The sequence below is a fragment of the Pteronotus mesoamericanus genome, unplaced genomic scaffold, assembly GCF_021234165.1.
Source record: "Pteronotus mesoamericanus isolate MK-2021 breed Mesoamerican mustached bat unplaced genomic scaffold, CSHL_Meso_final contig_29, whole genome shotgun sequence".
Taxonomy (NCBI): domain Eukaryota; kingdom Metazoa; phylum Chordata; class Mammalia; order Chiroptera; family Mormoopidae; genus Pteronotus; species Pteronotus mesoamericanus.
The window spans coordinates 5,798,432-5,936,774 of NW_026555123.1; the positions used below are offsets into that span (position 1 = coordinate 5,798,432).

Here is a 138,343-nt window from a genome sequence, read left to right on the forward strand (position 1 = left end):
ATAAACGTGAGTGTAGATTGGGGGGGGGGGGATGGTGAATGTTCACGTCGTTTTACTGAGACCCCATCACAAGCTCAGAGACGCCAGCGCCGCTGGAGTCCACGTGTCCCCACTACAGAGGGGAGAGCAGTTTATAACCCACAGTACACGCATTGCGGCGTGACCTCCAGCCCCGGGAACACGCCGTGCAGACCGGTGACCGCGCGCCGTTCGCCAGCTCTGACCCTGGCTGCATCCAAGCAGGCAGAAGTGGGGGTGTGACCACAGGCCCCTGGAGCCCCGGACGCGGGCGGCCAGCCCTCGCGCCTCCGACGAGCCCGGGCGCGGGGAAGCCGCCTCGGGGGCTCTGGCCTGTGCCGTGCAGCCGCAGCCCAGCGGCGACGGGCGCAGCGCGGGGGAGGGGCGCTGGCAGGACAGCCACACACCCCGCGGGCTGACGCCGGCTCCCGTGGGACGGTTAATGAATGATCTTTTCTGGTGTTTACATCTCTGAAACTTCAGGGGTTCTACAAGATGCATGTACAGAAACATTTACTGGGGAGAGCAGTCTGGTCCTCCTCTCTACTGACTCACTCTCAGATTTTCTTGTTGAAAGAAGCGGAAGGTGCCACCAAAACAACAGCTGCTTCGCTCTGAGCTGCCGAGATGAGCTTCCCCTGCAAGGTTACCATGTGGATGGAAGGGCCTTGTGTAAAGCAATTCACACATTCGTGCAGGCTCTTTCTTCACACATTCGCACTTGACAGAGTTTTTGAAGCCATTTGGGGAAGGGCCATGGGATCGCGCGGGATTCCTCTGGCTGGGAATTTGCAGGCTGATTTATGTAAACCCGAAAGGAAACGCGTGTTTGCTAGAAACTCCTTTGGCACCTGCTCGGGGAGAAGCAAGGCGTGACAGCTGCTTCCTCACTGACTAGCAAGGTGACCCAGCGGGGGGCGGGGGGGGTGATGGCAGGACCCCGGTGGCAGGCAAGGCTTTCGCTCATGTTCTCAGCTCAAAACAATACCCGTTCCTTTGACCCAAGCCTGTTGTCCTAAATGCAGCTATTTGCTCCTTTGCCTTTGTTTTGAATTTCTTGATGTTTTAGGGACAAAAATCCATCGGTGCTGACCGACGCCCACCTGGGGCACGTCACTCCCTCCCCTTCCTCGGCTTCCCCACCCACAAAACGGGGGGACCACGCCCGCCCCACCAGCCTGCCGCGGGCCGGTGTGGGCGCCGCCATCCTAAAGCTGGCGTGCTCTGACTAGCACTGCTTTTGACACACTCAGTTGTATAATTTGGGACACACTCAGAATTTTTTAATGAGAAGTAAACAACCTCCGGTTTCTCTTCTCTCGACTGTGTGTGTCCACCGATCCATCTTCCCAGGAAAGCACATACGGAAAACTGCTGGGTCATTTGCCAGGGACGTGTGCCCACCCTTGGATGTGTCATGACAGATGACGCCTGTGGTGTTCGTAGTGACCCGGCAGCGTTGGGAACCAGGAAGGGGACAGAGGGGCTCCGGATATCTTTGTGCTTGTTGAATTTTTGAAGATCCAGAACTTTCTTCTCCTTGGACAAAACAAAAGAATGTTGGAAACAGGAATCCCCCTTGCTGGCTACTTTTCTTACGCGGATTCTTTGATAATTTCCAGAGTGAGGGAATTGCCTCCTTTTCACCCAGAACGGTGGTTGTTGCTGCTGCTGCTGCTGTCCGTTTAAGAATTCCAGAGCCGGAAGACACGCAGACTGGGCTCACCGTCAGCGCGCCGAGGACAAGACGCAGTGCGCGGCTCCTGTCTCCTGGTCCTGGCGCAGGGGCTGTGCGGTTGTCTGAGGCCCCCGAGCTTGTTAGAAAGGCAGCCCTCGGGCCACACCCAGGGCCTCTGAATCAGGACCTCTGCGCACAGGGCCCAGCCCAGGACGTCCCCAGCCCTGCCGGCGAGCCTGCCGCTGCTGACGTCGCGGAAGCCCTCCTCCAGAGGGGCCGACGTGGGGTTACAGTGTCTGAAGCTCCTGAAGTGTCCACATCCGTCTGCGTTGCCGGCATGTGGCGTGGCAACGGCCACTGTGCACGCCTTGTACACGGGTGCACCTATTGGCTAATTATCACCTGTGCCTCGGGTTTGGAGTTGAACCCCTTCTGGATGGAGCACCCCTTCTTGCCCCTCCACTCCACAGGCAGCAGCCTGGCTGGAAGCCGTCCTGGGGCTCCTTCAGCGCGGCAGGCGCACCCCGCTCAGGGCCGCTGACACAGCGCCCCGGCCCTGCACTCTGCGGGGCGTCGCTGGCCCGGCCACGGGCCTCGGTGCTGAGCTCAGGGCTGCCCGCGGGAGGGGACCGCAGTCTCTGTGGAGGAGACGCCCCGTGGAGGCCGTCCACTGCGCTGCCCCCCAGCTCAGCTCCAGTCCAGACACAAAATCATCCATTCACTTAAAACATTAATGAGCTTTTGCTGTGGTTACGTGTCGCAATGTATTTAATATGTGGTCCAAGACAATTCTTCTTCTTCCAGGGTGGCCCAGAGATGCCAAAAGCTTGGACACCCCTGTAAGGGAGGGTCTGGGTGCTGCCTCCCTCGTGGCAGACGGGCCACCCTCCTGCCATGTGGATGTGCCCCGTGTCCCTTCTCTACTATGCCCTCGGTCAACAGTTATACCCTCTCCCAGACAGCCGGTTGTGCATTAAAGTCTATTTATACCAGACGGCGGACAACTGCTTGATTATGGGGAATCGCGGCAATTTTTGCTCCCAAAGACAATGGGGGCATTTCTTCCGTGGCGGAGCGGGGCGGCTGCCCAGCTCTGCAAACATTGCCCCTCTGTCTCCTCGCAGAGCAGCCTGAGGTTACCCCGGTGCTGAGGCTGAGCTCCACCAGCACAGAGGACTGGTTTGTCGGTCAAGGTCCTTGGAGGCTGGACAATGGGAAACAGGAAACCGCCATATTTTGTGAGGAGCGAGGACCCGCCGCAGTGCTCGTGGCCCCGAGGAAGCGCCGCCCACACCCAAACTCCGCAGCGACTTCACGCAGCTCTGGTAACTGGTCGGCATTCGGCATCTTCTTATTCTGGTGCCTCTTGAAGTGCTCCTTTTAAATATGAGAATCTCTTTAAACGCTAGAACACAGCTGCTGACCAAGCTAAAATCGACTGGCCACGAATGGGCAGTGGAATCAATAGCTAACAGGAACAGTCTGTCTGGGTTCCCAGAGAATCTCACACAACATTGTTCTGCCAGCTCTGACCCTAAAGGGTGGCTTCCCTCCTTCCTCAGTTTTCTGAATAATATTTAATTTTTAAATATAATAACTAGGTTTTTTTAATACTAGGAAGAACATAGGAAAAAATTAAAACAGGCCATATCCTCACGGCTTGAGTAGCACTTTCTATATTTAAAAAAACAAAAACGACTGTCCCTAGTAAGTGGTAGAAGGTGCAGCTGAACAGCTTTAAACTGACCACAAACGAAAGCGAAACCATTGTTCCTGAGCGTCAGCGCAGAGCACAGGCGGGTCCGTGCGCCTGCACACGGTGGGGACACGCCGCCTCCACGGCGTGGAGCCTGACCCAGCGCGCTGAGCGACCGCTGCAGCGCTCCGGCCCACGGACTCGGGGTTCCATTTGTTCCACGGCATCCGTGAAACGGCGTACGTCTCTTTTGTTGTATTGTGTCTTCCCCAGAAGATGCTAATGATTAAATAAACATACGATTTTTATACGACTTTTAACAGTTAATAACCTAATTTGTAAATTAGGGTTTCAAAGTTCTCACTGTTTTCCCAACCAGTTCAGTTGAGTAACTTTTTGCAGCCTGGCCTGGCTCTGTTTTCCTATGTACAGGGCGGGGCAGAAGCAGGCTTACAACTGTGCGTGTGGAAAACAAGGACAGCGGTCGCGGCCTCCTTGAATATGGTTTTGTGGGGAACAAACCCGTGTGCTGCCCCCTCTGAGACGCCGGCGGGGCCGCGGTTCTGGGGACCCCTCACTTTGTGCCCGGAGCTCCGCCTGAGGCACCTTCCCCAGGCAGTGTCCACAGCGCGACTGGCAGAGAGCAGAGGCCACAGGCGCATGGGGTCGGCCAGCCCCCAGGGACGGGCGCCCTCCACCCCGATGAACCCACCCGGAGGCACCAGCAGAAGCCCCGCAGGGACTGGTGGGGGCCCGAGGGTCCGACAGTCTCCATTTCTTCCCTGGGAGGGCGCCAGGAGGCGGGACCCTAGGAACGGCAGTGGTTTTGAGCATCCTCTTCCTTTTCCCCGACTTACGGTTGAAACCGCGGGAAGAGCGGCTTCCCAAGCCCCCTCGAGCAAAGGAACGGAGCGTGCCTTCCCCGCAGCTTCCTAGGAAGCATGGAAGGGGGCGGGCGGATCTTCCAGGAAGCCACTGAGGCGCTGGGCGTCAGAGCGCAGGGCCAGCCAGAGTGAGAGGGAGAGCCGAGGGCGGCCCTGGCGGCATGGCCAGGGGCTGGGCATCTGCGGACAAAGCAAAGGGTCACCGGCTGGGTCCCCATTGGGGCTTGCGCCTGGGTTGGGGGTTTGGTCCCCGGTCAGCAGTGTGAACGAGAGGCAACAGATCGATGTTTCTCTCCCTCTCTTTCTCTTGCCTCTCCCCTCTCTCTAAAAAATTAGTTAACTTTAAAAATAAACAAAAATCAATTTAAAAATTCAAAAGAAAAAGCCCTGGGTGGTCCTGGATGGATCTGGGGTCCCGGGGGACCCCAGGGGGTGGGTGAATTCCGAGCCTCGACGGAGAGCAGCGCGGCGGGACCCCGCGGGACCCTTCCGCCCGGGTCCGTGGGCGCACGCCGGGCCGGCGCGGACGTAGCTGCCCCGTGGCCTCCTTGCGAGGGTTTCTCTGGGCGACGTCTGTCCAGGCAGTTCTCGCGCGCAGCCTGAAGTCAGCTCCCGAGCGCACGCTCAGCCTACACAGGTATGAGGCGGTGGCCACCGCGACAAGGCCTTGCAGAGTCCCGCACCGAGACCCTCGGAGTGTGACCCCAGGGAGCGCCCCACCACCCCGTCCCCACCGCCCCGCCCCGTTAACGCCCGTCACGTGATACTAGCTGGCAGACGGAGGGACACGCGTCATCGCTGTATCCTTGTCCGTGGTGTGCGACGCCTCCTGCCTGATGTTGCTCCTGAGTAAAACCCTTTCGACAGAACGTGGGCAGCACAGGCCTGGGTGGGTACAAGTCCAGTCGAACGTGTCAACACTTTCTAGAAGGAGTGAGGACACCACCCACCACCCAGCCGCTGACTGGCCGTGCGGAGCCCCGCGCGCACGGGGGGCTTCGTCCTGCGGCGGCTCCTGCGTCTGGAGAGGCGGCACGGCGGCGCCCCCTGCCGGGCGCCCGGGGCCCGGAGCGCATCCCTCGCGCGCGGGGCTTCTCCGACCTGTGTGTGGCGCCGGCCCCGGCCACGCGCCCTCGCAGACGTTGGCAATCATTTTAACCCTGCGTCACTGTATTTCAATTGTTTGGAGTTTTAGACATATTTGAGCCGTTCTAAACCTTGATTTTTACAGCAGTTTTACGTCCACAGCCGATTGAGCAGGAGGTAGAGTTCCATCGACGCCCTGCCCCCAGATCTGCCCAGCCTCGCCCTCTCTCGCCCCTCGCTCCCCACAGGGGATACTTTCTTACAACCAGTGAACCTACAATGGACCCATCGTTACCACCCAGAGTCCAGGGCCCACGCCAGGCGCGGGTGTCGGCGAGCAGGGACCGTACGGCGCCAGGCCGCGGAGGGTGCTGTGTGGGAAGCCTGCTTGCCTCCCGTCACTTTGAGGCGCAGCCAGCCCGAAGGCAGGCCTTGAAGACGGCTCTCAGGTGCGCTTCGTTTCCTGCGACAAAGTCGCTGAAGCTGCGTTCTCGTCCCCGGCGTCCAGGCCTCCCCGAGCCAGGCACAGCCCCCGGGGCCGCGGGGGGTCAGCGGACTCCAGCTTCCACGAGGCTTCTCTCCTTAAATACACTTCTGTATCTTCCACATCTCCCTCTATGAGCACGTTATCTTTATAGTCGGAAAGCAACCCCAGCAGGAGGGAGTCCGTGGCCTGTTCTAAGACCCCGGGCTTGTTCTCTGCTCCGCAGGCCTTCCTGCACTCAGGTGCTCGGCCCTGGCTCACCTGCGGCCGGAGCACCCCATTTTTACCTGCGGCGGGGGGAGCCCTGGGTTCTGGCCATGATCACTGGGCCGCAGCTCTGGGCACAGACCCTGGAGCAGATGTCTGGGCCCCGATCTGGGTTCAGCCCTTCGCGGCCGCGGGCACTCGGGCGAGCTGCTACCCTGTGCCGCTTCTCCTCGTCTGTGAAAGGGGTGTGATGAGGGTCACGTGCTCGTTCAGAGGGGGAGGGGGGGCGGTTCACCGTGGGAAGCGTTTAGACAGCGGTAGCCACACTGCACCGGCTCCTAAGTGTCAGCTCCGTGCTGGCCACGGCCCAGAGCTTGCCAGGGCCCCCAGGGTCAGCCCAGAGAAGGTCCTGCCCCACAAAGGACGGGGGAGGGTCTGTGTGCCCTGCCTTTCTCGCCGCCCCGCCCGACACTGGCCTAAGGCAGGACGACTCTAACAAAACCCACGGCCATCTCAGCGTTCGTACAAATCTAACGAGAGGCTTCGGCCACCTTTTGACCTGAGGCTCTCTTGTAATGTAATAGGCGCATCAAGAAAAGGGAGACTGGAAGACAAGCTGAGGTGTAAAGAAGGAATCTGCTCGTTCCCTGGCTCCTCCCCTCGCCCGTGAAGGACAGTAGCAGATGTTGCAAGCAAGCCCAGAACGTGAGCTGGGCCGCCGCGAGGGCATCAGGCTGGAGGCGGCCCGGGGAGGTCTCGGCCCAGCGCCACAGCGCACCGTGGTGCGAGGGACGGGCGTGTGTGTGGTTGGCCGGCTGTCCCCTGCCAGACAGGACACCGATCCCTGGATTCCTCGTTATTACAAAAATGGCCAACGTGGCGACTTCTTCCAATCAACGACAAACTAACATCCAAAATAACCTCTCGTGTTATCGTGATGCTTCTGCTGGCCTGAGGTTTCCTCCAAGCTCCCACCTCAAGCAAAGTTTGACTTGGTCAGCATAAGAGCATCGAAGGAAAGCCGTCCTGGATGCCAGAAATGGCTGGTGTGTTCCCGCACAAAGCAGACTTGGTTCATTCTGCAAACATCCTGGGCAGGCGCTGGGCTCTGGGTGCTGAGTTAGACACAGGGGACGCAGAGGCGAACGGGCAAGGGGGGTCCTCGGCCCGCGGAGCGTCTCATCTGGCTGAGAGTCAGGCACGGCCGCAGGAGCAGCAACGTCCAGTAGCTCGGCCCCGGGAGCCTGACGAGGACCCTGCGCCCTGGTCTGTGTCGAGCGCCCCGGGCTGCCCCGTGGGATCCCAGGTCCCACGCCAACGAGGCCCGTCTGGTCTGCGCTCCCGCCCTCTGTTCCAGGCCCTCTCTTGCCAGCTCATTTCTTGCCACGCTGGCTTCTTTTTCAAAATCTGGGGGATGGTGTTTTTTTTGGATGGATGTCTTCGTCTGGATTCTTTGGAGGACCAGGACCACGAGGATGATTTATTGGGACGTGTTACCAGGGACTGTGTGATAAGGAAGGAGAGCTATTCAGGTCTGACGGCAAAGGACAGGCTCGCGTGGTCGGGGGGGCTGGGGAGCCGCGGGGTCTGCGGGGGGCCGGCCTGGAGACACATGGGCCCGCCACGGAAGGCCACCTGCTTCTCCCAGCCAATGGCGCAAACAGTCTTCTCGTCCGGAGACACCCTCCCAGACGCCCTCTCAGACACGCCCCGGATACTGTTGAACCAAGCATCTTGGCGCCCTGTGGCCCAGAAAATTGACACATCAAACCAGTCATCGCAGTGGCCCTCGAGCCAAGTGCCCAAATCCTAGCTGCAAGGGAGGCTGGGAAAGTAGGTCTCTGGTCTTTTCAGCTGAGACAGCGAAAGATGGGTTCTGTCTTAGGATGAGAGATTCTGCCGCCTGTAAAGAAAGGGTCAGACACTGGGTGGCTGACAAGAACGGCAAAGGTTTTCTGTGGAGCAGAACCCAATTTTCCAGAGTCCAAGCGCAGGACACTCTTTGCTGCTTGGTGGGGGCCACGCTTCTTTCCTTCCCTCTCGGGAAGCAGGCTGCTGGGGTGAGAGAGCGCTGAGAATTCCATTCCCCAGTGTGTATTTAATTATTTCTACACTGGAGCAAATGCCATGGGCTGATTTTTTTTTTTTTTCATGGGAATTCAAGCCCCACTCTCTTTGGCAGAAAGTCCTAACTATTTTTGGAAGTTGGAAAGAAATGCAGAGAATCTGGCTCACTTTTGGTCATGTACAGTAATGTTATTTTTATGTATCTAGGACAGTGACTGGTCAATGCTTATTTGTAATTGGCTCTGGGGACGCAGGGGTGGGCTCAGAGGTCAGGAAGGAGGCAGGAGTGTCCCTCTCAACTGGCTGGAGTCCGGTCCCCTGGCCGGAGCTTGCCAGCAGAGCCCCCCCTCCTGGCCAGCCTGAGGCGGCCCCCTCCTGCCTGGGATTTCAGCGCGAAGGTTCTCCAAGGACTGGCAGAAACCATCAGGACGCCAGCATCTGAGCTGCAGGCCTGCCCCCGAGTCACTGTGGGTGTCCAGCCGCTTGCCACCCGGAGTCCCACCTTCCTTACCTGGGAAACAAAGCCACCGAACGTGCGCGTCCTGACTGCACGCCAGGATGCCCAGGAGAAAGCGGCTCTCAGCACAGGGCTTCGTGCTCTGTGACAATCCAAGTCCCGGGCTGCGGTTGCTGCACAGGCGGGTCCCACAGCCCAAGCAGCAGACGGAGGCCACAGCTCTTCAGCCATCCTGGCTGTCGGCCTGCGCCCGGGGTGCCCCCAGGGCCGCAGGTGGCTGCTGTGCTTCTGGGCGTCAACTGCGAGCAGATCAGATCAAGAGGAGGAGGAGGGACTGCTTCCTCAAGGAGCGCACATCTCTGTCCGCTCTCGTCGGGCCCCAAGCGCGGCGGGGAAGTGACCGCCAGCCCCCGCGACCCCGCAGCCGCAGCCAGGCCGTGCCCGTGAGAACAGAGACCCGCGAAACCCTGTCCGTTCCCGACACCCGGCGACCCCTCGGGTCCTGCATCGGGGAGCACACGCGCTGGGCTTCGGGGTGGGGGCCCGCGTGTCGGCGCTGCCGTGACTTTGGAAAGATAACAAGCCGTGGCCCCCACAAAAGGCTGGCGGGCGGGTCTCGGCCGCACCCTCAAGAGCCTCTTCCCCCGGGGAAGCAACGGTGGCCTGTTTGTGGGGCGACGTCCCTCCTTTAAATGCAGGAGCACCGTGGACATGCACCAGCTCCATGCTTCCCAGGAAGTGCATATTTTTGCCTAATTTCTCTTTCCTTGTACACTGCAGCCTGTTCGTGTGGCTGCGCCAGCGGTATCGCACCTCCTGGGCCGTAGGCCGGGCCCTCGGGAACCAGGCAGTGATGCTGTAGCTCTCCGTGTGAGTGATTCTCCGAAGAGACTTCCCACCAGTTCCCCGGGGCCCCTTTCCCTGCCACAGGCACGCCTTGGACACATTGCAGGCTTGGGCCCAGGCCGCCGCAGCAGAGCGAGCAGTGCCTTGCTGCTGGTGGAGGATCCTGCCTTCGGTTTGTGAAAATTGCAACCCTGGCGAAGCACCAGAAAGCAACATGGCATAAAATGAGGTGCACCTGAGTTTGCAAATTTCTGGGATTATATCGGTTGCCACTGGAGCTTTCCATATTGGGGTCAGCCCAACATTTAATTTAGGGACAGAGTTTGATTAGCGTTCCTTCACTTACGAGGCCTTTATAAATCCAAGTGTTTTCGTGCCCCCTTTGTTGGATTTTTTTCTTCCTCATCCATGTGAATAGCTCTAGAGAAAGACGAGAAAGCGCTGAACTTCGAAGTAGACTTACTAAGAAGGTGAGTGAAGTGCCCCGTTTGCAAAGCTGAGGAAACCCAAGCCTGGGAGGATTGTATCAATATTTGAGTGTCCTGAGTGCCCACGGTCACGCTGGACAACTCGAGTGAAAGGCGTTAGAATCTGGTAGGAAACCCGGCCGTGCTTCGGGGGGGGCTGGCTCTCCGGACTTAGGGTGCAATGCAACGAGGCGCTGTGGCCGGGGGGTACTCAGCGCCACTCAGAGGAATTCTGCTGCTGTCACCTGGGACCCAACTGTCACCCTCCTGACGGGGGTGGCGGAGGCTGAAGGTTGTGCTGCTGCCCCCAGCAGGACTGGGGGCGCCGAGGGCCACCCACCGCCACACACACACCCGCGAGTGCACGGCGCCCGCCGGGCACTGGGTGTTTCGTGAACATCAGGCGATGCCTCCCTGTGCTCGGAGGGCACCTTTGTGTCCTGGAAGCGCAGCGAGCAGGGAAGGGGGCTGGGTTTAGAGTGAGCGCCGACCCTGCCCGTCTGCCAGCACGGTGTTTCGGGGCAAGGCTGGAAATTCTGCCTGCGGCCCCGCGTCCTCGGGGCGGGGGGGGGGGCGGCCGTCGGGGGGGGAGTCGGGGCAGGGGGTAGGGGCGCACGGGCCTCGGCGATGCTGGCGGAATCAGCTCCGAAGTCAGCCATTCGCACGAGGGAGGTGGTGCCTAAGGTCTGTCTTCCACCAAAATGTACAGTTCTCTGGGTTGCCGAGTATCCTCCCTCCCTTCAAAATGATCAACTCATTCACCCCGGAGCAGCAGGATGGACGTTCTTTTCCATCGACTGCACGTGGGACGTTTTCGAGGCCAGACCCCACCCGAACAGTGTCACCCCATCTGTTGGAACACCCAGGCGTGCGCCCCGGGACGCAGCTGCCGGTGACATTTTGTCATGTCAGTTATTTAAAAACTGGAACTTTACACCGAGCATTCAGTTCTCTCTTTATAAGGATACACTTACCAAGGGAAGAGCCTAGAGCATATTTTTGTTTTACCGATGGCTGACATTTTACCTCTTAAATAATTAAAAATGTTGTCTAGGGCCCCGTCAGCCGTCACCCTGGCCCTGCAGGGGCGTTAGGAACAGGCCTGGCCCTGGGCAGGGGTCCGGGGCAGGGGGCAGGTTACGGAGGTGCTTTCGGGAGAAGGTAACAGGCCTGACCCGGGAGCCGGCGCCCACGGCGGGGCCGGGCCTAGGGACGGGGCCGGCACGGGGACAGCCGCGCAGCCAATGCTGGGACGCTGGGGGCGGTGCTGGGCGGCGAGCCACCCCGGCCTCCGTGGGGTCCCGGGGCCTCCCGCGGGCCCTGCCCAGAGCGGTTAGCACAGGTAGTATTTGCCAAACGAAAGAAAGAAGGGACGTGGGGCCTGTGCTCCCTGTAACGAGGAGAGTTTGGGCCGAGGAGGCAGAGCCAGACCCACAGTTGAGAATGAGAACGCAGGCAACAGGACCTAAACTTCCTGCAAGGATTAGCTACTCCAAGTTCAGACTCACTCCCTCAGCTGCAGTTTACTCATAGGTATCTGCTACGGCGCTTTATTCCCGGAGCATAGTCGTTAGGCACTAATCGGGCCTAACCAGGCATGTTCATTAAACTCATGAACCGCGGGGCGGTGGCTGTGGTCTTGGGGGCCGAGCCGACTCAGGCAGCAGCCACCAGCCATGTGAGTCTTCGGAGCACTTGACGTGTGGCTAGTCCAAAACGCTCCTCGAGGTGTCTGAGGCGTAACACACACCCCAGATGTCAAAGGTCTAGTGCAAAATAAATGGTAAAAAATATCATTAGGAATATCTTATCAATTGCTTACACATGGAAATAGTCATATTTTGGATATGGTATGGAAAACAAAATCTATTATTGAAATGAACCACCTCTTTCTTTCTGGTTGTTTTTTTTTTTTAACGTGGCTACTAGGAAAATAAATTACACGTGGGCCCTGCATTGTAGTTTAGGAGACAGCAGTGCAGCAGCGGCTCTCGCTCTGTAGACCCCATTAGCATCTGCGACCCTCAAACAACGCACATCAGTTGCAAAGTGAAGGGGCAGATGTTGCAAACGCTGCCTGCGCAGAGACTGGGGCTCTGAATGTGGCACTGAGCTTCGGGTGGCCGCCTCGGGCCACCGGATCGTGGGGGGCAGGGGGAGGGGACCAACGAGGACTCCAGTTCAAAGAAAGTCAATTAGAGGACCTTGGAAAAATGTAGGAAGTTTTTCATACTTTTTGCAAAAATGATAGCCATGATTAAGCCACAAAAGTCAAACAGAAAAAGAATCTCTCCTCACACACCGCGCACGGCCCGCCCAGAGAACGCAGAGGCGCGTGCGGAGCAGCGCCGGCGAGCGGGTCGAGCCAGTGTCCGATACACCCACAGTTCCTGTCGCAGCTTCATCTTAAATGTGAACCCCAATTCAACTGTTTTTTGTGATGTATTATGAAATTTACTTTCCGATTTTAAGTACATGCAGAAACGTGCAAAATGTTCAGCTGGCGAGTTAATAAAAGGGAATAATGTATACACTTATATATACAGGGGTAGGCAAACATAGGGGTACAGTTGTTCACAGGGAAAACAATACAACAACTAATGAATAACAATAAAAGAACGAACCCTGTCCTTCATGTTCTCACTCCCTAAATGCACTTTTTCCCCATGCTGTCTGCCTGACATGTTTTCCGCCCGCTTACAACATAAAGAACGAGGCTTTGTTCTGGAGTTCGGGGGTTTTACCCAGAATCTGGCCACGGGGCCTGGTCTTCGGAGTGTGAGGTCGCTATGCAGAGACCCAGAATCTGTCTCACAAATCTTGTCGCCTGCAATTTCCACATCTAGTTTTATTTTTAAAGTGAAAAGTGGTAAGATCCTTGCAAAGTAAAGTTCTTACACATTTTAATGCTTTTTTCCTCAACTTTCTGCAATCACCACTCCACAGCTAACTCGACAGAAACCTTTTGCAGGGCCTTGTGTTCATTCTTTCACCGCGTGTAACTCAGTTCTCATTGGAACCGCTTTCTTTTTGCACCACATACTAATATTTCCCTAATGTAATAATTATTTTACTAGAACTTAATTGAATTCCCTTGGGACAGTATAATAGCTATAACCAGGTTTGGGAACCAGTGTGTCGCCGCCTCCTGGGGCCCGTAGCCGCCTGGCGGGAGGATGGGTGTGCGGGGGCCCTGAGCGTCGACCGCCCCCGCCGGCCGAGCCGCCCCGGGAGTGGCGGGCGTCTGTCCCGGGGGTGGGGGGTGGGGAGGGCAGCTAAGCGGAAGCTGCTTAAGAAACTTTCTGCTGTGAGGTCACCGACAGCGCCCCGGTCAGGGCCAGTTACCCAACAAACGACAAGACTTCCCAGCTCTGGGGAATGAACGTCCGGGCACCTGGGGAGGTGGGGCCTGGGAGGCGCGTGGGGACCAGGCTCCAGCCCCAGCGGCCCCGCACGCGTACGCCTGCGCGAGCGCCCGCTTTCGAGGACTGCGGCTCACTCTTGGGGTTTCCCTGCCACCCGGCCCCACCGCGCAGAGGCACGGACGCCCGCGCGCAGATGGACCTCGATAAACACTCACGGGTACCAATACATGTGTGTGTGTGGGGGGGGTGTGTGCTTTATTCAATTTTGTGCGGAAGGAAAACAACAAACAACACCACCCCCCCTCCCAGAAGAAGCAAACTCCTTGCGTGTGCTTGGTGGGTGTGTAACACGTATCTGAAGACACGCCGGCTACAGTGTCCGCGGGTGCCCACTCACCCGTCGATGCCAGTGTGGGCGGCATTGTGCACAACGAGGAAGCGCACCCCGGTCCGGCTGGGCCCTCCGGGCGAGCTGCGTGGGAACTGGGCCGCGCAGCTCCCAGGAGCAGCGGGTAGAAATGGGATGAGCAAAGCCCTTGGCGCGATGGCTCCCGACCAGTGTCCGCGCGGATCGATCAGCGCAACGCGCATATCAGAGAGGCTGGAAGCGAAGGGCGTGGAAGAAACACCTGGAGTTCTCAGTGGACAAGCAGCCTGGGAAGGGACACCAGCTCCCTTCCTGTCACTGAGGAAATCAAGCCAAGGTCGTTGGACACATGCCCTTCTGAAGGCACAGGAAGCAGGAGCCAGCGGCTCCCAGTGCAGAGCTGGACTCTCACCTGCTAAGGACAAACTGGCAGCAGCAAATCGCGGGCGCAGCCCGCTAAGGTGCTAACACGCGGCAAAGGAAGGACACCCTCCAGCCAAGCGTATCCTTTGGTTATGTTCCTCCCTTTTAAAAAAAATCAGTGTGTCAGTGTATATGGGTGCATAATGACAACCCAAATATTTACCCGGAAGATTAAGGAAAAGATGACTCAAAGCACTCAAAACTAGGCGGCAGCCCAGCCCTGAGGTTTGTCCACACGGAGCTGGTGGGCGGAGAGGTCACAGAACCAGGCTCGGCCTTGGGAACTCCTGGCCGTTGGTCCCATTTTCGTCGCTGGGGGCAAAGAAAGAAGCGGAAGGAAATGTCTTGGGGGGCGCGGGGGGGGGGGGGGGGGAATCCCTTCTGCTTTGCGGCCCTGGCCCGGCTTCAGAATGTTGAGAGGCTGGAGGCACCCGCTCCCTTTCTCCGTTCCGGGCGCCTGAGTGTGGGCGCGAGTGCGCGAGTGCACGGGGCTTTCCACCTAACCAGGGAGGAGGGAAGTCTCACTTTCAGCCCGGGGGCTGCCGGGCGCGGCCGTCAGGGAAGGCCCGGGACAGCGCCCGTCTTCGTCTTCGGTCCGCACGACCCGCTGGCGACCGTCAGACAAGCGCGTGCTTACAGCCTACATGTGCGCTGGAAATGTTAACAGATTCACCTACACTTTCAAAACCTGCCCCTTTGGATGTAACTCCCTGAAAGTATTCCCTGGCAGATGTTACAGGATCCTCAAAACAGGAAGCCGGCACGAAATCGGGAGAGTCCTGGACGCCCCTCGGCGCCCGGTCCTCCCCGGGTAACACTGGCCCCGGGGAGGCGCTGTCGTTTGACCGGTTCCAGGGAGGCGGGGGTGGCTCTGCGGGCAGCTAGGACTCTCGTCTGAATGCGGGGGCATAGGCAGCGCGGCCATCCCTGCGCCGCAGGGACCCCGCCTCCACGCCTCCCTGTTTCCGGAGTCGCCGCTCCGCTGGCGGCTCCACGCGCCCAGAGAAGTTGGAAAACCGAGAACCACACAGTAACGTCCGCTTTCACTGCGAAGCACCTCGTGGCCCCGCCCCGGTGACGGGCGGGCCCGCCCGCGCGGTGGGGGCGGGGCGCAGGGACGTGCGGGTCCGGGCGTCGGCTGGGGGGTGAGGCCCAGACCTGGCCGTGGGGCCCGGGCACCTGCTGGCCCGTCGTGGTCCCGCGCCCGGCGCCCCCGGGGCCGTGCGCACGCGGCGCAGGTGTCTCTCCAGTCGGGGGCGGGGTCCCAGGTCCGTGACTGCGGGTTGGGAACAGCAGTTGGGGACACTGTGCGGCTTAAGTGCAGCACGAGGCGGGGAAGAGCGCAGCACTTAAGAAAGTTTTGGGGAAAAAACACTATTTCTTTGGTCCGCGGCAGCGCCTCTGCAGGACGTTGGGTCGCTTCCGGCGGGGCGGGTGCGGGGCTGGTCCACGCCGGTTCCCCAACGCCCAGGGCAGATGACAACTGTGAACACTGTCGCCAGCGTCCCGTCCACGCCGCAAGCACTGGAATCCGAGCGGCAGTCCCGCTGGGGAGCGCGGCAGCAGCGGCCCGTCCTGTCGCCGGGGCGGCGGGACTACCTGGCGGCGGCGCGCGCGGCGGACCTCCACCTGCGGCCCGTGCCCCGGTGGCCCAGTCGCCCGCGCGCCCCCTGTACCTGCGGCCCCTCCCCCAGACCCCGGCGTCCCCGTGCCCCGGGCGCCCCGTCTTCCCGCCCCCGGCGTCCCGGACCCCCGTCCCCGCGACCCCGGCGTCCGCCGCAGCGCGCGCGCGCCCGGGCCGGCGGCCGCGCTCCCGCACTTGCGCAGCGGCCTACGCGCCCCGCCCCCCGCGCGTCCCGCCCCCCGCCCCGCCCTCCGCCCGGCGGACGCGGCCGCGACAGAAAATGGCGGCGGCGGCGGGGAGTCGCGCGTCGTCGTCGGGACTCGCGGGCGCGGAGGCGGGCGGAGGGTCCCTGCAGGCGGGCGGGGGCCGCGAGCGGGCGGACTGGCGGCGGCGGCAGCTGCGCAAAGTGCGGAGCGTGGAGCTGGACCCGCCGCCCGCGCCGCCGTCCCCGTCCCGGTCCCCGTCTCCGTCGCCCGAGCCCGCGGGCGGCAGCGCCGCGCAGCCCGTGCCGGAGCCGCCGCCCCCCGGAGCCGCGAGCCGCTCCGGCGCCCACGCCGCCGAGCCGGGGGACCGCGACGACCCGAGTCGCGCGGGGACCGAGCCCGCGGAGCCGCCTCCTGCAGCCGCCGGGTGAGCAGCGGGCGGGACGGGGGACGCGGGCGCGGTGAGCGGGGCGGTCCGGCCGCGGGCTGCGCGCCCGCAGGGACCCGGGGTCGCGATTGTTCGCAGCCGAGTGACAGGCGTGCGCGGAGCCGCGGGGGCCGCCGCGGGGTCCCCCCCCGGGGCGCCGCCCTCGGGGCGCAGGGCGGGCGCGAGGCCCCGGGCAGGTACGGCCCGGGCCTCGGGGGCGGCTTGGGGACGCCTGTCAAGGCGGCGCGGGGCTGGCTTCGCTCGGGGCGCGGGGCGCGGGTGTCCTGGGGACGGGTCCGCAGCACGCGGACCCCGGAGACTCCTGCGCGCAGCTGGCGTTGGGCGCGGAGCCGCCTGAGCCGGCCCTGCCGTGTCCTGGCGTCGGCGACCGACCCCGCAGCCTCGCCGGCGACCTGGGGACCGCTCTCCGAGCGCCGGCGCCTGCACCTGCGGGTCTTGCCGGGCGCTCCGGAGGCGGCCGCACGTCCTCTGTGGGAGGAAATGTTCGCCGCGGCGGCGGGGGATCCGCGGTTAAGGAACCGGACGGGCGTGCGCGCCGCCCGGCCGTCCGCTGCCCGGTCTGGTCCCTGCCCGGGATTCCGAGCGCCTCAAGGACTGGCCGCCGACGAGCCTTTGGTTTCGGTTAATTTTCTAAAGTGACTTGGCACTTTTTTGGAACTTGATTAGTTATGTGTTTAAAACCACAGCGTGTTACTTGGAGGTGCCCCCCCCTAAATACCCTAAAGCACAGGGTTCCCTTCGCGCCGTGGCCGCAGGGACGGGAGGGACCGTGGTGACCGACGGTCGCGTGCGCTCGTCCGGTGACTCGGCCTCCCGGGCGCGCTCCTCGCCGCTGCCCTGCCGCGGGGAGCGGCGCCTCGGAAGCGGTTGCTCCCGCGGATCAGCTCCGGATGGAAATCCGCGGCCCAGACTTGAGAGGTTAACTTTACCTGCTCCCAGGGGGCCGCCGCCTTGGCCACAGGTCAGTAACTCGCAAGTGTCAGCACCTGGTCGCCTGAATGGGCTGCGACCAGAGGAGGACAACCAGCGGCCGCGGCCGCCAAACGTGCAGAGGCGCTTTGCTGCCGCTGCGACACGGGCAGGTCGCCCGGGCGGCACTGGCCACCCGCGGCCGCTCCTCGCCGGAGGCGACCTCGGCCGTCCTCCTCTCGGTCTCCCGGGGCGCGTCCCCACTGCGCAGCGTGCGCACTAGTGGGCTGGTCCGCCCAGCCGTTTTCAAAAAGGCACTTCGCCGGCCGGGATGCTGGTTCGTTCACCCCGAATGTCACACCTAAAGGTTTTACCTACCTTCAAGGACATGTTCTCCGTCTTTTGGAATATAGGGGTCCCCCCACCCCAAATTTCTTGTCGGTAGAGTTGAAATTTATTTGAGTCTGTGGGTAGAAACACTTTTATTGTAAACTGTTCCATAAAATCCCAGTTGAACTCTACATTTTAGTGTTTTGAGAATAGTTACTTCATATTTTCAGGAGGAAAATGTAACAGACTTTGGACTATTTTTATTTCAGTAGTAGTAGGGGTCTGGGGACCCCTTCTGTCCAAAGAGAATTCTGTGATATTTTATTTCAGACTCTCCTTCCATTTTTAATCTTTAGATGTAGAAATTGAAAGTGTAGGACATGCATTTTTGAAGCACAAGTTATATAAATAATACTTCTTAAAAATAGAGGTTGCGCCTGTCCCCTGCCTCGGGGTCACACTGAGACCAGCGTCAGCCTGGGCCTGTGAGGGGCGCCCAAGGGTTTGGAGTTTTTCCTTATGTTACAGAATTAGGGGCTTTTTCTTCCTATTTACTGTGTTTGAAGAAAAATTACAGTGTTGCTCTCCATTGGACAGGCTCTTGTGAGTTTGGTAGATATAATTACTCCATCCTATTTTTGTAACTTAAAAAAAACCTAACTATCAATTTGCTGGCCCCATGGAAGAACAAGGTACGCTGTCCTGGCTAACGCTGGTTTTTGTTTAAAACGGACACTGTTCCGCAGGCTGCCTTCGTACCCCAGGCGGCACTCGGCTTTCACTTCCTGTTAGAAGCGGCTGGGCTAAAAATATAATGTAGTGATTTTTTTTTTTTTTTTAACTAGAGGAGATATAGGGACATCATTACCTAAAAATACATTTCTAAAAAATTAAGTTGGTGATTTTATAAAGCAATTAGAGATAGTTACATAAGTTTGTCTTACATGAATTTGTCAGGTTTGTAGCTCTGAGTTGTGTCCAAGTTCTATTTTAAATCAGGTAAGAGAATTAATGCATTCTTCAAAGATTAACCTTATTAAATATAATTCTGAAAGAGAAACATGAGAGCTAGAATCGTTGCCAGCTTTTGTTTTCTTTTCATATCTGATTTTGGCAAGGGTGGCTGGTTACCCAGCATTCCAGAATATATGATTTCCAATACACCATAATAGCTCCATTTTGTGATACAGAAAGCAGGAAGTGGTCCCGTTCGTCGTCTTTTGCGTCTTCTGTAACACCTCAAACATATGTCGCATGTTTTAGAAATGGTCAGTGGCTTGCTGACTTAAAGATTGCAAAATATGAAAAGAAAGGAGTGTTCTTTGCTTTCCACAAGAGCGAAGGAGCCAGCTGCAGCTTGCCTGGCTGTGTGTGATCAGCCGCGGGCCGGCGGGAGCATTCCAGAGCCAGGGACCGGGTGGCCAGGCGGCTCACAGGTCACGGGACGGATTCCCCGGGGGAAAGCGGGGCGTTCACCGCGCTCCGGGTTAGAAAGCACGGCCTTTGCGTTTTGTAACCCATTTTCCTGGGTGAAAAGGCACTACTCTGCAGAGGAGGCAGCAGGGAAGCGTGGCGCGTGGGGAAGTCCCGAGCCGCAGGGCCGCGCCGCTCGCCCGGAACGCACTGTCAGTGTCCGCGGCCCAGGTCTGCCCTGAGGCCCCGTTGTCTCCTCGGGGGTGACCTCTGTTATCCCCTGAGTCAGAGGTGAGAGCTGCTTTGCAGTAAAAAACAGGCGGAGGACGCACGGGAGGAGCGGACACGTGAGGGATAAGCCCAGGCTGCCCTCAGCAAATACCTGAAGGCCATTTTTAAATGTGGAAGAAATAATCAGGAACACACCAAAAGCGAGCGGGTTGTTGTGAGGCAGCGAGATTCGCCTGCGCAGCCCTTCCTGCAGGAAGGGGATCTCGGCTGTGGCGGCAGGGTGTTAGAGGCCCTTCAGATGGTCACCCTTCCTGCTGTCCACGTGTGTCATCAGCCCCGCCACCCCCCACCCCCTGCACGGTCATCTCTGTTTTTGAGCGGTGGAAACTCGTTTGCCACGCTAAAGCGCCTGCCCCACGACCCGAAGACGGCCAGGATTCGGGTCCCGTCCTGCCGACCGCGGGCCCGTCCCGTGCTGACGGACGGTTTTTAAGGAGGAAGTAGTTCTGGGCCAGGCTGTCGGTTTCTGGGCGGCGCCTTGCCCGTGGGTCCCTGCCCTGACGGGCGGGTGAGCGCGGCTTCCGCGACCCGGCCGCCTGCACAGAGCACTGGTGGACGGGGGAGACCGTCCCGTCCGCGTGTCAGGCACGGAGAGTGGTCCACTCGTGTGGGCGGGGGGGGGGGGGGGTAGGTTTCTTGATTTGTGCTGTATTACGTCATAAGTGGGAGAAAATAAAGAAGCTGCAATTAACATCCGTCGCTGCACTTGATCATCACACAGGGACAGAAGCGGCTCCGGCCGCTGGCCCTGCCCTCCGTCCCTGTTTCAGATTTCACTCTCCCCGCGCGGCGCCTCTGCCAGGCAGCCTCATGCGCCGCCCGCCCCTGGGGGTGCACTGCAGAGCGTCGCCCGGAGGGCGCGACACGGAGGGGCGCCCGGTGCTCCAGACGTCGCTCGCCCGCCGCCGCACACGCGGTCGTGCCAGGAGGTGGGCAGCGCTCTCGCTGCCGAAGGGGGCGCGGCGCCCGCCGTGAGGGCCGGGGGGCAGCCTGGTGCCTCTGCGCGTCGTCCCTCCGTCTGCCCCTGTCTGCACTCTGCCTCTGGCCCCTTTCCTTGTCCTTTGGACGGTTACATGTTACAGGTTCTCCGTCGCCAGAGAATAAAACACGGACTCTCAGTAGAGGTTATTATCCAACTCTTGCTGCTCAGCCCCTTAAATTAGCAGGAATACATATGGCACTGCAAGGTCAGATGTGAACTTTTTCTTTCTTGGAAGAGAAAATAAACGTGGGGACGCGGAGCGAGAAGCGCAGTCTCCCCGGCAGGGGCTGCACAATGCGGCCTCTCCTGTTGCAGCAGCCGCCGCCCGCTGGTGAGGAAGGCAGCGCAGGGAAGCCCCAGGTGTGCCGCGCGGACAGCGGGGGGGAGGGGGGGCTGTGCTCACGTGCCCCGGGGCCTCTCTCCGGGGCCGGTGTGTTTGGCGTGGGGTGGGCCCTGCGCTGCTCCTCACCGAGGCCTGTGCGGCACCGGCCTGATCAGTTTGGGTGACAGCACCAAATGCTGTCACGTGTCAAGGACTGTTAAGTTCTTAATACCCAGCAAATACACTTTCCTGAAAGTGCAGTCTGTCGCCTGGGAATTGTTGGAGAGACCGGCCGCCCCGCCCCCGCCCCCCACCAAGAGCCCACGCGGGGCTGGTCTGCGCCGTGCGCGTGGGTGCGGTGGGTGCAGCGCGCGGCCGCCGGTGCAGGGCGGAGGCCTTCCCCTCACGCCACTCTCGTCCTTTCGTGCCTAAGCGATCGTGTAGGTGATGCGCTATCAGATGAGCTGCGAGCTGGTCGGGCCGCATTCTGAGCACTGGCGGTCGGTTGCTCGCAGACCAGGAAGTCGGCCTTGTTCCGGCCTCGTCCCGTCGGTCACCGCCCAGGCGAGCGTCTGGACCCATGAATATCAGGTGCCCACGAACGTGAGGGCGAACCTTTTCTCAAAGGGGTGATTTTAAAATCGGTGCATCGGGACATGGCAGGGACTTCCTGAGGTGGGACCTTCACTGTGGTCGGGCTTACGGCGAGGCTGGAAGGCAAGGACCGTTTCTCAGGAGGTTTTGTACCTTGTGTGGTGTTTAGGGGCAGTAGGTGGCATTTACCAAACAGGGGCTGATAATTTAGACTCATTTTACATAATATAAAACTTGATTAGTTTAGTGACTAAGTGTATTACAAAGTCATTGGAGCCATGATCAAACGGTCAGATACTGAGAAGACCGCGTTGCTGGGGTTTGAGAGCGTCTGGTTATTGGGGCTGCAGGTGAGCCCCCCGCCTTTGGTAACCGACAGCTCTTCCTGCACGGACGGCCCTGCTGAACATTGATGTTAGAAGCCCTTCGGGGTCCCAGGGCTCCTTCCTGTCTCCCCACCCCCACCGGTGCCGTTAGGTCAACTATGGGCCGTTCCCAAGTGACCGTGGAGGTTCTTTTTCTAGCCACGGGCTTTCCTGGCCTCCACGCCCCCTCCCCCAACGTGGTGCATAGGCGCTCAGGGACCTGAAACCAGCGGGGGCTTTCCCTCCTCCGCGTCCCACGGAGCTGCTCCTGGCTCCCAGAACTGCAGGGCAGGGACCCAGGCATGACCCCGGGGCCTCCGCGGGTCCGGCACCTCCTCGGAGGCGGGTGGCCGGACCTGCCGCCGGTCCCCGCGCCAGCCGCCGCGGCCTCTCGCGTGGGCGGGTGCGTGGCCTGCTGACTCCCTCCCTCCTTGTCCTCCTCTGTCTCTTTTCCAGTCTGTCCTTCAAATTATGCGGCCAGAGTGACGATTTAAAAAAGTAAACCCGATTACAACTGTTTTCCTCTGGAAAAAAAGATTTTTTAATTAATACATTTTAAATCATTTAATTTAATTTAGAAACCCCCGGCTGCTTTCCATGTAAAGACGGGAGCATCAGCGCCGAGCCCCGGGGAGTCCCCACACGGTCCGCCCGCCTGCCCCGGGCAGCCCTCCTGACCCACCGGCCGGGCCCTGCAGGACCCCGCGGTCGGGCCTGAGCCCCAGCGCAGCGCCGCCTGCCGTGGGGCCCGCGCCTTCTGCCGGGAGCTCCCCCGGCCCCGGTCCGCGGGGCCTTGTTCAGATCTTAGCTCACGGATGTGATTTTATTACGCGATTTGTTATCTCACTCAGGCCTCCCCCGGGAGACTGCAGCCTGGGCAGCGTCTGCGGCTGGGGGCGGGGGGACCCGTGTCCACCGGAGCGTCGGGCACAGAGCAGCACTCAGGAAGCGCTGGCCGAATACACGGGTGAGGGTGCTGCTAACGGGGTGCATCCAGCCTGGGGGGTTGCCCGTTCCCCTGCTCCGGCCAGACGCGGGCGAGGCCCTGGCTGAGACAAGGTCAAGCAGCAAAAGTCTAGGCAGCCGGTGTTTCCAGTTGCTGCGCGTGGGAGATCCGCGGGGAGGCGTCTGCCAGACACGCCGGGCGTTCCAGAGAGGGGCCGCCCCACGCCCGTGGCCAGGAGGAGGCGGCCCTCTGCGTGCACATCCGCACTTCCCAGGGATCTGGAAACGTGTGTGCGCGCACGTGTGGACAAGGGGGCACAAGAAACTGTGCTGCGTTAATGCACCAGAACGATTCCTTTTCAGGTTGTCAGAACGCTGTGTAAACTTCAGGCACCGCTTTCAGAGTTCTGGTCCTAATAACTGTCCTTCATCTAACGTTTACGAGCTTGTTACTGACAGTAATCCAACTTGGGAGAAGTAGACGTTCGCATTTGTATCAAAGAAAAGATTTGCTAGGCAAGTACTATATGAGGTTTCAAGAGCCTCGAAGAGCCAAAACCCAGGTAACGGGACCCGTTTCCAGGTCTCCTGGTGGTAACCGAACCCCGCGGCCCCCCTTGTCTGGAACACACTTCGCCCTGAGAAGTAAGGGAAGAAGGCACGGAGCCGCCAGAGGGCCTGGAATGAAATCTGTGCTTTGAAGTTCTTTGGCTTTACACAGAGAAGACTTCCAAGGGCGGGCGCTCGCTCGGGACTCGCTGGCTCTTGCTGCAGATGTTGTTCTCCCCGTCCTACCCAGGCGGCGGTCAGAAGCGGCCATGCGGCGGCCGGCCGTGTGCGCAGGAGGCCAGCCCCTGAGAGATGGGGGAGGGGGGCAGGGGGGACGGGGGCGGGGGTTGAGCCCTCGCTCATAGCCCTGCACGGCCTCCTGCATCATCATCCAGCGTTGCCTCCTGGGCGCCCGTCCCTTACATGGGAAGTGAGTGTGATCAAAGTGACACGTGACGACTTTACAGCGGACCGCAAAGGCGTCCCGTGTCTCACTCCGTGAACGGCCGTGGGAAAGCTTGCGTTCACGCCCTTCCCCCGCGAGAGCGGGGAATGCGCTTTTTCGTCCTCAGTGGCGTGAACTTCCAAACTGCCTGCGAGAGTCTGTCCCGTCGTCTCGACACACTGAATAAACGAGTTTCCTGTAGAATCACGTGAAGCTACTGCTTGTCGGAAACGTGTGGATTGTGGATGTGGGAGAACATCTTCGCTTTATTTATTGGCCATTTTATGCTCTGCAGTTTCTTTAAAATTCTTCATCGTTAATCGTCACCCACCACTGACTCTTCTCCCAGTTAGACGGTAGATGTCAGCTTCGTAAGCTGGCCAGGATGTTAATTACCGCAGCGTTTCTGGTTTAATGAGATGCCACCTGTGAAAGTAGTGTAATGTTTTCATGTTCTAAGGTGATACGTGTTTTGAAGGGCATTTCACTTTTTTTCCTCCTTCAAAGTAATTGGCTGCACCTGTTACTTATTTCCTGCATTTCTATTGGTGTTCTTAACTTGTTCTTAGACAATAAGTCATTTTCATTGACCTTAGACTTTGACAGACGTGACAGATGAACGCAGGTATTCATATTTCTGAACAAGCTTTAGTGTTTTAATCTGAATTCATTTCGAATTTTGAAAATAGTTTCAACGCTTCGGGCCCGGCGGCCCCTCCGCGCAGCCGCCCCAGGCCCCTGGGTGCCGTGTCGGGCTCCGGGCTTACCCGGCCCGTGAGGCCTCCCGGCAAAGCGCTCGGTCGGGGCTGCGAGGGCAGCAGAACAGTCGTCTTCACAGCTGGTGCCCTCCCCGCCCGGCAGGAAGGGCGGGGCTGCGCCACGGCCGCCCACCGGTGTGGCAGCGCTCCGCCCGGGGCGTCCCCGGGGCCGGCAGCCATCCGTCCGTCCGCCCTCGCGCTCCGGCACACAGGCAGCTCCTGGCCCCGGAGCCTGTTTTTAGGCATTTCCATTGTTTGCTTCTTGGTGGTTATGTTCCGTGTCAGGGACGGCGGTTGCTCGGACGCTTCCATGCATCTGTGCGTTTAGGGCTGTGACACAAATACCCGGAGGTAGCATTGCCGAGTCAGAGGACACGCACTTGCAGAAGCCTGATCCTGGAGCGGGTGGCCCTGCGGGGCCCTGGGCCGGGTCCCAGCGCCCCCACCCCCGACAAGACCCGTCCTGCACCGGCCGGCCCGGGGGTGAAGGGCGGGTTCGCCCTCATGCCTCTCAGCTTCTCAGCATCGTCGTCCAGCTTGTTGAGCGGCACCTCCAGCCCTGCTCTGTGCATTCCCTTCACACGTGGGAGAGAATGGAGCGCGTTTTCTGGCTGACGGGCGAGGGCCCTGTGTCTGTGGCCCAGGAGAACCTTGGCGCTGCCTTGCGCTGCAGCTGGTTGTCCCCGCTTTCGCGGTACGACTTGGCGGGGTCCGGGTGTGTCTTCCCCTTTCCCTTCCTCATGTTCAGCCTTTAGGGAGTTGGGGAGCGCGGAGGCCGAGCTCCCGCCTGTGGCCCGCAGTCGGTAGAGCAGCGGGAGGCGCCGCCGCCTCGGGGTGTGAGGAGGGAGGCCAGCGCCGCGAGTCGGCGCTGGGGGAGCGGGGCCGGGAGGCACCATGAGTAGCTGCTGTTCCTGCCTCTTACTGCAGAATTATAACAAGCTCAACGGTGTTCCCTGTGGTGTTTCTGGTTTAAAAAAAACAAGTTAATCTTCGAGCCATCGGAAGTTCCGGGGTGACACGGGGCTCCAACCTTGTTTTCTCCGAACGACCTGCTAGGGGCCCTAGTGCTGTTTATTGCTGAAAGGTTTGCTGCATATAAAGTTTCCAGATACATGGAGGTTTCCAAATGCATTTCTTTCTGATTTGTTTGTTTTGCGCCGTGGGCCTCACTTCTAAGCAGGTCGTGGGCCGGAGAGGAGGGGCGAGGCCGTGTGAGGCGGTCGTGGCTGTGTCTCCGCGGCTCGCCCGGAGGGGCTGTCGGGGCCCCGGGCGTCCGGGCTGCGGGGACAGCCCTGGCGCAGCGGCCGATCCCCCGGAGCAGCCCGGTGCCCCTCGGTCCTTCCCGCCCCGCCCCCGGCGCCCCGCCCGCCCTCTTGGCTTCGGTACCCGCCTCTGCTCTTGCGTCGTCTGCCGGCCTTGGAACCTGCCGCACGGCTGCCAGCCCGGGGTCAGGCCGCCGGCCCTCGTCCCTGCAAGGCCTCCTGCTTCGGGACGTGACTCCTGTCTTCTCCCCGCGCTGCCGCCAGCGAGGCCTGTGCGGGCGGGTCTGACCGCATGTCAGCGAGACGCCCTGGGGCTCACTGCGCCCCCGCCAGGGCGCCCAGCCCCACCGTTCGGGCCGCCGCCGCGGCCGCGCCCCTCCGTTCGCCCTCCCTTGGCTCAGGGCCCCGCGCCGTCGCCTGCCTCTGGAACCCCCGTTTTGCCGCCGCCGTGAGATGCGTTGTCCGGTGGTCTCGCTCCCTCTGCAGTGGGGGTTGCTGCTCTTCTGCCGACACAGGTGTGGCCGTTCGCGGAGGCCAGCCTGTGGGGGGACGCGGCTGAAGCCCGGGCAAGCGCCGCCGCGGCGGCCTGGACGCGCCCCTCCCCCCCAGTCGCCGCCCTGCCGGCCGGTCTCTCGGGCCAGCCGTGTGCGCCCGCAGCGTTTTGTGGAGCGCGCGGCGCTGTGAGCCGGAGCCGGTTTTCCTTTCGTCTGCACCGACATGTCAGAGGTGCGGCCTCAGGGAAATACGTGGGTGCCAGGTGGTGTGTGGCCGTCATTGACAGTGACCAAGGCCGTCTCCACTCAGAGAACACACGTGCCCTGTGCCACAAGCACCACGCTGGGCTGTGGCCTGGGCACGCCCACCCCGCGTTTGTGCCCGCCGCCCGGTCCCCACGGGCGAGGTCCCAGGGAGCTGGCTGGTCCAGGCACGCAAGGCCCTCGCCCACCTTGTCTGTCTGGTGCCCGGGCGGAGTGGTGACAGGACCAGCCCTGGGGACCCGGCCGGGAGGGCGAGGAGGCAGTGGTCCCCCAGATGACAGGGCGGTGCCGCCTCAGCTGGCTGGGCCGCGCGGGGTTTCCTGGGCAGCACCGGCCGCCCTGTCCCGCGGAGGCGGCGGCAGGTGAAAGGCACCTGCAGGCAGGTTTCAGGGCCTCAGGGCAAGGGCTGTGCAGGGGCTCACGGGCGGGTAGGGCGGGCTGGCAGGTGGGTGGTGGCGGTGCGGCCTCGGGGTGCCGCCGCGGCTCTAGGAGCCCCCCCCCGGGGAGACACAGGGTGCAGGTGGGGGGCGAGACTCCTGGCTCAGGTCAGAGAACCGCGGCGCCTCGGCCTCCCCAGCGTGCCCACTGCAGCCCCTAGACCTCTGGCTGAGGACGGAAGAAACGCCTTCGTCGCGGCCAGGGGGCCCGGGGGACGGGCTGCGTCAGAGCCGGTGCCGGCAGCGGGGCCGCAGGGTCCGGCCAGGCTCCTCGACTTGCAGCGGCCCCGCACGGGCAGGGTCGCGGCCTGGGAGAGGCCCTGGCGCGGGGCAACGTCTGCCTCCCTGGTCCCGCGCGCGGCCCGGTGCCGCAGAGCTGCGTCCGGACCCGCCGCCGCCCACCGCTGCTCGCCAGCGGGGCCCTGGGCCCCTCAGACCCTCCCGTTTCCCATTAGAAAATGGGGCGAGTGCGGGTGGTGAGTCGAGACGATGAAGCGCCGTTCTTGGCCGGAACGTGCTCCGTGGACAGTCGCCCGCCCTGGCGCGGCTGCCCGCTCCTCGGAAGACGGCGGCTCCCGCCTGTCACGGCCTCAGCCACCGTCCCCGGTCCTGCTAGGTCGGCAGAGGCGGTTTGTGCAGAGTGGGCGTCGTCGGGAGAGCAGCTCATTTCCCGTTACTTTGAAGTTTCCGCCAGAACAGGGGGACGCCGCGCCTGTTGGGACTGTGCGCCCTGGGATGACGCAGGGTCGGCCCTGCGCAGGCCTGGGTCCCCGTTGCCCTGGGAGGGCCGCACCCCCCCACCCCGGACCCCATGTCCCCGCCCGTGAGAGGCAGAGGCTGGTGTCGGGCTCCAGAGACTCCAAAAACCTCATTGGGAAGTTATTGCGTAGTTGTAATTATTGAAACAGTTTGTTTGTTTGTTTTTTGAACGCACAAACTCCTGCTGTGTTAAACTGGGTGACAACTATAAGGAAAATACAAACAAAAAGCAATGAAGGCTTAAAGAGGGAAATCGTATTTGTTAACGGACATCAAATAATGAAAAAATAGTTTTTTAAAAACACGTGACTGCTGGGAGAATAGTATTTTGCAAAGTGGAGAAAATAAATTAGGGCAAAGTAGTGAGCATGTTTGTGTTTAGTAAACATACTTAGCAGTTTTGAAAATAATTTTGTCTCATTTTTGGTAACTTTACCATTAAAAACTATCGTTCCCCCTCAGCTCCAACTGTATAAGGAAGGGACAGTCCCCAGGAATAACGTCCAACCAGCAAAGCAGTCCTTCCGCTGTCCCCTCTGTTTATAAAGACCTTTCCATAAGTACAGATGTATACAGACTTGTTTACTTTGTTATACATCCTTATATATTCAGTGCGTGCATGAGGCAGGAGTTGTTTGGTGACTCTCAGTTAGATTGTTTCCTCCCTGGGACACTTTGTTGTCCATTGTTATATATACAAAGTGTGCATAAAGTGGATGTTGTTTAGTGACAGTCAGTTATATTGTTTCCTAATTGTGAAACTTCAGACTTAATGATACTTGGGGGTTCTTTTCACATAATTTAGACCGAGTTAGCAAATACTGGAATGTATGAATTTCACTATGAGTCCTTTTTACCCATTTTAATATAGTAACTTGGGGCTGAAGTGCCAGAAAGTTTTGACGTTCAAATAGATTTGGAATAGGGCTTTTTAACTGATTACTCATGCGGTTGCACACCCTGAAGCGTTTTCACACAAAACTTCCTAGCCCACCCGCCCTCCCACCCGGAGCCACCGCTGCGCCGGTCCCTCACTGTGCCCCGGGACTCCTGGCCCCGCCGACTGCCTGCCTGAGGTCCCTGGCAGTGACGAGACCTGTCCCCTCCCGCCGCCCTCGGCACCAGGCACGGCCCTCGCCCCGATTGCCGGGACCTGTTATTCAGCTACTTGGGAGCACTTCTGACATTCTTGACTTCCCGACGAGGCTGATAAGAAACAGCCAAGCCCCTTTGCCTGTCACCACTCTGGCCTGCGGTGGCCGCCGCCTGGATGTCCACTCCAGTGAATGGACGGACAGCAGCCGGCCCGTCGTCTGCACCAAGCAGGTCGTTGTGGTTTCCCGAGGGGCCCGTGGGACGTTCTCTTCCACAGGGGGGTCTGCCAGGAACAGTTTAAATGAAGCTGTTCCTGGCAGGAACACAGGAGAGCAAAGCCGTCCCTTTGGGGGCTCGGGCCCAGAAAGGCCATTTGGCATCAGAGAGAAGAGGTTACTGCGTGGGGACTTCGTGCTTTCTCTTCTCCCTCTGCTTCCTGGGCCAGGTTCGATGATAAGGTAAAGACCGTTAGTGTCCAGGGTCAGCTCGCGTCTGACCGCGGCCGCTGGCTGAGGAAGTGCGCCCTGCAGCGCGCGGGATGCAGCGGAGCCCTCTCCTTGGGGAAGGTTCCCCCGATGCTGAGGGTCCCTGATTTTAATAACTAAAACCCATGAGTAGCACTTCCTTATCTAAGTAGAGCCTGTGGTTGGCCCTCCGCTGAGCCAAGCGAAGTTGGTTTTCTCTCCCCCCCCCAGCGCACGCACTCGCATGCATGCACACAGTCTCACGCTCGCACACTGTCGCACACACTCCCAGGCACACACTCGCCCGCGCACACGGTCGCATACTCACGGCCGCACGCGCACACTCACACCTTGCTCGCCTGCTGCCTTCTCACGCCGGCCGCCAGGCTGTCGGGGGCTGGGCCATGCAGTGCAGGGCACCCACGAGCCGCCCACACGGGAATCTGTGCCGCGTGGAGCCAGGACCCCCGGGGCCAGCGCACCCACGGGTGTGCTGTGCGTCTCGGTCCTCCGTCAGGGGCGAAGCTCACTTCGCCGGCCCTCCGAGCACCGACGGGGTTTGCGCTGGGCTGGGTGGGGGTCTTCCCCTTGCTTTCCCTCCAGGCTGCGGAGGAGCCTGGGCCCGCAGGACCCCATGCCCTGTGTGTGTGGGTCCAGGGCCCCCCTTCCACGGGCCAAAACCAGAGGGTTTTCACGTCAGAGCGGTCAGTGCGCTCGCCGGGCCAGAGGCAGATGGGTTCCAGGCCGGAGCCCGGGGTCTCTCCTGGGTGTGGGTCCCCCTCCGCTCGCCCCCACCCCACCCCTGCCCACGGGTGGGAGGTGTGTGCCAACGGCTGCGTGTGTGAACCTGCCCGGGACACGCGGTGCCTCCCCGCAGACCCTCGCCCGTCCCCGCCGCCCGTGGCTCTCAGCGGCACTCGGCTCAGAGGGAGCCGCCTTCGTGGGCACGCCAGCCGCGTGGCCCGTGGCCGCGGGAGGGCGCTGACGTCCAAGGGCGACACACGCGTCACGGCCTTCGCACGCCCACTGGTGTGTGCTCTCTGCGGCCCCGCACGGTAACGGGCCGGCTACCAAGTGTGCTCCGTGGGCACCTCCCCGGACAGCTGGGAGCTGGGGGCCCCGGGGGCCCCGCCGTCCCCGACCCTGGGCCTCCCCAGCTCACACAGGCAGTTACGGGGGAGGGGGCGGGTACCTAGAGGGAGGTCACGGGGTAAAACGGAAGCTGCAGTCCAGGCCGGAGGGCGTCGTTGCCCCGACGGTGTCTCCCGCAGTCGGCCCGTTTTCCTTAGACTGGGGCAGGAGCGTGTGCTGCCCCGCTGGCCTGCGCCGCGTGTGCGCGGGTCACGGGGACACTCACCGGGGCTGCGGGGCATGCGCCGCCAGGCGTTCAGCGCTGGGCCTCCCGCGGCCCATGGACTGCGGGCGGCTGCAGGAAACGGGGGGCATCGCAGGGTCTGCTGGGGGCTGCCTGTCCCCGCTGCGCTCCGGCTGTGGAAACGGGGTCTGCGTGCCCCGCTGACGGGCCCCTGGTCACCAACGGTGTGGGCAGCAGGGAAGGAAGGTGGACAGAGAAATACTCGCTAAACCTGTGACTTCACACCCCTCCACCACCCCCCAAATCAAGACTAACTCAGAGCCAGACTCCTGTACACGGCTTTGTTGTGAGTGTTTTACTCATGAACAGCTTTTAAGAAAATAACCAGCAGAAAGTGCCGCAGGCTCAGCATTAGGTTTTACAGCATCGACAGGGAGCCGGCCTTCGCGGTGGAAGCCGGGGTCACTCAGAGTTGCCACAGTCGCCGGGACTGAGCAGTGGACGTGTGGACGGTCCCGTGGGCATTTCACTCCTCGGCCCGCGGGCCCAGCTTTGTCTCCGCACCCCTGCGAGGCTGGTGGGGAAACCCCAGCCCGCCCCGCCCTCTGAGGGTGCAGGGTGTCCTGGGGGAGCCGGGGGCCGCCCAGGAGGCCGGGCCCGCAGGACGGTGGCCCGAGGGGCCGAGGAGGGGCCTTTGTCCCGAGGACGGCACAGGGCTGCAGTGCCAGGTGTCAGCGGGAGCGCCCCAACGGGTGGCAGGCGCCCCTTGAAGCTGGAGGACGGAGCGGGGCGAGGGAGCCAGGGCCGTGAAGCGAGCACGCGCAGGGGCCGGCTCGGTGGGTTGTGCTTAAGGCAGGAAGGGGGCGAACGCTCCAGGCCGAAAGCCGGAGGAAGGGGAGGGTTCGCCGTTGGAGGGGCGGCGGCTGCTCTGAAAACGCCACCGTCCCCCGGGGGGGGCCGCACGGAGGCTGCGCGGGAAGCCGGTCGGAGGGCGAGTGTCCGCGGCCGCTCACGGGGCGACAGCAGTTTTCCCTGCGTCCCGGCGGCCGTAGCCCACGCTGTCACGGGCCACTCAGTCACCCAGCACACGGATGCGGGGCGGGCGTGGGCCTGGGCGCCCTGGGCTCCGCCCGCGCGGCGCTCACGTCCCGTGGGCTGGTCTCGGACGACAGGAGCCTTTCCCAGGCGGCCTCCCGGCCCAGCGGTGGCCAGGGGACGGTGTCCTGCCCACGCCCCCGGCGGATCTGACTCCGCTCCCCCTTTCTGAGTGTCCCGGTGGGAGCGCTGCCCTCCTGGCCGTGCCGCCCCGGCTCCGCTGCCCCGCGGCAGCGCATGTGCCCGGCTGCCGGCCGGCCGGGCTCTGGTGCCGTGGCCCAGGCGTGTGGCACAGCTGCCGGGGGTCCGTGAGCGCTCTCTTCAGACTAAGAGAACAGCGGTGTGTTAAAATGATCTGTTCCTAGAACGCGGTTCGGGGCCCACCTACAGATGCCCCTGCGCGTGGCACGCGGGGCCTGGCACAGCCGACAGGCTTGTTCGCGAGCGGGCGCGGGCGGCCCCGCGGTCTGTCCTTTTCTCTGCCGCCAGAGCAGGGGCCGGGTGTGCCGTTGGTAGAGTAGGTCCGCTGCGCGGTTTTTGGAGTTCGCGCCTGTCCTTTGTGTGTGGACGTCTGACTGTGGGGAGAGTCGTCGAGAGCCTTGGTGGCACTTGGGCCCCCCGCTCCGCATACTCCTGTTGAAGGGGAACGTCTGAGCGTCCTTGGAACAGCGATCGACGTTGACGCGAGCCCCTGGCCTGCCTTAGTCCGTGCGGATTTTGCGTTTCAGTCACATTTGCATTTTCAGCACAGAACTGTCGCTGTGCCCCCTCCCAAACCTCAGAGAAAAAATGCTGCCCTGGGATAGATGCTGTGGTTCCAGAGACGCCTGCCGCCGCGGCCCCACAGGGCACGTCCAGGTCTGAGGAGCCGGAGCTGGGCCCCAGCCCGTCCCCGGTGTCCCTGTCCCATCGCCGCCGCGGGCGTGGTCCCCGGCTTCTGCCGCTCCCCCTCAGCATTCGCCCAAGGCTCTCGCTGTGGTCTCAGGAGCAGCAGCCAGCGTGAGCAGAGGTAGGGACGGGACATGTGCCGCGGCCTCAGGAAAGGCTGTCTTCTACCGACATGTAGACACCTGGGCTCGATCCCTGACCAGCTGTCACTGGGCCGATTCACTGGAGATGGAACCCCTCTGAGGCTGCCCCCCACCCTTCTCTCCTGCCTCGGTTTCCCTAGAACTAGAGGCGGAGCCTCGGGAGAGCTCATTGACATCCTCGGGGTCTTCCTGGGCGTTGGAGACGGAGAACCGGCCCATTGCCAAGCGCTGGCTGCTCCGGGCGGGAGGCTGGAGGCAGCGGCTTTCCTGCCGCCCCGGGGAGGGGGGGCCGGGCCTGAGCGCGGGGCGGGGGGGCCTCAAGGCCTGAGACCAAGAGATTCGCCCAAGGAAAACGAGACAGCTTTTACCATCTTACGCTTTTACTGCTTTCCCTCTCCTGTGTATTAGATACACGGACACTGGTTTCCGCTTTTCAGCCGAGCAGCGTTCGGGTTAGTAACAGCTGGGGGTAATGAACCGCGTCAGAGTCATTCTAGGTCAAAAGAATATTCGTGTGCATGACTATGAAGAAGAGGGGCTGGCATGTTTTAAAACAGAAATAATGTGATAATAGAATTGATGTATTAAAGTAGTCACTTGCCTCATTTCCAGTCATATTATTCTTTTATAAGTGAATTCACTAAAATTAGAACATGGTTATGAGAATGTCTTTTGAAGCATTTGCCAGGCTAAGTCGTAAGTCAAAACCTGCCAGTTTAAAATAAATGCAGTTTCATCCTACATTGTGGCTGCTGCTACAGTGGAAAGAAACGGGCGCCGTTACAAAGGCCGGCGGGCTCCGCGGAGACGGGGGCGCCGTCCACGAGGGCCAACGGTCGTTCAGGTCGCACTCAGGACAGGACGGGGGGTCGGTTGTCGCGTCTCCGCAAGCAGCGGGCAGGCGCCGCTTCTGCAGCTGTGTCTGCGGCCCCTCCGTTCGGCCGCCCCCGCCGCCCCTCACGGTCGGCTCTGAATTGCTGAGGCGGCAGCGCCGTTGCCGGGGCTGAGTCTGCAGGGCTGAGTCTGCGCGTGTCATGCTTCCCAGCCCAGGCTTTTGGGAGCCTCCAAGCCCGCGTGCCGGGGACGTCCAGAAAGGACGGGCACATCCGAGAGCCCCGCGGGGCCGGTGGAGCTGTATGCGCCCTGACGTTCGGCCTCCCTAGCCGGGCTGACCCCAGCATTGGACGGGGGCTTCAGTGAGAGAATCGTAGCGTTCGCCTGCCTAGAGCGCCGCTCGTGGTCGGATCTGATGTGCTTGGCTCTCAGAGTCGGGGCAGGCAGCGAACCCCGGGGTCCAGGTACCAGGTCAGGGCTCGGCTCGGACCACGCGCCCCAGCCCTGTCGCTTTGCTTTGGCTCCGTGGAGGCGCCCACAGTGCGGAACGTGTGGTTCGGTAGCGTGTGTTTGTTTGCGAGGGAAGACATCAGCCGTGCAGAGGAGCGCGGGGGAAACGTTGGCGAGGCGTGGGAGGAGCCCCGACACCCCCGCCGGCACTTCAGAAGTGGGCGCGCTTCCGCGGGCCTGCCGCCCTGGGCGTGCGGTGCGCGTGTGGCGAGGCAACGCGGGTCAGGGCAGCCGGGCCGGCCTCCCCGCCGCCCGCAGCCGCTGCAGGTGAGGGGTCGCGGGGTCGCCTTGCGTGGAAGTCCTCCCTTTCCCTCTGTCTCTGGTCAACATTGTCCTCTCCTAAAACTGGAAAAACGGTGGTATTTTGCTATTTGCGTCTCTTTCGCTACTAACACATTGTTAGAAGAAATTAGGAAGCAATACTGTGTGGAAGGACGAAGGCTTTGAAGCAGGGGAGACCGGGTCCTGGAGCTCGGGACCCCGCTTGCTGTGGCTTCTTCGGTTGCTCAGCCCCTGCCCACGTCCTCGCCTGCACAGCGAAGAGCCGTGTCTCAGCCTGTGGACTGCACGAGGCTCAGAGCCATCGCATGGGCCGCCCCGGGCGCAGAGGCGGCGCCTGCGTGACCAGCTTGGGCCGTCGTCCTCGTCAACAGCTGTACTGGCAGTGGGGTCGTGCGGCTGCGCCGCCTGCTCCAGGCCGCTCCCTGGGAGCCGCTGGAGGTGAGAGCCGCCTGCCCAGCGGAGGCTCGCGGGATGCTCGGCGGAGCAAGCTGTCACCACCGCTTCCCAGAGAGCTTGGGGCTCAGCTTCCTTTTGAGCACAGCACACGCAAGGCCGGTCCAGAGACGGCCCGGCCGCTGTTCCTGTAACGAGAACGGTTTGCGCGACATCGATGTGACCTGGCAGCCAAGGCGGGTGGCCTGGAAAGCACACACGTGAACAGTGGCGTCTTCACTGTGCTAGTCAGTGGGGGCGGTGGACGCTGTTGAGTGAGCACGTGCACTGTGCGGCCGCCATGTTCCAAACGAGCGAGTAGCGCAGTGGCTCTGCATTGGATTTTGTGTGAAGCTTGAACGTTTCTCTGTGGAAACTATTGGGGTGATTGAGAAGCTGCAGCTCTGGGCCGCTGGTGACGGGCAGCTTCATCACGACACTGTGCCCGCTCATGCGTTGCGTCTCCTGCAGAGTTTTTTGTTTTGCAAAACATCAAATGACCCCGCTGACTCGGCCCCCCTACAGCCCAGACTTGGCGCCCTCTGACTTAATGGCTTTTCCCAAAACTAAAATCACCTTTGAAAGGGAAGAGATCTCAGACTGTCAGTGAGATCCAGGAAAATATGATGAGGCCGCTGATGGTGATGAGAACTGTGTGAGGTCCCGAGGCGCCAGCTCTGAGGGGGACTGAGGTGTCCTTGTCCTTTGTACAACATGTCTTGCATCTTCTTCATAAATATCTCTGTTTTTCATAGTACACAGCTGACTACCTTCTGGACAGGCCACATGAGGATCAGCTGAGCTAAGCCTCCTGCCCGCTCTGTACAGCTGGTGTTGCCCCTGCTCCACAGAGGGGAGCTGGGGTGCAGGAGACGACCGCTGGGGCTGCCGCCACGAGGTGGCGTCAGACCCGGGGCTGGAACCCGGCCGCTGGGTGTGCAGCTCACGCCCGGCTCTGGCCACGCCCCCTGCGTGCCTCCGAGACTTCAGCTTGGCCTGCCTGCCCGAGGACGCGGCCTCCGGCTCCGGCCCTCCCTGTTGAAAAAGCACCCTTCGGTTTGGTGCGTTGGCAGCCAGATTCCACCGGACCCCGGTGCTTCCCAAACCCCCGCCGCGCGGCCTCGCGGCGCCGGCGCCGGGATGTGTCCAGGGGCCCTGCAGCCATCCCCGGGTGCTCTGGGACCTGCTGCACTTCCCCCCCCCACCACCACCCGGCGCTGATGGGGAAGCCGCGTCAGAGCCGCCGGCCGCTCCCTCTGCTCGGGCTCCAGGGCTCTGCCAAGTGGGGGCCGAGCCCCGGGCCAGTGAGCGGACTTGGCCAGAGACAAAGCCGAGGGACAGACCAGGGCCTCTGCTAGCGGTCAGGTTGGGCCGAGTCGGGAGGCCTGACCCCCGCGTCTCTCGGGCTGGGCCTGCGCCAGCGGGTCTGTCCTCTGGCTGGCAGCCGGCCTCCCCGCGCGCAGGGGGCCCTTGGGGCTTAGCGGCGCTGAGGACGTGCTGAGTTCAGCGGGAGCCGGCGGGTCTTACGCTGAGATGTGACAGCCGGCGTCCGCTGCCTCTCTGGGTTCTTCTCCTTATATGTGTTGACTCATTTGAGCCAGAAGGGACTTGAGCGATGACCCGAGGGCCGCTCGCTGAAGGACTTGCGTGCCGAGCAACCGTGGGATGCTGTGGACGGGTTTTCTTCTCGCTTAGAAAAGTAGGAAGCACCTAGGCCCTGAAATATGTAACTGCATTTTATCTAGAGATTCCTAAACAGCAGAATCATAAGCTGTTTAGTATTTCATAGAATATTATTTTCTCCAAAGCTGTTGCTTTTGTCTAGAAAATGTCCTTCCAACCTCCATCAGCTCCGTGCCTGCTGGTCCTGTGCTTTCCTCTAAAATTATTCGGGCGTCACCTCCTCTGTGGGTCTTTCCAGGGCTCCCCCGATACAATTAAGGAGGAAGGCCCACCCCGCCCTCGACACTGTTTACGATGTGTTGAAATGCTTCCATACCCGCCGAGAGGGCTCTGTGTTTTCTCAGCGTGCGACCCAGTGCCCGGAGGGATGGAGATCCTGCCTTGTTTGTCTTTTGTCTCTTCGCCCCACGTCGCAGTTACCGCCGCGGCCTGGGCTGGAGCTTCCACACAGTCGGCGAGCCAGCCCTCCCCGCGCGGAGGGGTTTTCTGGCATTGGCAGCGCAGAAGAGAAAAGCCCGTTGGCCGGGAAGGTGTCCTTCCTCGCTCTGGGCGTCCCGTTAGCACAGACTGCCGCCCGGTTGAAGGAGGCGCCGCAGAAACCGCGCGGGCTGCGCTGCGCGGCCTTGAGAGCCCAGTCCCGCGAAAGCTGTCGGGGGCCCGGGCCCCTCGCCTCCGTTCGTCGGGGGCCTCGGAGACCGTCCGGGCGTGTTTGTCAAGCTAGAGAAGACTCCGGATGTCGCCCTTCCCACTTCGCACGCCTTCCAGGCGCTCCCGGGGCCGTGGCGGCCACAGGCCCCTCTGCCGCGACTTTGCCCGGTTCGCCCCAGCCGTTGGAAGAACACGCACAGGCTGTCACGTGTCTTTGGAGATAATTGACTCAGTAAAAATGTCTTTGCACACCCGCTGGAGGGGGTTCCAGAGAAGAGCATACACCAGGGGAGCCCCCTTCGGGCGCCGCCTTGGGGCTTTTCTGATGAGAACGGCAGAGGTGAAGGAGCAGCCATCGCCACCGATAGCGGCCCCGCGACGCGGCAGTTGTCCTTTAGACACTCCCACCCTGGATCTGTCAAGTAGCCCAGAAGGGGAATTCTTGAAAGGAAATACACATTTAGACAAACACTGGAAAAACAGCATCCCCTTCCTTGCTGACATCCGATCTGTGTCCACAGTTAAGGAAGAGGCTGCTCACGTCCCATCTCTTCCGAAGGTTGAGCATCAAAGACACAACAAAGGAAGGGATAAACAATGGCGTGTTTAGCGCTGAATATCAAAAGATTCCAAGCCCACGGGATCCAAGTACTGGACGCTCGCAGGGGCTCTGGCTGGAAGGAACCAGTGAGACACAGGCCATGTTGGTCTTGCGCCCACGCTAAACACTGGCTCTCAGAGTGAGGCTCCTTACCCCTGGCGGCCCCCAGCTCACGCAGGTGGGCGAGGGGGACACGCGTGAACCTGGCCCTGGATGGGGCAGCGTGGCGGTGTCAGGCTGTGGGCACAGGGGCAGGTGCTTGTGAGAGCGAGGAGAGTGTGTCTGAAAGGACTGAGCGCGAGTCGCCAGCGTTCCCGGGGCGGCCGGTGACTCCGTCTGTTGTCTTTGTTCCTCTCGCCACGATGGTCCTATTTTCGTGACATGATGCATCTTACAAAACCACAGGACTCGTTCCTGTCCAGCTCCGACCTTTCTCACGATTTTCACTCATCTACGCAGATACTACCGTCGAAGTTTCGTTGGTAACTCATGGCCCGGCAGTGAATCTCACCGAAGCGAAGCCCCTGGTCGCCCAGGCCGGACCCCGGCAACAGCGCACCGGCTTCTGGGTCAGTCCGCTTCCCGCTCTTCTGGGCCTGCGGCAGTGGCCTTCTCCGCGCTGTCTCCTTGACCGCTTTTAAAACGTAGTGTTTTCCGATTGCAAATGCCTAATCTCCTAGGATTCTTGTTTCCTTACGAACCTAACTTGATTCATCTGATCTTCTTCAGTTCGTTTGCAAGCTAGTGCCAGGTTTACTGGTCACGGCACGTTCTTGGGCACCTGCATCGCATCCCACCCCCCGTGGGGCCCTGCAGCTGCGCTGTCTCAGGGCGTCCTTGCCTCCTGGGGGCTGTCACGTCTGTGGCAGGTTCACCTTGTCGTGACCAGCCACACACTCGTCAACACCTGTGGGGGTGTCTTCTTTACCTGCCGGCTTGGTCAAGGGTACGTAATTAGTGTCAGTCCTGGGTGAATTGGTTGATTTTTTTTTTTTTTTTTTTATTCATCTGTTAGCACATTTAAAGGAAAAATGGTTCTTTTTCCAGATTTGTCTGGAACCTCTCAGCTCTGTCACTGAGCAATGTCACCATCACACATGTTAGGCTTTGTGGCACGTTGGTAACTTGGATGTGTGGCTTTTGTTGGGACCTGCCGGCTGCCTTCCTGCGAGGCCTGGGAGCACGGGGTGAGCGGGGCAGCTGCGAGGAGGGTCGGACAGCCCTGGGCGCGCGTCTCTTTCTTGGCGCGTCTGGGTCTCGGCCACAGGCAGCGGTGCCTCTGCTGTCACGGTAGCTGTTCCCGTGACGCGTGTGCCCCTTGAGGTCTCGCCTTGCTGCCGCCTCGGTGCCAGCAGCTTTGGAGACTGTTGAAGTCCATCCAAACGTTCCTATGTCGAATTTGCAAAATGTCCTTTTCCTGCAAGGCAGGTTTATCGAATTCATCACCCCAGTGAGTGTGATCCAGAAAGTTGCCTTTTAATTATAAAATTGTCTCGAGTAGAATTAAACAAAAATGCAACTTACAAAAGAAAACCTGGGGTCTTTTTTCTTCGGTTAACACTGTACGCTCTGCTCACCATGTCAGCGCCCTAGTTAGTAGTTACCAACGTTTCACGGGCCTTTTTAAAGTATAACAACGGTGTCTGCGTTTGTGGTGCACTGAGTTATCTTTCCCAGTAGAACCTGAGTGTCTGCAGACCACCCATGGCTCTAATTGCACTGATACAGTCCAGCGCACATAACAGCACGTCGAGGATAGAACTGCCCAACAACATAGGTTCGTTTCTGAGTCATGTATCTAAAGGGAGATTGTGAGGCATGTGGTTTGCTCCACACGCTAGGTCAGAAGTAATGAACTGTAATAAAGTCCACACAGAGCTGACCCTTCAGGATGGCTTGATGCTGTCTGGTAACGGTCTGGTAAAGGTCGGCCTTTCGTGAACTTCCTGCTTTTATATCTGCACAATGATTGTGAAGCCAGTCTTTTACCAACTACTTATTTAGAAGTAGGAAAACCTTTTGAATATTCTTCCTGTTTTCTTTGAAATTCTTTGTATGTCCCAAAGGGACCTGTAAGCTTTAGGTTAAGCGGGCTGTCGTGTCTGTCACGTGCGCCGCGTGGAGCACCAGCCCCGTTGAGTGGAAGTGACGGCCAGCCACCCCGACTCAGAGTCGCGGAGGGGGCGCCCCTGCACACAGTCCCTGGGCTTCTCCTGGTTAATGCCGTGTGTAGACTCTTCATGTTTCTGTGCCATTGTCTGCATTTCCAAATCCTGTAATTTTTGCTGGAGAATAATTTTATTCTTCCAAGTCAAGTGGGACGATATTTTAATAGAAACTAATCCACGGCGTCAGATAAATTGGTTTTCAGCCTGTACGTGACAATTGAGAGCAATCTGTAAATGAATCAGTCAGAACCACCAAGGCGGTGGGGAACGGCCTCGATCGCTGTCGGTTAGACGTCGCACTGCCGCCGTCCTCTGGGCCTCCGTCTGTTTGACTTCCTGTGAGCAGCTGACCAGGGCCCGCGCCTTTCCTGGGGCTGGAGTCCGTGCCCGTTCCCCTCGGGGGCCGCGTCGGGGGTCACACGCCGTGCGCGACACAGAGGCTTCTGACATCCGGCGCCGTGCTGCGAAGACCCTGGGCCGCGCTGAAGACGGGGTGCTGGCGGCCTGGGAAGGGGGCTCCGCCCTCGCGTCCTCAGCCAGCTGCTCTTGGGGTCACAGACTGCTGCCATGCCCGGAGCGCCGCCCCCCATTTCCTCAAAACACACTTCAGAAGTGATGGGGAGCTGGGTCAGCTCCGTCTCCAGCGGGGCAGGGAGCTGGACGGGGCGCAGGAGGGGGCTGGCCCTTCCACCCTCGGGGGCCCAGCCTCGGGCCCCCGCCCTCCCTCAGTTCTGCCTCCTCGCTCCTGCTTTCCGCTCAGCTCCCTCTCCCCTGGGTGCCCCTGCTCCCGAAGGGACAGCCCCGTGCACCTCGCTCAGGCTCCGGCAAACAAGACGCCTGGGCGGCCTGGGACCCCCCGGGACAGAGCGTCTGTGGTTGGGGCACGGTGTGGCCAGGCAGCCTGCGCGGTGGCTCCGCGGTCCAGCCTGCTGCCCCGTGGCGGGAGGGGGCACCCGGGCCGCTGGCTCCGTGTTGGCGCCTTTCTGGCCCGTCCGGGCAAGTTGCGCCGCTGACGGGCACAGCCCCCGTGGGGAGAGGAGACTGCACTGAGAAAACCCGCGTCGTCCGCTGTGTGAGAGTTGCTGTCACCACACAGGATGTGAGACGCCAGCAGGAAAACGGCCCGCGGGGCCGGTCGGACACCCCGGTGTGCTGGCGGCGGCCCCCGTGGGACGCGGGGGCCCAGCAGAGGCCGAAGGGGGAGAAGGCATCTCGCTGTCCCCAGAGGGGAGGCCTCTGGGATGACCGCCCGCAGTGACCGCCTCGGAGGGGCAGGGAGGGGTGGCCACGCGGCTGCCCTGGCGAGGCCTGGGGACGTCCCGTGGTAGCAGGTGGATTCCGTCCTCTGGGAAGAGACGAGAACTGGAAACCTGACCTTGGGAGAGAGGAAGGTCCTTTGAAACTCTGGGTCAGTCACAGATTCATTCTGAGGAACGTGTAGGAACAAAGCCAGCAAGAAACACCATGTTTTCTCAATACACAGGGAAGGAAGATGAAGCTTAATCTGTAACAATGGTTAAATTTCTCATATTTATCTAGCTAAAATTTTGTTAAGTCTTCAAAGTATTCCCAAAATATGTATGTTTATTTTGCCAAAAGGTCAAATACATGAGCTATTATTTTAGTTAAAATAACAGGAATGGTTCTGGGTAATAGTTTGAGGCCCTCAGACAGCCCGAGGATTTTACGACTCTCAGTTTAGGTTAGTTTGTGTTCTTTTTTTTCCTTTTCTTTTTTTTCCTGAAAGATGTTTTCTGCTATAGGTGTTATGCGAATCGGATGAGATGACAGGTCACTGCTGTAGACAGGCGCGCGCACATCTGGTAAAAATAAAAGCCCTTTACGTGTCTGAGCTGTGAGTGTCAGGGTTATTATAAAACAAGAAAAGTATGTCAGAAAAAGGGTTTACTCCTAGTTTAGTTTCTATTTCAGAGACAAAGGAAACTGAGTAGTTATGATTTTTCCCTGGCATGTGGAAGAGGATTTACTGTGTATTTTATTGACTCTGAGGTCCCACTGGTTGTGAATGATACTACTATTTATTCTATACACGATGAAGAAAGGAAAGGAACGCTGCCTGTTAAACAACATTGGTTGTAAGAGGCATTTTGATTTCAGAGGTACAAATGTGAAAAAATACACATTTTTGGATTAATTATATCTCATTATTGCTTATGAAGACATCAGGACACTTTGGTTTATATTTTCATATGAATTAAGGAACAATGAACATTGTTTTACTGAATAACGTCTAAATTGCACCTTTAGTCTTAATTAAAAACGGGACTATGACAAGATTAAGTAATATAAGTAGACATTAAATTTTAAAACTAGGAAGGTCCTCAGGGCTGCCAAACATGTTAATAAATCATCGTCTGTTTACTCCGCATTGTGATGCCTATCACAAGGCAGACGTGTTGGATGGCGGGTCTGTCCCGATGGGTCACTGGGACCCCCGCCCAGGGCGGACGGTGGGGGAGGGCTTGAAGGTGGCAGGGAGCGCTTCACGGCGGGGGCCACAGCCCCCAGCCGCCTGCCCGGGCCGCCCTGGCCTGTTGGGAACCGGGCCACACAGCAGGAGGGGGGCATGAATGGAACTCGCTGAAACCATCCCGAAACCATCCCCTGACCCTGGTCCGTGAATAATTCTTTCCACGAAACCGGTCCTTGGTGCCAAAGAGGCTGGGGGCCGCTGCTTTGAGGTTCAGTACAAGACGGAACGAGGGGTTCCTGATCAAGCTTGGCCTCGCGGAGTTGAAGGAGAGCTAGAGCCTTGGACATCGGGGAGGCAGGCGGCAGGCAGGGGACAAGCGGCCTCCACGAGGGGCCCGCGCAGGAGGGCGTCAGGTAGGGAGCCACGACCAGGCGCGGCTGGCGTCACGGGCTCTGTTCCACGTGTCGGATTTGAGTCTCAGTCCCGGGGAAGCCACCAAGGGTGTCGGTGCGGGGGAGCCTGCTCGCCCTGAGGCCGCGGGCGGGGAAGCAAAGGGAGTGAGGCCCGGGCAGCAGATCCCTTGGGGGTCCGCTGGTTCCGCCCAGCCAAGTTGGCCACTTGTCTTGGGGGTTGTGAATGAATATACGTTTTCCTGAAGGTAAGTTGCCATTAGTATGAAAAGTCTTAGTTAATGTAGCAGAAAGTATACATTTTGACCCAGCAATTCCACTTCAGGGTGTTTATTCTAAAGAAATAACCTTAGATGTGCGCAAAAGTGGAGCTGCTCGTGTGCGGGCATATCCCCTGCTATTTACAGTAAGACGGTGGCCAGCGGACGGTCTCGCTCTCACAAGCGGCGGGGAAGAGTCCGCCGGGCCGCGGGAGGTTTGCGCGGACCAGGAGCTCGCGTTGGCCTGGGTGCCGGGAGGAGAGACCGGGAAGGGCAGGACGGGCCGAGGGCGGGGGGCTCCTGGGAGAGGCGCCCTGCCCCTCTGCCGGGGGCGGGGCTGCTGGCCCGCGGTGAGACCGACCTTTGAGAACTAGTCCAGCGCCGGCCCCACTGGACTCCCCGCCCCCCCGCCCCCGCCACCGACGGTTGCTCTGTAGGGAAAGTGACGGCTGTCCAGCAGAGGCGCGGTGGCGTGCCGGGCGCCGTCAGCCCGTGTGCGGGGCTGCCGGGGACTGTGGGTTTCCTAGGGCGAGTGCTGCCGGAGCCGGACCACGCTGGGCGGACGGCCCTCCCTCCCCCTCCCCGCCCTCCCCCCCAACATTGTATTTATGATAAAATCGGAGCAGGAGAAGCAGCCAAACACTCTGAAGTAAATAAGAATCAGTCTTTTTTCTTCCCTCCCTCCCTCTTTCTTCCCCTTATTCACCTTTTTCCTGCTCATGTGGCCTCGCTCTTTGTGGCAGATTTTGTGCCCATGTGGCGGAAATAGGGCACATGGTCCGCACCCCCCGCCCCCACCACGGGCAGACTTCCCGCGCCCTGTGCTCCACGCTCCCCGGGGACGCTGGTGGGTGGGGGGTGGCCCCCGGCAGAGCTGCTGGCCTGGGTCCCAGGCCCCTCGCAGCCGTCCTGCTCTTGGGGCCGGGGCTGAGTGACGTCGAGCTTCGCTGGTTCCCTGAAGGTTCCGTTGCCCTGTCCCTGTGACTGGCGGGGACATCCCTGGAGGAGCGTGCGTGTGGCTCCGTGGGGCGGCCGCTGTCCTGTGGCGTTACAGGACTTCCAGGGGAGTCACTGACGCTCGCTGCGCTCTCTAAGACAGCAACTTCTCCCGAGGCGCCGCCGTCCTACCTGCCTCCCAGGTCCAGGCTCGAAGCCGTGGGTGCCTCCTGAGCGCCGTGCGTGGGCCCCCAAACGCTCTGTCAGCTCTGAGGACGCAGTTCAATCATCCGGGGCTTGAAAAACTATTGTGGGCTCGTGGAAGACGTACTTAGGTTTCACCTGGCTCTCCAAGTTCTGAAAACGAGCACACGCGCGCGATTCTGTCCGTGTCGCCCTGAGTCCTGGGGTAAGCGTGTGCCTGTCACGCACTCGAGCGTGGCCGAGTGCTGCCCTCAGAAACAACATGCGTGCCGTCGACGACCTGCCAGCGGGTCTGCGTCTGCATTCCTGGTAGCCTACCCTCCGCCCACCTGGGGAGCCTGGCTTTTCAAAGGTGTAAAACCTGCATTCCCAGGGCGCAGCCGGCACGGCCCGCGCCGGGGGAGGGGCACGTGGCCCCAGGGTCCGTCTCCGGGCGGATGGTGGCTTCCTTCCCAGTTACCTGTCCGTTGAAAGTAGGAGATAGGAGCACGTCGTTTGCTTTGTCCTCGCAAACTGTCCCCCCGCTAACGCCCCTGTCCCTGCCCCCCCAGCCGCGAGATGGAGAATAAAGAGACGCTGCGGGGGCTGCACAAGATGGACGACCGCCCCGAGGAGCGGACGATCCGCGAGAAGCTCAAGGCCACCTGCATGCCGGCCTGGCGGCACGAGTGGCTGGAGCGGAGGAGCCGCCGGGGCCCTGTGGTGAGTGCGGGCCGGGGGGCGGGGGCCCCGCCGACCTCACGGGGTGGGCGCGCCACACGGGCCGGGGGCGGGGGCCAGGGGCGCAGGGCCACGCTGCCTCTGCTCTCGGCCTCTCCCCGGAGGGCCGCGCGGGGCTGAAGGCTTTAGACGCAAAGGCCGGTTTCCAAGTCTTACCTTGATGTTTTATCGCGAAGGTCGGCTCCAAGGACCTTACTTCCAGGAGTCCCTCAGGAAGTCAGAAATAATCCAGTAGGCACAGGGGTTTGAGGCGGACTGAGCAGGTGCCGGGCCTGAGGACGGCAGCCTGACCCCAGGGGAGGAGAAGCGGCTCGCTCCACCCGCGGCCCCCGGAGACGTGCGGGTCGGCTGTGCGCCCCCGCGGCCAACCAGCCAGGGTCTCGTGCTGGTGGCGGGCCTGGCCCTCGGTCTGTGGAAAACGCAGCATCTGTGCCGCGCAGCACAGCGAGCGCAGCGGGCCTGCCTGTCAGGCCGCGAAAGGGGCCTCCTCCCGCTCGCAGAGGGAGGGGCGGGGCTGGGGCGCAGGGACCCCGGCCGGCGGGCGCCACGCATGTGTGCTTGGTCCCTCTACACGGAGGCAACCGTTGCGGGTGCATCGGTGTGTGTGTGCACGTGTGGGGGGCAAGGGGACGTGCACACAACCGCAGAAGCCAGCGAGCCCCCGAATGGCACCCTGGCCAAACCGCTGCCCAGCACCCTTCATCCCACACGCCGGCATCAGTGTCAAGATGAATAAAAGTAAAAATTGCGATCCTCAGTCACACCCGTGCATTCCCAATGCTCAGGACCCCGCGTGACAGGTGGCCCCATAGTGGGGCAGTCGGTGCTCCTGCCGTCTCAGGAAGCCCCACGAGACGTCACGCGCTGACCCCCGCAGGCCCAGGCGGCCCTCGCCCTGGGCCGCCCGCCCCGCCCCGGCTGTGACCCGTGCGGCCCATCGGGGCTGCAACTGCTCGTCCTTTCTATCCGGCCCTTCGGCGCCGCCCCTCGCCCACGGCCCTTCCCTTTCCAGCAAAGTCTCCAGCTCCTGCCCCCCCCCCCCGCCCCGGTTAGTCCTCCCCAGTCCAGCTGCCCTGTCAGAGGGTGGAGAGGACACATCCAGGGTGGTTTAGGAAAGAGCAAGTCCCGCCCCGGCTGGTGCGGCTCAGTGGACTGAGCACCGGCCTGCGAGCCAAAGGGGCCGCCCACTCAACGATCCCGTCGGGCGCAGGCCTGGGGTGCGGGCCAGGGCCCAGCAGGGGGCGCGGGAGAGGCAGCCCCACAGGGATGTTTCTCCCCCTCCCTTTCCCTCTCTCTAACAATAAATAAATAAAATATTTTTAAAGAGAGAGAACTCCTATTAAAAACAAGAAAGTTCTGCCAAAACATTTCACAGAAGGTGGCAGCTTCCTACCCACTTAACACGAGAAGGGTTTGGAGCAGGTAGAGCCGTCCTGATGTGTGGGAGCTGCTTATGGCGCCCCGGGAGCCAGTGGGGAGCCCAGTTCTTTCCAGAGCGTCCCAGAGCAGAAATCACAGCTTTTTAAAGAGAAGCCAACCACGTACCCTTTATTACGTACGGACCAGACTCTGTTCTTCCTTGCGGTCCCTTGTCCGGTGAGGAGGGGCGAGGTCCCTCTCCTGCCTCTACCTCCTCAGCTGCAGACTCTTGCCCTTCTTGCCTGGGGATGTCCATCTGCCCTGGGGTCTGTCACACGAGGGGGTGTCAGCAGCTCCATCTGCGGAGAGACGACTTGTGCCTGACAGACAGACATGAAGCGAGGCGTGGCTCCCCCGGCAGGTGCCAGGCGTGTGGGGCTGCAGGAGTTGGGGCTGCAGGAGTTGGGGCTGCCCCGTGGCAGGCCGGCGCTGGACCGAACCTTAGGGGGCAGCGTGTTTTCGCTGGGTGGCGGCAGGCTCTTGGGGGCCGCGGGCTGGGCAGCCACGTGGTCAGAGCCCATCTGGGGGACGGGGAGGTGTGTGGTGGGCGCCGGCCAGGCTGGCAGAACCGCGGGGTTGGAGCATGCGGAGGCCACAGCATGCTCAGCCCTCTGCTCGCAGCTGGACTGGGCCTGAAAGCCCCGGCGTTACGAGCAGCAGGTTTGCCAGCTGCGTCTGCGCCTCAGAGGCGGGTCTCTCAGCTTCTCGTGTCTTTGATGCTTCTGACGTACGTGTCCAAACGGCCTATTGCACTGTAACGTGGCCCCAAAAGAAGCACACGCGGTTCCCATCGCGCAGTCAGACGGTTCGATCCCCCTGGGCCCAGCAGTGCTTACACGGCCTGTGTTGGTTAATGCGAATGAAAAAGAAAACACGCCCTCAGTCTGGTTGAGTAAATCAGCTGTGGACCTTGTAAGTGCTTATCTTTCGCGTTCGTGTACTAAGCTTTGCTGATTTTGAACGCTGAGTAACTCGCGATGCGGAATTGGAGGTAACGCCAAGTTCCCACAGCGCGTGTGGCAGCATTCGAACCAGTGGAGGCAGCTTCGGGAGTGAAATCTGTGCGGGCAAAACAGTGGCATTTATGGCTTAAAAGATGCTAAATACAAGTTGGTGTGTTGTCTGTCAAGTTTGTTTGATGTCATATAACAGCTCCCCGAGTTCCAATGCGGTTCTTTTGTATGTTTTTAAGTAATCCATGTGTTGGTGTTGAATTCAGGTGGTAAAACCGATCCCTGTTAAAGGAGACGGATCTGAGATGAACAGCCTCGCGGCCGAGTCGCAAGGAGAAGGCCAGACGAGCCCCGCGGCCCCGGCCCCCAAAGGCCGCCGCAGCCCGTCCCCCAGTGGCTCGCCGTCGGGGCGCACGGCGAAGTCGGAGTCCCCCGGAGTGAGGAGGAAAAGGGTCTCCCCGGTGCCGGTAAGTTAACGTGCCAACACGTGAGTTACGCTTCTCCGTCCTGTAGACGGTCGGCTGGGCGCCTGTCAGCGGCTGTTCTTGCTGCGCAGCCCGCACCCCGCGAGGGCGGCAGCAGGGCGGTCCCAGGACCCTCTGCTGGGCCCCTCAGGTCAGAGCTCCTTTTGAGATGAAGCCAAGGCGCCCTGTGCTCCGCGCCTGTCGGTGTTGCCGGGGAGGCGGGGCTGGGAGCGCCGCTGCTGGTGCCCGTGCCGGGGTTAAAGCTGCCGGGACGCCCAGCAGGCAGTGTCCTTAAGGTGAAGTCTCGCCAAGGAAACCAGTGGAAGTGCTTTGTCACCCAGGTTAAAATTTGAGATTTTAAGCAAAAACTAGAATTTTGGGAAACTCCTTCCACCACTGTGAGCTTGTCAGCGTCCCGAAACCTAGATTTTTAACATGAGATCGCAGATGTCACTGAACTAGCCTCCGTCCTCGCCCGCTGCACAGTGAGCGCCGGCCCTTGGAAGAGCCGCCTCGCGCCGGGAGCCAGGATCCCCCGCGGCCCGGACAGGGCGGCGGCGCGGCGCCCTGGGGCAGAGGTCCGGCCGGGCGAGTGAGCCCTGCTGGGGCCTGCCCGGGCCGCGGGGGCTGCCGATGGGGCCGCGGGTTCCATTACAGCCCCGCCCCCCCGCCTCAGGAACCGCCTCTTTGGTGTGACGTCAGAAAAGAGCATTCACACAGCGTAGCCGGAGCCTCGTACCCCGCTGGCCGTGTGCAGACGCGGCCATGAGAGCCCTGCTGCGTTCTGCGTGGAGCCAAATGCCTCCGAGGTTTGCGGAAAGACCGGGCCGCTTATGTGAGAGAAGTTGCCCCGTCTGTCCGAGCTGGAAGCGCAAAGGGGACAGAGACCCAGCGGCGACGGGCCCTGCTCGGATGGGAGGCTGTCAAAGCATGTGAACCCTCCCGAAAGCGAGCTGTAAGGGAGAGCCTTTCCAGCAAAGCCAAAGGCAGCCACGGTGCTTATTAGCTGTACGTTGGCACACCTGGGAGGTAGCTACTTTTTAACTCAAATAAGGTCCATCATGTGTGAGCTCTGGAGTTCACATGCCAGGCGGGCTCGGTGGCTACGCCCGCTCCCGTAGCGCCCCCTGCAGCCGCCGCCGTGCGACTCCGGGCACCTGCCCCTCAAAGCAAGTGGGGACAGGTCTGCGCCGGAGGCAGTGGAGCAGGCGAGGGCGGGGCTCCCTCCCAGGCCTCGCGGGAACTGGCCCTGCCGGCCCCTCGACCGTGGACTGGTCGTCTCGGAAACTGTGAGACAAAAAATGTCTGTTAAGCCAAAAAAAACAAACAACAGTAAAAAGGCCGGGTCCCCGCACAGAGGCTCTAACCAGGCCGGCGCGCCCATCCTGCGCGTCGGCGCCCAAAGCCCCAACACGCCCAGAGCTGCGGGCCGTGCAGCGCTCGGGCGCCGCCGTCAGATCTGCGCAGGCGCGCACGGAGGCGCCCGCCCCCGCCCCCGCCCCACCCCCTCCGGGGCGGACACCCCTCACTCTTCGCAGCAGCTGCATAGCATTTTATTATCTGGGAATATCATGGTTTATTTCGTGAACTACACACCAGCGGACAGTTACACTCCATATAGACTTTTCATTACCAAAACAAGGTGCAAAAATACGTACACGTTATTTTGCACGTCTACGAGCATATCCATAGTCTGAATGCTTAGCAGATGAAAGGACAAGTGTATGTATATTTGTTTTGGGGTGTTTTGTTACTTTGAAGTAACTGCCTGTTAAAAACGAACGGCTCTATGGAAATGTAGTTTGCACGCCACACGACTGGCCTGCGTAAGTCGCACTGTCCTTGGGCTGGGGTGTTTCACAGAGTTGTCCCCGTCACCCCAGCAAGCGTTGGCCGCTTTCGTTACCCCAGGACAGCGCCTCCCGCCAGCCGCCGTCTCTTCGCAGCCCCTGGCGCCGCCCGCCTGCCCCGGCCTCCCGTAGTCGCAGAACCGGCCTGGCCTGCGGGTGTTCCCGGCGTGTTTGCCCGTCGGCGGCCGGACGTGCGGCTGTTGCCCCTCCGGCAAAGGCGCCCAGCGCCGCCGTGGACCCTTGTGCAGACGTGTCCCTCCGTTTCTCTCGGGGCCGAACGGAGGAGCTGGGCTTCCGAGTCGCGAGGCCTCCAAGAGCCTCCGCACGTCTCCGTTCCCACCAGCACTTCTCGCCTCTGACTGGCCGGGAGGCCCCAGAGGGAACGGCCGGGAATTTCCCTGTGGCCCCGATAGAACGGCCGAGTCCCGGGGAGCCGTGGAGCGGCGCGGCCACCCAGCCCCGAGAGTGCCCGTCATCCCTGGGGGCGGGGGCGGGGCTCGGGCGGGAAGCGCCGCCCGCCAGGGGCCGCTGGTGAGGCACTGGCCCCGGAAGCCCACGCCTCACGCGCGAGCGGGCACTGGCGTTTCGGTTTGGTAGAAACAAGTGATTTTGCCGGTGTGCGAGGTGACCGTCTTGTGCTTTTTCTTTTGGTTTACATAGTATTTTTCAAAGAACTCAACTATTTATAACGTATAACGTTAGCACGTGGTTGCCTCCCCCGGCCAAAGAGTTGTCACTGGCTGTGGGCAACTGCGGTTTTGGAAGTTCACGCGCGATGAGCACGAGACACGGAGGCATCCGCAGAACACGCCGCGTCCCGTCCCGTCCCGTGGGGGGCATTTTTTGCAGACGCCGAGGCGCCGCGCGCGCTCTGCCGCGGCCTCCCCGGGCGGCGGCCTCTGCTCGAGCCACGAGCGCGCTCCGACCCCGCTGTTGTGCAGTTTCAGGGCGGGAGGACCACGCCCCCGCGGAGAGCGCCCTCTCCCGACGGCTTCTCCCCGTACAGCCCCGAGGAGACGGGCCGCCGGGTCAACAAGGTGATGCGCGCGCGGCTCTACCTGCTGCAGCAGATCGGCCCCAACTCCTTCCTCGTGGGCGGCGACAGCCCCGACAACAAGTACCGGGTGTTCATCGGGCCGCAGGTAGGGGCGCGCGGCGGCTGCGGGCGGTGCGAGCCCAGAGTCCCCCACGTGGCACGCGAGAGTCAGTAAAGTGACTTCAAAGCATATTTTGGAGCTATGTTTAATGTATTTATAAAAGTTTTTACTGAGATCTAATGTACTTTAGAGTACGAATTTGACCCTTTTAATAAATTCACCAAACTAAGGGGTTAATTTGTGGAGATACCTGTAGGCTTTCTTGCATATTGATCACTGGGCACGGTAGCCGAACGAACTTGGAAACGTCTTTAAAGAGCGGTCGATGGGGCGCCGGGGCCGTCGCCCACCGTGCTTGTGTCGTTCGCGCCTCAGAACTGCAGCTGCGGCCGCGGGGCCTTCTGCATCCACCTGCTGTTCGTGATGCTGCGCGTGTTTCAGCTGGAGCCTTCGGACCCGATGCTGTGGAGAAAGACTTTAAAGAATTTTGAGGTAATTTTAAGTAAATCCTTTAGAGTAAAATTGTCAACGCCTTTTTTTTGGCGTATTTCTAAAACTTTTCTATGAGCGCTCAACTTAAATACGCACAGCGGTCCTTTCGAAGGCGGGGGGCGGTCGGGAGCCCGCCGGGGCGTGCTTCTTCTAGACGGAGGACAGGAGGCCCCGGCTGGCTGTGCACGCCGGTCCCCAGGGAGCTGTGCGCGTTTTTAGCTTTGAAGCGCTAACGTCCGCTTCGTGAAAAACTCCTGAAAGCAGAGGCACACGATGTGACCTCTGCGCGCGTGCCACGCCCCTGTCTCTTCCGGCGCCAGGTGGAGAGCCTGTTCCAGAGGTACCACAGCCGGCGCAGCTCCCGGATCAAAGCCCCGTCCCGCAGCACCATCCAGAAGTTCGTGTCCCGCATGTCGAACTCACACGCGTCCTCGTCGCCCAGCACGTCCACCTCCAGCTCGGAAAACAGGTGGGCGTTTTTTTGGGAATTAAAGGCATGAACCCAGGGGCGCTTTTTAATTTCAGGTGTCATTTTTTGTACTTACTTGTTAAGTTGCTCTAAAAAGTCTTGCCTCTTGGCTTTCGAGTTAAACGCAAGGGTAAAAGTTACTAAAGGTCAGATGGGTGCATGTGTGTGGATGTGGATGTGTGTGTGTGGATGTACACGCAGACACACACATGGGTAGGGACATTTTGCCCTGAAAACTACAGTGTTGAAAGTGGCACCTTAAATGGCAGGTGAGAGCCAAAGTCTGTGTCATAGGAAAAGTGGTGCAGGTGGCAAATAGCCAGTGGCCGCGGTGCACCAGTCACTCCTGCATGTCGGGCACCCAGCGTGGGGCACAGCCGCCCCGACAGTGGCCTCTTGGGGAGGCGGCGTCACTGCTCTGCAGGTGAGGAGCAGAGGCCGTGCAGAGAAGGGGTGACGCCACCGCTGCTTCATAGGTGACTCTCGGGCCCTCAGCAGGGCCCGCTTCCCCGAGAGGACACAGGCCTGCTCCTCTGCACAGACAGGCAGTCACGGTCCGAGGGACGCTGCGGGCGCGTGCCATCGGGGGCGCGTCCCCAACCTCCGTCCCCAAGCTGCCGACGGATGGCCCACCGTGCACGACGTGCAGGGGGTCGGCTTCGGCCCCGGGGCCCTGGCCTGTCCTCGGAGCCCTGCGGCCTCGGCGTGGCTGCCCCTGGGGGGTGGGGCCCGCTTCCCTCCTCCCACCCGAGGTGAAAGGCAGCACCTCCCACGCATGGGCGGGTCGCGGTCTGGGGGCATCGCTGGTTCGCTGGGTTCGTATATCGGGGGAACCATGCCATGGTCATCACCTCCACGTGCTGAGGGCAACTGAGGGTGTCGGTGCCTTGTGTTACGTCTCGATTTTTAGAAAAAGACATGCATCTGGGTATCCGATTGCATTGTGTTAGTTTTGATGTATTTTTGTTTTAAGAAACAACGAAAAACCGAATTGGGACAAATTACATACAAAAAATGATGACCAAAAAAATAAACCCTGCAAACAGGGACCTGGGGTGCCAGTACCTACCTGGTAAAGAGCATAGGAAGAATATTAATGGCGGAATTTCAGGGCTAACACATGTGAACGGTGTTTGGTCAGCCTAACAGCTAGGGAAACTGGCATTTTTAAAAAGGTGCCACATTTATTTACAGAAGTAGCGGGGGCTTTTGTAACGAGTTCCGTTCTTGGGAGGCTACGCATGTTTCACTATATGTAAAGTGGCTTTTTAAGATGTTTGTATGCGTTGATCCAGTCAATGTACTTTCTTAAGAGAAAGTCGTACCCTGAGAAGCGCTCAGGCTCACAGAGCGGCAGGGACAACTGAGACGCCCAGCGAGCGGGCACGCGGGCAGAGCGCGCTCGCCTTCTGATGAGCTCGCGCAGCCGCAAGCTGCGCTCAGAAGAACGTCGAGTGCCTGAGGCGTCCCACATGGGCTCGGGAGCTTGGGGGTCCCTGCCAGCCTCGGCCCTGCGGCGGGTGGCGCCTTGTGCTGCTGCCGAGTTGCGTCCTGCAGCAGCCTGTTCCTTCCGAAGGGGCGCGGGCAGGGCTCAGGGCTGCCCCCTCTCTAATCTGGAGTTCAGACGTGGGCTTGTGGTCACGGCAGGGAAGGCCAATGTGTCCCCAGGATGTGCAGAGCCTTGGGACGTGGCCCTGAGGCAGGGCCGCGGTGGAATGACGGGAGACACAGGCGTCGCGTGTCAGATGCTCCCAACAAGAGCGTCTCGCGCTCCCGTCCTTGGAAGCCATGGCGCGTGCGGTGTAGGTGGGCCCGTTGCCCGCCCGCCTGGTGCCAACCGTTGTCCTGTGCGTCACGTGCAGCATGAAGGACGAGGAGGAGCAGCTGTGTCCCATCTGCCTGCTGGGCATGCTGGACGAGGAGAGCCTGACCGTGTGTGAGGACGGCTGCCGGAACAAGCTGCACCACCACTGCATGTCCATCTGTAGGTGCCGGCCCCTCGCCCGGGGCTGTGGGTGGGGGTGTGCGCCTGGGTGTCCCCTGTGCCCGCAGCAGCTCCCTCCCTGGGGGGACGCGGCGGGTCGTGCGCGGGACCTGGAGGACTGGCTGCTGCCCGCCTGCCCAGGAGCCCCGAGCCCCCGTCCGCACGCGAGCCCCGCCCTTGCTGGGGTGGACAGTCACTGCGTGTGACGCGGCCGTCTTCTCTCCCCAGGGGCCGAAGAGTGTAGAAGGAACAGAGAGCCGTTGATATGCCCGCTCTGTCGGTCTAAGTGGAGATCCCATGACTTCTACAGGTAACGGTCTTGCATGAGTGACGCGCAGACGTTGGGTGCAGCGTGGAAGCGTCCTTGCCGTGTTGCTCGGGTCCCTGGGGTGCTCATAGCAGGCCTTGCTGGTTTTTTGTTCAGCCACGAGCTGTCGAGCCCTGCGGACGCCCCGTCGCCCCTGCGGGCTGCCGTGCCGCAGCCCTCGGCGGGCCTGCAACGCAGGACGCAGGAAAGCAGCTTCAGCCTGACACACCACGGGGCTCAGCAGGTCCCGCCCGCGCACAGGGACACGGCAGAGCCGTGGATCCAGGTAAGCGGCCCACGCCCCACGTCTGAGGAGGCAGGTGCCTCCCCGCTGCGTGCGTGTGGGGAGGCGCTCCAGCCCCGCCCGCGCCTGACACTTGCGCCAGGGAAGTTCCCGCACGGTGCACAGGCTGCCCATCGCGGAGCCTGGACCTCCCACAGCCCCAAGTGACTCTCTGGCCGACGGACGGGCGGACGGTGCCCAGACGCAGACACCACAGCAACGTGGGGGCTGGCACAGCTCGCAGGCTTCGTGCCCGTCCCGCGCAGACCGTGCCGTTTCCCTCGCTTGGGGCCGTGTGAACGCGGCCTCTCCCTCCCGCGTCCCCTGGCCCCGAGGCTGCCATGCTGAGTGCGGGTCCGGAGCCAACGCGGACGTGTTGGCCTGGGGCACCTGGTCGTGGGCACTCGCCGTTGTCGGGTGGTTTCCCTTCCTTGACGACCTCTCCTACCGCGCCCTGTCCCCGGCGAACCGGAGCGCCCGGCGCCGGCCTTTCAGCGCCTGGCGTTGTGAGCGGAGCTGAGCCACGCAGTGCCCCAGCCGCGCCGGGGGCCTCGTGCTCCTCACACCCTCAGCCACGCACGGCCCGCGGCTCATCGCTGAGCTTTGCCTCCCGGGGCTGGGTCCCCTTTTCCACTTCGTGTCCTTCGGCTTTGGGTTCTCGTTTCTCACCGTGTTCACAATCTGTTACGAATCGAATGCCATTTGCAAACTTAACGAGTTTGCCCTTTTTTATCAGCTCATCAGTGGCGTTTAGCACAGGCCCCCCCCCCCCGATGGGCCCCCCGCTGCTCCCAGGGCCTCCCCGAGGCATCGGACGCCAGCCCTGCGGGGCTGCGGCCTCTGGGTCCTGCCGGAGCTCCAGGCCGGGCTGGGCTGGCGCTTCGTGAGGACCACGCGGTCAGACAGGGTCGAGGCTCCGAGCCCGGGCGCCGCCTGAGTTCGTGGGGGTCGGGCGGGTTCATCCTCCTTCACTGTCACTTCCTGTGGCAAACGCACCTACGAGTGTCACGGCTGGTTTTCCCCAAGTTGTTTCCTCTGCTCTAACACTCAGAGACGCTCCGTGTACGTTACGTTAGGTGCGCTCCTTCCTTTCAGCCCTGGGGTCCCGCCTGAGTGCCGCCCGTCCTGTCGGGCCCGTGGTCTGCGGCCCTGGGCGTGGCGGCCGTGGGGACGTGCGCCGCCTTAGCTGATGGGAGCACAAGCATTTTTTCTCCCGTCTTGATTGTTCCACTCTGTTAGCTGCAGCCCTACCTGTTCTGTCCAGTTTTTTGCCCTTTTCATACAAGACAAAACCCGAGTCGAAGTCCCCGCTGACGGCTGCTCGCTGGGAGAGCCGCGCCGCGTCCGGGCCCTTCTCGATCGCGCCCCTCTGGGCCTGGCGTCCGCGCGGGCTGACTGGCTTCGAACACAAAGTCGGGGCTCTCTGGGGACCTGCTTTGTTCTGTGGTGAACATCCGCGCATAGAAATACATCTCTGGACGGGTATCCACCTAATCCCTGTGTTCTTTCTTGATTTTGCCTGAATACACAGTAAGGGCTTTTGAGAGTTACCAGCTAAACTTAGAGTGTAAGTTCCTTCTTAATGACGTTGAAGCGGCTGGCACATCTGAAACTGCACAGTGAAGGTTTAAGCAATGCCCGGTGTCCCTTCAGTAACAGAAATCTGATCTCAGGCCAGAAGGCGCCGGGTCCGTCCATCCGCGCGACCCCGCGCATCCCCACGCATCCCCGCGCTGAGCTCACTGTGTGTGTTTGGCTGCAGGTGTTCGGGACGGAGCTGGTCGGCTGCCTCTTCTCCAGGAACTGGAGCATCAGGGAGATGGCGCTCCGGCGCCTCTCCCACGACGTCAGCGGGGCGCTGCTGCTGGCCCACGGGGAGAGCACCGGCCACTCCGGCGGCGGCGGCCCGGGCGCAGGGGCCGCCCCAGGACCAGCCGCGCCCGGCGCCCCGGCGGACGTGGTGGGGGCCTGCTGCAGCGTCCTGTCCATGGTCTGCGCCGACCCCGTGTACAAAGTGTACGTTGCTGCTTTAGTAAGTAGCTTCACTCCATAACCACGGCGTTTCGGGGCGGCTGGTGGGGTCCCATAGCTCACGGGCATCGTCGTTAAGGTCCCGGGAAACGTCGCCTGATTGAATTTCGGAAAGTCCAAATTTTGTTTTCATTTCACACCCCCAGGAAATTACAATTTTCCATTTAATCTCTTCATTTGGATTTTACTTACTGCAGCCTGTTCCTGTTTGTTACGTAAGGCAGCAATGTCTTGCTGTTCACCTCTTCATGTTTCCCTTACACGTGACCAAATTAAAAATACTTCATGAGGTGACAGCAGAGCGGTCAGTTACTCCGATTTCTTAATTTGATATTAGTAAACATGAACGAGCACTGACCCTATTTAATAAACGTTCTCGTATGGGGAGTCAGGAGTGTGCTCAGAGAGCAGGGCCCCGTGACAGGTGGTAGCTTTCCCCGCTGCCCTGTGAGAAGTTGTCTTGCACGAGTGGGACGGAGCGACGAGGAGGCTGTTGGTGATTTTGGAGGCGAGTTTGACTCCTTCCGTTCTGAGTGCAGAGCAGAGCTGAGGCCGGGGCTTCTCCGCCTCAGCCTGGAGGAGCCGGAGGCCGTCCCGTGGGCCGCAGGGCCCCATGACGCCCCCCTCCTCCCCTAGTCACGGCGGCCCCGAGAGTCACAGCGGCCCCAGCTCGGAGCCACTGCTTTAGAGTAATTCTTATCTAGTTTGCGTTTATTTTTTAACGTTTATTTTTAGAATCACCTCTTTGTTAAAATTTTTAAAAAAGACTATTTTTAGAAAGAGGGGAAGGAAGGAAGAGAGGGAGAGAAATGTCATTGTGTGGTTGCCTCTCAAGCGCCCCCTGCTGGGAACCTGGCCTGCAGCCCAGGCCTGTGCCCTGACTGGGAATCGAACCAGCGACCCTGTGGTTCACAGGCCGGAGCTCGACCCACTGAGCCGCCCCAGCCAGGGCCAGGGCTAGTTGGTTATAAAACTCATTATTTTCCCTGCTTCCACTCACAGCCTTTTTCTAATCCATCCTGCAACTACTATGCCTAATGAGTCATTTTTTTGGATCCCACCGTGCTGGTTACAAACCAGAGTTTGGAGTCAGCACTGAGTGACCGTATAGGTTACCATCCAAGCTGGGATGTTGAATAATCTGCTCATTTATTGGCACTAGCCTGGGCGACCTGGACACGCGGTCCAGGGTATGGAGACCTTGACTCAAGTCTGGGCCCCGCGCTGGCTGCCTGCGAGGCTTCCAGACGCTCGGACCTCAGCCTTCCCTCCACAGAGTGAGGACAGCGTTGGCTTCCTGGGTTGGAACGGGAGTCCCCAGCCCTAACGTCCTGTGCAGTGAACGTGCCCCAGCCGCCACCGTCCCGCCACCTCCGTGGGGACCTTGCCTGGCCGTGAGCCCGTGAGCAGCTCTGCGGCTGCAGCAGCACCTCCTGCAGGGCACGGCGGTGCGGGAAGGGCTCTGTGTTCGCTCAGAACCAGCGAACACTGAGCCCATGGGGCGAATTGGGTCCGTTCACTGGCAGAGCTCCCGCAAGCTAATACGCGTCGGGACCCATGGGGTAGACGCGCTGCTTCCCGAACGCACCGCGGGCTCCTCTCCGCGTGGCGCCGTGGGGCCCAGCACGCGCTCACTGCCTCGCTGTCGGGCTCTGTCCGCCGAGGTGCAGGGGTTCCTTAGTCGCGCGTGAGCTCCTGGAGTGTGGGGGTCCGAGCTCTGCCGCCTCCTGCCTCCACACCGTCACGCGTGCCGGCGCAGCCGAGGCAGAGGCGGGCTGGCCTCTGCGCCCTCCCCTCTTCCCCGATCCTCTCCCTCCCGTGCAGTTCCTGCCGAACCACCTGAGAGCCCTCGCAGGCCTCCTGTCGCCTCCCCTCAAGCAGCTTAGGATGCGTCACATAAAAACACAGGCTCCCACGCAGCCGCCATGCAGTCGGCAGAGGGGGACGAGGCGGGGCAGGGGGCGGTCCCGCCCCAGGAGCGGCGCCGGGCGCGGCATCGGGCCCAGGCTCCCGTGGCCGGGCGTCCGGCCGGCGCCCCGGCTCGGGCCCTCGCCGCCTGCTTGGTCGCCCAGTCGTGCCTGCTTCGGCCGTTGGGGGCTCTCTCAGGCTGGCCTGTTCTCATTTTCTTTTTAAAATAAATTTTTAGCTTTTCATTTTAAAATTAATTCAGATTACAAAGCACCGCAGGAGCCCTGGCTGGTGTGGCTCAGTGGATGGCGCACCAGCATGCGAACCAGAGGGTGGCCGGTTTGATTCCCAGTCTAGTTAAGGGCTGCAGGCCAGGTCCCCAGCTGGGGGTGCGCAAGGCACAGCCACACAGTGATGTTTGTCTTCCTCTCTTTCTCTCTCCCTTCTCCTCTAAAAATAAATAAATAAAATCTTTCAAAAAAAAAAAAGGGCCGCAGGCACGGCCCACGGAGCCCTGCCCCACCCGCCTGCTTGTTTCTGTACCTGACCGCGCCTTTGCAGCGTGGAGTCTCGTGCTGGGTATGGGCCGCGGGGTCTCCCCGCCACTCGCTCTGCCTCTCAGACTGTCTTGGGGGGGGGTGGCTCCGCGCCACCGACGCCCTCAGCGCAGCTGACCTGGCCCTCGGTCTCACCCCCAGAAAACGCTGAGGGCCATGCTGGCGTACACGCCGTGCCACAGCCTGGCGGAGCGGCTGAAGCTGCAGCGGCTGCTGCGGCCCGTGGTGGACACCATCCTGGTCAAGTGCGCCGACTCCAACAGGTGAGGCCCGGTGCCGGCCGGGGGCGCGTCGATTCCGCGAGGCCCCGGGACGGGCGGGAGGAGCCTCCCTGAGCTCGCCGTGCGGGCGCCATGGCCGCCGAGTGGCAGGCCCGTCTGGAGCGCGGCCGGCAGCGCCGCTGGCGTGCGGGCCGGTCAGGCGCCGTTGCGCTCCAGGGACTGGGCTGCACAGCACGGGGACCAGTGGGACCTTTACACCCAATTGCCGCCTTACCGGGAACACCCCTCCGCCCCCCGCAAAAAACCTGATTTTCTTATTTCCTGTGTCCTGGAATTGTACTCTAATTAGGGTAGTTCGTGTCAAATAACAGCCGTCCTCTCCCAGTTCCATATACCCCAGCATTGTCCCTAAACACTGACAAGGAACAGCAACGACCCTAATTGGAGGGTAAAGATGGGGGCAGAACGCAGTCTGGGACAGTGGCGGCGAGCACAGCCTGCTTTTGTCGGGCTCCTGGCTCTGGGTCTTCCCTCCCGGTCCCGGGGGAGGGAGGTCCCTTCTCACTGAACAGCCCTGGGAACGGGCACTGGCCGGGTCTCGTCTGCTTGTGGCCGGGCAGGCAGGCCTCCGCGGGGGAAGGTTCCCTGTCCCAGGTCGCCTCTGCTCGCCGCGCGGTCCCCCTCGGTCACGGGCGCGGTCTGGGCAGGGTCTTGGCACACGGGGGCTCAGCTTCGCCTGCCGCGCGGCCTGCGGGGTCGGCCCTCGGCTGCAGGGTCCTTGCGCGCAGCCTGTGGGCTGACAGGCTTAGCGCGGCCTCGTTGGTTGGGGAGACGAGAAACAGGAGGCAGGCGAATCGCTTGTGAAGTGCACACAGAGCTCACGGTCTTTTCAGTTCTAGCGGAAGTGTTTTCCTGAGACCTTCAGTGCTTCTGTAGCATTTACTGTGTTGCCTGCTTTCTAACGTTTTAAACTTCGGTCCTTTACCTGGTCCTTGCCAGCAATACCATAAGAAATGCTGGGAAGAGATTTTGACATTTGGACCTCATTCTGCTATGTAAGAGAGCATAAAGGGTTGGGGTAGGAAGGGTGTGTTTTCACTTCAAGAGATTTCTAGTGCAAATTCAGAAACCAAAATGCCTTGAGTCTTTTTTATTTTAACAAGATATGCTAATGAAAGTAAGCCCTTTTTCTTACCTGACTTGATGTTGAAATCAGCACTCGCTGCCTGAGAGCCAGCAGCGAATGAAGGTTCTGTCCTTACTGTAGGGGACAAGGTGAAAGGTACGAAATTGGACCCGCTAACGAGCGCGACTCTCTCTAGCGACGCGGTTAATGCAGCCGCAGGCGTAGAAAAGCAGCCGGTCTGGGGAACGTCCTCCTCCCACCCCCTCACCGGGCGTCGCTCCCTGCTCCCCTCTCGTGCGGGCTTCGTCCCGCGCCGAGTCTGACGCGCGTCCTTTCGTTCCCAGCCGCACGAGCCAGCTGTCCATCTCGACGCTGCTGGAGCTGTGCAAGGGCCAGGCCGGGGAGCTGGCGGTTGGCAGAGAAATCCTTAAAGCTGGTAATAACTTTTCCTTAAAGTTGACATAGCACGTTTTATCATTTCCATAGCAGACTATCCAGTCTCGTAATCTCTGATGCCGCAGTTACGGGATTTCAAAGTAATTTTCTAAATTGACTCTGTCGGCTCATACTAGAAATAGAACATGCATCTCAGGGAGGAACTCTTAAACGAATGCAGGCCCGAGGACTTAGGCGGCCTTCTGCCATTTGGTCGTGTTTTGGTTTGGGCTTCAGCACCGCTGTGTTTCAGTTCCTTCTTTCTGCCTTCCTTTCCGTAGGGTCCATCGGCATCGGTGGTGTCGACTATGTCTTAAGTTGCATCCTTGGAAACCAAACCGAACCAAACAACTGGCAAGAGCTCCTGGGCCGCCTCTGCCTGATCGACAGGCTGCTGTTGGAATTTCCTGCTGAATTTTACCCCCACATTGTCAGTGCCGATGTCTCCCCGGCTGAGCCCGTGGAAAGCAAGTACGTCTCTCCCACAGCGACTTTCCGCCCGCCCGCCCACCCCGCCACACACCCTGCCCCCACGAACGGAGCGTGTTAGGGTCACGGAAGACGCGGGAGCTGCCGAGTGTACATGCCGCTCCTGGTGTTTGACAGACACACAGACCTGAGGTCTAGGCTCGTTACTCTGATTTTTCTTTTTTGGAATGTACAAGCTGTAAATTATCACCACCTTCCTTTTATTTGTACGTGTTGTGCAGAACCTGTAACGTGTGATAACGGAATGTGCCTTCCTCGCAGGTACAAGAAGCTGCTGTCGCTCCTGGGCTTCGCGTTGCTGTGCATCGACAACCCGCACTCCATGGTGGGCAAGCTCTCCCGGAGGGTCTACCTGAGCTCCGCGAGGATGGTCACCACTGTGCCCCGGGTGTTCTCCAAGCTGCTGGAGATGCTGAGTGTGTCCAGCTCCACGCACTTCGCCAGGATGCGCCGCCGGCTGGCAGCCATCGCGGAGGAGGCGGACATCGCCGAGGCCTTGGCCCTGGGCGGCGAGGACCCTCTGGACGGCCGGCAGGACGGCTTTCCGCCGGCGTCCGGCCCGAACAGCTCCCCGGAGACCGCGGAGGGCAGCCCCGCGGAGCACGCAGACCTTGCGGAGCGAGCTGGGAGGGGGCTGCAGGCTGCGAGGCTGAGCGCCAGCTCGGAGGACGTTTCCGACAGGCTGGCCGGCCTCGCCGTGGGGCTCCCGGGCTCGGTGACGACGGAGCAGCCGAAGCCCGTGGTGCAGACCAAGGGCAGGCCCCACAGCCAGTGCCTGAACTCGTCCCCCCTCCCGCTCCATTCCCAGTTCGCGCCCGCAGCCCAGGCGCCCCCGTCTTCCTCAGCGCCCGCCGCGCCCACCGGCACGGACGGCTCCAGGCACCGGCCTCAGGGATTCGCTCCCTGCAAAGCTCCTGCATCCCCGCAAACGCAGCGCAAGTTTTCCCTGCCGTTCCAGCGACACTGCTCCGAAAGCAGAGAGGCAGACAAGCTCTCCCCGATCTTCACTCAGTGCAGACCCCCGCCCTCCGGCACCGTCCACAGGCCGCGGCCCTCTCGGCCGCCCCCGGGCGGTCCCGGCAGGCAGGGGGCCGCCTCGCAGCACAGCCTGACCCTCGACCTGTGCAGCCCGTGCCGGTGTGAGGACAGCGGCGGCAGCAGCGGCAGCAGCCACGCCCTCATCCCCAGCGACAAGACAGTGTTCACCCCCATCGAGGACAGGAGCAGGCTGGACGCCAACCCAGAGCTCAGCTCCAGCGTCGAGGACCTCCTTGAGGCGTCCATGCCCTCGAGCGACAGCACCGTGACTTTCCAGTCGGAAGTGGCCGTCCTCTCCCCTGAAAAGGATGAAAGCGACGACACCTACCAAGATGACGTGACCCACAATCAGAAGTGCAAAGAAAAGCTGGAGGCAGAGGAGGAGGAGGCGCTGGCGATGGCCATGGCCATGTCCGCGTCCCAGGACGCGCTGCCCACCGTGCCGCAGCTGCAGGTGGCCGGCGGGGAGGACGTCATCATCATCCAGCAGGACGTGAGTACGGGGCCCCGGGGCCCTGCCCCAGCGCACGCCACGCAGGGCCGCGGCCTGCACGCGGGCTCGCCGTGCGGGGTGGGCTTCCACGTGGAACCACACAGCGTGCGGGTCGCTGTTCAGGCAGAAACGCCCCTGCCTGTTTCAGAGGCGGTTCCGGTTGGGACACTTCCGTGCGGGTCCCTTCCGCACTGGACGCCGGTCGCCGGCACTGTCCCTGGGTGGCTTGGGAAGCCAGACTGACCAAGAGTAGCATTTGGCCAGGCTAATTTCACAAACTCGTACTCTCAACGGCGCAACACAAAGATGCTTCCCTCTACCACGCAGACACCGGAGACTTTGCCCGGGCACACCAAAGCGAAACTCCCCTACCGCGAGGACGTGGAGTGGCTGAAGGGCCAGCAGATTGGCCTGGGGGCCTTTTCCTCCTGCTACCAGGCCCAGGACGTGGGGACAGGCACCTTGATGGCTGTCAAACAGGTAAGGGTCGAGTGCGGACACAAGGGACCAAAATCATACGCAGGAGACGCGAGTGTCCCTGCACGTTTATACTTTAGTTCTTTTAAGTTTTCAGAAACCTCGGTTTCGACGTAGGTGTTGCCTCTACCTCGGTCCATCTTTCCCCTCTGTGTCCTCACTTACGCATCATGAGTTCTGTGCATAAGCAACAGTGTGACTGTCACACGCAGCGTCGGACACGGGCTGCCTGGGGCTTCGTTTGTGTTTCTTACGCTCAGAAGAGGGGGGTCTCCCCGCCTCCAGCAGGGGCGCGGCGCACGTCCCCCGGGATCTCCGTGGACGGCCTCTCACAACGAGGGCGTTGGTCGGGGTGGGCTCATCGGCCTTTGGGTCGCGTGGGCTCTTCTCCCCGGACTCAGCCCCTCCCCCTATTCACTTTGCTTCACACCGTTTTGGAGGATGGGCCGGGTCGTGGTGTTTCGTTTTTCTGGGGTTTGGTGGGGAGGGGGTTGGTCATTTTCCTGATACCTCACTGCTTCTAAAGCTAGGTTCTCATTCTCTGAAAGAGTTGGGCCAGGTTTTCTGTGAGGCGTCTGCATCGCACCCGCGCGTGTAAGGCCGTCGGCAGCTGACGCAGGGGCTCGTGCGGGTGTGTCCCGTGTAGATCGGATTGTTAGTGGGGGCTGTGGCCCGACACGCGTCACAGCGCCGGGCTCTGTAAGCATGTCTGTGGGCACAGGTGACGTACGTCAGAAACACGTCGTCGGAGCAGGAGGAGGTGGTGGAAGCGCTGAGGGAAGAGATAAGGATGATGAGCCACCTGAGCCACCCCAACGTCATCAGGATGCTGGGGGCGACGTGCGAGAAGAGCAACTACAACCTCTTCATCGAGTGGATGGCAGGTGGGCCCACCTTTTACGTGACAGAAATAACGCAGGATGTTGATTGAATGTTCCAGTTGATGTTTAGGAAAAACATTTTAATGAGCACCTTTTTTTATTAAATGGTTTTAATTTCTAAAGACAAATCGTCCCAGACATGGTAGGATGGACTGTAAATATTTGGTAAATACATTCACTGAAACACAAGGCATTCATTACTTCTACCTCTTAAACTTTTTCAGTGTTTCTTTTAAAATGATTGTGTAGCACTGTTGGATAGGAATCCTTTTTTTACCTGCTAGGTGTAAGACCCGTATTTTTCCAGGTGACCCTCATTAATTGGACAGGTGTAAGAGATGATTTAAAATTGATTAACGTAGAACCTGAAAATTTACTTCAGGTGAACTAGCGCCGAAGCATGAAGTCGAACCCCATCCTCGAGGTCAGCCCGTGAGGACCGCGCTTTATTTTGTGTTTGAAGAACCGTACATCTGTTTACAAATCAGTCTTTTTGGGGGAAGTGCCGTTGACACACAGCGTGTGCAGGCGCACGGCATAGTGATTCCATATTTACGTGCCTTACGATGGGGCCACCACACAGTCATGAAGATGCCGGTGACGGTGGTCCCTGTACTGGACATCATGCCCCCGTGACGGACCCCTTTCACAGAGGGGGTCCGTCCCTCGCGTCCCTCCCGCTTTCCAAACGTCCCACAGCCTCCCTCTCCCCTGGCAACCGTCTGTATGCGTCTGTTTCTGTTGTTTTGCTGTTGGCTCATTTGGTCTGTTCCTTAGATGCCACATGGGAGGGAAGTTGTCCGGTGCTTGTCTGTCTCCGATGTGCGTTGCTGGGCGTTGATGGCCCTGCAGGTCCATCGGAGCGTCACTGACGGCGAGATTTCGGTTTTCCGGTGACCGAGTGGCCCTCCGTCGCCCTCGCCCGGTCCTCTGCCGCTGGCCGCCCGGGCTGCCTCCCCTGCTGTGCGCTGCGAACGCCGCGCCATGAGCCCGGGGCGCACGCATGTCTTTTCAAACTGTTGTTCTCTTTTTCTTCAGATAAGTACCGGGAGTGGAATTGCTGGATCATAGGTGGTTTTATTTGTTTTTGGGGGTTTTTTTTTTAGAAATCTCCATACTTTTTTACACAGCGGCTGCCCCACCTGCTCTCGCACCCCCGGCGCATGAGGCTCCCCCTTCTCCACGTCCGCGCCAGCACGTGTTTGTTGGCTTACTGACGGCGGCCATTCTGACCCGTGTCAGCTGGCCTCTGGCTGCGGTTTTGGTTTGCACCAGAGGGTTAGTGGTGTTGGGCGCTTTTTCTCATGCCCGTTGGCCTTCTGTGTGTCCTCTTTGGAGAAGTGTCTGTTCAGGTTCTCTGCCCATTTTAAATAGGGTTGTTAGGGGTTTTCTTTTTTTTCGGATTGTTTGTTTTTTTGCTGTTGTGTCGTATGAGTTCCTGGTATGTTTTGGGTCTTAACCCCTGATCAGACCTGTCATTTGTGAATGTCTTCTCCCGTTCAGTAGGTTGACTTCTTCTTTTGTTGATCGTTTCCTTTGCTCAGCAAAAGCTGCTGTTAGATGTCGTCCTGTTCATTTATTTTCTTCTTTTGTCGCCCTTCCCTGAGGAGACACATCCAAAAAAGATATTGCTAAGACTAATGTCGAAGAGTTCATGCCTGTGTTTCCTTCCAGGAGTTTTATGGTTTCAGGTCCTACGTTTCACTCTTTCATACATTTTTAGCTTATTTTTGTATATGGTGTAAAAAGTAGTCCCGGTTTCCTAACACCAGCTGTCATAGAGGCTGTCTCTTCCCTGCTGTATGTTCCTGCCTCCTTTGCTGTAGATTAATTACCAGATTAGTATGGGTTTATTTCTGGCCGTCCCACTCTGTTCCATTGATTTGTGTGTCTGTTTTTTGTGCCGATACCATTCTGTTTTCATTATTACAGCTTTATAGTATAGTCTTTAAATCAGCAACCATCCTTCTCCAGTATGCCTTGTTCATCTTTCTCAAGATTGCTTTGGCTATTCAGGATCTTCTGTGGTTCTGTGTGAACTTTACGATTGTTTGTTCTAGTTCTGAGGAGAACACCATTGGTCTTTCGATAGGGATGGCATCGAATCTGTATATCACTATGGGTAGTCTGGATATTTTAATGATATTAATTCTTCCAGCCCATGAACGTGGTATATCCTTCCATTTATGAATCCTCTTCAGCTTCTTCCATGTCTTAGACTTTTCAGAGGGTGGGTCTTTCACCTCCTTGGTTAAATTTATTTCTTATTCTTTGTGATGCAGTCGTAAATGGGATTGTTTTCATCATGTCTCAAGACTTTTTTTTATTTTCTCTTTGATTTTTTTTCATTATCCTATTGTTTAGTAGAGTGATGTTTAGTCTGTTTTTTCTAGTGTTGTTCTTATCATTGATTTCCAGTTTCACAGCATTGTGGTCAGAGAAGGTGCTTGCTGTGATCCCAGTCTTCTTAAATTTACTGAGACTTGTTTCGTGGCCTTACATGTGGTCTGTCCTGGCAAATCTTCCATGTGCACTTGAAAAGAATGGACCTTCTCCTTCTTTTGGATGAAACGCTTTGAAAACATGTGGGCTAATATGTCATTTAAGGCCACTGCTTCTCTGTCGATCTTCTGTCGAGGTGATTTATCCATTGATGTAAGTGGGTTATTAAAGTCCCCTCCTACTTTTTTATTATTTTTTAAAATTTATTATTAATCCTCACCTGAGGGAATGTTACTGATTTTAGAGAGAAGGGGGTGGAAAGAAATAGTGGTGTGAAAGAGAAACACCCATTGGTTGCCGCGCATGCGCACCTGGACCGGGGACTCGAACCCGTGGCCTTTGGGTGTGCGAGGCGACGCCCCTGCCCGCCGAGCGCTCGGCCAGGCCCGGTCACCGCGTTGCCATTGGCCTCGGCCTTTGTGTCCATTAACAGTCGCGTTCTGTGCGCAGGCGCCCGGGGTGGGGCATGTGGATGTTCACCTCCGCTCAGCCCCCTTCTTCGATTAGGCCTTTCCCGTTAGGCAGTGTCCTTCTTGGCCGCATTACAGTCTTTGTTTTCACACCTGTTCTGTCCGTAGAAATGTTGCTATTCCAGCTTTCGTTTCATCTCCACTTGCAGGAGCTTGTCCACCCTTCCCCTTCCGCCTGTTTGTGTCTTTCCATCCGAAGCAAGTCTCTTGTGGGCAGCATCTGGAGGGGCCTTGCCTTTTTATTTATGTATTTTTAATCCCGCCAGCCAGCCTACGTCTTTGCACTGGACCATTTAATCCATTTGAGTTTAAAGTGGTTATTGATAGGATGTCTCTGCTGCCGTCTTATTTGTTGTTTTCTGGTTGCGCGTCTGGTTTTCTGACCCTTGCTCTCGCCCTCTCTCGCGTCGATGACCCCCGTCAGGGTCAGCGTTGGGCTCCTGTCTCCCTTTCTGCGCGTGTGAGGTTTTGGTTTGTGGGGTTCTGCGCGTGTGAGGTTTGGTTTCTGGTTGCCGCGAGCGTTTATAGCAGCCATTTTGATTTGACCGGCACTGAAGTTGGAACGCGTTCTAAACACATCCCGTGTTGCCTCCCCCGTGTTTTGTGTGGTTGAAATCTTGCTTTGCATTATCCTAATTAGTGAAGGTACCCGTGATTTTGCTGCTTTTGTCTTATAACCGTCATACCAGCCTTATGGTCAGTTCGCCCACGGGCTGTCCTCAGTGCCTTGACCGTGAGCTTTGTCCTCCCTGCGCTTCCTCACTTCCGGTTTCGGCCTCTCCCCTTCTGCCGACAGGAGCCCTTCCCGTGCCTCCTTCGGTCCGGTTCAGCGGCGACGGCCTGCGTTGGCTTCTGCTAGTTTGAGAAAGTTTCTCTTTCCTTCAGGTCTGAGCAAGAACCACACCAGGTCGCGCATTCTTGGGTGCAAGTTTTTCCTTTTCTTCACTTGGAATATATTTGGGGACCCCACCCCCACCCCCGAGTCCTGAAAACTCAGCTGAGAGCCTTACAGGTGCTCCTGTGTGCAAAGCCAGCTGCTTTTGAGATTCCCGCTTTTCCTTTAACCTCTGGCATTTTCATATGCTGTGTCTTGGGGTGGCCTCTTTGGGTCCATCTTGGTTGCGACTCTCTGCGCTCCCTGGACTTAGACGTCTGTTGCCTTTTGTCAGGTGAGGGTAGTTTTTAGCCATTATTTTTTCAAACAGATTTCCAGTCCCTTCCTCCCTTTTCCTTCGGGTACCCCTGCGGCGGGAACGCTGGAATGCTCGATGTCATCCCTGAGGTCCCTCGAACTGCCCTCATTAAAAACCCTCTCCCTCTTGCTGCTCAGGAGCAACGACGTCCACTCCTCTGTCCCCAGGTCAGGGATCGGCTCTCCTGACCTGCCGGTGGGCCCCTGTAGTGCGGCTTCCACCTCAGCTCAGGTCCGGCTGGCGCAGCCACTCCCTCCCGAACCCACTCAGCGCCGTTCTGACCGTCGCTCTGCCTGTGCCGTCTGGCAGATGCTCGTCCCCATTTCGCTGAGCTCTTTCTCCGGCTCCGCTGTCCTTCATTCAGAGGATACTCCTCCGTCTCCAGACGTTGCCTCCCTCTGGCTCCCTCTGTGTGTTCGGCAGACCAGCTACACCCCCCCACCCCCCGCCCCGTCCTGTAGAAGTGGTCCTGGGTGGGGGTGCGCCCTGGGGGCCGCTGGCACCATCCCCTGCTCCCCAGGGGTCGCCCGTGTGGGCGGAGCGCCCCCTCCTGGGGCAGCTGGGCAGGGCTGCTGGGGGCCCGCCAGCTGTTTCCCTTTTTGGGGGGTGGGGGGGGGCGTCCTGTCGGAGCAGCGTCCCTCGGGGGACCACCGGGCGCTGGCGCCTCTCCCACACGGGAGTTGCCACGCTTGGGGCGTGGATCCTGATCAGACCACACACCTGCCCCTCCCACGTGTTTCGTCGACGCGACTTCTCTCTATACCCTTGGGGGGGGGAGTGCTGTTCAGCGCCTCTTCAGGGCCTTCTCAGCCATGGCCGCCCCACACGGGGCGCAGCGGCTCGGTGCCGGGGGGGGGGGGGCGGCCGGGACCCCGCCCCCGCCTCCGCCTCCGCCTCCGCCATCCGTTCTTCAGCGCGCGCTCGGCGTGGGTTGTGTCTGGGTTGATGCTTCTGCTGAGGTGGCGAGTTCAAGTCCTTTCAGCCGAGGCTCGCTGAGTCCGTGGCCTGCCGCCTGGCACGGCCGGGCACCGCCGGGCACCGCTGGGAGCGGCTGGCGAGCGCGCCTCCCCTGCCTCCGCCGGCGCCACCTGCGCTCTCGCCTTCTGCCGCGTGACAGGTCAGCGCCGTCCGCGCTCGTCACGAAGACAGGCGCTTCGTAGGCCTTGGTCAAAAAGACGGGCCAATTGTACATTTAAGAAATAGCTCCATCCGAAACTGTTAACTTTTGAAGCTTTCTGAACTCTTGACCTTCTGAAAAACTAGTTATGAGGGTTCCATGAAAGCCTCCTGCTTGAGAGCTTTGGAGATCACTTAAATGTGTTAGTTTTTAAATCAGTTTCACTTCTGATGCAGAGTATACATGAGCATTTCAGATGCGCATGTGCGCTCATAAAGTGCAGCCTTATGTTATTGAAGCGTAATAAACACCTTTAATTCTGGCATAAGTTTATGATAATTCTTATTGCTGTTTTGTGTCTGTCTTGCAGGGGGGTCTGTGGCCCATTTGCTCAGTAAATACGGAGCCTTCAAGGAATCGGTCGTCATTCACTACACTGAGCAGTTACTCCGTGGCCTCTCGTATCTCCACGAAAACCAGATCATTCACAGAGATGTGAAAGGTAGGGATTTTCTTATTATTTTTTTTTTCCAGCAGTAAGTAGAAAACTAATGTAATTCTAAAACTTGCACCTTTGTGGGCAGTTTCTCACCTGAAATCAGCTAGAGGGTCGTCTGTCCTCGGCGACTCGCCTGACTGGGATTGTTAGGGGTGAAGGCGCATCTGGGGTCACAGGACGCGGCCCCCTCAGGAGGCGGGACCCTCCTGCAGCCTCACTGCCTCGCGCCGGCCGGCCAGGTGTGGGCTCCAGGCCTCCACGTCCCGGCCTCGGTCCAGCCTTGGTCCTGGAGGGCACTCCTCCCTAAAGCCTGTCCCCGGGGTCCGTGAGAGCACTTGCGATATTATAAACTTTTAGGGAAAATCCTTTCAAATCTCCTGCAGTTGATGAATTAATAGCAGCTCTGATTTTCTGACACGAGTGTCTATCTCGTATTTGACCTAATATAGTCAAGTAATTTAATGAAGTTAATTTTTCGCCCAGGGCAGGGTGGCTCAGTGGGTGTGCGTGGCGCCACCGCGCGGAGGGCTGCCGGGTGGCCGACTCCCGGTCGGGCCCAGGCCGGCGCGCGGACGAGAGCGCCGATCGGTGTTTCTCGCTCGCGGTGATGCTTCTCTCCCTCTCTCTCTCCCTCCCTTCTCTTCTTTCTAAAAAATAAATAAAATATTTTAAAAACTGACATTTTTTATTAAGCTGTAATTGTGAAATTATAGTAATTTGACTTGGTCTACATCAGTCTGTTTCAACAGAACTTTATCTTAAAATCTAAACTACACTGAAGTTTGAATTTTGCAGAAAGATCATTTTGGGAAGCACCCTGTTGATGGTGTTTAACATGTATTCAGGGCACCACGGAGCCCTGCCTGGGCTCGGGCCAGAGCCCCCCGAGGCCGTGGGTGCGGAGGCGGCTGAGCGCGTGGGCCCTGGGGCCTCGGCACAGCCGAGGGGCCTGAGGGAGAGGGACACCCCCAACGCCTGGCGCTGGCCCACCGCTTTCTTTGCCATTGTCCCGTGTCATCCCTAGCGTTCTACCAAGTCTGTGATCTGTCCCTTGTGCTCGTGGGCAGGTGCCAACTTGCTGATCGACAGCACCGGCCAGAGGCTGAGGATCGCCGACTTCGGGGCCGCGGCCCGGCTGGCGTCGAAGGGGACGGGCGCGGGGGAGTTCCAGGGCCAGCTGCTGGGGACGATCGCCTTCATGGCGCCCGAGGTGAGGGCGGCTTTGCCTGCGGCGGTGCTCAGTGGCGGAGTCCCTCCCCGCTCATCGGCACGCTGTCCCCTGTACGAGACCCCCAGCCCCTGCCTTTCCCTCTTTGTCTTAACAGAATTCTGAAAGATGGGTTTCAGTAGCATTGCCCAAAGGCTATTGTAACAAAGGGCTGTTGGCTAATTTACAAAGCTGTTTGCAGTAAACCCAAAACATGCACAACAGAAGCGGCCTCAGCCGTCGGGGAAGACGTTCAGGCGCTGCTGGTCTGAGCTCCTCGCGGTCGCGCACAGCGATTCTCAGTTGACGTCCCGCCCCACCGCTGCATGCACGGGGGCAGCGTGGAGACGCTGAGATCTCTGGTGGCTTTTCAGGGCCGCACAGTTTTCCAAAATGCTTTTGTGCCACAGAGGGGGTTCCGCTCCTTTGTGCAGCGGGCAGGACGCCAGGCCGTCGGCAGGAGGCTGCCTACGTCTGCGCTGCAGAGTGGCTTTGGCCTTCCCACGGCCGGCCCGGCTGACCTGCTCTCTCCCAGGTGCTGCGGGGCCAGCAGTACGGCAGGAGCTGCGACGTGTGGAGCGTGGGCTGTGCCATCATCGAGATGGCTTGTGCCAAACCCCCGTGGAACGCAGAGAAGCACTCCAACCACCTCGCGCTGATATTCAAGGTGAGGGCAGGGCGAGAGGCGCTTCCTTCTGGGGCTGGCAGGAGGCGGGTGGGTCCCCCTCGAAGGCCCAGGCTCTTGAAATAAACGAATCGCCACACGGGCATGTGGCCGGGCCGCCTCCTCCCGTCCCCACGGCGTGCCCTGTCTCTGTGCCCTGCCTGGCTGCTCTGAGCACCGAGCTGGTGGCACTGAACCACCGAACCGCTGCCCCCGCCGGGATGCGCGCACACGTCTACCCGGCCGGCTCCCACATTTAAGCGCTGAAGCTCTTCCTGTCCCGTGCACAATGTACGCATTTTTAAAACTCCAACTTACTATGTCCTGTATTCCAACGCGCCCGAGCGAGCTGCCAGGCGCCGTCTGCTCTGGTGTCCAGACGCGCAAGTCCCTCCTCCGGTTCCACCAGAGGCGGGCGCGGCCGGCGGCTCGGGTCGGCTGTGGGGTCAGAGGTGTGCCGGCGGCAGCCTGGATGGCGGGTTTCCAGCCCCAGCCCCCCCCCCCGCCCGCCAATAGCCACGTGACTAGGAAATCACGCCCTCTGTCTGCCCCTGTTGGCCCGTCTGTTTATCAAGGGGGTGCCCTGTGGCGCCCCTTCATGGGCGAGTGCCAGGGACACACCGGAGAGGCCCTCACTCGCCCCGGCCGGGCCCCCGCCGCCCTTCCACTCCCGGGCAATGCCTCCCAGGACAGGAGAGACCGGCCTCGCACCGTCAGCCTGGGTCCCCCGCCAGGCGGCGAGCCCCCAGCCAGCCTGTGCAAAGGCCTGAGCTCCGCTGTCTCCCCCACAGATCGCCAGCGCGACCACGGCGCCCGCCATCCCTCCCCACCTGTCTCCGGGGCTGCGGGACGTGGCCCTTCGCTGTTTAGAACTTCAGCCTCAGGACAGACCTCCGTCGCGGGAGCTGCTGAAGCACCCCGTCTTCCGCACGACCTGGTAGCCTGGTAGACGCCCCAGCTAAGACGGAGACAGGGTGCTCGGCGAGAGGGGAGCTTCGTGGGCGACCACATGGGGCACCCGCTGGCCTCTGCCGCCGGACAGCCAGGAGCGAGCCCAGCGGGGAACCCGGACCCAAGTGTGTGAGCGACAAATCAGGGGCCGCGCCGCGCGGACCGCGGCCCATGCCTTTCAGGGAAACCTGGCCCCGCGAGCCAGCGAGCGATGCCGTCCGCCTGGCTCGCCGCTGCCACCGTCGCGATTAGGTCTTGGAGCACTTTTTCAGCAATACCAGCGGCATGGGGCCCCCGGTCTGTGTCGCTGTTTCAACGCTTCTCCCGCCTCCCGCGGCGGCCGCCGCAGGGCTCCCGGCCGCCTGCGGCGCTTGTTGCTGGCAGAGCAAATCGGCATCTGCCTCTCGGTCAGGAGATGCCATGAGCAGCAGGAAATATATTTTTTAAAGTTGGTCACTTCTTCATGAACCACAATTGGCCTTTATTTTTATAAAGCCTGGGCAATCGTGGTTCATTGTGCATTTTACTGTTGGCCCAATTATTTCATTTTTGGAAATCATGGTTCTATATTTTCATTTCACCTTCATTTTTGTTTCATATTCAGGGAAAGGTGATCTTTACAAACCAGAAAAAAAAGATAGAACTAGGTGTGAACTAGAGTTTATGGAATATCTTGCTATGGCAAGAGTTTTTTAATATGGAATTTTGTTTTTTTTTTAAATTGGAATTTCTACTACCTTCATGAGTCCGTCACGGCTCCTCCCGCGCAGGTTAAATGTAAGTGAAGCGGAAGCAGCTGTTCTCGTGATGCAGCTCACGGCCACGGTCAAGGCCACCTTGGAATCTGTTGGCGTCTCTTCACCGGTCTGTGCCAGTCTTGCTTACAGGCAGTGTCACGGCAGTTTGTCCCCCGGTCCCAGCCTGTCCTTGTCAACGGGCGGGGCTGCCGTTTTCCTTCTGGCCAGGGGTCCACGGATGGGTCACAACAGAAAATCTAACTTCTTTACTCAACCACCAGTGAGCAATGGTGTTTTTAAACAGTAAGTTTGCTTTAAGCTTGGAAAACACGTTCATAAAGAAAAGTGAGATTGCATTTCATGTGCACGCAGATTCACTGGACTTGGGGCAGGTGTCTAGTGGCTGGTTCGCCCGCAGCTCACTGTGGGCAGGGAGCCCTGAAGGACAGCGGCAGCTCTTTCAGCCCTTTTTTTTTTTTTTTTTTTGTGAGTCTTTAAATCAAGTACTGATTAAGTATTTAATACGACTTTTTGAGATGTTAAGTTTTAACTCTTCAGAAGCCAGTTGAATTGTTGCAGGACAAAATAGAATTGGTTACTCTCAAAGACTCAGGATAAACTAAATAAGCTATCTAGAGTACATTCTAAATGTACCCCACAAATTGGAAGTAAAATAAGTTACAAGATACGTTTACAGGGATACATTGCATATGAATTTTTCAAAGGCAGTTTTTAAATGTGAATGTGTTTCCTAGTGAAATTTTACATTCCTTGGTTTTGGAAGATGGGCAATCTTTGAAGAGTTAAAAATAGAACTGAAATGTGAAGTTTGGTAGCTCTGTATGTGTTGTACTTGACTTTCTTTTTTATTTCCGCCCTCCCTTCGGACTGCTTAAAATTTTCACGGTTCTAGTTAGAGTGTTTCCGAGTCTCGTGCGCAGGCTTAAGGGCTGCGTTCTTGCCATTGTGTGTCCTGGAAGGTCTCGGCCAGCGGCCCCCGGGGACAGAGACCCGCGGCGGTTGGCGACGCTCCGCCCACCAGTGTTCGTGTGGGGCCCCGCCCACCGCGGCGCAGGCTCCAACGGTGTCGGTGTCCCGGCGGCCGCGGGGTGTCCCCTCCCCACTGGAGTTTGTTTGCAGTTCCCTCAGCTGGCTGGTAACGGTGGCGTTTGTGTGTGTGTGTGTGTGTGTGTGTGTGTGTGAGAGAGAGAGAGAGAGAGAGAGAGTGTGTGTGTGTGTGTGTGTGTGTGTGTTTTATTTTCAATGCAAATGTGATGTAATATTCTTATTTTCTTTGGATCAAAGCTGGACTGAAAATTGTATTGTGTAATTATTTTTGCGTTCTTAATGTTATTTGGTACTCGAGTTGTAAATAACGTCTACTGCTGTTTATTCCAGTTTCTGCTACCTCAGGTGTCCTATAGATTTTTCTTCTACCAAAGTTCACTTTCACAATGAAATTATATTTGCTGTGTGACTATGATTCCTAAGACTTCCAGGGCTTAAGGGCTAACTTCTATTAGCACCTTACTGTGTAAACAAATGTTACAAAAAAAATCTCTGGGTTAAGAAAATTTGGCTTAAATGTATCCTTTGTTATTTTAAATATATCAAGATATTTTAATTAAAATTTTTACCCCATTGAACGAATTTTATAGTATTTGTACCTATTTTGGTGTTTTGTCTTTATAGTAAATAAAAGTTTTGGAACAAAGGTTGTTACTTTTATTTGTTTTGAAACAACGTCATACTCCCACAAGGCCAGAAGGGCACTGCCAAGAACTCCCTGCTACCCCCTCCCAGGCCCCTGCCGCCCACCGGTTCCGCCCGCTGCCCAGACGGTCCTTCAGCCAAAGGACCCAAACTGAGATCCGTCACTTCCTGCCCCGCGGCCCCTGTCAGTCCCGAGCCGTCCCTCAGTCCCCGCAACGGGCCGAGTCCTTCACTTGCACGTAAGTCTGTCCCGGGCCCGGGCAGCTGAGGTCAAGTTCAATGCGTTGTGTTCATGTAACTCCTTTGTTAAACGCGGCATTTTTAGAAAGCCTGAAGTCCGTCCTCCGACATCAGACCCCTGGGAAGGAGAGCCAGGCCGTGCCGCTGCTTGCGGTCAGGCGCCCTTGGGCCCAGGCACCTGGCACGGGCCACCCCTGCGGGGAGCCTGCTGCCGGCTGCCCGCCATGCCCGCGGGCCGGGGGGCCTCCGGCCAGTCGCTGACCGCCGCTTTCATCCTTCACGTGTCTGCTCAGCCGTCACTTCTCACGTGGCCATACTTCCTCAGAAGCTAGACGGTCCGAGCCCGCAAGGGAGTGTCCCTGAGTCGCCACTGTGGGTCCAGAAGCCATTTTGCATAAAGTTTCCATATAAATGTACACTTTTGTCATCTTAGGAAACCATTAACCTTGAGGAAAGCTTTTTGCTTCAGAGGACTTAAGAAAATAATCCTATTGTTCCTTGATTCTATTTAAATATTAAAAATTTTATAAAATGAACAAATCTGCAGGTTACCGAGAATGTAGAGAATGGGGATGTCACGCGCACACGAAAATGCCGGCGCGTGCGCTTGTGAACGGACATGGTCGCTCACCGGCTCTCACACTCGAGACGCCACGGCCACCGTGGAAAACATGATGGACAGGAGCGACCGTGCATCGCCCCTTCCTGTGTCATGACCGTTCGGGGGGTTTGTCGAGCTGTCACTCTTCAGGAATGGACACAGGGAGGTGCGGGGGCCTAGTGGCCAGAGCCTCAGGCGTGACCTGGGTCCGACTGGGCTCTGCCGCAGCCCACGCACCGCTCTGCGCCCCAGCGCCCCCGGGACGGGCGTGTCCTCAGTAGGCTGGTGCCAGCTGGCGACTTGGGGCCAAATCTGCATCGAAATGGGGCCAGAGTTGCCGTGTTGGAAGTAAGGGGGGAAAAGCCCAGTGAGGCCCAAGCCTCTACACTTTCAAAAGAAGCTGGAAATCTAGATTTTATGTGTTTCCTGATGTTTACATGTTGGAAACTAATTCAAATTTTGTATTGGGAACTGCAGTGCTGAGCAAAACTCACATGCTGGCCCCGGCTGGCGTGGATGGAGCACTGGCCTGCGAACCAAAGGGTCACTGGTTCGATCCCAAGTCAGGGCACAGGCCTGGGGTGCGGGCCAGGCCCCCAGCAGGGGGCGCGCGAGAGGCAGCTACACACGGATGTTTCCTCTCTTCCTCCCTCCCCCTCTCAAAAAGTAAATAAATAAAATCTCAAAAAGTAATAATAAAATTAAAAAAAAAAAACTCGCACGCTGGATTCGGCCGCTTTTTGACCTCTGGTCTGGGTCCGGGCTTATCAAAGAAGAGTAGTAAGAAGACAGGCAACGGGAGTGGCGTCAGCCCGGACCCTGGGCCCAGGGTGTGTGAGATGAAGGGAAGGTGGAGCCAGAAGACACCTCCGGCTTCTGAAGACTAATCGAGGTCCCTCTGCGCTCGGGACCAGCTCGCCGCGGACGCGATGCCCACGCGGCCGGCGGCTCGGCGGGTCGGCCGACGCCGCGGGCTTGTCCCCAGCGGACCTCCGGCCCGCACGGCCTCCGTGCGCCGCTGGCTCCGGCGCGCAGCCCCACCGGGCCCGGAGCGGGAAGCGCCGGCGGGCGGGCGGCGCGAGGCGAAGCCCGGCGACCCGAAGGCCCGCCCACAGCGGCCCGCAGCTCCCGCTCGGGCCTGCCCGCGAGATGGCAGGCGTTACTTGCCATTTGCGCACCGAGATTGGGGACACCTGCGCGGACCCGCGGGTGGGGCGCGCGTCTTGCCAGGGCGGCGCAGGCGAGGGCAGCCCCGAGGCGGGGGGCGGGGCGAGAGCCCCGGTGGCGGCGGCGTGACCTGAGAGCCGCGCGGGCCGCCCGGGAGGCCGCCTGGGCCGGGCCACAGCCGTTGGCAGGCAAGAAATGGGCCCTGGCCGGTGGCCCCGTGGCCCCGAGGCCCCGAGGCTCCGTGGCTGTGGACACAGGGCTGCGTGCGGTCTTTAGAGTCGGTGTTGCAGGTCCCCCAGATCGGTTCCCAGAAGTGGGGGCGCTGGGTTACATGGCAGGTCCATTTTTAGTATTTTGAGGCCCCTGCACACTGCTTTCCACAGCGGCCGGGCCAGCCCGCACTCCCACCCGCAGCGCACGAGGGCCCCCTTTCTCCACGTCCTCCCAGCGCTGGCTGTTTGCCGTTATTGATGGCGCCCATTCCGGCAGGTGTGAGAAGGTATCTCGTTGTGGTTTAAATTGGCATTTCTCTCGTGATTAGTGACGTTGAGCATCTTTACTATTGGCCATCTGTATGTCCTCTTTGGAGAAGTGCTTATTCAGGTCCTTTGTCCATTTTTTACTTAAATTTTTTTGGTGTTGAGTTGTCTAAGTTCTTTATAAATTTTGGATATTAACCCTTATCAAATGTATCACTGGCAAATATGTTCTCTCTTACAGTGGGCTGTCTTTTCATTTTGTTGATGGTTCCCTTTGCCGTGCAAAAACTGGTTAGTTTGATGTAGCCGCAACTGTTTATTTTTTCTTTTTTCATCGCCCGAGGAGACATACCAGAAAAAATACGGATGTGAGAAATTCTGAGATTTTGCTGCCTATGTTTTCTTCTAGGATTTTTGTGGTTTTGAGTCTAACCATTGATCTTTAGTCCACTTTGAATTTATTCTTGTGTGTGGTGTAAGAAGGTGAGCTCGTTTCATTTTTTGCGTGTATCTGTCCAATTTCCCCAACACCATTTATTGAATAAACTACCTTTAGCCCATTGTATGTCTTGCCTCCTTTGTCGAGCATTCATTGACCGTGAAGGCGTGGGTGTGTTTCTGGGCTCGCTGTTCTGTCCCATTGATCTGTGTGTCTGTTTTTATGCCAGTGCCAGGCTGGGGTTGGTTGTTTGTTTTTATTCTGGCCTTACAGTATCTACTATCATGTAGTGTGATCCTCCAACTTTGTTCTTCTGTCTCAAGATTGCTGTGAGTATCTGTGGGCTTCTGTGGTTCCATATGAATTTTTGGAACGTTTGTTCTAGTTCTGTGAAATACACTGTCAGTATCTTGACAAGAATTGTGTTGAATCTACAGGTTGCTTTGGGTAGTATGCACATTTTACTGACGTTGATTCTCCCTATCCATGAACACAGTATGTGCTTCCACTTATTTGTATCCTCAATTTCTTTCTTCAGTGTCCTGTAATTTTCTGAGGACAGGTCATTTTTACCTCCTTAATTACATTTATTCCTAGATATTTCAATTTTTAAAATTTCATTTATTTATTTATTTATTTATTTATTTATTTATAGAGAGAAGGGAAGGGAAGGAGAAGAGAGGGAAACACCAATCCATTGCCTCTTATGTGCACCCCAACCAAAGACCAGACCCAAAACGCAGGCACATGCCCTGACAAGGAACCAAACCAGCAACCTTCACTTTGCAGGACAATGCCCAACCAACTAAGCCACACCGGTCAGGGCAGTATTTTTGTTTTTGTTTTTTTTTATGTAATCATAAATGGGATTATTTTCTTAGGTTTCCTTTCCAATAGTGCATTACATAAAAATGCACCTGATTTCTGGGTTTTTGTTTTGTATCCTGCTACTTTACTAAATTCACTTATCAGCTCTAATAATTGTTTGGTGAAATCTTTAGGGTTCTCATCTGCAAATACAGTTTTACTACTTCCTTTCCAACGTGGATGCCTTTTATTTCTTCTTCTTGTCTAATTCATGTGGCCAGGACTTCCAGTGCCATGTTGAATAAGAGAACTGAAAGCAGACATCCCTGTCTTGTTCCCTATCTTAAGGGGAACGCTGGTAGTTTCTGCCCATTGAGTACGATGTTGGCTGTGGTTTTATCATATATGGCCTTTATTATGTTTAGGTATTTTCTCTCTTTTCCCACATTGCTGAGAGTTTTTATCATAAATGGGTGCTGGATTATATCAAATGACTTTTCTGAATCTATTGATACGATCATGTGCATTCTGTCCTTCAATTTGTTTATGTGGTAAGTCACATTTATTGATGTGCAGATATTGTATCAACCTTTCATCCCCAGAATAAAGCCCACTTGATCATGGTGTATGATCTTTTCAATTTTTTTAAAGGTTTTATTAATTTACTTTTAGAGAGAGGGGAAGGGAGGGAGAAAGAGAGACAACCATGAATGTGGGGTTGCCTCTTGAATGCCCCCCACTGGGGACCTGGCCTGCAACCCAGGCCTGTGCCCTGACTGGGAATCGAACCGGCGACCTCTTGGTTTGCAGGCTGATGCTTAATCCACTGAGCCCCACCAGCCAGGACTGTGTATGATCTTTTTACTGTATTGCTAGGTTTGGTTTGCTAATGTTTCATTGAGGACTTTACCGTCTGTGTTCATCAGGGACATTGGCCTATACTTTTCTTTCTGTGAAGTGTCCTCCTCTGGTTTTGGAACTAGGGTAATGCTTGCCTCATAAAACGAACTTGGGAGCTTTCCCTGCTCTTGAATTTTATTAAATAGTTAGAGAAGCATAGGTGTTAGTTCTTCAAATGTTTGGTAAAATTCACCTGTGAAGCCATCCAAGCTTCAATTTCATTAGTTGTAATTGGTCTATTCAGGTTTTCTTATTCATCCTGATTCAGTCTGGGAAGACTGTATGTTTCTAGGAATGTACCCATTTCCTCTAGATTGTCCAATTTGGTGGCGGGGATAGACCTTTGATATTGGCCTTAGCAATGCCTTTTGGGATATGTCTCCTCAGGACAGGGCAATGCAAGAAAAAATAAAACGAGACTACATGAAACTAAAAACCTCCTGCACAGGAGAAAAAAAAGTCTCCATCAACACCCATGAACAAAATAAAAACACAACCAAATGGGAGAAGACATAACGAATAAGAGGTTAATATCCAAAATGTATAAGAAACCCTCAAAACAAACAAACCCCAAACAAGTCTATTAAAAAATGGGCAGAAGACTTGACTAGGCATTTTATAAAGAAGATACACAGATGGCCAACCGACACATGCAAAGATGCTCAACATCCCTAATCATTAGAAAAATACAAATGAAAACCCCAACGAGAGACCACCGCACACCTGTCGGAATGGCTGCCATCAGTACATCCAGGAACAGGAAGCGCTGGCGGGGGCCTGGAGAAAGAAGAGCCCCTCCAGCGCGCTGCGGGCGGGGGCGCGGGCGGCGCAGCGCCGGAGGGTCCCGGGCCGGGCTCCCGTGCACCCCGCAGCCCCGCTCCAGGGCATGGAGCCAAGGAGATGGAAAGAAAAGGTACGCGCGCGCGCGCGCACAGACGCACACACACACAGAGGAAATGTTAATAATTGGTGAACCTACGTAAAAGAGAATGGTTGTTCATTGTATTTTTCTATAGGTTAGAAATTTTCAAAATAAAAAGGTAGGACAATATTTCTAAGTTTGTATCCATTTTGGTTTGGCTTCACTTCTCTTTGCATTTCACCTCGACCTCCTTTGCTGTTTCCTTCTGTTTGTTTTCCGGGCGGGTGAGCTTCGGGACTCGCGCACAGACGCCAGGCGGAGCGGCTCCGGCCGGGGCAACGGTCCAGTAGGGGGCAGCAGAGGGCAGCAGGGGACCGCAGAGGGAGGCTTTCCGTCCACGTCCCGCGGGTCTCCGCGTTCCCTTTGCCGAGCGCCCGAAAGTCAGACCTGACCCACCGCGCACCCCTTCTCAGGTGCAGAGCGGCCATGTCAGTGCCCCTCTTAGGGAGCTGGAAACTCCCAGGGCAGTCGCGGGGAATTCTGTCTTGCCGAGCTGCCTGCAACCTAGACGGGGCGGTGCTGCTCTCCCATCGTCGGACAGTCTCCACCGAGGCGAGGCTGTATCTACCCACGCGATACCTCCTTTCCTGTCTCCGTGTCCCACCCACCCACCCACCCATCCTGCCACCCACTGTTCCCCTGAGCTTCCCAGATGATGTCTAACATGCTAACGTTCTGCTTAAGAACCTCCAATGACGACCTCTATCAAACGTAAAGATTTTCCAATGATCTGACCTTACTCTGCCTAAAACCTTCACTGGCTCTGTCCTCCGGTGCAGTTTTCTGCTCTCGTCAGATCATCCCGCCCTCTGAGCCCGCTGTGTTCATTCTCACCTGCTCAGGCCAGTGGTTCTCCAACGTCTGGTCTCACGATTTGGTCTGAGAAGCGGCTGACAGCTGATGGCAGGGAAACTTCTGCTCGATGCTCCGAGCTACAACCACCAACTGCACAACTCGATGGGCGTGTTCCCGTTACAGTCCTACCAGCCTGGTGTGTTTATTACAAACGTCTCCCACGAGGTGATAGTCACATGGCTGGAGAAAGAGTGGCCTTGGCCAGTGCAGAGGGAGACTAGCAGAAACCATTGTTTCCTCTTTTTATGCAACATTTTAGGTCCTGCAGCACAAAATAACTTGAAAATACTTTGTGTCTAATGTCATCAAGAGGCAACACGCTGCAATTCACAGAACTGGCACTCGCCTGCTGCCTGATGAAACGCTTTGCCACGTCCTCTGCTCTCACATTCGGTTTCAGGCAGCTTTGCCTTCCGACCCGTTACACTTTTAAAAGTCTGAGACTCCCAATGGCCTTTCGTTGCTATGGGACATGTCTACCAACATTTACTGTATCACCTTAAAACACACAGGTTTTACCTCTTTCCTTATTAATGTATTAAAATCACAATTTAAAAAATATTTTACATGTCGATATCTTTATAAAAAGTAGCTAAATCTTCCCAACAGTGAGAAAAATGACATTTTTTATATTTTTGCAAATCGAGTTTTTTTCCAGCTCACTACAAGACAGCTGGATTCCATCTCTGCTTGTGTGTTCAGTCTGTTCCATCGCGGGCCATGTTACCCCTGGACCCCTGTAAGCGAACGGGAGCACCTGCAGACAGCCAGCATCCGGGCTGCGGCAGGCCCCCGGCCCCGCCCCGCCCGCCACCTGCTCTCCGCCCCGCCCCCCGCCCCGTCCCCGGGCAGGGCTGCCACACTCTCCCGCTGAGCCTCTGGGGTGACTGCTAGTTAACATGCCTACACGATGGTTTTTCACCTCGACTGTAACCTTTGGAAGCGGTGCAGGGTTATCAGCGAATGAGTGTGTGTCCGTGACCTTGCCCACAGTAGACGACGCGGCTGTTCAAGGAGGAGGGGCTGCAAGTCTGTCACTGACCCTTGCCAAGTAAGCCTGTCCTCCAGCGCAGAGGCTGAAAAACGTCTTGACAAAGCCAGAGCTCTAAGTTACTGACCAACTCGCCCCACAAGGAACGTGCAGCGCACGCGTCATGCCAGGGTTCCGACTCCGGACATCAGCCAGTTCCTCCGCACCCACTCCCTCTTCCCATTTCTTTCTGTAGGTGGCGGAGGAGGACTGGGGGGTTCTTTAGCAATCCCTCCTGCTTTCCCTACAACGTGGCTGGGCCATTCTGGGCTGTTTTACTTATTTTTTACAGAAATGTTTATTTAGAGAGAGGAAGAGACAGAGAGAAACATCGATTGGTTGCCTCCCACCCGCGCCCCGACCAGAGGTTGAACCCGCAACTCTTTGGGTGTGTGGAGCACGCTCCAAGCTACTGAGCAACCTGGCCAGGGTGCATCTGGGGCTGTTTACTCTTGCCTTCCCCAACCCCCACTATTCCTCCCAAACTCTGCTCAGCTGGAGACATGTCTCAGGTCACTGGGAAACTGTTGCAGCGAGCTTGGGTTCCAGGTTCCTGATATAATGTGGACAAGGGACAACGATGAAAGCGAAGGCGGATGTACCGAGGCCCCCCACAACACCGAGATGGGGCCCCAGAGTCTGTGCCCCCACGTGGGCGCTGGGCCTTTACGGCGCAGGACACAGGAGCCGCTGGGCTCAGCCAGCGGCAGCAGAGCAGCAGGCCTCTCCTGCTCGGCAGCACCGAGGTCCCGGTGCGAGCCGCCAAAGCAAAGCAGCCAGGGAGTGTGCAGTACTTTTTAGGGGACGCAGAAAGGGACTCCCCAACCAGGTGCTGAGTTTGCCTCTGTGGTCGGTGGCCTGGCTTCAGAGCTGAAGGACAAACCTAAAAGGAGCCAGGGCAGCTGGCGGACCACTTATGGCTGCCTATTGATTCTGCTGTAGTTCCAGCAGGGCTTGGCTCGCTTAATTCGATGGGGCAACGTTGGGGACCATTTTATCCCACCTGTTTCAAACCCAGAGGCCGTGGAATTCGGCCCCCGTTTTTCTGGGGCCGGACCCTCGCGCCTGCCCGGCCGCAGCTGGAATGCGTGGGGCCCACCAGAGGGCCGGCTTCCACCTGCACTCTGAGCAGTGCCCAGCGCCCCAGGGCTTCGTTCTGGACCTTACCCACGGCCCCCACACTCCCCCTCCCTCCCTGGGACCGCGGTCAGCAGCACCGACGCGGACACGCAAGGGCACCTTTCACCTCCCCAGCCTGCTCTCCCTTCGGTCACACCTGGGGAAAGACCCCGCATTTCCTCCTCACTCGAGAGCTCTCCCTGAAGCTGCGTTCGCCGAGTCCTCGCCGGCCACGCGCTACAAACCTGGGCCGCTGCCCTAGCGCTGCTCTGCGCTCCTCCCTTTCCTTCCCAGGACATCAGCCCTGCGCCCAACCCCGGTTGGCTTCACCTCCAGGGACAGCTTCACCCCAAAGAGCCCCACAAGCCCTCCAACGAGCTGACGTTTCTCACAGGCACCGCAAACCGTCACCCGTCACTCCCAGCCTCTCAGCAAGTTCCTCCAAGATGGACCTGACCCACCCCTCCTGTCTGCGCGGCCACCAGGGCGGCCTGAGCTACCCTCCGTGACCTGGGCTTGCGCCAGCTCCGTGCTGACCCTGCCACGCGGCGGCTGCCACCTGCCCTCCCCAAAAGGCTCTGCGACCCTCAGCGCAGGCTGCACCCAGACACCCCGGTGCTGTAGCCACGTGGCTCCCACTGCTGCAAGTCCCCCGCATCCGGGCCAGCAGGACCCGCCCGCAGCCCCCCACGCCCGTGAGTCAACTACACCGGACTGCGCATTTTAAAGTTGCTAAGGAGAGTAAATCTTTACCACTCAAGAAAAGAAAATGTGTAGCTGGTGTGATGACAGACGTTAACTAGACTTACGTTTATTGACGATACAAAATACAAGACACAAGAAACACTGTACATAGGACAATACGCCTCCGTCCCCTTCAAGGTAGGCACCTTGGGACCTCACACGGCTCTCCCAGTCGCCATCGGCTGCCCCCTCGTACTTCCCCGAGTCTCATCAACAGTCTGAAACCCTTCCCTTTCATGGGTGATTTTAGTTTTGGGGAAATCCAGAAATCGCAGGGCGCCACATCTGGGCTGCAGGGGGGCTGAGTCACCTGGGGATTTGATGTTTCGCCAAAAACCTCTGCACAAGATGCTGTGCGAGAGCAGGCGCATGGTGGTAACGAAGCTGCCAATCACCAGCGGCCCACAGCTGCGGCCGTGTTCATCGTATTGCATATCTCAGCCGATGAAGAACATTGAGGTAGTGCTCCTTATTAATTGTTTGGCCTGGAGGGGCGCACTCATGATGGACAACACCGTCCCAATCAAAAAACAGTTAACATGGTCTTGATCTTGCGACTTTGCCGCGCCTTCTTCCGGCGTGAAGAACCAGGCAAGGGCTTCCATTGGGACGGCTGGGCCTCCATTTCCGGATCACAGCCGCAGACCGGCGATTCGTCTCCGGTTATGACGGTCTTGAGGAAATCTGGTTCATTGGGAGTGGTTTGAATCAAGTCATCAGCAACTGCAGCACGATGTCCCTTCTGCTCTGGCAGCAGAAGCCGCGGAACGAATTTTGCCACCACACGTTTCAGGCCAAGATCCTGCGTCAAAATCTGGGACACGGTAGTTTTTGGAATCCCCAGATCAGCCTCTAGTTCTCGCACTGTCAGTCGCCGACCTTTGCTGATCGCAGCCCGGACACGTTCGACATTCTCAGGGGTCCTGCTTGTCGCAGGCCTTCCAGAACGTGGATCGCTTTCTACAGACTCTCGACCATCCTTGAAGCGTTTGTGCCACACTTTTATTTGTGCTGCACTCATTGCATCCTCCCCGAAAACCTTCTGAATGATCCGAATAGTTTCTGCGGAGGAATGTTCAAGCTTAACGCAAAATTTGATGCAGACTCGCTGTTCCACTCGCTCAGTCATGTTGAATGTGATGTTTTATATCTGAAACAAACATAGTGTTACATGTCAATTATAGCTCAGTAAATAAAGAAATACGGTCTAGGCAAATAGTCCGTTTTCCCGGATTACACTACATGATTTAAAAAATAAAAGAGCACTGATCGTTTATACAAAAACCGCTTTTTTATCTTTAAGATTAGTATGTAAAACTATGGTAAGGCTCCAGCCCGTGCCTCTTGGTTCCTCTCGGGTGCGGAGACCATAAAGTCCCCTCTTTCGTGGGCACTGAAGACAGGCCCCATCCGGCAAGCCCGGTACACGAGCGGCCAGTCCCCGCAGGTCCCCAGGCGCCAGCACGCTCCGCGGCGTCACAATGAAGCGAAGGCTTCCGCGACGTGTTTTCCTTCCTCCCTGTTTGGAACGGAATACACGCGCCACGGCTACGTGCCCTGCCTGCGGGGCACCGGGTGTGACCGGGCTCCTTGGACTTAGCCGCGCGTCCCGACTCCGTAGCCGGGGACGGGCGGGCCCGCGGTTCCCAGGGGGCTGAGGGCGGGGCGGAGGCCACACGAGCAAACGGAGCGGGAACGGGGCTCAGGCTCCTTCCGCTCCGCGCCCCTGGTGGGCGGGGCCGCGGCCAGAGCGCCGGGCACCGGGGCACTGAGGCCCCGCGCGGGCGGAGAGCGGAGCCGAAGGCGGGCCACGCCACCGCCCCTCCCCCCTGGGGCGGGCCCTTGTGCGGGCGCGGCGGGGCCGCCATGCCGGGCCGCCTGCTGCGGGGCCTGGAGCAGTGGTGGCGTCGTTACAAGTACCGCTTCGTACCTTGGATCGCGCTGAACCTAAGCCGCAACCCCAGGTGAGGGTCGAGGCGGCCGCTCCCGGCGTCTTCCCTCGGCCGGGAGACGCCACCGCGGCCGCGGGGCCGGACACAGACGAGCCCGAGGTGGGGTCAGAGCCTCGGGCGGGCAGAGCTTCCGGCGGCCGAGCGGCTTGACGCCGCCAGGTCGTGGTGGGTGGAGTCGGGGGCGGGGCCTGAGGTGGCCGGGGCCTCGAGCGGGTCGAGCCTTCGGTGGGCGGGGCTTCCGGCGGCCGAGGAGCCTGACAACGCCAGCTTGTGGTGGGTGGAGCTTGCGGTGAGAGGGGCCACGGTGGGCGGGGCCGCGGCTGAGGCTGCAGCAGTCGGAGGAGGGACGGGGGCCCGACGGGGGCGCGGAGCTTGAGGTGGGCGGGGCCTGAGGCCTATTTCCGGTCGTAGTCCCTGCTGGCAGGACCGCCCCGCCGCGGTCGCCGGCGGGCGGCGCGCGCGCGGTGCGCTTCACAGTTCCCGCTGGCTGCAGTGCCAGCGTCTGGGCGAAGCGGAGCGGCGTTTAAAAAAAGGGGAAAGGTGTACAGCGGGGGTTGGGGTGCGCAGCCTACCTCTCCGCCGACGCGGAGGTAGGAGCTCCGAATTCCTTAGAGAAGCCGAACTGGGTTTAGTCTATACGGTGAAAGCAACCCTGCCCGGCCGGGAAGGTAACCGCTCCGAGTGGCTGGCGCCTTAAAATGAGCGGAGAGACCGTAACAGCGGTGGGAGTGCTTGGTTTAGAGGACGGAGTCAGCGCCTGGAAAGCGGGCGGCCTCGGACCGGGCGACGCCGGCTCCAGCCAGGGGCGAGCGTGTGGTGAGCAAGGCCACGTGATGCCCACCAAAGCGGTCAGTGACTCTCCTGTTGTCCAGAAGTGAAAATACTACTATTATGGACATGACAGCGATGCAGTCATTAAGAAAGTACTCCTGGAAGAGAATGTGACAACGTGTATAATGTTCCCTTATATTTGTGTTTGAAACTGCACGCCAGAGAGACCCATTGCATGTGCGGGGTCTCATTGCAACACTCAGGTGGCTGTGGGCGCTGCCTTGGCCCCCCTCCGCCCCCTACTTAACCACCGTTAGGACCTGGGGCAAGTGCCTAACATCTTCCAGCCTCGGTTTCTTGCCTGGAAAAATGAGATAAGGTATGTAAGGACCCAACATTTGGTACAGGCTGGGCCTTTTCATAAATTTTGGCTGTTTTAACCTTGGTATTGTTGGAAGTTACACCCCCCCCCCCCCCCCAATAATATAGGTCTACCCCCAGTACAACTCTTCTCTGAAATTCTTAGTTTTCTGCCCTTCAAACGCGCATGAGAATAACCTTCATGAAGGCCAGTAACCCAGAAGGCACCAAGACAGGCTGGCTGGCTTTTATCAATTGAAGGATAGTGAGTAGAAATCTTTCCCATTTTCAGGACCCTCCGATATGTTCCAGAGGAATTTAAAGACAAGGTTATCTCAGATGAAGATGTCCTAGAAACGTTACTGAAAGTTTTCCAGGCTCTGTTCATGAATGATTTCAATAAACAATCAGATATCTTGGCTGTGCTTCCAGAACCTGTTCAGTCGAAATACCAAGACCTACTGTCAGTTCAACATGCAAGGGCGAACCTGCCTGAATGCAGAAATCACCAGAAAGTCATCTTTAAACCAGAAGAAATTCTTTATAAGACACTGGGCTTCAGTGTTGCCCGAGCGACTAGCTCGTTGGTCTCTGCTGGGAGAGGTGTCTTTGTTACTAAAGGATCGGTACCAAAAGGCGCGGTTGTGTCCATGTATCCTGGTAATGGCACAATTAGTACTTTGCCAAGAGTTTCTTAATATACCAATAAATAGAAGTTTGGAAAAAAAAAAAAGGAAAAACAAGACAAAACACCTAGTCTTGTAATCCTTAGAATAAGGAGTTGAATTGGAAGCTCATATTTCCACAGATTTTTAAATCCTGATTTGGAAATAAACTGTAGATTATCTTATGTATTAGAAAGTATCTGTAAGTATTTGTTGGGATAAATGCACTTTTCTTTTAAATGCATTAGGAAATGTTTCTAGTGAATGTTTAAATTTAGGAAAATAAGGTATGGCCTGTTCTGATCACACTTATTACTTAGAAGGCACTAGAGAATTAGTTGGTTTGGTTTAGCTAATTGATCACTAAAGCTAAAAATGGTATGGGTTAAAACATGAAAGGTAGAATTTAATCCCGAAAGTCACCGAATAAAGGCATTCCTGCCATTTCTACACTTGGAAAGTAAAGCAGCTTCTTTGCAAAAACTCATTAACTAGAATGCTCAGTCAAATACGTCATGTGATAAACTAACATATTATTCGCTGTAATGGGAAATACGTGTGAATATTTAAGTCAAATAGAACTACATTTCCAAAAAGTTCTTCCAAGTTTTTTAAATTTTTATTCGTAATCAAGGGACACTCAATTTCTTTCTATACAATTACCTCTGTAAAGACTAAACAGAACAAGCCAGTAACAAGTTAACATAAAAATAAATGTAGTGGATTAACGCCTGGAATCTAAGAGGCGCACAGCACGCACGGGCCTCCCGGTCCCTTGGCCCGTGAGAGGGGAGACAGCGGAGTGCGGACTCGCCTTTTCCCACTCGTCTCTACCCGCGTTTGTCTACCTATTTAACTGGTCATTAGCAGAATACATTTCTTAAATGACTATTTGATAGATGTCAAATCACACTTCACACACACACACTTTTGTAGACCTGAGCCTGAAATGTGTTCGCATTTTTATGAACCAAGGCATTTTTTTGGCTATGTGGACATATTGGTTCTGTGCTCTGCCTGCTATTGGGCACTGTTTAAAGGGAGAAAATAGCCAAAGAGAATGTGACGGTCTAGATTGGAGGTAAGGTATTAGAAAAAGAGTTGAGAAGTTAAATTCTTACATGTGACATTTATGTTCCAGAGAAGGTCCTTATAATGTATGTGATTTTTACATGTTGCTGTTATGTCTTTATCTTGTTGCATAATAGGTACAGTATATCAGAAATATGAGCCAATCTTTTTCCAGTCTATTGGAAATCCATTTATTTTTAGATGCTTGGATGGCATACTCATTGATGGAAATGACAAAGGAATATCCAAAGTCGTGTACAGGTAAGTTGGTGCCCATGTCAAAGTTAATTATAGGAGACAAAACCACGCCACAGTGACCGTGACCACTGGCCTTGGCTTCTTGGTTGATCAGACTGAAGTTTCTTAAAGAGAAGTTGCACATTGTAGGCTTGATTTTGTGTTGTTGAATTTTAAGGTTCAGAAGGACAACCCCTTGTCTCATGCTTTGACCTGTTTCAGATCCTGCACTGGAAGGGACCGACTTGGCCCTTTAAAAATGAGCGACAGCACGTGGCTCACGTCGGACACTCAGAACCCTCTGGCTGTGGGGCAGTATGTCAACAACTGCTCCAATGGTGAGCTGCCCCGTGGGGCGGGGAGGCCGCCGGGGGCGGGGCGGCCCGCAGCGTTCCTCTGCTGTGTGCCCGGGCCCTTTGGGCTCTTAGCTTTGATGGCTTATTTATTTTTGTTCTATTCACTCTCTTATCTCTATCTCCTATTAAAAAATATATTTCCTTGATCCTAACTTCTTTTTTTACAGCTTTATGGATCTAATTCACCTACCACACAATTCACCCATTTACATTGTTTAACTCACAGAGTTGTACAGCCATCCTCACAATCAATTTTATATCCTAGAAGTCAACTCCCATTTCTTCCTGAAGCACACAGGCTCGGGCAGCTGCTAGCCTGCTCCCTGCCCCTGCGCGTTTGTCTGTTCTGGGCGCCCCGTACCCAGAACGGGGAGGTGGACACCTCAGTGGTTGGCAACAGTGACTCTTTGGGGCAGAATCGGGGGTAACTGATGCACATTTGCTTGGGGTTCTTTAATTCACTATTTTTGTTTTAGTTTCGCAGTCAGTATAGGCAGTTGGTAGCTGTCCTTTTGGCTGTCACTATCACCGTGTTATCATAGGTGACCTAGGGACTGCTGTGTGTGCACCTCGGGATGGCCTCGCTGGGGGACCAGTGGATGGGCTTCCCCTTCTGGTGCCAAGTTAGCGGGCCACTTCCTTCTCCGGGGCTGGCTTTCCTGGAGTGCGTGTCTGATCATCTGGCTGCATTTAGCACAGGCTTTGGTGTCTGGGAGACGTGAACTTGAGAGCCCGACTCTTCTACTTATCCTTTGACCGCACAGGCCTGTTTCCTGATCTTCAGAAAGTAAATTAAAAAGCGCACATAGCCCTTGCTGGTGTGGCTCAGTGTACTGAGCGCCAGCCTGTGGACCAAAGGGTCGCTGGTTTGACTCCCAGTCAGGGCACAGGCCTGAGTTGCGGGCCAGGTCCCCAGTAGGGGGCGCATGAGAGGTAACCACACATGGACGTTTCTCTCCCTCTCTTTCTCCCTCCTTCCCCTCTCTCTAAAAATAATAAACCTTTTTTAAAAAGCATATATATATATTACAAAAAATGTATGTGTAAGGCCTAGCAGCGCCTGGAACACAGCTGTGACTGGCACTGAGGGTGTGTTCCGACCGTTTAGAAGCCCGCACATCAAGCGGCATGATGCGGCGCTGTTTCCAGGCGCTTGTCAAACCCTCTGTTTCTTCACTGGGCGCACCTGTCCCCAGACAGGCCGGCCAACGTCTGTTACCAGGAGCTGGACGTGCCTGCGGCCTTCCCGGCGGAGCTGAAGCAGTACCTCCCGAATGTCGCCTACGGCTGCGGCGAACAAAGGTCTGTCTTCTCCGAGAGCCTGGCCTCGCTTCTGTCTCAGGGCATGCTTTAAAAAATATTTTATTTCTAGAAAAAGCTATATATATTGGGGGTAAGTTTTATTTTAGTGAAAAATTGTAACTTAGATTTTTAGGTTCATCTTTCCTACCTGCAAATTCTTCAGAAACATCCCCCCCAGTCATTTTCAGGGTCACACCCCGCCTGGCGAGAGGGCGGCTAAGTGCTCATTGCTGCTTCTGCCCGTTTCACTGTTAGATTTGGAAACGTGGCGGGGGGGGCGGTATACCAAATATACTTAACTTATAAAACTAAGAACAGTAAAAAGAGAAATATTCAGGAGATAACTTTTTGTTGTAACAATTTTTTAATGTAAAGTATACTGCGAATACTCAAGTAACAAGTTTTAATAAGTGATTCTGTAGAGCTCTTTATCAACAATACTGTGAGAAGATATCTTTATATCGTCTCACTGAGTTGTCATTTGTTAACAAGCTTTATTTTGTATGGGTCCTATTAAATTGTCCTGTACAAATGCAGGTATTTAAAACTTCGACTATTCCCTGTACTTAAAGCTTGATAGCTTTTCTCTCCGTGTGTGTGTGTGTGTGTGTGTGTGTGTGTGTGTTTAGCAATTCGGTGTTTTAGCCGTAGACTCCGGGGCAGAACGTCATCACTATTCAGCAAGCGCAGGAAACGCTAAATGAGTAGGAACGTGGAGGACGACACGTCTTGTTGAGTCCACAAAAAGTATTTTTAATTCATTTAAGTAATGTTTCCAGCTTTGCAGAATACAAAGATAGAAATTAATTTTAAAATGTTTAACTCTCATGGATACCATTTTAAAATGCTTCCTGCGATGCCAGTTTTGAGGACCCGAACACAACCCATTCGGAGAAAGCGGTCAGTTGTAGGAACTGGCTGATGTGCGCGCTTTTCACGAGACTTGAAATAGACACGCCCACCAGCACGCGCTGCCCTGGGCGAGGGCGGTGTCCGGGGGGCGCAGAGCCGAGGGAGGCGACCGGGCGGCCCGGAAGAAGGTGGTGCTTGCGAGGCCGCGGTGGCTGGCGTTCCCCGCGGTGACGCGCGCGTTCTCCTGCCCACAGGCCCCTCCGGTGCGTGGTCCTCGTCGCGCTGCGGGACATCGGGCGGGGCGAGGAGCTTTTCTCCAACTACTACACGGTCGTCCGCTGACTCTCGGCGGGAGGAGCCGCGCTTCCTGCTCGGCCGCAGACTCGGCGCTTTATGAGCCACGCTCAAGCGCCGCTGTGGAACACATGTTTTGAGATCTAATCGGAGTGGGGACTTTTAATTTTTATTGGTATTTATGTTTCAAGTCTACGATAAAAGCCATTTGCTGCATCACAATTTCAGATTCCAGCGATTGCCAGTTTTCATTTTCTCCCAAGTACGCGGCAGCGTGTGGCATGAAAGCCCGCTGCCCGGACGGACAGTGCCAGTCTCCCTCCCGCTGCTTCAGCGTGTCTCGTGGTGCCTTACAAAGTTTCAGCCCGGTCGCCAGCAACTTTTACTGCTGCTGTGTGTGGACTTGTGTGGAAACTTCCCTTTTGCAAAATAAACTGGAGCTAAACACATCAGTCTGCATCCCTGTGATTAACTGGCGTTCGCCCACGTGTATGTCATTTAAAGGCGGTTTCCGCTGAGGGAGGGACCGGGCCGGGCGTCAGCGGACTGGCTGCTCAGCGCTGTTTGGCCGTCGGTGCGCGCACACCGGACTGGAGACAGCGCGGGAGCCGCCGTTGGCTGGGAGCGCGTGCAAAGCCCGCGGTGCCGGGCCGTCGGCGACGCCCGCGACTCCCTCTGCGCCCACGGCGGCGGGTTGGCGTGACCTCGGCAGGACGGGCCCGCAAACGCCCCGGGCCCTGCCCGTGGACTCGGCGTGTCCTGGGGCAGCTGCTGTCGGCCCGTCGGTGGCCCTGAGGCCACCTTTTCCGGAGAGTCTTTGGTCTCCGCGACCGGGCTCAGCCGGCGCTCAGCTCCCGTTCCAGACTCGGGCGAGGCCCCGCTCGTCCCGCCTCGGGACCTGCGCGGCCAGGCGCCAACCCCCTTCGTGCTACCCCCGCAGCTTCTCTCCATTAACTGCACTTTTGATAACCTCCTGCCCCCTTCTCAGAACAGACCTGGTGTGAGTCTTTTTTTCTTCCCTTTTTTTAGATTTTATTTAATTTTAGAGAAGGGACGGGAGAAAGGGAGCGAAACATCGTGCGTGGTTGCCTCTCGCGCGCCCCCTGCTGGGGGTCTGGCCGGCACTGGGACTCAACCGGCAGTTCGCAGGCCGCGCTCCGTCCCCGGAGCCATACGGCTGGGGCGCACCAGGGGCGATGCCTGCAGGAGTCAGGCCGCTCCTGCCCGGCCTCTGCTCGACGTCTGGTCGCTCCTCCTGCCCTGGGTGAGCGCTGCATCCTCCGCGCGCATGCGCGCAGGTTCGCGTGCGCGCACGCTCTGCGCGCCCGCCTGGCCACGCCCGCCCCGGGACACGTGCCCAGCCCTCTCGCCGGCTGGTTTTCGCGGCCGCCACGCTGCTCAGTCCCACCCTCGCCTCAGCTAAGACTCTGTTGAACCACGGTTCCCAGCTGCCACCCACCCGGAGCGTCCCCATACCACGTCCATCTCTTTCGCGGTGGCGTTCGTCACATATAGACACAAACAGCCATGAGGGTCCCCAGTATTCTCAGACTCGTGTGTCACTGCGACCGTGGGACACCAAGGAGGCCCCGCCTCGCGAGAAAGCCCGTCCATTTGTGAAGGTGAGCCTGGTGCCCAGGTGTGTGTGGGCCCGGAAACTGGCGCCAGTGGACACGTCAGGTAGGTGGGCCGGGGCGTGTGGGAAAGAAGTGTAACAATGTCACCGACTTTCGGAATAGTTAAGGGAAGAATGCATATGGTTAATGTCAATTTTCTATCTGGGTTCTTTATACTGTTTTTACTTTAAAAAAAAAAATTGATGTATTTTTAGAGGGGAAGGAGAAAGAGGAAACATCCGGGTGCGGTAGCCTCTCGCGCGCCCCCTGCTGGGGACCCGGCCCACAGCCCAGGCCTGTGCCCCGACTGGGGGTCGAACCGGCGACCCCCTGGTTCCCAGGCGGCGCTCAGTCCGCTGAGCCACGCCAGCCAGGGCTGGTCTTTTAACTTTTAAAAGTTATGTTTGTTTGTTTTTTTAAGTCGGGGAAAGTCACCGTGAGCTTCAGAGTAGCAGCATGTCATCGAATCCTGGCTGAAGGCCACCTCACTGCGTGAAGGGCCCTGGAGACTCAGAGTAAAATGCAGCTCCTGCTCATGAAACGCTCGTGGGGCATAAAGACCTTGTGCAGGACCACGGCTCTGCACGGAAACACGGAGTTAAAGGCATTTTTAAAAAATTAAACATCTGCCCTGGCCGGGGGCTCCATTGGTTGGGGCATCGTCCTGTACACCAGGAAGTTGCAGGTTCGGTCTCTCGTTGGGGTGCGTTTCGGAGGCAACCAATCATTCTTTCTCCGCCTTCCTCTCTCAAATCAATAAGCATACCCTCAGGTGAGGATTGAAATATTTTTAGGAAGTAGAACCACACGTTTTTCTTACTAGTATAATTTTTGCTTCTTGTGAATGGCCAATTTCACGCCTGGATCCAGGGGCGCAGCCGTGCAGCGTCTCCAGCGCTCGCCGGCGTGTTCAGCCCAGGTCGTAAGCGCTTCTGTGTGGTCCGTGACCTCAGTGTCCAGAGGACCCGACAGTCGGAGGCCGGTGAGGAGGGCCAGCAGTTTAATAGAAAGTGTGTATAATGGTCCTGGCTGAGCACCAGCCTGCGAACCAAAGGGTCGCCGGTTCGATTCCCATGTAGAGCACAGGCCTGGGTTGCAGGCCAGGTCCCCAGTGGGGGATGCATGAGAGGCACCCACACACGGGTGTTTCTGTAGCTTTTTTCCTCCCTTCCCCTCTCTAAAAATGAATAAAATCTTTAAAATGAAAAAAGTGTGTACAATGAAAATGTCCCACTTACAGAGGCCATGAGGCCTTGGAGCGGTGGGAGCCGCAGGCCCGGTGGGTGAGGCTGGGGAGCCACCAGAGCACTCTGTTCCCTCCCCCGGAGCCTGAGCTGTGTGTGTGTGTCATTCTCGCTGGCTGCCTTGGAGGCACTTCGGGAGCCCGGCACACACAGTGGGGCTCCTGGGCGTCTGCCAAAGTGGCAACGGGGCTTTGGACAAGGAACCACAGCAGAGTCGTCGAGGTCTCGTATTCCTCCTGCCCTGCTCTGTCCTGACACAGAAAACCTAAACGTCACATCAGTCTCCTGAGATTGTATTAAGAATGAAGGACAGAGAAGCTCTGCTCCGAGCAAGTGAAATACGGAGACAAGCTTGTGAAACTGGACTGAAAGCTCTTTAGTTTGAAGAGCTGAAAAACTTAGGGAAGATATTTCCAGAGTCTACTGAACTGTGAATAGTATAAAGAAGATTAGTTTACAATAAATATATTGTCAAATAATGTGATCAAATTTCAGATGTCATGTTTCCCTAAAAGAGTTACCTAGAACAGTGTTTGAAACCTGGGATATTTAAGTATTTCCTGAATTAAAGAGAAAGTGTGATCCTCATTTTGGGATGCCTACAGCTTTATCATAAATGGAAATTTGTAATAAATTGAAAGGAAACTTAATTTTATCTACCAACTTTATTACTTACCTATCAAATAGCTTTATGCTACATCTAAACCAGTTTAGCAGCGAATATCTACCCACATGTTATAGCTGAAGAGTCACCAAATAAAAATCTGCGGCAAACAGTCACACGAACCAAGAAGAAAAAAAGATTTCCAGGTTTTTATTTCTGGAGCTGTACAGGTATTAAAGTACAACAAATACAAAATAATGCTGAAAAAAATCAGTGTTTATGTACAAATATTAAAACCAATGCAACAATAGCAACTTCCTCTTGAACATCTGATACTAAAACTTGTTCTGATTGTCACTAATCAATCTCATACTCACAGGTGCTGATTTCAAACTGGGACTGTCGAGTCACTGCTTTTTTCCTAAGAGGAATTTTAGTATCTACCGTATTTAACAATAAAACTAATAGTTTCCTCCTTTTAGTGAAAAAATTAAGAACTTTTTAAAAAACATAGTCACGTCAATATTCTTATAAATTATTTCAATTTCCACTTGTAGACAATGTGCTTTGAAACTCTGGGCAAACAATCTCCTCGGTGGTCAGGTTTCTTCATTAGTTTACATTCAAAGTTGAAAGATTCACTAGAGACTTTGGTTAAACTAAGCAGAATCACCATGCTCTGTCAGAGCTGACGTTCTCGAATATTTACGCCCCTCAATTTTACAAATTAAAAGGAAATAATTGCACAATGCTTTGACCTAATTGTACACACTTCGGTGCTGCTGAAAGAGTGTCGAACGTCCTTCAAGTAAACCCGGCAGCTGACCGTGACAAGAGGAAGCCGGCCACGGAGGGCCACGTGGGAGCGGCTGCCCGTGGAGCAGGGTGCTGCTGCGGCCTCCCCCGCCCCGCGGGCCTCCCCCGAGGCTGTGCGCCGTGGACGGCGGCTGGCCCCGCAGCTGCTCACCGTGGATTTTTGGTTTGTTCATGTGAAAATAATGCAGGAAAAAAAAACCCAACAAAAAACAACAAAAAAAGAATTTATCACAGTTTGTTATAAGAATTGTGCTTAACACTTGATGATAAAGGCATTATTACTTCTTCACACGACTGCAAACCAGTTATTCTCACGCTCTGAAACGCAATTCTTCTAATAAACAGTAACAAATTCCGTGCTAAGATGCTTAAATGGAAAGGTGGAAAGACAGTAAATCCAACTTGTAAAAGAAAATTCAATAAATAGCTATTTTACATGGATAAAGTCATAGTGGTAGTTTATGTATGTCACATCGAGCATGCACAAAAATGGTATTATACATGGCGAAAGCAGTCAGAAAATAGTGAATTAGATCTAAAAAGATATGAAGAATTTACACATATATACAAAAATCTTGCAAATTATTGCCTCATTTTAACAAGGAATTAAAAGTAAACGTCACCAGCCAGCCAGCACTCTCTAAGAGGCTGAGCCAGATTGGCATTTAAACACCTATGAAAGTAGCTGGAATTTATTTTTCTCTCATATCATTTTCTGGATTTGGTCAAAAATGTTTATTCAAATACCTAAAGTGTCCATTCAGCTTGCTGACAATCAAACCTTTAGATGAGAAGCGGTCCCACCTTGTACCGAGACCCCTGCGATGCACAGGGACAGCGAGGAAGGCGCCGCAGCTCCCTGGAACAGCACGCAGGTGCCCCGTGGAGTCACTCACACAGCGCAGCCGCTGCGGACCCAGCGTGGATGTTAGAGGGGCAACGATGGAAGGTTACGGCTAGAATCTCACTGAATTATAGACGTACTGATTTTTATCAAAAGAAGCCAGGCCCGGCATGGAGGACACGTCACTGCACTGAGAGGCTGAGCACATGGACGGAACCCTCTGAGGGCGGCGCCCCACCTGGGCACCCACGGGAACGCTTGACTCCAGGGGTACAAGTCAGACCCACTTGAGGTTACTAATTCACCCACTTCTGTCCACTGCGCTCAACTACATTTTGTGGTACATGTGCTATACTGTGTAAACACTCGAAAGCAATCTTCATCACAATGCTGCAAAGAACAACAAGCACACACACCGTCCCGGCGGGGGACGGCGCTGCAGTTCACAGTCTGTGTAATAAATACCCTCCCTCTGCCCCCTCCCGTTGCCCTGCTCACTGGCACAGCTGAAGGGACAGCCACTGGCACAGGCCAGCCATGCAGCCAGGCGCTTAAGCTTTCTGCAAAACAACTAGCAGAAACTGAAAATTTTAAAGTGGTGCAAATTTTAAAAAAAGAAAATCCTGTTTTAACTGAAATATAAAAGCAAAGCTTATTGAGTCCTAACACTGTATTACCTATGGTTTGATGCCACCTTGTCACTCCACGGTGCTTGTCTACAGGGTGAACACGCCAAGGGTTCTGACTGGCTTCTCACTCACAGAGTTTGAGACACATCTACTTCAGATAGTAACTCACATTTTTCTTGCCAACTGTTCCAGCTAAACACAAGCGTTTAAATGGACTTCAAGGCGCTCCTGCATCACGTGTAAAATCTAGAAGCCCCACCTAAACAGTAACACTTTGAACTGCAGCGCTACCAGCACCTCAAAATGTAAACCCCACGCGCGGCAATGCCCACCCCAGGCTGCGGCTGTGCCCGGCAGCCGGCAGGAGCTGACCCATCAACGGCCGGTGCAATTTTTACAACTACCATCTCGACAGGGGTCTGCAGCCCATAGATGAAGTCACGCCGAGCCTCCCGACAGCAAGTGTGCGGCTCTGTGGAAGGCAGCCCAGACGGGGGTGCCGAGGCGGGGTCTGCGCGTCGTCCTCACCGCACGCGGCCCTCGCTGCTCTGTAAACCCAAGTGCTCTAGTTGAATAACATGAGAGAAGTTTCCATTTAAAAAAATCCTTGCATGTTTGTGCAGTTTAAAGAAACCTACCCCTGCTTTTATTTAATTAAGAAAACCAAAAAATGCTACATTTAGCAGGGCTCAGGACCGGTCCCTGTAAACATTGTGATTCCACTGCATCCGTTAGGGCAAAGGGAGTTCACACAAAGGGAAGCCACTCCGTCCAGTTCAGACACCTGTGCTGGTCTCAGGCCGGTGGCCCATCTGCAGATTTTCGCTCGGGGAGGAGAAGGGGACAGAGAGCCAAGGGATGGGGACGGGGTGCCAGGTGACGAGGAGGAGAGAAGTGGAGCGTGAAGCCGCACCCAAGTTCAGTCTTCGTCCCCAACTCTGCGGATCACCGTTCCTTTCCACATTTACGGACAGAAACGTGAATACTCTTGATAAATCAAGACATAGCTCTTGTACATGCCGACATCACTGATGTCGTAGTGAAGGCGTTCGCGCTTCCAGTGAAAGACTAAGCAAAGCTGACCCGCCCTTGCGTCCGCTGGCGCGGCGGGCCCGGCCCGGCCCGGCCGCTCACTCCGAGTGCAGGGCGGCGTGCGGGTGCAGGGCGCGGGCGCTGATGAAGCCATTGGTCTCGCCGGCGGACAGGCTGCCAAAGTCAGCCACAGACACGGCCATCTTGGCGCTGGCGATGTGGTGCGTGTGGTTTTCAAAGTCCACACCCAAGTTACTGACAGAAACTTCGTTCATAAAGGGTTCGGGAACAGCGATGCCCATTTTCAATCTCTTCGCGGGCCTTTCGGACTCCTCGCCGCAAAGGTTCATGGGGTTGAGCTCCGAGGGGTAAAATCCAGTCTCAAATAAGTTAAAACAGTCGCCCTCCCCGCTGCTGGGCAGGGCCAGCAGCTCCTCAGCGCCCACGGGCACGTGGCTCGCCTGCGCGCGCGGCGCGCTGCCCAGGGCAGGGAAGCCGTCGTCCAGGCAGTTGCCGTCTGCGGGGCTGCCACCGGGCGCCACGCCGCCAGCCAGGGCTGCAGGGGAGAGGAGAGCACTCTGAGCACCGGCCGCAGCCCTGCGGTAGGAGGGCGGGCCCCGCCTGCGCCACCCCGCGCGCCAGCCTTACCTGTCAGGTCCCCGGCGGCAAAGGAGCTGAGGAGGTTCAACGGCGGGTCGGGAACAGGCTCGGGGCGGTTGGGGGGCAGAGCAGGGGAACTGACCGTCCCGCCCAGGGCTTCCGTTTCATCCACCAACCGGTCCATGTAGTCCCTGAAAACACGCCCAGTGACTTTTGGCCGCAGGCCCCTGCAAGCTGTCCAGGCCAAGTCCCTGGGGTCAGGCCCGCAGAACTTACGTGACTCCAGGGTGGTGGTTGTACCGTTTCTTTCCAAATCTCGTCTGCTGAGCAAAGTAGTCATAGCGCTCGGATTTCTTCCACATGTAGTAGAACGCCACGCATTCGGCAACGGTTCTGGTTTTCACCTGACAGAAAAAGTTGAATTTTTATAAACAGACCCAATACTATTTCTTATTAACTTTTTTTCTTTTTACAATACTGTAACTTCAATCCATGGGACATTTTCAGAATTATGAAGTTATGAACATTTTATGATGCTACTTCCAAAAGTCCAACATTTGTTTTTTTAAACCAGAATGTATTTGTTTACAAAATAAACGTGTATCTAGACAGCATATTGCACCTTCACGGGAAGCCCTGGCACAACGATGCCCTTGCCCCCGCCCCGACCTCCCCGGGGCCCATCCTGACACGAGGGCCTGCCTGTCACGGGCTCCCCTGGCACCTGCCCGCTCGTGAGGCCACACGCAGGCCCCTCTCTGGGAGGAAGGACCACGGCTTCCTCGCACCATCAAAGGGCTCCCTGGCCCATACGAGACCTGGGGCCCCTGGAAACAGGGTTGGCGTCCTGCCGTGCCTGGGATTTGAGGCGATCAGGACCCGGAGCGCGGTTTCCCCTCCAGCAGGCCCTCGGCTGGCTCCTGGCCCCGCCCCCCCCGCCCCCGCTTGACAAGAACAGCAGTGAGAACCCGGAAGCCCCACCGTCCTGGCCACATGCCAGACCAGGGCCCCTCTGCCACATGCAGCTATGGGGGTGGGGGGACGCATGGGCAGAGGTTCAGGCATCCAGACAAGACACCGCATTGCCATCCGACAGTCACCTCTGCTGCCTGACTGGTCCCCAGTAGGGACATTTTAGTGCCTCTACCCCAATTGGTAGAGCATAATGTGATAAGGTAATAATACAGGGACAAGCTTTTTAAAGCAAAAACAAACAAAATATATAGTTTTCAATAAACATCACTAACTTACGTCTTTGCAAAGAACATAGGCTTCTTGGGGACAGAGACCTTCCCTGTCTTATTCACAAATGTATTTCTAAGTGCCTAAAACTACGTCTAGTAAATGACATAGGGCTTATTTATAAAATAAGTAGATAAATTTCATAAGTTATTGCAAAACTGATCTTTTGGGGGCAACCCAGGCTTTTTTAAAATCTCTTATCTATTAAACATGCCATTTCATCTTTGAGAAAACATTACGTTTTCATACAAACAAAAGCATCTATTGGAAGGTCTAGTGAATGCAAAAAAAAAAAAAAAAAAAAGGAAAAGGAAACACAAGACATACAGGCCGAGAAAAAGACAGGAAACTGTCTCTGTTCACAGATGACACGCTCATCTCATAGAAAATCCCAAAGAATCAACGAAACTACACCTGGAACTTATAAAGGGCCACAGCAAGGCTGCACAGTGCAAGGTCACCATGCAGAAACCCGCTGCTTTCCTCTAAACCAACAAGGACCCGTTGATATTGGAAATTAAAACCACAGTACCATTTATATGAGCACCGCTGGAAATGAAATACACAGATACAATTTTAACAAAATACACGCTAGATCTATGTAAGAAAGGCCACAAAACTCTGGTTAAAAAACTAGAACTAAATAAACAGTACATTTATGGATAGGAAGACTCATCATTGTCAGAATATCAGCTCTTCCAAACTTGATCTACAGATTTAGGGCACTCCTGAACAAATCCCAGCAAATTATGTATTAAATACTGACAAACGACTTTCAACGTTTATGTGGAGAAGCAACCCCCTCAGCCCCCAACACGACACAGAAGAACAAAGTCGGAGGACGGATACCCCTGACCTCCAGACCCACTAATAAAGCCGCAGTGACCAAGACTGTGTTACCGGTAAAAAATAAAATAAAAAACTTAACCGACAGAATTGACAACTGTGAAGTGAGGCCCACGCTGACAGTCGGCCGATGCCTGAGAGAAGGAAGGACAGCCTCTCGACAAACAGCGCCGGGCAACTGGACAGCCACATGCCAGGGAAAAAAACCCCAAAAAACAGAATCTAGACACAGACCTAATGTCTTCCAGAAAAAGTAATTCAAAACGGATGAGTCACAGGCCTAAGTGTAAAACGCAAAACGGTCAGCCTTTTGGGAGGCAGCGCAGGGAAACCCCGGACGGCCCTATGGGCGGCGGCGACTGTTCAGATCAAACGCTCAAGGCCCAACGTGAGGACGACACTCCAGCCAGACTTCAGAATCGAAAACGTCTCCTCTGCAAAGACACTGCTGAAGGAATGAGAAGACAGGCCACAGGCTGGTAGAAAACACAGGGTCTGGCACAAATAACGCCTCTTTTTTATGACAAAATCTTTTATTACAAAATCGTAAGCATGTAACTCTGTAACATAGTCATATCACCCTCATGCACACCGTGTGGCATTTTAGGTGACATGGTCACATCAACACTATAAATTATCACACCCATGTTATTACCCTACCAACCACCCTCAGGCAGGCACTTCCGCCAGACCAGGTATTTCCAAAACACGTATCTGATACAGCACTGTTACCCCAAATACACAAAGAAACCATAAAACTCAACAGTAAGGGGGGAAACACGCCTGATTAAAAAACGGGCTGAAGACCTTGACAGACAGGTCAGGGGACGCGCGGGCAGCTCAGGGGAGCATCCGAGAAGACACTCCACATCATGTGATCAAGGAAATACAAGTCAAACCAACAAGACGCCTCTGCACACGCACTGGAACAGTGTGACCCAAAGCCCGAACGCCCAGCGCTGGCAAGCTGAGCCCGTGGGACGCGCACGGTGCGGCCGCTGGGGCAGGCGGGTCGGCAGCTTCTCGCTGGGGAGCCGGCACCACACCCACGGGCGCCCCCCAGAGCAGGCGCGAGCTTCTGGCCAAGGGCAAACGCCACACAGACAGCTGTGGCACCTTCCTCTGTAACTGTCAGAGCCTGGATGTCACTGAGATGTCCTCTAAGAGGCGAATGGACCAATAAGCTGGCACAGCCACAGGTAGCAGAAACACGAGAAAGGAAAGGAGCTATCAAACCGCGGGGAGACATGCAGAAGTGCCAACGGCATGTTGCTGAGCGAAAGCGGCCGATCCGAAAAGGCCGCACGCCATCCGATCCCGGCTACGTGGGGTTTGGAAAAGGAAAGCCGCTGGAGAAGGGCACCGAGGCCCGTGGTTCCCGCGGGCTGGGGGGGGCGGGGCCAGCAGGCAGAGCACGGGGCTCCCCGGCGTGCACACGGGACAGTGCCGTAGTCAAACACCCACAGAACGCGCGACCCAAAGAGTGAACCCTACTGTAAACTCAGGACTTCAGCTAATAAAAATCTATCAATATCAGTTTATTAACTGCAATGAAAGTATCGCATTAAGGTTGTAATTTTTATAATTTTGGATTTAGAGGGAAGAGGGAAAGCAGCATCGCTGTGAAGGGAGGGACAGGGCTACCTGCCTGGACAGGAGCCGCACCTCGGGCTCCGCCACCCAGTGCTCCGAGCCGCACGTTCAGGGCACTCACAGAGGACGCTGGAGCCTGTGGAAGCTGGGCGGGGTCATCTACGGGAACTCTGTGTACTTTCTGATCAATTTTTCCCTAAACCAAAAACGGCTCTAAAAAATATAGTCTCTTAATTAAAAAGGAAAAGGCATAAAATATGGAACTACCCACCTAAACACTTCAGACTCTCATGCTCCTTTAGGATGAAGATGATGATAAATCAGACTTCAGCGAGACTTAATCATTCCAAACCACTAGCGCACACACATGCCCGCCCCGAAGTATTGTGAAAGACACTCCCAGAGCCGTTTTAGGTTCCCAACAGACTTACGCAGAAGGTGCAGAGTCCCCCACACCAACCCGCCCCCAGCACCCGCCAGAGGCCCATCCTCAACAGTTGCTGGGCTGCATAGCCGCGCCTCCCCGCCAACAGCCCGCGACTGCTCAGGCACCCTTAGCGCGTCGCCCTATGGATTTGGACAGAGGGGGGACGTGTACCCGCCTGGTGATCTCACTGCCCTGGGACCCTCTGTGCCCTGCAGAGTCATGGCTCCCTCCCTGCTCAAGGTGGAACCAGAGACTGCGCCCTGCCACCACGGTTCTGCCCCGCTCCGGCGGCATGGGCATGGGTCACACGGAGCGCGGCTTCTTGGGGCTGAGCTCTGGCTCAGTGGGACGTGGTGGGGATCCCCCGCGGCTCCTCGGGCTGGACGGCTGCTCGCTTTTCGGAGCCGCGTGAAATGCTAGTACGTGGACGGGTCACCCGCCCGTCTCCAAGGGCCTCTTCACTGCCTCCAAGTCCTGCCAGTCACGAACAAAATGGCTACGAAGGCCGATGTGAGAGAATGCGTGTGCCGGGGCTGCAGCTCCTCGGGGCAAGTGCGCACAGTGCGCCCTGGGCCCTGCGGAGCAGGCAAGCGGGCTCACGCCGCCGGTCCCCGTGCCCGTCCCTGTCCCCGTCCCTGCTGTGGCTGCGCCGCCGCCCGTCCTCACCAGCGACGGGGCTTCTGTCGCTCTGCACGCTCCCCGCGCTGCATGTCGTTAGAATGTCTTTGTTCTTTTAAGAACCAACGTTTCCTCAGCAGCTGCACTTCCTGCTGAAGGAAAACATTTCCGAGGCCACAAAGCCCTGAACAGCTGAGAAAGAAATGGACGTCAAGGAAAGCGGCAGGAGAGAAGGCCGCCTGCGGCCAGCAGGCCCGCGTTCCGCGCGCCGTGCGCGGTGGTGTCTGAGCGCGCGTCGCTGTCACGCCGGAGCGGGGCCAGGAACCGTGACCGCAACCAAAACCGCAGGGAGGTGTCGACCCGCTGCTGCTTGTTTCTCCACCCGCTGACCTGAAAATCAGTTGCTTGTGTTCATTTCGAGTCCTAAGTAATTTCTCTGTATTAATTTGCCTAACTTACCTTATTCTTCTGTATAAGATAAAAATCTTTTCCAAAAAGCACGAGTGCGTGCTCAAAGCTGCGACATTCCTCTTCAGTCCACGCAGTCATCCCCCCTGAGGGAATTTTAAAACAGAATTCATTGGCCTCAAGACTCCTTCACGGGAATCGCTGACTTACGTTCAGTATGCCTGCCATACAGACACTCTCTCACACGCACGCACGTTCTCTGGGTGGGAGATTTCTGCTCGGAGCACCAAAAGTATGAACACTGTAAATCTTATCAAAGAGTCTCGAACACCAAAATATAAACACTGGGATTTTTTTCCCTGCATGGTGGAGTAAGAATTTAATGTTTTTCTATAATTTATGCTCACTGTTGTTTTGATTTTTTTAAAACAAGGAGCACATATATTTTTTTAAGTTAAAAACATAGGTTTTTTACTTGAAAAAAATCAGCTTTATTTTGGTCTTGCATCATAACTGTAAGTTCTTTAAATAAAGACCATAAGTAGCCAATACATGTTTATCTGGAGCCGGCGTTCCAAGTGCTGTGCGCTGGGAACACGAAGGACGTCAGAGCCGCTCGCCCCTGGGTGCCCAGGCCCTGAGCCAGGTGGGTGCGGACAGGCCCCCCCAGGCAGAGGGGACGCTGGGCGCAGGCCCCCAAGGCCGCCCGTAGGGGAAGGACAGGGGAAGGCCGGCTTGAACTAGGGAGGAAACCAGTATCTTTGTTTTCCAGAGTTATGAGAACTTAAAACAATGTTTTTTCAAAGAAGCAACTTTTACAAGGAAACATTTCAATAGGGTATCTCAGCCTACAGTTTCAATGTGCTGTTTTCAGCTTTTATATTTTTCCAGGCCATTTCTGTACCGTCACTAAGTATTATTTCACTTGACACGTATTCAATGAAAGCTACGGGACCCGCGACCCGTGTCCATGGTGACGAAACACTGCCATTAAAGTGAACCATCTTCCTCGCACGCACAAAACCTAAGCATTGTAAAAATGTTGTTACGTAATTACTAAAAATACACTTCTTGCAATAAATGCAATGGCATATTCTAACTATACATGTTTTCTCTTTGAAATCTTTAATCTTCCATTTCCTGCCCATCCTCCCCACCCCCAAAAAAGAAAGAACAACTTCTTTTCCCCAATGAAATCATAAAATCGTTCTTTTGCATTACTTCGGGCATACTGTCATCCCTGGGGTCTGCTTTGTTCTGTAACTAGTTCTTCAAGAAAGTGGAGGTGACAGGGGGGGACTAACTTTATTTGAACAATCTCTGGTATGTCTAAAAATAGAGGGCAAGAGAAAAGAAGAAATTATTTGCTACGAAGATGAACAAAGACCTTACAAAAGCGTGAGAGGATCGTTCTGTCCCTCACGACGCGTGCTGCCCTGCCCCCGGCCGCCCCCGCCGCCCGCTCCTGCCCCGGAGGCCCTCACCTGGCGACGCCCGCCCGTGGCCGCAGTACCTCTCGATGGCTTCCTTGACATCATGGTTACACTTGAGAAGTTCGTACAACGCCTAGGAAAGGGAGGGAACGACTACTCAATAAAAATAAGCACAAGTTCACCCTCAGCAGCATGAAAAACCAGCCCAGTGCACAGCAGAGTCCTGGCGACCCCGGGCGGCAATGCTCTGACTCCGAGATGCTTGGGGGAGCGCCCGCTCGGACGTTCAGTCCCACGACCGCCCTGCAGACATGGGGACCCAACCAGGGCCCCGCCCACCCCCACGCCCCCCAGAGGGTCCACCGGCATCACCCCTGACTGTCGCCTGCCAGGGCCACCGAGCTGGGGGACCCCCCGTTCCGCACCACGTTCTGGAGCTGGAGGAGTCGGAGCTGCAGCCCAGCTCTTCAGAACCGACTCCTTCCTACGAGAGTTTTAACGAGGGCGGGAGGGGCGGGCACTTCGGTGGCTGAGGTTCACGGTGGTGTCAGTCATTGCCATCTCCCAAGAAGGATCCCATTTTTTTAAAATTGGAATTTCTTCCTATTAACTGTATGTGAAGTTACAAATATACTAAATAGAGTACATAGAAATGAATGGAAAATTAACTAACAATCCACCTTCCCAAGTAAATTTCAAGAAAGGCAAGGATGGCTCAATACTGGTAAACCTATACTAATTTCATGTGTTAATTTAACCTATTGGCATATTAATATCAATAAATTAACCATCAATGCATGAATTATCAACCATTAAAAAACCTCAACAGCTGCTAAAAAGGCATCTCATAAATTAGTGGCATTTCCAGTTTTGAGAGAACAGAACCATGGCAGCCGTGAGCGAGCAGGCGGCGCCCCCCCGCCCCCGGCGGCCACCGGGTGGGCCTGGGGCTGGCAGCCCCCGCGGCGACCGGGGCCCGCGGCTCACGTGGCCAGACTTGGCGCAGGAGCGAGAAGCAGAGCAACAGCAAAGACGGAATGAAGGTGAAAGCCCAGGGCAACGCCAGACTGGGAGCCCCAGAAGAGACAACGGAAAGCCACCGTGTCGGCAGCTCAGCAGCTTGAGGAAAGACCCAAGAAACAACGGCTGTCCCTCTGGATTAATGAGGTTCAGTTGCAAATATAACAGAGATCCCACTTATAATGGCACCGAGTACAAATTCATGTGAATGCATTAAATTAATTAGATGCATGCTGTGTTCAAACAAAAACATGAGTGATAAAAAAGGTCCAATACGTGAGGGTCACAGACCGCGTTCTCGAAGTGCAAGGGTTCACACTGAAGGTGCTAATTTTTCCAAAATTAGTTCACAGCTTTCGCGACCCCTCAGCACAAACCCCTGACAGGACTTCCTCTGAGGCTGAGGAGCCGGACGCTCAGCAGCATGGCTCCGCCCGCGATGCAGGAGCAGGTCTGAGTCCCCACCGCAGGCCCCATCCGTCAGCCTCACCAAGGCGGCAACGCTGCGTGGAAGGCAGAGGAGGGGCCAACGGATGTCGGGGCAAAACGGGGCCCCCGAAAGGGTCCTTCACAGGCAGCATTCCCAGCCCTGCCCCCCAATGACCAAGACGCAGGGCAGCTCGAGAATAACCCGAACACCTTTATCATAAATCTAAGTGTCCCACAGAGAAGGTTTAAGTGAGTGGCACTACAACCATAGAACAGAACACACAGTCATCCAGAAGGAAGTTTTAAAGAATTCTCAATGACAAAAAAAAAATAAGATTCAGTGGTTAAAGAACACAAAACAGCATCTAAAGATATGTACAAAAAAAACCAGAAAAAAAGACAAAATATAGTAGAGTCCTGAGATTTTTTTAACCAGTATTTTCCAAGTTTTAAAAACCCCTCAAAAAAGAAACGTCAAAAAATAAAAATAAAATAATAAAGACAAACAGACACCCAGCTGACATGCACGGAACACGTGAGAGAGATTTAAGCCCGTGGAGAAGACCCCACGCGCGGCCGCTGTGCCCGCAAGGCTGGGCGGGCCCACCTGCTCATTGTCCCTGGTGAGTGCGCCCGCCACGCCCCGGTCCGCCGCCTTCTGGCCCCCTGTCCTCAGTGAGGCCTCCACCAGGTACTCCCTCACTCTGCTCTCCAGGACCACGCCAGGGCGCCACAGCAGCTGGTCTTCCTGGTCGCACCCTGGGGACACGGGAACAGTGAGCACATGCAACAGCACACGCAACAGCACACACAGAGCACGGACGCGGCCCCTCCCCGCCGGCTCCTGCCAGGCGACACCTGCGCCCCACTGTCTGGCAAGTGCGCCCTTTCCTCAGCAAAACTTTAAAAATGTTTTAAACTTTACGAAGAACAAGCAGCGGCTAAAGCAGGCGGCTTTTTCAGTGGCTGCATCTATAACTGGTCAGAGGCGCGCTCTGCCCCTTGACGTCGAAGGCAAACCCCGCGACGTGGCTCCCAGCTCCCAGCAGGGGTAGGGGGACCTGCGCGAGCTCGTCAGTAGCTGCACGGAGCTCCCCGCCGAGCTCCCCGAATGGCTCTGCAAAATGTCTAGCACTAAAAATTGACCAAACAAATAAGTAAAAACTAAAACATCTGACAATAATGAAATACCTAAGAAAGGCCTATTTTTCCTTTATTGACTTCCTCCCCAAAGTTGAATTTTTATTTATAGAAGGCAGAGTAATCAAAAGTGAAAAAGAGAGACGTAAACTCGCCACGCTCTCCTGAAGAGGCTGGTGTGCGAACGAGCGCACTGCCGCTGACGCGGGCGCGCATCCGGCGGGCGGACGCCCACGAGCCCCAGGCGCCCCCGAGCTCCAGGCACAGCCGCCCTCAGGGGGAAACGAGTGCTCGGCGGGCAGCCGCCTGCACGGCGGGGACGCGGCCAGGGCGCCAGGCTCAGGGCTACGGACAGCGGCAGTGCCGCCCCGGCAAGCGGGAGAGTCAGCGCGGGGCGTGGCCGCAGCACGGCTTCTGGGACCAGTCGCTCTGCTCTTTGGTCAAGACTGACACAGGTGGGAGAGTTCGGATTTGCTCCCTCCCGGGACAGAGAAGGTGCCCCTTCCCTCCTGGGTGTGCACAGAGCTGAGGGGCCCAGGTGCCCTACAAGGACCCGCAGGGCGTGGGGCTGTGGAGCCGCCAGGCCAGCTGAGGGCGGCAGCTGCTGCCGGCTCCTGGACAGCTGTCCCCAGCATTCGGAAGGTGGCCCAAGGCAGTGGAGTTGCTAGGACGGCCTCAGCCGCTGGCTGGGGTGACTGGCCCTCCCTGCCTTTCCGTGGGGACAACCTGACCCAGAGGAGAGAGGAGCGGGAGACCCGCTGTGCTGCCGCCATGACCCCACAGGACCGAGCCAGCCCTCAGGGGCACGGTCACACCGCACGGCCACCCCGGCCGCCCAGCCTGCACACGGGTGCCGCGCGCTTCCACTCCCCGCCCCGCCCCCGCTTGCAGAACACGCCGCAGCTGGGGTCCGCCCGCACGGCGGTAGGTGGCGGCCACGCACGGCCCCACGGTCCACCGCCTCCTCTCGGGGGCTGGGCAGCGGCCTTCCTGGCCTTTTTCACCCAGGAGCTTTCCTCCCAACGGGCCGTGTCCTAGCGCTCGCGCTCTCCCGGGACGAGGCTCTGCCCACCTCCGCCCGAGCCAGAGCCGCCAGCGGCGGAGCCCTGTGCAGCCAGGGAGGGCGGCGCGGCCAGCGCGCTGGAGCCAGGCCCGCGGCCCCGACCCAGGAAACTCTCTGTGGCCAGGGCCGCGTCCTCCTCAGGCAGCTCCACGGGCGCGTTAAGCGGCGGCCGGCCGAGCAGCCCCGGATCCTCGCCCCTCACCTCTCTCCTCACCGCCGCCGCCGTACTCGCCGAGGTAAGGGGGGATCTCCGCCTGGTACTGCAAGCCGATCATTATTTCCTACGGGAAAACGACCGATTAGAGAAACACGCCCCCGAACAACTTCCAACTCGTGACTCAGCGACTGCAGAAACCGCGTCACATGGTCAAGAAATTCCTTACATCGTTTAAAAAGCCACATCAGTACTTGAGTCCACATGGTCGCTCCGTCGTGACGGTAGCTCGACTCACCTTCCTCAGGTCTTCGGGCGAGTTGCCGCCGTCCGTCTCCGCGTCCTCTGCCTCGGACTCCTTGTCCCCATCACAGGTGGTGTTTGCTGAGGAGGAGAACATTAAATTCCACAACGTTGGCATCGCCTGGTTTTGCAGCACGCAGAGGAGTCCCTGGCGCCTGCCCGGACTTCCTAAAACGTGCCGACTCCACGAGGGCAGCACGGAACCTCACGCGCTATCCTCCCGTTTCTGACCCGAGACGAGACACGGAAACGCTGAGAGGGTGGGTGCAGGGGCCACACCAGACGGAGAAGAGCCGTCCTGGGCCACACAGTAAATGCACCGTGACGTGTAATCACACAAAAATCTCCTGTTTTAAGTAAACTTAGGATTTCGTGTGGGGCCACACTCAGGGCCGTCCTGGGCCGTGGGCTGGGTGCCCCGAGACCCCTTCTGGTGGCCTGGCGCCCGGCCCAGGGGTGCAGACCACGAGGCCGCCCCGAGGGGAGAGGCCATGGGCCGCACAGGGCCGCACGGCTAGGTCTGTGTGTGCACGTGTGTGTGAACTAGTGAACCGAACAGTCATACCATAAAAAGGCCTGTGAAGTAAGTTGCACCTAAGAAATTATTTCTGTGCAAAGACCTTCTAAATATTACTGATACACATTAAGGGGCAACACCAGGGACTAGAAACAAAATGATTAAATCACTAAAAGTAAAAAATACATTTTGAGCAACTGATAGTTTTTAAAACATGAGCATGAGGGCCTTTCAAAAGTCCAAAACCAGCCCATGAAATTTCAAGGTTGAACCAGGACTGATCACCACAGGGACAGCTGACCTCGATCTCGATAAGAAGGGTTATATTCTTATTCAGATCATAATAGCATTTTATTGCAATCATGTAAAAAAACCAAGACTATTTTGACAAGCTACTCAATGCGGCAAACCACAGCCGCGCCGGAGCGGCGGCCTCGCGCCTGGCAGGCAGGCCGCGCCCTTACATCGCAGCGGCCGCGGGAAGAAGTCGGAGGCCTCGTGGGGCGTCACGGACGGGGTCAGGTCGTCCGCCGAGGACTGCGTCTCCTCGTCGTCCCCCGACAGCAGGTCCTTTGCGATCTCCTCCTGTGGGGACCGGGTGTTAGGAATGCCGTCATCTCGTCCGTTTTTTTAAAATCTTTTCATAACACCATTTACAGACGTTATTATGCTATTGTAATTAGGAACTAGTTGAAGCTCCTTTAGTTTTGAGAGAATCTGAAATTCTGTAATTTACTTCATGTAAATATTTAAAAACATTTAAGACTTAATTACACTTAATAACTATACTATTACACATTTACAACAATTTGCCTAATTTGTGACTATGCAAAAAGCTTATCTGAAGCAGCAAACTAATTTTCAGTGACTTTAAAACAAAAATAATCTTGCTAAGTGGTTAACAAACTCACTTTCTGCCAAAATAAACAGTCAGCTCTCAGCATCTGAGGGTTTCACGCCCACAGTTCAACCAACAGGGGATCAAAAATACGGGGAGAAAACGCCCGCTGTTGCCGTGCCCCAGGCAGCCGGGCCGGGGCAGGGCAGCCTGTCCGGGCACGCAGGCCTCTTGGTGCGCTGCCCTGCTGCGCCGCGGCGTGCGGGCCAGAGCCAGGGCAGGCGGCCTGCGGCACGTGGGCGGGCGCGCGTGCCATTCCACCGCGGGGTCGGAGCATCCTCGGACGGACGTGGGGACTCAAGGGTCCTGGGCCCAACCCCCTGCCGCCCGCCCCCCTGCTGAGGGAAGACTACGGAACAAGCCCAAAGCCTGGTGAGTCCGCCCTTCCCATACGGCGGGAGGTCCGGCTAATGAGTGGCCCTGGCCAGACACTGGTGGCCGTGCAGGTGCGAACCCAGCCAGAGCGCAGTCTGCCCGGCGGCTGCAGTCGCAGGCTCTGTGGCACAGCCATGCCTTGTTCAACTGAGAGGTGGGAAAGTAACTCATAGGAAGAGGTTCCAAGAGGTGGGCTCCTCTCCTTGCCTGAGACCAGGAGGCGAGGGAGGCTCCCAGGATCCATCTGCAGAGATGGAGTGATGGACATTCCTCCGCGGGGACTGGGCCTCCCCCGCAGCCGGCCTGTCAGCGATGGGTCCCTGGACATGAACCTGTCCCCAGCCTCCCCCGCCAAGTCAGCGCAGACTGAGGCCCCCGGGGGACTCCCTGATCAAGGCCAGTCAAGGGCTCACAGGATCAAAGAGGTGAGGGCAAGACCTTCCTTGGGCAGAGTACGTCGGCACAGGGACGACGGGAAAGACGGGGGTGGCGGAGTTAGGAAGCCACACGGCTTTCACAGCGGTGTAGTCACAGCCAAGTGACACACAACTCGGCCACCAAAGTGGGAGGAGCAACAGGCCAATGAGAAGTTCACACTTCACAATTAAAAACCCTTTAAGTTCGGGGAAACTAACGGGCAGTCAGCGGCGGCGGACCAGAGCGCCTTGTCCGGACGGCCGCACTCACCTTGTCCAGGGTCATGTCGGGAAGCTCGTCGGCCAGGCCGCTCGGCGAGCTGTCCACGCTGGCGTCGGCGACGGCGGGCAGCGCGGGCTCGCAGCCGTAGAAGGCCAGCAGGTCCTCCAGCGGCATGCTCCCCTCCTGCGGGGCGGCAGACATGAGTGCGGGTGCCCGCCCCGACGCACACGCCCCCCCCCCAAGGCCCCCGCCAGGTGACAGGCTCGAGCGCCGAGAGCCATTGTTAATGTGGTCACAACAGCCCAACAGCCAGCCTCCCGGTTCCCATTTTCCAGGGCGGCCTCACTGAGACGTCCCGCAAAAACATTCCCAATCAATCAACAACCTCGTGTAATAGTCAGCTCTTCTTGGTGATTAACAGTTGCCACTTGGTTTATTTATTCTGCACATTATTAGAAGAAGACACCCGATGGGAAACCCTTGCTGAACATTTACTAACACCAACAATATTTACTGTGAATGTTCATAACACAGTCATCCTTTTGTGTTCCTACTACGCTAGCTACCTGTTTTGGTTTTATTTTCCTAAACCATGTACTGAAGGCTGTATTGTTACCACCACCTTACAGGTGAGAAAACGGAGGCTAAGCTCTGGGTTCGAATCCCAGCGCTCCAGTTCTCAACCGGCCATGCCCTAGGGCGGCACCAGCCGCAGGCCCGCCAGGCCCTGAACGCGCACGCGCTCAGCGGAGTGCGACCACCAGGCGGTGAACTTCGGGCATCCCTTTAGAAGGACGCGGGTCTTCTCAATAAACACACTGAAAAACTTTTTGGAGATTCGTGACAATTTAAAAAGACTCGCAGACAAACCTTACCATTTTCTTTCTCCAGCTTTTATAAGAATATGGTATATGATACATATAACATACAAAATACGTGTTGACTGTTTTCTGTAAAGCTTCTGGCCAACAGTGGGTTATTAGCTAATTTTTTAGGGAATAAAAAATTACACATGGATTTGATTGTGCAGAGGGCTGGGGGTCAGTGCTTCTAACCCTCCCACTGTTCAAGGGTCAACTGTATTTCCTTTGAAAATTTTAATTCAATTACTAAAATGTATAGAACTATTTATAATTATTCAAATAAATAACTTTAAGAAATACGTCCATGGGCGGGTTACCCTGTTAAACATTTTCACGAGCCTATGCACGTCCTTGAAGAGGCTCGAGTTCACAGCCAGCTGGGCCCCCTCAGGGAACGCGCCTGAGTCACGCGTGGCCAGGCGGTGGGGGGGGGGGGCGCGCGTGGAGTCACCACTGGGCACCGTGTGCTGGGGGCCGGAGGGCTCCCGCAGTGCCCGCCGAGAGGGAGCCGAGCGGACAGGGATGGGGTCCCCAAGAGGCCGCCTGCCACTTGCAGGTCCCACCCTCACGCCTGTTGCCGTTCCTGGCGGGAGGAAGTCCATCCTGAGCGACCTCGGGGAGGGCGGGCAGGCGTGACCCCCGGCCACTCCATGTGGCCCACAGAACCCGCTCCGCCCAGGACAGAACCCGCAGGGAGCCGCGCAGGCTGAGCGGCCGGCCAGGCTGGGTCGGCCTCCTAAACGCCTCGTCTGCCAAGGACCTGGGTTTCGCACCCGCCGCTCCTGCCCCTTTGGGGCGCAGCCCTCCCCGGGGGCTCATACGGGTCCCGGAGGCGGTGCCAGCGGCGGCGACGGGCCAGTTCTCCAACACCTCACCACTCAGGTTCCGTCCCCGAGCCACACAGAGGGCACGGTCGTGCATTGGTGGCCCGGCCCGCGCTCCCCTCGGCGCAGCAGCTGCGGGCGCAGCAGCGACACGTGTGGAAAGCCCCTGCTGCCAAGGAGCTCCGTCTTGGGGGGAAAAACTGGCGAGTGAACAATCAGAGTCAGCTCTGGACCTGGGCTGTGCGCTGGTGGCCCCCGGGACGGAAGGCGGACCCCCAGGGAGGGCGGGTCAGCCCTGCGCAGGAGGCGGCCTGGCAGGCGGGCCGAGTCCCAGAGGTGTGCGACCAGGCGTGGGAAGCACCGGCTCGGCAGTGGCCGGGCACCAGGAGGCCCCTGAGCCGGCGTGAGCACACGCTGCCGGTCCCGCCCTCCGACGACTCACAGCCTGAGGGCCCCCCGACGGGCGCAGACGGGCAGTGCCCCCCGCAACGGACGCGAAAGGGCTCCGTGGGCCCTCAAATGCCGAGCCACAGGGGCGCGCACGTGTGCCCTTCGCTCCTGGCAACGGGCAGCCGCTGGCGAACGACCACAGGACCACCTCCCCTTTCTCTACAAAGGCTGGGCCCCCGCGGGCAGTGGGGGGCGGGGGGGCAGGGAGCACGAGACGCCGCCCGCTGGCCAGGGGATGTGAGCGGGTTCCCGGAGAGGAGGCGCACCTGAGACACAGCCGGCGGCGTCGCCAGCAGGGGCACCCAGGGACAGGCAGACACGCGCCCAGTGGGACGCTGCCCGGACAGAGCTGAGGCTAAAAAGGGCTCCACAGGGGACGCGCGGTAGGTCTGAGGACTAAGGGACACCAAGAGGGACAGCCTGGTTGGCCCGGAGCCCGGAGGGCTAGGGCAGGGGCTGGGGCTGGGGCTGAAATCGGCAGCAAAGCCCCAGGCGGGGACCCGCTCCCCGGGGGAAGGGACAGAGCAAAGTGAAGGGGCGGGGCCTTCTTCCAGGAACTTCCAGGTGCGAGGACCTGCAGGCAACGGGCAGGCCTGGGAAACCTAAAGGCGATTCGCACTCCGGAGGTAACGCCCTCGGGCACAGCATGCGCCCGCCCTAAAGAAGGATCCCAGCGAAATTAAGAAACCTGACTGTTGACTGACCTGACAGAGTCAGCAAAAGCGACACTGAGTCTAGAGGGATGGCCCCTTCTGGCGACACAGCCGGAGCACCAGGGCAGGAGCACAAGGCCGCGGGGGTAGGGGTGGGACTGCCGGGGAGAGGGCGAACTGGGCTCGAACCTGGGGAGGCTCGCCAGGGCCGACGCGCCGGGGACACCCCCGCCGCAACGTGGGAGGCAGGACAGGCCCGGCAACCCGGCCGCAGGGGACGCAGCGAGGAGAAGGCAGGTCTGGTGACTTGGGTCGAGTGTCAGAGAGCAGCCCAGGGAGATGCAGGCGGACATGGCCTCCTCCCGCTGGTCAGCCAGCGGCCGCTGGGGGCAAAGCACAGAGGCCCGCAGAGGACGGCGAGGAGCGCGGCGCTGGGCCGGGGGCTGCGCACGTGTCCCTGGGGGATGGGGGGGCAGCCGGGGCGCAGGCGCGGGAGAGCAGCCCGGGGCGGGGCCGGGGCGCAGGGACGCGAGGACGCGAGGGTCGGCCGCAGAATGTGCGTGGGGGGCCAACAGGAGGGCCCGGGGGTCTCTTGGGAAACCCTCTCGGGAGGCACAGCGCAGGCCCCACTGGCGAAGGCGGCCGCCCCAGGGATGACACCGCACAGGCCCCTCGGGGGGCTGGCCTGGTGCCCAAACCCTGACCCGACCCGACCCGGCGCGCCCCACCCCGCAGGAACCCCACGCACGGGCTTCCTCCCGGAGCCCAGTCACAAAGCTGGGAGAAGCGTCCCTTCAGGAGGCGTCCGGTGACGCCCCGCCAGGCTCAGCAGGCACCCCGCCCTCCCAGCGGCTCACCGCCGACCGCTCGTCCTTCTTAGCACACGACACTGAAGTCTGTGTGCCCGCCCACCCCACACTCGACGCGAGCTCAACTTTGGGGGCGCGGTCCGCAGGCCCAGGGCCCGGCAGGGGCAGGAAGGCCCCCAGCAGCAAGGCCGGCGCCGGACTCTGGGCGCGCGGGCCTCTGTCCTCACCGGCAGCTCGTGCTTTATCATCGCCCCTTAAAGCAGCAACAGGCAAGGCTTTTCTCCCCGAGGACCTCCTCCCAATTTCTCTCTCTGCTCTCTAATATGTTTGGCTTCCACAGATGTACCTATTTTTTAAAGGATTAAATCTCACTGCAACTATGCTGGATTAATTTGCCAAGTGAATAGGCATGTTTAGAAAACGCGGGTCTAGCAGAGCAAGCCTGGGGTCCCAGCCCGGAGCCCCGGGGGCCCCTGCCTTCTGGCTCCCTGTGTCCTGAGAGGGGGAGCAGCCCCCCCGCCTCACGAAGTCAGCAGAAGAGGTTATGGAAGACGTGTGCTTCGTCGTCTTCAAGAAAAGGGAGCACGAAAACGCCAAGTTATTATTATTAGTCCATGGTGTTCCTGAAAGGTGCCATTACCCTGGACTGAACAGAGATGTGCAAATAAGGTTAACGTATTGAGAAGTACAATCAGAGGTTTTTCAGGACGATTCCTGTGCAGGCCTCTCTTTTCAATCCTGGTATAAATACGTGTTTAAAATCCAGTTTGTTTGAATTTACACTGGTTTTGAACTTAAAAAGCTATGAACGACATTTACTCCTGCCAACTTTTAAAAAGATGATGGGGGGATAGAAAATGGGGCATCATTGACTCACATTTTAAAACAGGGCAAACCCTCTCTCTTCTAACGTCCTTACTCTATTCTACAAGACAGCACGTCCGCAGACGGGGCAGGCCCCCCCGGCCCCCGCGTCCACGGCAGCTCGCGGCAGCTCGACACCCCGCCCAGGACAGCGCGGCCCAGCACCTGGCCACAGGGTGGGGGCCAGGGCCGGCCAGGCCACAGCAGGCTGGACGGCCACAGCCCGCCTGCCATCGCGTGCCACCCTCACTGGGCTGGCCGACGCTTAAAACAGGTTAGCAGATAGAAAATCGTCTTTAAAAATCAAACAAAACTGCACTTATGAGGCTATGCTCCCGAACGACGGGGAAATCAGCGTTGCTCAGTGCGGCCGGCACGGACCGGCCGACGGCCCGACAGCCGACAGCCGACAGCCGACGGCAGCGTTTCCCAGCCTTCGCCGGGAGGCCGGCCGGCCCGTACCTTCTCCAGGTCCTCGATCCCCGCGCGGAAGCCCTTGCCCGCGGCTGTCACCTCCTCCTCCTCCAGCGCCCTGTCGTCGTCGCAGCTCTGCGCCAGCGTCTCCGTGGAGGGGTCGAAGTCATGGTCCTCCGAGGACAGAGACCCTGTGGGACGAGAGGGGCGCAGTCGTGTCACAGGTCCAGGTGGCCACTCACGGAAGCTGCCCCCTCCACAGTCACCAAGTGGGACCGCTGCCCTGGACAGACACCTGAGCCGGTGGAAGGGGCGGGCGGAGCGGTTTCACGGCGCTCCCCCAAGGACGGCAGCCCCCAAGGGGGAGCCTCGCAATACAGCGAAGTGATTCCTAGGTGACTGATTCTAAAAAATGTTCTCAAAGAAATGCCAAACTTGCTTATGAGGTTTAATACATTTGTCTAAAAGCAAAGGAAAAATGGCAGAAAGATTAAAAATCAAAGATTCCAAAAGAATCTGCTACATGCTGAGGGTAAACACTTTGGGAGAAGCGAATATAGGTGTTACCCAAATCCCAAACTTCAGTTAAAAGTGCAAAATACAACAGAAATTTGGCTTTGAACATGCACAAGGTTCTGTGAGGCCCCACGCGGCAGCCTAGCCTGGTGCAGCCTGCCCCCCCCCCCCCGGGCCGCCACCACGCTCAGGCCCCCGGCCCGCGTGACGCAGGCGTGAGGGTGCACGGACACGCTCTTCTCGGGGTCACGACAAAGAATGCGGAGGGTGACACGAAGGGAATCTAGAAAAGTCACAGGTTCTGAAAGACACAGCCCGTTGCACGTTGTTTTGGTCAATTCATAGTTGCTTGTATAATTGTAATACATTTTAATGACAAATATGAAGTTTTAACGAGATACTCTGAAAACAAAGTGGAAAAATAAATAAGATCCATAATCCCAAGAGAATGAAATCAAATGATGAAAAATGGATTTTCTCCATGTGTTTTGCTCCAGAATCTAATTCAATTAGACTAGCGACTCTCAGAGCCAGGAGGGAAGCCTAAGAACCCTGGCGTGGAGGAAGGGAGGAGTGGACAGGCACACACTCAGCAACAAAGTTTGATCTCTTTCTAGTCAAACTATTTAGCATTTTGAAATTTCAAACACTTAAAGACAGCATGACATCACTAATATAACACTGAACCAGACCTAGGATTTTTCACTACGGAAAAAAACAGACATATAAGTCAGTGTTTTTGATTGAGTTTGGACAATTGTCATCATTTGCTCAAAAAAATACACACATGTAATTTCTATAGGGCTTTATTCTTTAGGAGATTTGTATCGTGTTACTTTCTTGTGTTAAAAGGATTATCTGCTCATTTTAAAATCTGTGAAAGCATAGGTGGATTAATTTAACTTTAAAGGAAAAGTGTTATTAAATAGCTTAAAGCAGAACACCCCCCTGACAGTGTCCCCGAGGCAGCCCTGGGGCCTCCGTGGCCCCACGCCCCGCCCCCCAGGGCAGGGTCCTGCCGGCCGCGCGGTCCCCACACCCGGCCTCGCTTGCAGGCTCTGGTCACCATGGAAGGCACCAGTAACAGCCAGAAACGAGGGGCCCCGGGGTCTCCTCCTGGCTTTGTCCCTGGCTTTCGGGGACCTGAGGCGAGGCATTTAAACTCTGGGCCTCTGGCCAGTGGTTCGCGTGTCAAACACACGGGGTTGGCTTCCATGACCTCAAGTCTCTCCCAGCTCTAAAATTCTCTTTAAAATCGACTCATCGATTGAAAACAGATTATAAGTTTGTTTAGAAACCAAAACCACACCGTCATTTTGCCTGTCGAGATTGCAGCGTCTTAACAGCAGTGATAGAAATGGAAAAATCCCATTATCATCCAGATGTTTGGCATCATGCACATGGAGATTCTTTTCCTGAAATCAGTTATAACAAAGAGATGTTTGTCTAAAATTACAGAAACGTCCGAAAACGATTTTAAACGTGAAGACGTAGGCAGTTAAAGTAGCCACGAACTCTTGTCCTTGGTGTGAACTACTTTACGATGCCCTGCGCGAGGACTAAGTGAGGCCTCCCAGGGGGACTGAACACCGAGCCCCACGCCAGGACCGCCGGGCAGCAGGATGTGGGGGCCCCCGCCCCGCCCGACTGGGCGCTTCTGCGCAGCCAGGCCCCGGCGCCTGCTCCCGGGGAACCCAGGGAGCTGCGCCCAGTCGGACAGAGGCTGCCTGCAGGCCGGAGGGGGAGGCGGCAGCCTCGAGGGGCTGGGACCGTGAGAGGTGCAGAGAAAGCTCCGCTCCCGTTTCAGCAGCGCAGGCCGGGCCCTCACCAGGGACGGTGTCAGGGTCCCCACCCCCGGACGGGCGGCAGCGGTGCCTGTGCGCGCAGTTCGTGCGCGTCCCCGGGTCTCATCACATCCTCACAGGGAGCGCGGCACCCCAGGGCTAAGGGTCCGCGCGCTGGACGGCCTGGCGGCCCTCAGGCGGCCACCGCCACTCCCACGCGCGACCTGGCGGTCCCGCGTTTCTCCTGATTAAGGCAGCCTCACCCCTCAAATTTCCATTAGGACACAATCGAAAGACATCTCCCAACACTGAAAAATGTACAAGACAAAAACCGGGGGTGGGGTCCTTGTAATTATCAATAGCAGCCCCAGCGTTCTAACAAATTAAGAGTCAAAAGTTACATCTACGCTCTATTTCCGAAGTTGTGGAAAGATGATTTTGGATTAACTGTTTTCTGCTCCGAGAAAAGAACACGATGTGTTAGAATTAAAGCACAGTTGTCTGTCATCTGCCTTGTAACACGGTGTTTTCTTAAACAAGAAAAGAAAAAGAGAATAATATAAAGGCATGAAAACGGAAAAGATGATTATTGTAATTCAACGGTGTTGCCGGAAGGTTGTTATTCCGGGCTGATCACAACTCAACTACCAAAAACGGGCACTCAAACTTAAAAACAAACGACGCAGGACAAACTTTTGTGGGAAAACCTTCAGCGGCAGGTCTCCTACCCCGTCACCCGGGGGACCCGCAGGAGAGGTGAGGAAACAGGACACACCTGGGCTGGAACTCCCGAAAGAAGCCTGCGAGGAGAAGAAAGCGAGCGGTCAGCGGGGCGGCCGGCGCGGCGGGCGGAGAGGCCGCCCGCCCGCCCCAGCGCGGAGGAGACCCACCCGCCGCGCTCGCCCCGGGCCTTCCCGGCCCCTCCCGGCCCCCCTCTCGAGCGCCCGACGCGGACCCGAGTCTAACAGGCGGGTACTGCCGGCCTGGGCGCTCAGCGAGTTACAACCGGAGCAGTAGGGTCCGCAACCCCGGCGCCACCCCGCACCTCAGGTCCCCGAACCCCTCGGCTGCCCGGTCCTGTCCTGGTCCCCCGGCACCTGCGCACCCCGCGCCCGGGGCCCCAGTCCGGGCCGAGCGGAGGCCGGAGCGCAGGCGGACCGTCTCCCCAAACGGGAGCGGGAACGCATCCTCCGTGCGGAGTGCGGGGACGCTGGTCCCTCCCGGGGGTCCTGTCCCCTGGCCTCCTCGCCACCCCCCTCCCCGAACCCCGGCTCACCGGTCCCGGGGGACGCGGCCGGCAGCCTGCAGGGGACAGGGCCGCCGAGGGCCCCGGAGCGCAGGGCGCAGGGTGTCCGCCGGCCCCGCACCTTCGGGTTCCCGCATCCCGTCCTCCGCTCCCCTCTGCGCCCGCAACCTGGACCCCGCAGCCGGAAGCCGCTCCTCCCGCGGGCAGTGTCGCGGCCCCGCCGCCGCCCCGCAGTCCGCCCGCAGGCAGCGCCCGGGCTCCGCGTCTGCCCGCGGCCCCGACTCGGCGCCGTCCCCGGCCCGGGGCTCGCCGCCCGCCGCCCGCCGCCTCCGCCCTCCCGCCCGCCCGCCGCGGCCTGGTCCCGCCGAGAGCCCGCGCCCGCCCGCCGCCAGAGACGCGGGCGGCCCGGGACGCCCAGGCCAGCCGGGGACGCAGGGACGCCGGGCCGCTCGGCCGCCTCCCGCCGGGCCCCGCTCACCTCCGCCATGTTGCTGCCTTCAGGGCGAGCGAGCGAGCGGCGCCGAGCAGGCCCCGGATGGCGCCCCAGCCAATCGCCGCCGCCGCCGCCCGCCTGCCCGCCCCGCGCCCCCGCCCGCGCCTCGCCCGCGCCCCGCCCCCACCCCGCCCCCCACGCCCCCCGCCCCGCGCGCCCCCCTCCCAGCGGTCCGACTCGCCCCCCGCCCCGGCAGCAGGAAAGTTCCTGCCCAGCCGGAGGCGCGCGGGGTGCGCACGGACGCACGGGCGCCGGAGGGACCCACGTCGAGCGGGGCGCGGCCGAGACCCCCGACGCCGCGGCGGGCGGGGGGCGCGGGCGGGGCACGTGCAGGGGCCGCGGCGCAGACGTCTTTTAACCCGGGAGACGGGGTCGGGCGTAGACTGCCGGGGGGCCGGGGGGCCGGGGGGCCGGGCCCGGGCGTGGGGACGCAGGCGCGGCCCGGGACGACGGCAGTGACCAGGCACCCGAAGCTTCCCCGGCTCGACCGGCCCGACCTGGGCGCGCAGCCGTGTGGCGGGCTCCGGAGGACCGTAGCATCAACTGGGCAAAGAGCGGGTGACGGGCAGACGCGCACGGCTCAAGGAAGACACTCGTGAAACGTGACCCGTGCGCGAAGCAGAGGGACTACGACCGTCCTGAGGGTTGTCAGTTATCAGACAGTCCGGGGGTGACTGAGAGGGATACTCCTGAGACACCTGGGGGTAGGAATAGGAAGCCCATCAAGGGCCCTGAACGGAGTCTCAGAAACTCCACCTCCCGCCTCCCTCCCAAAAGGCCAAACTCTTGTTTAAGGTCAAAATGGAAGCTCGCCCTGCGGGCAAGGGGACGACCAGTGGGCGGGCGGGGGCGAGGGCGGGGGCGACAGGATGAGGCTTCCAGGAGGACCTGCTCCTACTCGTGCCCGTGGCCCTCGGCTCTGTCTTGGGAACCCGGACTCTACAGCCAGGCAGGTCCATCTGCAGGCCGAGCAGCGCCGAGCAAAGTACACAAAAATACTGAACATTCCTGGGCCCCCAGAGGCAAATCCTGCAAGTCCCATCTGCAAGCCGAGGTGCCTTCACACGGGAGGCCAGAACTTGCGCGGAAGGGCAAGTGAGCTGCGAAGTCCCTGGACACACACCGAGACGGCGCGTGCACAGCCCGGAAGCGTGGCGGCCGCGCCTGCGCAGGCCGGCGCCGGGTGGCCTCAGGCACCAGGGCTCTTCGCCCGGGTGTCGCCGGAACCGGACTGGCGGTGGCAGAGGGGAGGGTTGTGCTCTAACCCCCCGGTCCAGGGCCTTTTTAGAATCTCTTTCCACGCCCTTAGTCCGGGCTCGAAAGCTCTGAGTTAACCTGGGGGGGCCTCTGGCTTGCTCCCCGCGCCCCCGCAAGGGTGCAGAGCGGGGTAGGGACAGGAGGGGAGAGGGTTACTGCTGCATTTTTGCCAAGGCGCCTCACAATTAGTTACTCTGCTGGTACAAGTTATTTATTTGTGGAAATTTTAGGGGGAAAATCACTTCAACCGTTTCCGACCATCACAGAGACATGGAAAATTACACTTTCCTGCTGAGAAAGATATCTTTTGACCTTTTGTCCAGTCAAATAACTCAAAAACAGCTGCCCTTCTGTAGCCAGGGGCTTGGCCCCTGTCATACATGCTGTGCTCAAGGAGGCATTTGGAGCTTTCAGAGTAAAACAATGGCTTGACATTACAGGCAAGTGACCAACCTGAGACACGGGGCGTGCGGGCGCCCCGTGGACAGAGCCAGCGACAGCGCCTGGGGCTTGACCGCAGGGCCTGGGCCCCGGCAGGGGTGTGTCCAGCCGGCCTCGTCCCTCACGCTCAGCAAGGCCGGCCCGAACGACACACCTGGCCGTCTAGCCCGCGCTGCCGTGTCGGAGACGCACAGACTTGGGCACAGCTTTTGCAGGTGCCCCTTTTCATAAACTAACGGTTTTGCATAGACATTTGTGGTTTGACTGCTGATAGTCTCACCATCGTAGGGCGCAGCGTAGAAGATCTGTGTCCAGAGCGTTAAATGAGGATCCGTAGAAAGACGAGTGAAGCTAAGTGAGTTCACAGTTTGATGAAGGAGCTACTTTCTCAACCCGATCACCAGAGAAAGCGTTCGCCACCCGGTGTTACTCAGCACATTCCTTCTGCGATAACACGTGTAGAGGCTACTGTCTGTACAGGGATCTTTCGTTCTTGGTGACAAGAGCTCCAGGAATTAGTGCAGATGCAAAGTCTGCTCCTCCGAGGAGCTGACATAAGAAATTGGGTGTTACTCTCACTGGGTGTTACTGTCCCGCCCATGCAGGGCAGGTGACATTCTATAGAAAGTCCTGTGCTGGGCACGGGGTGCTGTGCACTCACTGTGGAAGCCCTGGTCCCTCAAAAGCTCCCAGGGTAACTGAGCAGTCCCTCCCTGTGGCTGATGGACACTCGGGGCAGCGGAAACCATGGCAACGCCCTAGGAGAACCAAAGTGTAACACATCCTCCAGCTACCCTTAGAAATAGCCAATCCAGACAAGAGGATGAATGTGTGATGTGAGGTGTCTTACAACAAATACATCCGATAAAATAAAATGTAAAGAGAGAAAATGAGGGCCGTGCCAGACCAAAAGCTGGAACAAGGACAGGCAGGTAACGAAGTGTAACCGAACGGGAGGTGGCCCTCCAGGTGGCTTTGAGCTTTCCGGAGCCGACACAAAGACGCAGAGTGGTCGGTACGATCAGTTGCTTGCTTCTCATTGTCAGGAGGAGAAGCGCCCCAACTCCTCAGCGGAAGCCAGCTCTCCAAGACACGTTAAGAGACACGTGTTGCCTGAGTTCCCCAGGGACAGGAATGTAGGGGACAAGTCCTCTCCCAGACCCTCCAACCCACCAGCAAGTGCTTTCGTGGCCACCCATGGGCGCACGACCTGCGGAAGGCAGCGTCGACAGGGCCGTGGTGACACAGCACGAACCCGCCGTCACCCCCACAGGTCCCACCGAACCCCACGGGAAATCCGGAGATGACAGCGGAGCAGGTTCTTCGCTGCACCGTCGCTCAGTTCTCTGAGCTCAGTAAAGTGTCGTGCGCGGTTCTCTAACATGTTATCTTTAATGTTCTTACGTGGATATTTTGATTGCCTTTCAATTTTGTTGTCAGTAAAGAATTAAAAGCTACCTGGCTGACAAAAGCATTTGTTATTCAGCCCTTACAGCCGTTCATTATAATTCACTTAAATTTTTATGAAAAGTACCAAAAAAGTCTTTGCCAAGACTTACGATATGACTGTTAATCGTACCAGTTATTGTTTTCACTGACAAGCACCTGTTTACCCCAACACACTCAAAAAAGGGAGGGAAATGAAACTGTTCTTAATTTCCATACTTTCTGGCCAATATAGTATTTTTATTGACTTTATTAGGGTGACAGTGGTTAACAAAACTATGTAGGTTGCTGGAGTCCAGTTCTACAACACGCCGCCTGCCTGTGGTGTCGTGCGCGCGCCACGCCAGGTCAGCGGTCTCGGTCCGCAGCCATTTCTGCCCTCCCTGCCTCCCCCGCCCCCTCACCTGCGGGCCGTCCTCCTTGCGTCTTTCTTTGCTTAACCCCTGCCCCCTTCTCACCCGGCCCCCAACTCCCTCCCCTCTGACAGCTGTCTATCTGCTCTCCGTGCCCGTGACCCTGTGCCCACTTTGTTAGTTCGGCGTGTTCGTGAGACTGCACATGTGAGTGAAATCATGTGGTGCTTGTCTCTCCGACGTGCTTATTTCCCTTAGCTTCGTGCTCTCCCGGTCCGTCCACGTCGTCCCAAAGGTAAGAGTGCCTTGTTTTTTGTGGCTGAGCAGCACTCCGTTGGGTTAATGTGCCGCGGCTTCTTTACCCACCCACCTGCTGGTGGGCCCTGGGCTGCCCCCAGACCTCGGCGACTGTGAGACACGCTGCGGCGGACGTAGGGCGCTGACCTTCTTTCGAATGAGTGTTTCAGGTTTCTTTGGATCTATTCCCAGAAGTGCGATTGCTGGGCCGTGAGGTAGTTCCATTTTTAATTTTTTAAAAAGATTTTATTTATTTATTTTGAGAGAGAAAGGGAGGGGGAGAGAGAGAGAGAGAGACATCTATGTGAGAGAGAAACATTGACCAGTCGCCTCCCATACCTGCTCTGACCGGACGCTGAACCCACAGCCCGGGCTCAAGCCCTGACCGGGAGTCAAGCCTGCACCTTCCGGTGCCCGGGATGATGCCCCACCAACTGAGCCCCCGGCCAGGGCCCAGGGGCCGTCTGGAGAGGCTGCATGTCCACTTTCATTTCCGCTTCTTTTACAGTAACTGTTATTGTGAGCTGTCCTAGGAATATCTAAAAGTACGCCGCTTCAATAGGTTTTCCTCCCTTTTTCTTCATTTGGTTTGCACAGCTAAATAGAACTACAGTGTGACCCACACTGTAAGCATTTATTGAGTATCTTCAGAGCGTGTTATTTACTACGACCCTCCCCACCCCCTTGAAGTCCCCTGCACTTTAAAGCCTGGGCTCTTCGCACATCAAGGCATCGATGAGCACACCGAGACCCATTAAAAATCAAAGGCAGCGTTTAAGTGAAATGCTGATAGTTATAAATGAGGCCAAGCGATGTCTCTTGGGGGAAGATGTGCCAACCTAAAGGACCAACTTTTGGAATAACCCACGAAACCGGATAAAACAAAAGACAGGCATCAGATTAATTCCCTGTCACGATAACACACCCAGAAAGGCCGCCCGAGTCCCGCAGGACTTGACTGCGGGAAGCCGCCAGGGCGAGCCCGCACGGCCCGGTCCACGGACACACACCGGCCACGCTCCCCGACCCCGGCCCACGCGCCCTCTGCGTGTGTGTGCTGAGCGAATGACTTCAGGCCGCGCACAGCAGCGCTCGCGTCCTGGGGGAGACGCGATGGAAGCCGGCCCCCTGTCCTGATGAGGTGTCTCGGTTTCGGAAACATCCCCGGCATTTATCTTTACACACGGGGCGGGGGGGCCGCCCGCTCGGTGGACGGGCCTCCTCGGCCGCCAGGTCGAAGCTGTGTGAGAACTAGCCTGCCTTTCGGGAGGGCTCGCAGGAGGGAGGAGGAACTCCGGGAACTGGCTGCATCAGAAACACCTCGCTTGCCGCATCCGGTGCCCCGGTGCCGGGGGAGGGGGGGCGTGTCAAAGCCCCGGAGACAGGAGCGAAACGGAGGACGTGAGCCCACTGCCCGTTCCAGAGGCCGGAAGCCCGAGCCCATGGCGAGGCCAGCGCCGGTTTCTGCTGAGGCCTTTCCCCGCGCTCCTGCGTCCCGGGGTCTCTGTGTCCCAGCTGCCTCCTGTGATCAGGACATCGGTTTGAGTGGATCAGAGCCACCCGGCTGGCATGATTTCAACTCGGCCGCGTTTAAAGGCCCCGCCTCCAAGTACGGTCACGTTCCAAAGTCCCGGGGAACTGGGACCTCAACAGAGTTCTGTGGGGAGACGATTCTGTTCGCGAGCTGGGCCCCTTCTGACCCTTTCCTCCCGACCTGGCCCCCCGCCGCGGCCCCACCGTCGCGAGCACCTCCGCCTGGGCAGCTCCGTGTGGGCGGCGCGGGCTCAGGGGCCACCCCAGCGGCAGAGCCCAGAGCCTGGCTTTCTGAGTGGCCACGGGAGGGCTGGGCGGTGTGAGCAGAAACGCGGAGGCTCTAGCTCCGCCCGAGGCGGGCGCCCGTGAAGGGGAACACAGGGGCCCAGCGGGCGTCTGCGGGGCCACTGAGTCCCCGCCCGGCCTCCCTGGGAAGGGAGGCGCTGGGCACTGCCTCTGCACCACGGCCGGCCCGAGACGCCCGCTGCGGTCCGGCCGCCGGGCCCGCTGAGCGGCCGCCTGGGTCTCCCTGGCTGGGTCACAAGGCTGGGACCAGGGTGGACGCGCACCCCTCGCCTTCCCACATCCTCCCGGGCACCGCCCCTTCCCTCCCTCTGGCCACCACGGCTTCCCGCCTCCCCCGTCCTCCCGGGTGCTTCGCCCCTGCACCCTCCCCTCGACCCCGTCTCCCAGGGAACCCGGCTGGAGCACGCCTGCTTCTCCCTGGAAAATGAGACTGGAAAACCAAGCCAAGCCCTGTTCATCAGAATTGGACAGAAACATTGACAAGGAACCATGGGGCTGATTCTGGGCTGAATGTCACTTAATCAGTAACATGCTCCTGCCTTGCACACACCAGTCCAGAGAACGCGACATCACTCTTCATGAAATAGAAGATGGCAAAGCGTGCCAATTCCCTCCCAACTGGAAAAACAGAAACTGCTCTAAGATTTAATACAAAGGAAATTAATCCACGAATTAGTCACACAGGCTGCGAGGGAGACGAGATGCCAAACAGAGGGCTGTGAAGCAGCCCAGAGATCTGCAAAAGCCAAACACGGCCGCGGCCGCTGAGACAGGGAGACGCTGTGTCGCCAGAGCCCAGGGGCCTGTGCCCGCGGGTGCTGGCTCCAAGCGCCGGCTGGCGGCACACGGCCGTGCAGCCGGGACACAGAGAGGGACGCGAGTCCCCGCCTTTCGCTCGGATCCCCGGCCGGGGCCTCCCCTCGCCTGAGCCCGGGAAGGAGCCAGCGGACCTGGCGGCTCGGAGGCGCCGCTGGCTGGGCCGCCACCCTCTCCCAGGGCAGGTCCAGGGGAGGACGGAGAGAGGAATGCGCGTGTGGGCTGAGGACTGGCCCGGGACACGGCGGGTCGGCTGGGAGACGTGGTTGACGGTCAGCAGGTTGCGGGCGGGTCCTGTCCCTCCGGAGAAGAAGCAGGACGCGGAGCTCAGCGGACAGGGAGGGAAGCCGGCCTGCGTTTAATGTCCGAGTGGGGGCCTCAGGTCGGTCGTTTCATTTGTCCGAACCTCGGTTTCCTGTCCTCAGCCTGGGCTGTCACCCTCTTAGGAACGGCGAGCAGTAACCTCGGAATCGATGCACCCAGCGGCGAGGCGCTGGACTTTACCAGCTGGTCCCTGTCGCTGGGGGCCACTCCTGAGGGCAGACCCCGCCCCCGCCCCCAGGCCTGGGCCTGCCCTTCCGCAGGCCCCGCCCACTTCGTCGGCCGGGGACACCCTGCCCTGCGGGACAATGCTGGAGGCAGGGGGCAGGCGTGTCTGAAGGGACCGCAGGGCGGACTGAGGAATAGGGATCGCTGCACCGCTGAAAAGGCCGGGAAATGGTGGCGACCGGCCTGCGATCAGCACGGGGGCCTCCGTGCTTCCCCGGCCGCAGCAGGTCAGCCTTTTCTGACCAGTGTCCGCAGCTGGAAATACATGTGAACACTGTGGCCCAGTGCGGGGGTGTATTTTGTGTGCGTGCACGTGTGTGACTGAAACAAAAGTTTCATAGACAAAACCTATTCTTTCTGAATGGCATGTACTCTGATATTTTTGTATTTCATTAGTTTTTTTAAAACAAAGGTTATAGGTCTCCAAATTGACCCCGTGACCCCCTAAGATGCTTAGCCCGCGGTCCTCACTGGTCGAAGTGCCGCCGGGGCCGCGCTGAGCACAGAAGCTGCCGCCGGGAGGTAAGGGCCTGGGCTCGGCTGGCGCCCCACCGCGAGGTGCTCTCTGCGACGTGGCGGGGGCTGCGCGGCTCCGGGCACGAGCTTCCTGTCGGGGCAGAGCCCGGTGACGGTGACAACGCGAGGCCCACGCTGGGGCGCGCGCTGCCCTGGGCCGTGCCTGAGAAAGCGGCTTATTCTAAGAACGTGAAAGAGTTTTTCTAGCACTTGATCTCCCCTGAGTGGAAAGGTCCCCAGCCCCCCAGAGTCTCCCGCAGGAGTTTCTCGGGGTCTCGGATGCTGCCACAGGCCCACATGGACGGACGGCCCCCACCCCGTCCTCGGGTCTGGGGGCCAGGCGCGCGGGTGGAGGGACCCGCCGCCCTCCGGCTCGCCCCGCCCCGGGTGGCCACCCAGCGGAGGGACCGGCGCTGTCCGCTCCTGTGCTGTGCAGAGGAGGGAGACAGGGTCCTGCCCAGCCACGGCGGCCGCTGCGGCTCCCTCTCTGGGCCACCGGGCAGCTCCGTGAAGCGGTGTCCCCCAGACGGAAGTCCCCCGGTGGCCTCCTCCCCCGGGGACCGTTGGCAATGTTGGGAGACAGTTGCCCGTCACGGTGGGGGCTCGTCACCGGCCTCTAGGAAGCAGGGGCCGGGGTGTCGCCAAACGTCCTGCCGCACAGAGCACCGTCGCCAGCACGGGAGGGAGCGGCCCCAGCGCCCGTGGCCGTGGGGTGCGGGCGGGCCCCCGGGTGGGCGAGGCTCGGCCGCAGCCTGCGGGGCCCCCTCCCACCTCCGGGCCCAGGGACTCGGCTCCCAAACCCCACGCACACGTCCCTGGGTGGGGGAGCCGCCCCAACCCTGCGGGGGGAGGACGGCCGCTCTCCACCGCGTGGACCGAGCCTGGGGTCCCCGAGCGCTGGCGGGAGGGTCAGCGAGATGTGCAGGTGGCAGCGCCTGGTCTCGGGCAGGGGACAGAGTGCTGGCTGGCTCTGGGCTTCGCGTCCCCTCCGTACGTCTTAGAGCCCGGGAGAGGGACAGACGTGTCCCCGGCAGACGCAGGGCCATGTTGGCGGGAACTGGTTAACAAGCCGGGCTTTTCTGGCTGGAAAGCCCTCCTGGCTCACGGGTTGGACCGCGAGGAGAGGCTTTGCCGGCTGGACCCCGAGTTGGACGTCCCCCGTAAACGGGACAGTGGGCGACAGTCCCCGAGTGACATCCTCTGCGGCTCCTTAGACTGATAACAGGCAGAAGCTACCTGTGGACCGCGAAGCGTGGGGGGGGGGGGGGCTGGCTTTACCGGGAGGCCCTGCTCGGCCGGACGCCCCACCTCCTGGTCTCAGCAGCAGAGGTGGAAGGGGCGAATGCGGACAAGCTCCCCGAGCAATGCACTTAACATGTGTGGGCCTTACAAAAGTGGCCTTTTTAAAAAGGCAGGATAAAGCAAAGGGTTTTTTCAAAATTCTTTGGTGGGAGCATCGAAGCAAAACGCGAAGGCCGCTGCTGCAGGAGCCAGAGGACTGGGCCTTCCCGGCGGCCGGTCCTGTCCGCCCGGCCGCGGCCCACGCGCCAGTCTCTCGCACCCTCTTCTCCTGCCGAGGCCCCCAGCCCCCACGGCCACGCTCTGCCACTGTGCACCCCCACCTACAGCCGCTCCGGCGTCCCCCCCGCCCTCCCGACCTGCCCCAGCAACACCCGCCTGCTCCCCGGCGCCGCCTGCTCTGCTCTTGGTAGCATTTATACGTGAAAACCAGGATTTTAATTTTGACGGAGTCCCATGTATCAACTTTTTTTATGGCTGGTGCGTTTTGAAGCCTGTGGATATAATTTTTTTCTTTTCCAAGTTTTCAAAGATTTTCTCTGATATCCTTTTTTCCCCCCCAAATAAGTTATAGTTATAACTTTAATGCTTACGTCTACAGTCTATTTTGAGTGAATTTTAATGTATGGTGTGACTTAAGGGTCAAGGTTTGTTATCTTCTGTATAGATCTCCAGCACCGTGTGTGCGAAAGCTTCCTCCATTGGCAGCTTTGCTGAAAACCAGCTGAACGTGTGTGTGTGTGTGTGTGTGTGTGTGTGTACATACGCAAGCGCGGCTGTTCAGCTGAATCAGCTGGGATACGTATACATTGCAGGTATTATAGAGGCCTGTCCAGAAGGTACCCGACCATATAATATGAAAAATAGAGTCACTTTCTGAAGAAGACACAAGATACAAGACACATTGTAAATAGGACAATGACACCTCAGTCCCCTTCAAAGTAGACACCTTGGGACCTCACACAGCTCTCCCGGTCGCCATCAGCTGCCCCGCTGTATTTTCCTGAATCTCATTGACGTTCTGAAATCTCTTCCCATTCAAAGGTGATTTTAGTTTTGGGAAAAACCAGAAGTCAGAGGGCGCCACATCTGGGTTGTAGTGGGGCTCAGTCACCGGGGGGGTTTGCTGTTTTGCAAAAAACTCTGCATGAGACGTGATGCATGAGCAGGTGCGTTGTCCTGATGAAGCTGCCCGTCACCAGGTACCCAGAGCTGCGGCTTCTCAATCATCTAATAGTTTCCAAGGAGGACTGTTCAAGCTTCACGCAAAACTGGATGCAGATCTGTTGCTCTACTTGCTCAATTTGAATGTGACGACCACACAGTGCATGTGCTCACTCAATGGCATCCGCCGCCCCCACTGACTCGTACAGGGAAGTCGTCATTGTTCACACATGCGCATTCCAGGCCACCCTCCTTGGCCGCCCGGTCACATCCATGCCACGCAAACCGTTCTCGTTATATTAGCGATGGCTGGACAGGCCTCATGTAAGCGCATTGCACTTGATGCCTATTTTGGGCACCACGTTCCGTTTCATTTTTCTATGTGTCTGTTCTTAAGATAATTCTACACTGTCTTGATTTATAATCATGGAATGTATAATAAATTATGAAAATGGGTTACATAAACCCTTTAACTTTGTTCTTTTTCTAAATTAGTCTAGCTATGCTACATAATACTCCGTTATTTCCATGAGCATTCTGGGATCAGCGTGTCAGTTTCCCCCGCACGCCTGCTCACATTTCGACCGCGGTCGTGTGGGACCTCGGGGTCACGTTGGAGAGCACAGGTACTTGGGCGGCAGTGAGCCTCCCCGATCCCCGGACACGCCAGACTTCTCCGTGGATTTAGGTCTTACTTCCTTTCTTTTAGGAACGTTCTATGGTTTTCCATTTTCTTGCTCATCTTTTGTTAAATTCATTCATAGGTATTTTTTGTATTTTTGATGCTGTTTTAATTAGCATTTGAATTTTTTCAATTTATAGTTGATTGTTGCTAGTGTATGGAGATGCATTAAATTTCGGTCGTTGACCTTGCATCCTGTAAGTTTGCTCCACTTGTCGTTTTGGTAGCTTTTGTAGAGTCCTTGGGACTTTCACGCCCCGGCTGCCGTCGGTGGAGGAGCCGTGTGCCTGCGTGTTCTGCCGTGGAGGCGTGGGACGTAGGCGTGGGCAGCGCTGCCCGCACCCCGCGCCCCTGAGGTTCTCGGGGAGCACCATCTCCTCCCCTGGTTTTGGCCCCGGAATATCCACAATGCCGGTTTCTCAGAAACTTCTAGCCCCTCCCGACGCCCCGCCCCGGATGGAGCTGGAGGCAGCGATCTGCGTCCCCGGTGCAGGCAGCCTGGCGCCACCTCCTTCCCAGGGACCCCTCGCCTGGGGCGGCGCCTACCAAGCCTGGGGGACACTCAAGAAGCCCGGGGGGCGATCCGCGGGGTGCGCCCAAGGCTCCCGGCAGCCAGCGAGCCGGACTCGGCTTCACCGGCACCCCCCGCGGGAGCGCGGACCCCGCGGCGGCCAAGGCCGCGCCGTCCCTGGGCGGCACAGGAGCAGCGAGAGGGGAGGCGCTCCTGACCCAGGCTGCTGAGGGCTGGGGCGCTGTCACCCAGCACAGATGACACCCGGTGCCAGCGTCCCGTGTGTGCGCTCGCTGGGGGGACGTCCTTCCGCGCCCCGGTGGCTGAGAGCTTTGCCGCGAACGGGCGTTGGACTCTGTCAGGTGCCTTTCCCCATCTCCCGCGGGGCCCGCGGCTTCCCAGCTCTGCCCCGCACTGCGCTGCGTGTCCACGCTCCGCCGGCCCGTCATTCCTGGGGTCGCCTGCGTCGCTGCGCTGCGTCCCTGCAGCGGGACTGCCATTGAGCAGCAGGAGGCGGGACACCGACCCGTGCGACAACACGGATACATCTCAGAAACACTTTGATTCCATTTATATTAAGTGCATGAAGTGGCAAAACTAATGAGGGCTCTGCGGGCGCCAGGAAGCCGGCGCGCCGGAGAAAGCGGGCGGGAACGCCCCCCCACCCCCGTGTGGCAGCGGTGCCCGCGTGCGGTTCGTCGGGCGGTCCCGAGAAACCGGTGCACTGACGTGCAAGTGAATTTCGCCTCAAGAGAACTGATATTTAAAAGTTTATTTGCGAACGCTACAAAACTAAGCAGGTTGAGGCTGCACTTCCTGGTCATTAAAGTAAAGTAAAGCTGCTGGGCAGCAGGCCTCGGCCGTCCGCCTGCTCGGTGGCCCATGTCGCAGCCGAAGCTGGCAGTCCAGGTCACGCGCCCGCGAGGGGGACGGCACCGGCCTGGGGAGCGGGTCCCCCCATCCCCCGTAAAAGTGGCTGCGAGCAGGGAGGCCCCCGCCGGGCACAGAAGGGCGGCCGCAGGGACGCCTGTGCCTGGGACGGACGCTGGACGCGCCGGGAAGCCCGGACCCCAGTCCGCGTTGCGGGGAGGACCCCCTGGCGGGGCCCGGCTGCGCGCGGACAGAGGGCCAGGGCAGAAGCAGGACGCGTGACTTCTCTGGCGGTTTATCTCGGGGCTGGGTAGCCTCTGTCTCCCGGCTGCGAGGACCTTCAGCCCGGCCCGCTCTGGCCGGGTCTCCTCCGCCTGCGACACGTAGAAATGGCACAGGTGCCAACAATTGTTTCCAAATCAGCGGCCGTAGAGGAGGGTCGCTGGTGGGAGGCCCGGTCAGCATCACCGACCGGTGGCTGTTGGGACCGGCGGCTTGTCATTGCCGCGGCCACGGCCCTTCTCTGCCCGGCCTCTGCACCGGCAGGAGACGCTCTGCGTGGTGGCGCTGTGGCCACCCTGCCGTCCCTGTCCCCGGGGCTGAATTCCAGGTCGGCTGCGGTCCCCGGTCGGCCCCTCCCAGCCCCTCCAGTGCCTGGAGCAGAGGAGGAAGAGAAGGACTCAGGTAACTCCATCACAGTAGCTTCTCTTCCCCCCCTCTTTTATTTGGGGAGTCTGAGAACCCCACCATCTGCAACCCCATTTCCCTACTGGGGGCACCAAGGGCTCATGTGAGGAAGGCCCCTCTTCCAGGAAACCCAGAAGCAGCACCTGAGAGTCCAAGGAGTGTCGGACCCATGAGGACAAGGGCCGGGGGAGCTGGCAGAGCCCAGGGCCAAGAGCTAGGGGACGGGTGGCGACAGGTGCTGATGAGGACGCGGGGCGCGGGGCCCTCACCCCCTGCCGGTGAGCAAGCAGGATGGGGCAGCCGCTTAGGAAACAGCCTGGCCATTTCCGGGAGGGCTGAGCACGGAGTGGCCACGCGACCCGGGGCTCCGCCCTGAGGGGTCCAGCCGCAACTCACAGACAGACAGACAGACAGACGGACAGACGCCACAGCAGCATCGCTCGCACCGGCCCACAGTGGGCCAGCCGGGGTGTCCCCCGACAGAGGAACCGATAAACAAGAGGTGGTCCGTCCACGCAGGAGAACGTATTTGGCAGCGAAGAGGAACGGAGCATTGTCACACGCCACAACTCGGGTGAATCTTGGAAACGTCATGCTACGTGAAAGGCACCAGTCACAGGGGACACATTTTGTATGGTTGCGTTTGCGGGGCGTGACTAGCTGTCACCTTGGGCGGGTGGGCAAGGGCCGCGTGCAGGGCTGGGGGCTGGGGGCTGATGGCCAAGGGCGCGGGGTCTCTGTCGGGGGCAACGAAGTTGCTCGAAACAGACAGTGGGGGCGGCCGCACAGCTGACGGCCCTGAAAGCCACCGAGCTGGCGCCCCAAGTGGGCAAATTGTGTGGTGTGTGAATTACCGTTCAACAGAGTTGTTTCAGGGGAAACAAGAGGCAGGCCAGGGGGCCAGGGAAGGGAGGGACGCCCGGCAGGCGGCCAGCAGGGCAGGTCGCGACAGGGAGTGCGTAGGAGGGCGAGCAGGGCACACAGGTCCCCCCGGCCAGGCCCCGGGACAGGCGGAGGCTGCTCTTGCCAAGAGGACAGATTTGGAGATGCTGCTTCTGGGCTCCGTGCAGGGCGCAGACCTGGGGCTCCCTTCGCCGCGGGCGTGGCTGCAGAGCCCCTGCTGGGCTTGGAGGCGGCCGGGGCCCCCTGCCCAGCTTCCCCGTCCTCGCGCCAGAGCGCACCTGCGTGGGGGCAGGAGGGCCGCCCCGGTCCAGGGTGCAGGCGCTTACTGGGCGAGGTCCCATGGTGACCTCTGGTTCTTGGGAGACCCAGGCTCACAGGAAATGCTGCACCAGATGTCCTCGGACACAGCCCCTAAGAAAGCTGTGCAAAGGCTTCTGGGGGACAAACACCCCGGAGAGATGTCACTGGGTCATGGGGGGGAGGGGCTGCTCCCACCTGCGATCTCTCCTGCCGTTCGGTGGCATTATCCCGATAATTTCTGCCCATCCACGAGCTGTAGGTCGGTAGCTCTTTCTTTTTTTAAATTCCTGTTCTCTGTTTGTCCGAGTGAGTGAGTTCTTTTTCCTGCCCTTATTGGTCATGAGGGGCTCCTCCTCTGTAACTTGCCGGTTACGACCGTTGCCCGTTTCTGTGTTGGCCCTGCTTTCTTTTTCGTTTTGGTTGCAGGAGCCCCTGGCATGTCCTCGGTGCGGAACGCTGGCCGGCTCGGTACCTGGCGAGCCCCTCCCAGCTGACCGTTGAGCGGCGTTGCCCCGAGGCCCTGGGACGAGCAGAAACCCTCCACTGCGAGGTCATCGCCAGCGTCTTTGGGAGCGGGGACGGCTCTCGGCGTCACGTCACGGTCGGAGCTGGGATGTGGCCAGACACACCGGCTTCGCTCCTGACTCTCCATCTCCCGGATGAGGCCGCCGCAATGAGTTACCCCTCTGACCTCAGCTTCTCATCTCCGAGTAGGGGACAGACGACACCCCACCCGCCCGAGCGATGAGGCTACGCAGTGGGTCAACTGAAAATACGCATCAACCTTGCCTTTTAACTTCATGTAGACAAACACGCACCTTTCGTGCACCTCTGTGGAGAGTCGAGGCCTTTGCTTAACTGTGCTTCACAATTTTTTTCTGGTCTGATCCAGGTGAATAACAATTTCCGATCGGGGTTCCTTAAGGCACAGCAAGAACGCGCATCCTCCAGATTTTTACAATTGTTCCACCGGTCACAGTCGTTCTTACCTGTATTTATAATGGACAGAAAGTGTTTAAAATCACATTGCTCCAGAGTATTCTGCTTAGTTTTTAACAGCTCTCCACATTCCTCTTCGCCGTTTATGGACCATTCAGTCAGACTGCACAGTCAGAGTGAGCGCAGCGGCGCGAACAGGCCCGAGAACAACCGCCTGTCACTCTGGGGGCGCAGGGCCCTTCGTGGGGGAGGGAGGAGCACAGGCCGCCGGACCCCTCGGCCTTCCGTGTTTCCTGTGCCCTCGGCGTCTGTCCCCGTGGGTCAGAAAGGGCACGGGGCACCTCGGAGAGCCCGCTGAGCTGTTCCGTGGGGCCTGCTCGGGGTGTCCGCCGCTGCCTGCCTTTGCCTCGTGGTGTGGAACATTGGGCCAGGCAGCTGGCACGTGCTTGGTGGCCGCCGATCGCAATCAACACCGGACCAGTGGTTCTCCACCCTGGCCGTCCGTCCCCTCCTGTCCCCTCCCCACCAGGAGCAGTTGGTGACCCGTCTGGAGATATCTCTGGTCGTCTGCCTAGTCGGTAGAAACCAGAAGTTGTCTAAACAAGGAGCAGCGCCCAGGACGGTGCCCACAGCAGAGTCCCCTGTGTCCCCTGGTCCCCTGTGGGAGCACCAGGCTGTGCTCCCAGAGAACAGGAGCCTCGCGGGCGTGCATTCCTCGCCCAGCACTTGACGCCCTGGCCCCTGCGCTCGCCCCCTGACAGAGGAGCGAAGGGCCTAGGGCTCCGGCCCCACGCCCCCCACGCCCTCACGGCCGCAGGCAGACCCTCCCCGGGAGGCCTGCCCTGACAGCTCTGTTCCTGCGCCCGCCGGTGGGCCCTGTGGCTGGCCGGTCGCATCCGGTTTCCCCCGATCTGCTGGTACCGCTCTTGCCCGTCACGCTCACCCTCTGAGTGTGCGTGTTGGCCTCGCGGCAGCCGACCTCCAGCTGCGACCCCGCACGCGGCTCCCCGTGCAGCGCAGCCTCAGCACCGGCCCGGGGAGCCCAGCCCTCCGGCGCCTCGGTTCAGCATCTGGCCCTGCCTGGCGCTGAGCACTGGCTGCTGTGCGGGCCGGTCGAGGCCCCTGGACAGAGGGCGGAGGGGGCCTCGAGCTGCTCCCAGCGCGGCCCGAGCGGCGAGACCAGACGCAGCCCGGCCCCGGGGGCTCCTGGGTTCACCCCTGGCTCTGCTGCTTATCGCGACGCGCTGTATAAAAACGTGTGTCAATACGTTTATGTCTTCCAGCCCCCCACCCCCAGGACTCTCCCAGGCAGGCAGAGGAACGCCGGTGCCGCTTCGCCGACGGGACGCGGAGCCCCTCGGAGGGCGACGCTGCGTGTCAGCCAGGGCGGCCCGCCGCGGGGCTGGCCCTTTGAAGGCACACGAGGATGATTTTGATAAAACAATTAATTCAGAGTCATCACATTACAAGGCTGTTGGGCAGGAAAGGAAGTGGCTCAGCCTGTGCCCTGAGGACACGTCATAGTCATTTTCCGGAACGTGGCTTTGGGAAGCAGTGATGCTGCACAGTGGTTGTCCTTGTGTGCGTGTGCGTGCGTGCGTGGGCTGGCGTGTGCGTGCGTGCGTGTGCGGGCGTGTGTGCCTGTGCGCATGCTCTCACACGCCTCCCTGAGGGAAGAGTTTTCACATGGCCCTACACCTCTCTGGTTGCTGTGCTTCGGGCTCCCCTTCCCGTGGCCTGGATCCGCGGGGCGGCCGACACAGACGCTTCCCATCCCACGAGGCAGACGGCTGCGCTGCTGGGGGACGTGGCCTGGCCTGCCACACACGCGATGGACAGAGGTGGACAGAGGGGAGGAGGCCACGGACTCGGATGCGCCTGCGCCAGGGGTCAGCCCTGAGCCCCGGGGCGGTGAGGAAACGGGGCCCAGTCGGGGTGGGACCACAGGGACAGGTCATCCCGGGCGGGTCCCCATTAGCTCCTGGGACACTGAGCCTGGAGCCCGCTGGCGCCGGGGAGACCGGTGATTCGGGTCCCTGGGCCCCTGTTCTGCGGGCACACAGGTCACCGGCCCCGTTACCGAGAGGGCACAGCGGCGCGGATCCAAGGCGGAGAATTCCGGAACAAAGCGGGCGCTGCGCGGCAGCCTCGGTGGGAGCCAGCCCTGGCTGGGCCGGGGCAGGCAGACGAGAAGGAACGGGCTCGGCTGCGCGAGCGCCTCGCCCTCCTGCGCGGTGGGGTCGGGGCCGCGGTCCCGTGCGCGCGCAGGCCAGGCAGGCTGGAGCCTCCGTGCGCCGCTCTGGGACATTCCCGTCCC

At 58.1% G+C, this 138,343-nt stretch overlaps 4 protein-coding genes across 5 annotated transcripts; 2 read left to right on the top strand and 2 right to left on the bottom strand.

Annotated features, from left to right (window-relative positions):
- The first annotated feature begins 15,949 nt into the window (after positions 1-15,949).
- Positions 15,950-73,333, top strand: MAP3K1 (mitogen-activated protein kinase kinase kinase 1). Its single transcript, XM_054575350.1, has 20 exons — positions 15,950-16,299; positions 44,393-44,543; positions 47,200-47,400; positions 50,189-50,389; positions 50,720-50,836; positions 51,157-51,305; positions 53,168-53,289; positions 53,518-53,599; positions 53,714-53,882; positions 55,642-55,911; positions 58,517-58,638; positions 60,067-60,158; positions 60,439-60,628; positions 60,908-62,177; positions 62,505-62,657; positions 63,376-63,538; positions 69,188-69,319; positions 70,384-70,526; positions 71,059-71,190; positions 71,979-73,333. Exons 1-20 carry the CDS (start codon positions 15,950-15,952, stop codon positions 72,126-72,128), a joined length of 4,359 nt encoding a protein of 1,452 aa, XP_054431325.1. The 3' UTR covers positions 72,129-73,333.
- A 10,599-nt stretch (positions 73,334-83,932) lies between these two features.
- LOC129071977 (protein GVQW3-like) lies at positions 83,933-85,972 on the bottom strand. Its single transcript, XM_054575353.1, has 2 exons — positions 85,822-85,972; positions 83,933-85,041 (listed from the first exon to the last, which is right to left on the bottom strand). Exon 2 carries the CDS (start codon positions 85,018-85,020, stop codon positions 84,415-84,417), a length of 606 nt encoding a protein of 201 aa, XP_054431328.1. The 5' UTR covers positions 85,021-85,041; positions 85,822-85,972; the 3' UTR covers positions 83,933-84,414.
- Positions 85,719-92,197, top strand: SETD9 (SET domain containing 9). Of its 2 annotated transcripts, none has more exons than XM_054575351.1 (6): positions 85,719-85,855; positions 87,267-87,634; positions 88,848-88,971; positions 89,170-89,285; positions 90,500-90,605; positions 91,712-92,197. In XM_054575351.1, the coding sequence occupies exons 1-6, from the start codon at positions 85,758-85,760 to the stop codon at positions 91,797-91,799; spliced, it is 900 nt and encodes a 299-aa protein (XP_054431326.1). In that variant the 5' UTR covers positions 85,719-85,757; the 3' UTR covers positions 91,800-92,197. The 2 variants fall into 2 exon arrangements, with proteins under 2 accessions (XP_054431326.1, XP_054431327.1); XM_054575352.1 differs by having other exon boundaries at positions 90,504-90,605.
- Positions 92,198-96,163: 3,966 nt separating this feature from the next.
- On the bottom strand, positions 96,164-121,180 carry MIER3 (MIER family member 3). The gene is made up of 13 exons (XM_054575354.1): positions 121,143-121,180; positions 120,194-120,218; positions 117,167-117,309; positions 112,290-112,424; positions 110,794-110,914; positions 109,808-109,893; positions 109,558-109,636; positions 107,760-107,911; positions 105,755-105,836; positions 104,322-104,416; positions 99,413-99,540; positions 99,185-99,327; positions 96,164-99,092 (listed from the first exon to the last, which is right to left on the bottom strand). The coding sequence occupies exons 1-13, from the start codon at positions 121,149-121,151 to the stop codon at positions 98,635-98,637; spliced, it is 1,656 nt and encodes a 551-aa protein (XP_054431329.1). The 5' UTR covers positions 121,152-121,180; the 3' UTR covers positions 96,164-98,634.
- Positions 121,181-138,343: the final 17,163 nt, after the last annotated feature.

Coding starts and splice junctions, on each gene's coding strand:
- MAP3K1 (XM_054575350.1), top strand. CDS start 15,950: ATGGCGGCGGCGGCGGGGAGTCGCGCGTCGTCGTCGGGACTCGCGGGC. Junction 47,401..50,188: donor AAAGGGTCTCCCCGGTGCCG/GTAAGTTAACGT, acceptor GCTGTTGTGCAG/TTTCAGGGCGGGAGGACCAC. Junction 53,290..53,517: donor CCACCACTGCATGTCCATCT/GTAGGTGCCGGC, acceptor TTCTCTCCCCAG/GGGCCGAAGAGTGTAGAAGG.
- LOC129071977 (XM_054575353.1), bottom strand. CDS start 85,020: ATGACTGAGCGAGTGGAACAGCGAGTCTGCATCAAATTTTGCGTTAAG.
- SETD9 (XM_054575351.1), top strand. CDS start 85,758: ATGCCGGGCCGCCTGCTGCGGGGCCTGGAGCAGTGGTGGCGTCGTTAC. Junction 85,856..87,266: donor AACCTAAGCCGCAACCCCAG/GTGAGGGTCGAG, acceptor TCCCATTTTCAG/GACCCTCCGATATGTTCCAG. Junction 89,286..90,499: donor TGTCAACAACTGCTCCAATG/GTGAGCTGCCCC, acceptor ACCTGTCCCCAG/ACAGGCCGGCCAACGTCTGT.
- MIER3 (XM_054575354.1), bottom strand. Junction 107,912..109,557: donor CGGCGGCGGTGAGGAGAGAG/GTGAGGGGCGAG, acceptor CCGTGTCCCCAG/GGTGCGACCAGGAAGACCAG. Junction 104,417..105,754: donor CCACGGGCGGGCGTCGCCAG/GTGAGGGCCTCC, acceptor AAATTCCCTCAG/GGGGGATGACTGCGTGGACT.